At 45.4% G+C, this 139222-nt stretch overlaps 1 protein-coding gene and 1 long non-coding RNA gene across 2 annotated transcripts; both read left to right on the forward strand.

The window, feature by feature from the left end:
* The first annotated feature begins 17536 nt into the window (after positions 1-17536).
* On the forward strand, positions 17537-32510 carry LOC143476606 (uncharacterized). Its single transcript, XR_013121334.1, has 3 exons — positions 17537-17661; positions 32131-32256; positions 32374-32510. It is a non-coding gene; the product is annotated as an uncharacterized LOC143476606 (long non-coding RNA).
* Positions 32511-48597: 16087 nt separating this feature from the next.
* Positions 48598-119163, forward strand: galntl6 (polypeptide N-acetylgalactosaminyltransferase like 6). The gene is made up of 8 exons (XM_076975109.1): positions 48598-49028; positions 49208-49472; positions 94763-94871; positions 98947-99085; positions 102803-102969; positions 118640-118659; positions 118820-118839; positions 119160-119163. The coding sequence occupies exons 2-8, from the start codon at positions 49338-49340 to the stop codon at positions 119161-119163; spliced, it is 594 nt and encodes a 197-aa protein (XP_076831224.1). The 5' UTR covers positions 48598-49028; positions 49208-49337.
* The last annotated feature ends 20059 nt before the right edge of the window (positions 119164-139222 follow it).

Below are 139222 nucleotides of genomic sequence, written 5' to 3' on the forward strand. Positions count from 1 at the left end.
TGTGCTTCTAGGAGAAGTCAGGCTGGGCCGTCATGCTCCAGGTCACGACCTCAGTAAGATGTGCCAAAGTTCGGCCATTTGGCCATGGAGGGTTTTTAAATTCCTCTTCCAGGTATTTTTAGTGCGGGAGCTTTTCAATTCCAGATTGTACTGGTCTGGTTCCGTGGTGCAGGGCTGATAAAGACTCTCATAATGAGGTGATTAGCTGGATCAGGTGTGCTAGGGCAGGCATGTCGTGAAGTCCCAGCAGTGTGGAGTTGAGAATCCCTGTTTTAAAGAGCCATGATGGTTTTGCCAAATGGGGTTTGTAGTGGGTGACCACCCACGCTTCAGAGTGATCGTGGTGCTCCGGTGTGTTCAGGAAGTTCAGGCCTGTAATCTCGCCTCAAAGTGCAGAGTGCAAACCCCCCCCCCCCCGCACTCAGGATTCGGAGCTGAACTGCGCATCCCTGCTGCAGGACCGTAGTACTGTTCAGGTCCTCGGGTCCAAAGCCCATTCAGAGTGAGACCAGAACATGCACGGATGCATGCTTTAGTCTGGAGCCACTGGGACACGCCCCCAAACACTGGGACACGCCCCCAAACGCAGCCATACAGGAGATCAACGAAACCTTCCAGCTCTGCCAGGAGCATCGGACGAGCTTTGACTGTCCGACGGTCAAAAGCTTGATGGAAACTTCACTGTTACATCTCAAAGAAACATATTTTATTTAGCATTCATGGTCTTCTAAAATGGCTTTAGTGTGATGGTTTGTGAAGTTATGGGTTTCTCAGTCACACACAGGGCAATAACATTACCTTCCATTGACTTTCACAAGGTATAACTGTAAAATCTTTTGACAAACATTTTACAAAAAACAACCTCAAACGTTTTAAAGCTACTCTGACAGAAGCATTAAATGTTCTTTAGGTACAGTATATCTTTAATCGTCTCATCGTTTTTGTCTCAGTTCATTTTAAAATGCGTAAAAGACTAGCGTTGTAGTGGTAAACAAGCCTTGTTGTATTATTATTGTCACATAAAGATGTGTATTTGATGGAGACTGTGTAGTACTTGTGTGAGCTGCATGTCGGGAGGGTGTGTGTCCGCTGTGAAGTCTCCTCACGGGTGGAGAGGTGAGTGGAGGGTGTTTGCCTCCACCAGCTGACTCTACACGGTCCTGCACGTCTGCTCGTTTAAGCACGTCATTATACAGATGGAGATCAAACACATCCAGACCAGTTCTCTGTCACGTTGTCACCAGGGTTCTCGGTTAGATCTCCACCAGATAATGTGTTTGCTGCTTTATTCATATTCACTCGGGAGTTCAACTTTAACCTCTTCTGCTGCGTCTCTGACGAGGTTTAGTCTCCATCTCAAAGTGTCTTTGTTCTCACTTCAAACCTTTGAGATTCTTACAAATAATTATGGTAATAAAAGTAATAAAAAGTAGAAACCGATATGACTGAATGGTTCTCTGAAGCAGCACTTGTCTGGTGAAATTATCTGAGTTGTAGAACTAGAGGATCAAAAGACCAGTTTAAAATTCTTCATTTGTGCAAGTTATGCCAGCGAGAGTGGAACTAAGTCTCTGCGCAAAATTGTTCATTCATATATTCAGTTTTCTTCTGCTGTGGTTTTGTGCTGGCCTTTGATAGACCTGTGGCAGTGTAGCTGCGTCTAACTGTGTAGAATGAAGTAAAGGTTAGCCATCCATACGAGTAATAACATCCACCCTCATGCCTGCGGTCTGTGTGGGCTGATGGAGGCTCTCCACATGTCCACATGTCGTCATGTCCCCGTGTCCATTTTATTCCTTTTCTTGTAAAAGCACATGGACAAAAACTCACTGAAATTGATTCTATCAAGCATCTCTCTCCCTCTCTCTCCCTCTCTGTCTCTCTTTCTCCCTCCCTCTCTCTCTCTCTCTCTCTCTGTCTCTCTCCCTCCCTCACTCTCTTTGTCTCTCTCTCTCTCTCCCTCTCTCCCCCTCTCTCCCTCTATCTGTCTATCCTTTTCTCTCTCTCTCCCTCACTCTCTCTCTCTCTCTCTCTCTCTCTCTCTCTCTCTCTCTCTCTCTTTGTGAATCCAGCCAGAGAGGTTCACTGTGATGACTGTGAGACTGAACACCTGCGTCCAGCATAGAACATTTTTAATTTGACATTTTGATAGTTACAGACAGTCCATATACCTTCAGAGAAACCAAGTGGATTATTATCTTGGGTTCAGTGTGATGATTTCCCCACTGACGGCTACATTCTGTGGTAGATTCTCAGAAATGGCCCCAGCCATGACATTTACAGCGGCATGTTGTCAGCTAAAGCTCTGAGTCCGCATCTTTCGATCAATGGTTGGCAATTATTTCTATGAACCAATAAGTCTAAATGGTGCACCACTTGTAGGAACCGTTGTCGCTTGTTGGAATAAAACTAGTTATTAATCTTGGGGGCAATTTTTCTTATTTTAAAAGAAGGATAAGTCTTTGGTTTTAATATAAATGCATGTTTTTTGTGGTTTCAGAGGTGTACATTGTCTTATATTTACTTTCTTTGTCCATGTGTGATAAGAGAATTGCCTTTGATGCCACCCAGATAATTTAACGCTGTATTTAATCACACTGTTCGAGTTTCGTCTCCAATATCATGGAAACAGCAGAATGAAGAGAATGAACTTTTTATTCATATAATCCTCCGTCTGACTGACACTGACATTTTTATTACAACTTTTCTTGTGCAATAACCCTACGCTAAAGTCAGCTAGGATGCTGAACACTGCAGGTGTGTGTGTAGGTGTGTGGCACTGCAGGTGTGTGTAGGTGTGTGGCACTGCAGATGTGTGTGTAGGTGTGTGGCACTGCAGGTGTGTGTGTAGGTGTGTGTCACTGCAGGTGTGTGTGTAGGTGTGTGGCACTGCAGGTGTGTGTGTAGGTGTGTGGCACTGCAGGAGTGTGTGTAGGTGTGTGGCACTGCAGGTGTGTGTAGGTGTGTGGCACTGCAGGTGTGTGTGTAGGTGTGTGGCACTGCAGGTGTGTGTAGGTGTGTGGCACTGCAGGTGTGTGTGTAGGTGTGTGGCACTGCAGGTGTGTGTAGGTGTGTGGCACTGCAGGTGTGTGTAGATGTGTGGCACTGCAGGTGTGTGTGTAGGTGTGTGGCACTGCAGGTGTGTGTGTAGGTGTGTGGCACTGCAGGTGTGTTGCTCTCTGGAAAGTACAGATGTGACCTCACTATGCGGTCATCTACAGGACATGTCCAGCTCACGGCTGACAACTAGACTCATAAAAGACTCATAAATCAGGTTTCTTATAATATTTTACAAATCCAGAAGATGTAAATGTTATACATATAAGAAACTATAACATGCATCCTTGGAACTTTTATTAAACTTTGCTGATGTTGCAATATGAGATTCTTTGTGTGTCAGTAGACATCAGTCAGTAATCCTACCAGTCAGTAGTCAAATCACTGCAGCTTCAGTATGTGGAGACATTTGGTGAGAATGAATAGGATACTACCAGGATGACCTGATTATGAGAACAAATAGTTAAATATCACAGAGACGTCTCAGTTGTTCTTTCCTGAAATCTTTCCAGTACACACATTGATTAACATGCTGCAGTTTTAACGGATCTAATGTTTTTGTTTTATCTGAAGAGCGTCTGGCGTGTTACATTTTCCCAACACAACTGAATTTATTTAACAAGAATTTTGGTACAGGGCCAGTCTTGGCTCTCACTGCTGAAGGCTGCACTCTCTCTCTCTCTCTCACTCTCTCTCTCTCTCTCACTCTCTCCCTCACGCACACAGATACTAAATCAAGGTGATATTGTATCTCTACCATGTGAGTGACATTTGGATGGATATTCATTTTGAAGCAGTGTCATCAGGGGTAAATGGAATGTCTTCACAACTTACAATTTGCAAAGAATTGTGGGAGATTTCTGAGATCAGAGTGTGGGCTCACACCTGGGCAGGATGCTCCTGAGGCTCTCAGTAACCCTGGCAGTGACACTAACTCCAGTATCTTCTAAGCACAGTGGCCTCTGCACTGGGATGCAGCACATGGGGAAGGTCATTACGAGCTCATGATCTCCTTCTTCATGATCTCCTTCTTCATGATCTCCTTCTTCATGTTCTCCTTCCTCATGTTCTCCTTCCTCATGATCTCCTTCTTCATGTTCTCCTTCCTCATGATCTCCTTCCTCATGTTCTCCTTCTTCATGTTCTCCTTCCTCATGATCTCCTTCTTTATGTTCTCCTTCTTCATGATCTCCTTCTTCATGTTCTCCTTCCTCATGATCTCCTTCTTCATGTTCTCCTTCCTCATGATCTCCTTCTTCATGTTCTCCTTCCTCATGTTCTCCTTCCTCATGTTCTCCTTCCTCATGATCTCCTTCCTCATGATCTCCTTCTTCATGTTCTCCTTCTTCATGATCTCCTTCTTCATGATCTCCTTCCTCATGATCTCCTTCCCCACGTTCTCCTTCCTCATGATCTCCTTCCTCAGTGCTTAAGCTGCTCAGATGCAGGAGTGCAGATGCTGTATAATAGAATGATGGTCCATGACCTTCACACCAAAAATGATTTACACAGTTATTTATTTATATGTTTACGTATGTATAATGCCTAGAGTATTTTTGTATGAAAGCACCAAAATCAACAGCATATGAAAGGCACATTTTGCAGCTGAAGCATATTGAAATTTCTGTGTAAAATGTTAAGCCAGGGGGATCTGCAGTATATTCTTGAAGCAGCACTTTTCTAAAGGAGATTGATCAGTTTAACTTAGCAGAGAGAAATTCATTTTAAACTTCCTTTCTCCAGACTGATATAGAAGGTGCCCTTCAAATTCCAATCAAGCCAGCTGTCTTGTCTATCTAATGCATCTGCTCACACAGTGTGTTTCCTGTGCCTCAGACGTAGGTAGATTGCCGAGACCTGACCTAAGGAGATATGTCTACCTTGTTGGGCCCTGCTATTATAAAGTGATTGCTTCTTCTCACCAGTATGTAGTCTGTGTTTCTCACTGGATTAGGCTGCAAACGCTGTGTGGATCTGCTTGGGTTTTTAGTGTGTGGTCTCCTGGGAGTTTCTGTCTCACCGTGTTACTGGGTTTGAAATGTACAAACACTTAATGCAGAACTTAATAAAGAACTTAATGTAGAACCCAATGAAGAACTTAATGTTTGCTGAAAATCCTCTTGAGTTTCCCAGATAGTACAACCTTGCTGGTTGATTTGATTTTTTATTTATTTTTTGTTGATTTGATTTTGATTTTGTAAAAAAAAGAAAAATGTAAGGGAGTGATTTTGAGTGGGTGATTTTGAGGGGGTGATTTTGAGGGGGTGATTTTGAGGGGATAACGGTGTCTTTCCCTGCACTCAGTTTCCACCTTCTGCCTGTCGGTCCAATGGAGAACCTCATTACTTCTTTGACAAAGGCCCAGTCTGGGTAGCAATGAGCTTTCAATGCTCTATGAGATCTGCTGCACTTTGGACACATTTTTACAGGCCATTGTTGTTGAGTTGTAATCACCACCTGCATGTGTACGGGACTGAAACAGCAAATACTGCTCAAGCTAAATCTTCTGTGTACTATCTATAAAGGCTTGTTGGTTGTCTTGTACAGCTTTCAAAGCACTGGATAGCTGAATGGTTGAATGTTGCTATTTTTTGGGACTGACCTACCAATTTGATTTCCTAGAGATTCAATTTCGGAATAAAATGAAAATGATACAGTGCTAGTATTGTGTATGAGAGATATCTTTTATGAATTATGCATGGAACACCAGCTTAGTGGAAGTTAATTAGTGACATCTGCAGCCGGAAGAGGCTGCTAACATAATGTTTATTACAAATGCACACAGTAGTTACTGTGGTGTGACCTGGCCAACTCTACACGCTCACTGGTGTTACAAGCACTATAAAACTAGTGTAAAAATAATGAGGGTGTCTAAAAGATATAGTCGTATCATATATTTACAGTAGCTCTAACTTAAAGTAACAATAAACTGTAGTTACAGTAGCTCTAAACTAACTGTCCCCTTAACACTAAGGGGACAAACGCACTAAGTACATTCAGCTCTATCAAAGGATGTTTCTAAACTGTTTTTAGAGTCAGTAGTGTAAATATATTGTAAATGTTCAGACAAGACAGACGAGGTGTGGGACTGTTGAGAAGACACATTTGTGTGAAGGAGGTAACTTTGAAATGTATGCTGTACTTAATAGGGAACAGGTGGTGATTCTGGAGGACGGGTGTGGTGTGATGGTGTGACCTGGTATGAGTGAGATGAGTTAAGGTGGAAAGGTGAGCAGTTCTGCTGATGCCAACAAGGGCAGAGCTGCAGTAGTCCAGGTATCAGCTACAGACCAGGTATCAGCTACAGACCAGGTATCAGCTACAGACGAGGTGTCAGCTACAGACGAGGTATCAGCTACAGACCAGGTAGCAGCTACAGACCAGGTAGCAGCTACAGACCAGGTATCAGCTACAGACGAGGTATCAGCTACAGACCAGGTATCAGCTACAGACCAGGTATCAGCTACAGACGAGGTATCAGCTACAGACCAGGTATCAGCTACAGACCAGGTATCAGCTACAGACCAGGTAGCAGCTACAGACCAGGTATCAGCTACAGACCAGGTAGCAGCTGCAGACCGACGTCTGAATGGGAGATTCGGCAGCAGATTGAGAGACGGTTGGATTTTAAGTTTTTAAGCCATCTGAGAGTTTGCATCAAGGATCAAGCTCAGATCTGGAACAGTAAGGGGGAACCAGGATGTTTTATTTCAGTTTAATTTCTGAAACACATGCTTCTAAAGGGCTAAGTGGAATATGTTTAGCTAATTTAGTCCTGCAGTAGATCTAGCTGCCATCTGATTTGCAATGGAAATCCACTTTGCAATAACATCTGACATGTCTGAAGTACATAGTTGATCAAGAAGAGAGTGAGGGCTGTGCCTTGAGGAACCCTGGAGTGACAACAGAGGTGGAGGAGATGTTTCCAGAGAGAGAGAGATAACTGCTTGTAATTACGCAGTTAGGTAAGAGGGGGACCAGTCATGGACAGAGACATCAATTCCCAGTTCAGATGGGGCGGCTTGTGGGGTCAGAGGTCACTCCTAGATCAAGTAGAACTCGTACTAAGTGCATCGTCATCGGCTGATGGGAGAATGTCATTAGTGACCTTAAGGAAAGCACAGAAAACGACCTGGAAAGGTTAAAAAAATATTATTAGTCTCAAGGTATGCTTGAAGTAGATTAGCAACAGTTCTTTCAAGGTCCTTTGACAGGAATGGAAGATTAGAAATGGGGCAGTAGTTGTAGAGATTAGCTGGGCCAAGGCCTGCTTCGTGAGGCTGACTGCACTGATCTTGTAGTCAGAGGGACCTTGGCCAAGAAGCAGTGATGTGCTGATAACTGTGAGCTGAGGCAGCGAAGCAGGAATGGGCTTCAGTTAGGCAGGAGATCAAGAGAACAGGTGGTAGTTTTAAAAGTAGTAATCACATGGGCAATGAACAAAGACACGAGAGAAACGACAGGTTTGAAAAGCAGAAAGATGCATGGAACATCAGTAAAGCCACTGATGTCTGTAGTATAGGAGTATAGTAGTATAGGATGTCTGTAGTATAGGAGTATACTAGTATAGGATGTCTAGTATAGGAGTATAGTATGTCTGCAGTATAGGAGTATAGTAGTATAGGATTTCTGTAGTATAGGAGCATAGTAGTATAGGATGTCTGTAGTATAGACAAAGGAGCTGTTGATTATTGGAAATCGCATCATTACTGAAATGTACAAAAATTTCAGAGTTCAAAAGTGGCTGCAAGACTTCATTCAGGGCTTTAACTAGTTTGGTAAATGTTGAGTGGATGTTCATAATACAAGAGAGCTACAGTTTGATGTAGCAGTTTGTCAGCTGTCTCTGCAGGTAAAGAATCACTGATTGAAGAAGTTGAGTGGAGACACTGTAGGTTCAGTCAGCTTGATTTACCAAGCAGGATGATGAAGGAGAAAACCTAACGTTAATAACGTTAATACACATACTGGTTACTGTGCAGTCAGCCGTGTTCAGCTTCAGAGGTTTGAAAGCAGATATTTTCATTACTTAATAACAGAAAGTATTAATATGACATGAAATGGATGTTCTGCACTGTCACCTTTATGGGATTTCATGAATAATTGTTTTCACCAGCATATAATAATAATAACTTTATTTATATAGCACCTTTCATACGTAAATGCAGCTCAAAGTGTTTCACAATAAAATTTGATAAAACAGAAAAAATATAACACAATAAGTAATACCAAACAACTAAAACAATTAAAAGTAGATATTTAATAAGATATCAAATCATTAAATTATAAAATAAAGTATATAAAAAAAAGAACAACAGTCCATCAATTTTAACAGCTAATAGAAAGCTAGGTTAAAAAGAAAGGTGTAAGTCTCTGCCTGACGAATGTTAACTGGTAAAGAGTTCCAGATTTGATATGAATTTAGGGTGAAAAAGTACTATAATATAGCACAGTGATATAATTCAGTAATATAGTACAGTAATGTAGTACAGTAATGCATAGTAATACAGCACATTAATATAGAACAGAAATATAGTACTGTAATATAGTTCAGTAATATATTTCAGTAATATAGTACAGTAATATCAAATGTAGTAATATTTGTGAACCACAGTATTGGACCCACCACACTCCATTTTCCCACAAATGTAGTCCTGCTGAATATCACTGGCTGTTATTTCTCCATGTTCCCATATAACTTTATCATGTAAAATATATAGTCACACAAAAAACACTGATGCAGTAAACAAATGTGTTTCAATTGTTAATGAAACATATTCTTCAAACTACTTTAAAAATGTCGAACACATCCCTGTTTTAGTGTTAGCCCAGGGCTGCAATAAGGCAGGACGCCAGGCAGCTAATGCTGAACAGGCTGTGGGTGGAGGAATACGCACTCAGGGCCCCCGCGGCGTGTCACCCCCCCCCGCACCAGGGCTGGGGGGGCTCCACCCGAACCTAGGGATGTGGCTCCTCCCCTGTGGAACTGAGCAGAACTGCATGCTGGGAAAGACTGCAGGAACTGTGTTTATTTGGGTGTCTGGACGCCCGTCACAAGGGCTGGGGGGGCAGTTGGTGCTTTCATGCAAAATGTTCGTTTGAAAGTGAAACTTCAATTTGCACTTTGCCATTTTAATGGAAGGTAACACCCATGCCAGAACACTGTCTCCTGCTACAGTGAAAGCACATTTTCACGAGTGAACTTGCGTTTCTTGAGGGTTCTGTTTTCCGTTCCTTCAGCTGCTGTAGTTTCAGTATGACCGTGAATTGCGTCTCCCATGGGGTCCACAACCACTTGTCAATTCAATACAGCAGTTGGCCGTAATAGCCAATTCATTCACACTTCACACAGACCAGTTTTCCACATTAAACACTTTCCATCAGAAGAACTGCTCAAGCGTGCCAACACACAAGCAACACGGATTACTATCCAGTTTTCCTTTTACCTCAGTTTCCTAGTTTAATGTACAATATAACATCATTGTAAGCTCCATGTTTGTTTAGGAAAATTTGTCAGTGTAAATTCTATAAAGATCCTATTAGAACAGATGGATGGAGAGTGACTGGATTAAAAGCAGACTGTGTGTGTGTGTGTGTGTGTGTGTGTGTGTGTGTGTGTGTGTGTGTGTGTGTGTGTGTGTGTGTGTGTGTGTATGAGAGAGAGAGAGAAAGTGTGTTTGTGTGTGTGATAGAGTTTGTGTGTGAGAGTGTGTGTGTTTTTGTGTGTGTGTTCGCGTGTGAGTGTGTGTGTGTGAGAGAGAGAGTCCACACACACACACACACACACACACACACACACACACACACACACACACACACACACACACACACACACACACACATCTAAGACTGTCTGCCCTTAATGTAGTAATAAAGCATAGACATGCTGGAGACTCTTCTAGCTGTGTGAGGAGTATGAACTCTGTTACTCTCACATACTGCAGACGCGCTGCATTCCTTCATTAGTTGTTCTTTACAGTTGCTCATTTTAAATGCTCACAATGTTGTTGTCCTTTTCAGTTAGTGTGTGGAATATAACACCTGAGCTCATCAGCCTTTGGTCTAAAATCCTTCAACAATGATTTAAAAACCTTGACATGATAATCCTATGGGACAAACGGTGCAAGCCAGACATACACACTGTCCCCCAGAAAACAGAGACGTTTCCCTCTCAGACGCTGAGCTCAGCACACTAAGACTGATGCTCCGGAGGATTAATTATATGGTACAAATCAAATTTATATCAATACACAGACATTCTCCAACAAAGAAAATACCATATTTGGCACCATGTCTGTTCACAGAAGGACATATTCCTCTGTGCCCACAGCCCTCAGTCAGAGTCCCTGTGCTTCTCCTAACACATCCTTCCAGAACAAGGAAGACAGACGTGTCATTTCCTGGCCCAGGGACATGAGCTCATCTGCGGGGACCTGGATGTAAGAACAGGAACACAAGCTGACTACATTCACACAGGAAAAGGTCTGCCTCCTCCTAAATAATTATCTGATATTTATAAGAATTATTTTTGGCCCCACAGAAACAACCATAACGACAAAAAAAAACAACTTCAGCAGTTCTGGCAAAGTCTGGGTACATCAGCGGGACGAGATGAGGGGACAGGTGTACTTTACACTCACCTCTGGGGAATAGTACAGTGGATTGTCATGACTGATTTAGATCCTTTCTCTCTATGCACTCACTGTTAAACCACTAACCCCCTCTCTCACAGCCAAACCAGAAACTAACACCCTGCTCACACAACTAAACGTGACATTAACGTAGTTCTGAGTGTTTCTTTCCTGAAATCTGGAGTCAAATTACACCAATATTTAAATCAGGTTCTTTAAATCTTTAATTCTCACAGACATAAATTCAAATCTAACAATTACAGAGGCATCAATATGAACAGTTATGTGAGAAAGTTAATTTATAGCATTTTAAATTCTAGATTTCTGAACTTCCTTACTAAGCACAATGTCCGAGAAATAAAGAATGTTGAAATGAAATTGGATTCCTTCCAGGTTACTGCACCACAGATCACACTTACACTCTATGCACCCTAACTGATAAATATGTAGTACAAAATAAAAGTAACATTTTTGCATGCTTTATAGACTTTAAAAAGGCATTTGATTAAATCTGGCAACAAGGTTTATTTTATAAAATTATATAAAGTGGTAAAACATATGATCTCAAAGTCAATATACACAGGAAATTGGTGTGGAATAAAAATTGTCCATAAACGAAAAATGTCATCACGGTAATGTGTAGAGCGACCAACCTGCTGTCTTAGCGCAACACTTTAATATCTACATTAATGAATTCACAAAACTACTGGAAGAGGCTCCAGCTATCACTCTGCATGAATCAGAGATTTAATTTCTGCTTTCCGCCTCTGCACAGTATCTACAGCAGAACCTGGACCTGCTGGGGCAGTACTGCCCGAACTGGACCTGCAGTGAACCTGAAAACACTGTCCTGATATTCCAGAAAGGATCCAGATTTCAGATTCAGACACCCATTTGCAATAGATACCAACAATACTGAAAACAAACAATTAGAATGATTTAAATGCATTTGAATAATAAAAGACAGATAATGGCTCTCTAATAGCTGGTGATGTCCTTGAGGTCTTGAAATGTCAGTCTTGCCAGTGTTAAGGGACACAATTAGTTCTTCTGGACATTTTAATTTGGCAGTGAATGAACTGAGAGAAAAAAGCACACAGGACTCTTTCTGCTACAAAACAACACACAGAAATTTCAGGCAAATTATGATTTAAAATATTTGAAGCTGTAATTGAACAGATTGTCCTCAGGAACTCAACAAATGAGACCAACATCCACCTGAGACGTGCATGGAAAGTTCTGCAGAACTATTTATAAAGGTTTACAGAAGCACCACAATGGTTGAGAGCAGGGCAGAATTAGACAGATGTCCATTAATAATAAAGATGTACAACACAGAAAACCCATCTCATCGTTAGTTCAGATCTTAGCTTTGACAGCATCATTGTTATTGCTGTTGTTACGATTATTGTTAATGTTGTTGCTATTACTATTAATAATAGAGGCTATTTTAAAAAAAGTTTTGTATTAGGTTTAGTTTTTACTGTAAATATCAGGAGGTAATGGTGGAAATAAAAATGTTATTGGTGTTAAAATATTATTAATATTATTATTACTGGTAGCAGTTATGCTATTGTTGTTTATTCTATGTCTATTTGATGATTCCAATGTGAATAGCTTTGGCAATACAAATGTGCGTATTTGTCAAGCCAATAAAGCACTACTGAATTGAATTGAAAATTGAGAGAGAAAAGAAGATTTCAGACATCTTGCTTGGCCTTTTGTATCACAGTCCTAAATCTCAAATTGACTGTGAAATTGTCAGTGTTGAAAATTCACTCATGTTTATTCCATGTGACCTCTCTGTTATACCTCATGAAATGGAAAATGTATTTTGGTCTATCGTGCCCAGATTTGATGAGAACCCGAGGAACTCTCCAGCGGTGGTTCTGGTGGGCCTGCTGTTCTGACCCCTGCCATCGCAAAGGTGAGTGGCGTTCACGCAACTAGCAAAGCATCAAAGGTGCTGTAGCACACATCCTGACAGGGAGGTACTGTGCAGGAAGTGACTGGCATGTTTCTCTCTCTCTCTATCTCTCTCTCTGTCTCTCTCTCTCTCTCTCTCTCTCTCTCTCTCTCTCTCTCTCTCTCTCACACACACACACACACACACACACACACACACACACACACACACACACACACACACACACACACACACACACACACACCCACATGCATCATCTAAGCAAATGAATGAAATCTCATTCATGTTCTCTGTTTGATCTTTCCTTCTTCAATAGCACAAGAGCAGAGAGGTTATTTCTCCTCTGCGGTTCAGACACACCCCACATTATTCCGCTCCATTCAGTGAATGAGTTTGGCTTCTATTAGCATGAGGTACACAATCAAACGGCTGCTTCCCCTCGGCCCAAAAACAACACTGGGAAAGGAACGTGGCTAATTACAGTGTTCTGCACCACCAATCAGTGGCAGGTATCTGCTCTTCCTCACTGTGTGATTTGTATGTTTTGTCCAGCCGATTGTGATGATGTAGAGACATATTTCTCCTGCCGTGCAGCTTTGAGCTCAATAAAATCTGATTTCATTGAAGTCAGCATCTCACTTGAGAAGGTGTACCTGTATAGGCTGCATTCATCTGTACCTCTGACAAACTGTGAAAGGTAAAACAAAGTTCACTGCACAGACCCAACTGCACACTCTCTGCTCTGTTTACATTTATGTATGCAGCAATAAATAACAATATGCTAACAACTGCAAAGAAAAGTTTGCAAACAACAGCATGAAAACTCTGACTATGCTAATGTAGAAGGAGTATAGCTATTGCCACAGAGTGCAGATATGTAATTTGATTAATTATACAATAAAAGTTGAAACTGCAGAGAATTAACGTATTATTTTCAGCTGGATGACAGAGAGATGGTGGGTAGAAGTGATGGGTTAGAGGTGTCAGTGTGAAATACGGTGTGCAGCTTGGGTTCGGCTGTAGAGGACGTCAGTGAGGTTTGTTGGCAATATCGTAAGTTCTCAATCTGTGGGCATGTATGTGAGGATGGAGGATTAGTGCTTGCAGTCAGGTGTTGAATGATTTTACCAACTTTGGTGGCTTGAAAATTAAGGGAGTTATAAAATCAATGCATTCCTATGGGGTGGATAGATAAATGCAGTCAGTATAGAATACAGATGTTGACTGTGCCTAGCTCAGGACAGCAAATTTATATCTGTGTAGCTGAAGGACGATCAAACTGAATAGATTCTTATGGGAGGACAAAGAAAATTGACAAAAATGAAAGCATGTGTAGTGATAATAGACTGTAGACTGACTGGAAGTATATATAGACTTAAATAACGTGTAGTGATATAAGGGTGTAGACTGACTGGGAGGATATATAGACAAAGGACGTGTAGTGATAATAGACTGTAGACTGACTGGGAGGATATATAGACTTAAAGAACGTGTAGTGATATAAGGGTGTGTAGACTGACTGGGAGGATATATAGACAAAGGACGTGTAGTGATATAAGGGTGTGTAGACTGACTGGGAGGATATATAGACAAAGGACGTGTAGTGATAATAGACTGTAGACTGACTGGGAGGATATATAGACTTAAAGGACGTGTAGTGATATAAGAGCATAGACTGACTGGGAGGATATATAGACTTAAAGGATGTGTAGTGATATAAGGGCGTAGACTGACTGGGAGGATATATAGACAAAGGATGTGTAGTGATATAAGGGTGTAGACTGACTGGGAGGATATATAGACAAAGGATGTGTAGTGATATAAGGGTGTAGACTGACTGGGAGTATATATAGACTTAAAGGACGTGTAGTGATATAAGGGTGTAGACTGACTGGGAGGATATATGGACTTAAAGCATGTGTAGTGATATAAGGGTGTAGACTGACTGGGAGGATATATAGACTTACTGTTTTAGTGGTTCTTACATATGACAGGAGGTAGAAGGCAGTGAAAATGAAGTCAATAGGATGAAAAATGAGAGATGAAAAAGAAGGAATAAAAGTGATAGAGGTGTGAAGAGGATGAGTAATTTCTATCACACTTCAGATCAGGCAGAGCAAGTCTGGTGGTTTTATCTTGAAATTTGTCAGAATGGGGAATGGTATGAAAAATTGCCCCCTGAAAGTCTGTGGGGAAAAGTGGCTGGATGGAAGGATGAAAAGGAGGAATAGAAGTGAGGGATAGAAGTGAGGGATACGCTAAAAAGCAAAAGCAGCATGAAGGATTTTAGGACGTTTGGTCAATCTCGATTGAATATCATGTTGTAATTTTTGTGAGGGAGGAATAATAAGAATAAGAAATAAAGGAACAGACAGTTGGCTTTGACAAGTAAACGTCATAATGAGCCAGCGGTGAATACAGTCTCTTCTGGTGGGATGGTTTCCCCCTGGGCTGTTTTTAAACATTATGAATGAGGAGCTTCTCTCCGGGTTCATATCTGCTCTGGTTTCCTATCTTCAGCGCACATATTCCAGCAGACCTATGGCCCTGGGTTTGGTTCTTCTGTTTAAACCCAAAAATCAATAGACTGTGTCTTTATATGATTTTGCATACCTTTGAGCAGTCCTGCTCATCGCATAGCAGATCCTGCTTAGCATGCAGTTAGCACAGTGAGCGTTGTGCAGCAGGAACTTACCCACAAGGCCTTTCTTAAGCAATCTGCCTCTCTTTTGTGCCTCTGTGTGCGTGTGTGTGTGTGTGTGTGTGTGTGTGTGTGTGTGTGTGTGTGTGTGTGTACGTGTGTGTGTACGTGTGTGTGTACGTGTGTGTGTACGTGTGTGTGTGCGTGTGTGTGTGCGTGCGTGTGTGTGTGTGTGTGTGTGGAGAATGAGGGCTCTAGGCTCTTCTGTGTGATATACAGTATGACGAACTGAAGAACACAGTTCCGAGGGTCTCTGAGGAGCAGGTTTGTAGGAACAGACAGTCTCACCCCTCACCCCAGAATTCACTCTTCTCCAGTTGAAGGATTCCACATTCTCACTAAGCACCTCCTCAGAGTTTCTCGTGCTTTCATCCGCTGCTGAATAGTCTCGGCCGAACACACACTAGTTACTGCTCGTGTCTGTTCATCCTTTTTGGAGATAATAGCAGGCTATCGCCCTTGGGTTGCCCCAGTGTGTTCTGGGAAGACGCTCCTCTCACACTCTTCAGTTTAGCCCCTCAGGTTGGTTATTAGAATCTCGGAGGGTTGTTCAAGATGCTCTAAATGATTGACAGTCCAAAGAGGGCACAGGGCACCGGTCACTGGGTGAAACCATGAAGTTAGAAGAACCTTCAGTCATACAGAGGAAACGAGAGAATTCCTCACCTCTAAACACCTGGCAGGTAATAACTCACCGCGTGTGCTCTCAGCAACAAGGTGTGTGTGTGTGTGTGTGTGTAAGAATGACTTAAACAAAGAGTCTAATTCCCAGCAGTGTGTTTGTCTGGCCCTGAGGCCCCTGAGACACCGAGTTACATATTCGGGGGAGGGTGACGTAGAGAGCTGCTCAATGCAGGGGTTGATTTTACCACTAACACTCAGGATTAGCATTCAAGAGACACTTCATCTTTAGAGGCAAGTTTTAGCAGATGGGAGATGTAATGTCTGCCTAGCAACAGACACCAAGCAAAGCACAAAAGCACAGAAGAAGCTCTTCAACTGCAGCGTCACACCAAAGAAGCAGTTCCACTTCCCTACCCATGTTTACAGGCTTTTCAGAAAAGGTGAACTTTGCAGCTGAGCATTGTGGGAAATGCTGTTTTGGGTCCCGTCCTCTCTCCTGCACTAGTGCTGCACTGTGAAAGGTGTCTGTCGCCTTCCCTGTGCCCCTGATGCCAGATCAGCCTTCCTCATCAGTCTGGAGTAGTGAGGTGTCCATCTTACAGGGCTTCCACCATAACATAATCTGGAACTCTTAAACCTTTGGAGTTCTGTAGATCCACGTATTTCTGGTCCCTTGTAGTGGTTGGGCCATTTTGAAAGACCTAATTATTTGAAGCTTGATTAGATTATTCATAGAATATTCGATCCACGGTAGATTTGTTTTGCGTTAGTCCTCGTGAACCGTGAACAGCAGGACCCTGTAGCTAAACAGGTACTTGTACACAGTCCAAATGTGCAGTTTCATTCTTTTCCTGCTTTTTCCTCGACATCTTATTTTAAAGCCCCATAACTGATACCTTTTAAACTATTATAAAAATTCCTTAAATGTCTGCTTTAGTGTCACGGTTGGCTCCGCCCTCTGTGTCAATCACGTTTACATTTTGTTTATTCGCTGTGGTCTGTTTTGTTAGCGCCCCTTTCAGCTGTGTGTTGTTCGGTTTTCATTATTAATGGTATTTATATCCTTTGTTTTCGGTCTGTCTTTGTGGTTCATTACGTGGCTCTTTTCCTGACAGTATGCTGTATTCTATCTTTCAGTACGTTTCTTGATTTTTGGTGTCGTTCAGTTAGTTCTCTGGTGTCCTTCATGGTTTCATGTAATAGTGTGGTGTTCTGTTCAGTCCAAACAAATGTCCAGTTTGTCTTGTTTAGCCCTTTAACTTTGTCGTCATGACTCACAGTTCTCGCGTTGTCTGTTATTTCCCGTTATGTGAAACAGTTCATGTGAATTGTTCAAGTCCTTTTTATAAAAACTGCTTCACTCAGCATTTGTGTAGCATTTCCCTCGACTCGTGCTACGTAACATTGTAGGTTTTATCAATTCATCAGTTTTGTTATTTTAATGGAGGATTGTTGCTTTTGTTTGTGATTTTGGATCAATTTCTTATTAATTCCTATTTTAACACATTGAAATGAGTGGAATGTTCTCAGGGTTTCTCTCTGCCTGAGATGCCAGTGTTGGCTTAAAAGGCCAAACTGTGCGGCTCCGTTCACACACAGGTTTCCACTCATGGAATCGGAGCAGAGCTGCTGGTCTTCGTCTCCTGCTGAGTTTGGGCCGCGCATGGATCGATCACACACCTGCTGGGGAGGAACCCTGTCACGACATTCAGAGCTGTGAGGTGAGGCAGAACCAGGCCTGGGAGGAGCGTGTCAAGCTGCTTCAGGAGAATTCAACCGGCCACACGAATTCGGGTCCAATGCTCCATGACTGTGTGGGATGTGGTGGACGGTGTAATGCTCGCTAAGCTGCTGTCTGCCATTTTTATCTCTGTGATGGGAAATAGCTGCTGTGAAATGATTGTATTTCTCACCCCTGTCAGAGTCAGATACGCTGAGCAGAGGTGCACCTGCTCTAAGGCCTGTAGGCCCTTCATGTGCTAAAGCAGTGCATCCTGGGAATTAGCCAAGCTTTAGGGAACAGGATGGCTGCAAATGATGGTGGTTTTATTGATAAGTGCATTATTTTAGCAACATGGTATCCAAGAATTAAATATGGCTGGAGCTACAATAAGCTAAGGGTAAAAAAACATCAGAAGCTAAAATCTGAAAGGTTTTTCAACGACAGAAAGAAAACAAAATCCACGAATAAAATGTCTGACAGCCTGTGTAAACACATGAAGTGCAGCGGAAACACTTCCTGCCACTGTGCCTGAGAAAACGTGTCTGGACCACTTACCAGCAAACAGGCATGCACGAGCTGGGGCGTGCACGAGCTGGGGCGTGCACGAGCAGGGGCGTGCACGAGCAGGGGCGTGCACGAGCAGGGGCGTGCACGAGCTGGGCCGTGCACGAGCTGGGCCGTGCACGAGCTGGGGTGTGCACGAGCAGGGGCGTGCACGAGCAGGGGCGTGCACGAGCAGGGGCGTGCACGAGCTGGGGCGTGCACGAGCTGGGGCGTGCACGAGCTGGGGCGTGCACGAGCAGGGGCGTGCACGAGCAAGGGCGTGCACGAGCAGGGGCGTGCAAATACAGAACAGAAGTGTACAGGTATGGATGAGACTGGCAAAGTTGAGCCCTAAACAAATAACTTAATATTTACTAAGTGGACAGTTTAATGAGTAGAAATTGAATGTAAAGCAGGATTTAGCTGTGTGGCTAACCCATCACTGTGTGGCTAAAGCATCACTGTGTGGCTAACCCATCACATCAGTAAACATGGCCAAAAAAATTAGATACAGCACCTGGGAACTGAAGAGTAGTGTCTGTGTTCCAGGACTGGACTGGACTGGACTGGACTGGACTTCCTTGAGTGTAAGAGTGAGTGTGTAATTCTGTGGTGGTCTGTAGAGGGACTGACCAAACCTGACAAACTCAGGAAGTATATGCCTAACACATTACCAAAAGCAGCGTTGCCATGGGAAACTGGCATATGAGTCATCCTCTCGTCTCTCATCTTAGCCGTGTGGTTTGTCTTTGTTTCCTCTCCCATCTCCAGCCAAGCATCCTACACCTTCGCCTTTGAGACCAATTTATTTGTGTAGCACTTTGTGCCTTCATGTCACAACCCCCCCCCCCCCCCCCCCCCCCCAATAGATGTTTGAGTAAAAGGTATCAGGAAGGCTGCCTGCGAACACGAGGACCCAAGAGTCTGAGAAGGAGCAAAACTTCTTCTGGTTGACACCGCACTTCACCACAGGAACATTTCAACAGTAGTACTTACATGAACATGTGAACAACAGAAATCTATTAGGTTCCTAGGAACCCCTAGACTAGGTTTGATGATTGGTGCAGGCCTGACCCAGAAACAGCTACTGAGTCAGTCTAGAACATTCTACCATTTGTCCAGTCCAGAACCTTCTACCATTTGTCCAGTCTAGAACCTTCTACCATTCTGGGCTAGGCTTCACTTTATCATCCTCTCATCTCGTGTTCACTTGTTCCTTGTTTCCAAGACGTGTGAGTGGTCTGGTTTCCTTTGGTCCAGCCAGCATTCATTCTATCTATCTATCTATCTATCTATCTATCTATCTATCTATCTATCTATCTATCTATCTATCTATCTATCTATCTATCTATCTATCTATCTATCTATCTATCTATCTGCATCAGTCTTCCTGTTTCTCTGGTGCTTTTCTCTTTGGTTGGGTTCAATTGTAGTTTTGTCTTTGTGCTTCTCTTTGTCCATATCTTTGGTTGGTTTTGCATCCCCCGTGTGTTCGTTTCCTGGTTTTTCCCTGGAATGTGACAGATGTGACCACCCCTCACTCTCACAGACTTACAGAAATTGCTATTGACAGTTTTTTCCTTTTTCAAATGCAATTTCTGCTGAATGGAGAAACCAGGTTCACTGAGAAAATAAAGTGGTCAATTTTTTATGCGGTGTAATGTGAGGTTGGGGCTACACGGTGTGTATTCTGAGCCCCCAGATGCTGGTAAAAACCAATGGGGAAAGAAAGACTTATCTGTGTGGTTGTTGTGGATTATTTAAGATACAGTATGGTGGAAATAGTTTTTTGAGTTACTTGAATATGAATTTCTTGGTAAGAGAAAGAATGTGGAATGTGGCTCTGTGACTCTGGACATGAGACGCTCTGGCCATGAGACGCTCTGGCCATGAGACGCTCCGGACATGAGACGCTCCGGACATGAGACACTCTGGACATGAGACGCTCCGGACATGAGACGCTCGAGACACGAGACCCACTGCCCATCAGACACTTTGTCCCTGAGATGCTCCTGACAACTTAATGTTGAGTTTCATCCATTCTGTCTCACACTTTTGAAATGTCTGACTAGATATGGTGGTATGTCCATCCCTGCAGGTGACCCAGCACTGGGCTACTGGGACACAACAAAACATGTATGATGAGTCTCCATGACAGGGCACACAGTCAGTCGCTTGCTGAGAGACGAGACTGAGCCTACCCAGAAATCACTGTGAAAACATCTGGACTGTTACAAACCAAATATTGTAGTACTGTGGTGTGGAGTCACTCTCAAATTAAGACAATATTTAAAGGATCCATGAATACATGGATACTGAATACACCATTTCCTGTAATAGACCAGAAGGTTTGCACAGACCTTACACCCAGTCGCCTGCCTGCTGTGTGCTGCTTTGTGTTCTGAACTCTGAAGTCTACATAAATAATTAGCATTTCACAACACTTTTTATGATTTAGCTAACTTCAAAAAGTCCTACATAAGTATACAGATCTCAATCGGGGTTTTTCGAACTGACGTGTCCCCACATTTAGGTTCACACATGAACCTCAACTGTTTTGAGAGGTTTTAAAATTTCAGAAGACATCATTCTCAAATCAGGTGAGATGCACGACCCTCAGCTGCAGTTAACCAGGCTCTACTCTGTAGGATCTCAGTGCAAAGGGGGCCTGGATGAATGATGGCAAACAGCAGACTGGGAGATCCTCAAATTAAATACACATTAATTATCTGATCATTAAAAACAGTGAATTATTTTTTAGACACAAACTAAGTTCATTTGAAAAACTGACTTTGTAAAATGTATGACTAGGCTACTTAGCTATTTTTCTTGTAATGCAAATGGAAACATGCACAGACAAATAACAAATCCTATCTCTACCAATTCTAACAATTGTTCTATTAAACCACAATCCCATTACTAACCCTGGGCCAAGACTTTAACGTGTGCTGACTGTTCGAATAACACGTTTATCACAGCACACAGGCTGTATCTGCAATCACAAGGACTCTGCTGAAGAAGAAATGTTTATAATCCCTACTCATCACAGAAGTCACTTAAGAAATCACAACGCACCATAAATATGCAATTACATGTATAGAGCTGTGAGTAGAGTGTAAACGACAGATACTGTGTGTGTCCATGATAATATAATGCACCTGTCTGCTGGCATCAGCCCCCAAGCGTTACTTAAGCCAGGCGGGGAGGAGAGAGGACAGAGGTGATCATTCATATTCATCCCTCTCTCTCTCTCTCTCTCTCACTCTGTCCCGCTCTCTGTCCCTCTCTGCCCTCTTGCTGTCCCTCACTCATTCATATTCATCCCTCTCTCTCTCTCACTCTGTCCCGCTCTCTGTCCCTCTCTGCCCTCTTGCTGTCCCTCACTCATTCATATTCATCTCTCTCTCTCTCTCTCTCTCTCTCTGTCTGCCCTCTTGATATCTCTCTCTCATTCTCTCTTCTGTTAGTACAGTGTGCTGTTCCTATACCAAACTCTTCTGTATTCTCGGGTGCTCATGGTGCGATTGACTCTGTCTGCTGAAATGTGGAAACTGGGCCAGTCTTGTGTGTTGTGTTTTTTGAGGAGTTTTGTAATTAGGGAGAGGAAAGTGGATTAATGACAGTCACGGAGCTACAGAGAGTACTGCTATTTGTTCTGAGTGAGAAAACCTCGTTGATTAGGTTAGCTTCGAACAGAACTAGCTTATTTTGCTGGATGTGTGCACTGCACACACACAATCACATAGAAGCTTCTTGTTGAGGTCTTGCCTTTTTTACATGCATTAACCATTTGCATGGTCTTCTGTATCCTCTGTAGCAGCACGGAGAATTCAGCCTCTCGTAGTGATGGGTAACAAACTCAGCGTTGTCAACCTGGGGCGTTGTCCAGTAGCTCTGCAGAGCTGTCTGGGGGAGTTGTCCTGCTCTGAGGGTGAAAAACACCCAGAACGGTAGAAATGACGTCTAGCAGACTGTGTCGCTGCCTAAACCCTCCCATAATGCCCTGCTCCCTGTGGCAAACCCACGGGAATTAAATCTCACTTTCCAGAGCACTGATTTTTCATTAGCTCCGCCGTGAGCAGGTTGTCATGAAAACGTGGATAAGGTAGAAATGATTGTGCATGGCTTCATGGTTCTGGGGAAACTGTGTTATTTGCTTGCCTTTCTTTTCCAAAGTTTCAGAAAGCAACCATGCAGCTCAGCATCCATATCTGACTAATGAAGGAGACTCCAGGTTCCTGAACGGCAAAATTTATCTGTGGTAACGATCTAAGCCAAAGGCTTTAACACAAAAACAGTCTTTCCACATGTAGTGTAGTATTGGATGCAAATAAGAGCCTTATTTTGTTGCATTTCTGTTTCAGATTTCAGTTAACTGGAAGAGTTTTGCTATTACAAGGTCTGCTGGGGATTCTCTTAGTAGTCTCTTCCCCACTGGAGCATTGTGGGGTTTTAGTTATCAGCAATTAAAGCTTCATGGAAGGATAGTGTGAGCCTAAACCTTTAAAACATCCATTCTGACTGATGTGAAGTGTCACAAGGGTTGGCCAGCATGCAACGTGACGAGTCTTCTGAAGAGCTGCCACCCAGCCCAGCGAAATGCCATCTGGCATCGGGCTACATTAGTGATGCCACATTACGCCAGGCATGACACGAATGCTTCACTCCTCCAGGTTGGAAGATCTGATGATCAGATTTCCAATTCAGTGAACTGGTATTTGGTGGACAAGTTCCCTGAGACACTTATCACCTTTGTAGACATAAGGCACTTTTTAAATATCATCTTCAAAATGATCATGTTGAAGGCCCTACACTGGTGAAGTGTATAGGGGGACTGTAGGAGACTAATATTCACTGGCCATCTAGCTTCCGCTGAAGAGTCCCTCTGAGACTGGACAGCAGCTCGACGCATTAGTTTGATCACCCGTGCCTCCCGACTGGTGATTAAGGTAAACCAAAGAGCCGTTTCCCTCTGGCCCCGTGGCCCGCACTGCTGGACGGGCCCCCAGAGTGCAGCTCTTTATGGGCCTGCAGCCGGTCAGGTGTTCTCCTGCCATTAGGAGCTCCATGGAGCTCAGCGGCTGACGGACGCATCACGGAGGCCTGTGGCGTCATTGGGGCTCAGGCGTGGTGCTGTGGCCAGAGAGGAAGCAGCACTGACAGTGTTAATCCTGCTAACCTGTCTGGATGAATAATACATCGCCTGCCTGACAAATGTTACACAAAGCAGGAGCAGACAACAGCTCACCGCAGGAGAGGGTGAGGAGACCTGCTTCTCCTGGAGGGTCAGGGGATCAAGGGACAGTCCATCCCTTTAACAGAATGAGTCCGTCCCTTTAACTTGTCAGAATAAGAGTTCTGAATTACACCATCTAAAAAACAAACACAACAAAAAGCTTTTAGGTATGTTCAGTTATCTACATGTAGGACTTGTTTAAATGGCCAAGACTTCTAGGACGTTGTGAAAGTAGCTACTCCTTGGTGTTGCTTCTAGTGATTCTGAAAAAAATTGTTAAAAGAACAAATTGTGGCTAATTTTAAGTGACCAGGTTGTCAGTTTACCTGTTTCAGATCCAGACCCAGGTATCTAGTGTATCTAATACATTACCAAGTCATTCTAAAAAAACGAACGTTTTTTTTGCACTGTGACCATAAGGCATACAATATGAATTCATAATTGATTTCCAACTAGGCACGCAAGCATTCATTGGAACCTTTGGGCGAAAATGTCTCTCCGAGTCCTTTCTGTGTGTTTATAATGCGGGCCAAGCAGGCGGCCCACACGGCTGTGCACCCCGGGAAGCGTCTCCACTTCCTTCACAATCGTGAGATGATGATTCTGGCGTGCTGCTCGCTGTGCGTGACTGTCTAATTGGGCCGTCCATTTTTACCAACACAAAGAAACAGAAATGAGGGAATATGGGAGTGGGGAAAAGAAACGGGATTTAAAATAGGTCGTGCTGAATAGAAGTGGATTAGGCTGTGAAAGCCCCTTGTACACTGTCTGCAGTCTGCCTGAGCTACTGGGCCTCTGATGGGAGCGTTGGCATTGCTTTGCTGGGCTGGTGTTAGCAGCTGTTGGTCACTGATGTTTGTAATTAGCTCCCAGACGTTTAATCAGACGGCTAATGTCATGCTAAGCTTGAGAGAGACGCCCTGAGTCAGTGAGGCCAGACTGCAGGGTGGAGAATTCACACATGCAGACCTGCAGTGCTGTGTGTGCAGGAACACTGACCCCAGGTCAGGGCTGTAAAGAGTTATTTGTGGACAAAAGTGTAAAAAATAAAAAGTTGTACTTCAGCACTTAAAGACTTTTAGCCAATATGCCTGAAAGCTCACCTCATAAATATATACATAAGAAAAATTATTAGAAGAAAAAATTGTGCCAAATTGTGAGCATTAAGGTTAAAGAAACGTTGTTTGTCCAGTTCGTCCATATAAAAAGTTTCCATTTAAAGGTGACATTCACCTTCAAAAGTTCACAGTTCTTTGGGGCCTTAATAGAAAGTCTGTGACATGTCTTGGTCATATTTTACACTAAGCACAGTTGGACCCGTCTCACCCTCCCAGAGCTGCTTTGAGTCCCATTCAGTGCAAACAAGCCCCTGGTCATCTGTCTCACTCTGTGGGCTGTGCGTGGTGCGATGGTAGTTTTGTGCTCCCATGTTCAGAGGTACTGCCCGCCATAACTAATGACAACCACCGAGACGTGTCCTGGGACCCAGAATAGATCAGTGATGGCATTGCTGCAGCTATACAGCACTAGTGTGTGGATGACATTAGCATAGTTGGCCCTGAGATCACGTCTGAGGTCAGGTCTGAGGTTGGGTCAGAGGTCACATGTTCTCCGATATGCATCCTCACTGTCAAGTGTGCCTGCTTGCCAAATAACATAAGGAAGTAAAGCACATTTCTCCCTAGCACAACAAGCTAACATCGCTAACCCCAGATTACCTGAGTAGAACACAACTCCAGGCTACAAGCTGATGTGGGTTTATGTGTTGTGAGGTTGAGGGTGATGTGGGTTTATGTGTTGTGAGGTTGATGTGGGTTTATGTGGGTTTATGTGTTGTGAGGTTGAGGGTGATGTGGGTTTATGTGTTGTGAGGTTGAGGGTGATGTGGGTTTATGTGTTGTGAGGTTGAGGTTGATGTGGGTTTATGTGTTGTGAGGTTGAGGGTGATGTGGGTTTATGTGTTGTGAGGTTGAGGTTGATGTGGGTTTATGTGTTGTGAGGTTGAGGGTGATGTGGGTTTATGTGTTGTGAGGTTGAGGTTGATGTGGGTTTATGTGTTGTGAGGTTGAGGGTGATGTGGGTTTATGTGTTGTGAGGTTGAGGGTGATGTGGGTTTATGTGTTGTGAGGTTGAGGGTGATGTGGGTTTATGTGTTGTGAGGTTGAGGGTGATGTGGGTTTATGTGTTGTGAGGTTGAGGTTGATGTGGGTTTATGTGTTGTGAGGTTGAGGTTGATGTGGGTTTATGTGTTGTGAAGTTGAGGGTGATGTGGGTTTATGTGTTGTGAAGTTGAGGGTGATGTGGGTTTATGTGTTGTGAGGTTGAGGGTGATGTGGGTTTATGTATTGTGAGGTTGAGGTTGATGTGGGTTTATGTGTTGTGAGGTTGAGGGTGATGTGGGTTTATGTGTTGTGAAGTTGAGGGTGATGTGGGTTTATGTGTTGTGAAGTTGAGGGTGATGTGGGTTTATGTGTTGTGAGGTTGAGGTTGATGTGGGTTTATGTGTTGTGAAGTTGAGGGTGATGTGGGTTTATGTGTTGTGAGGTTGAGGGTGATGTGGGTTTATGTGGGTTTATGTGTTGTGAGGTTGAGGGTGATGTGGGTTTATGTGTTGTGAGGTTGAGGGTGATGTGGGTTTATGTGTTGTGAGGTTGAGGTTGATGTGGGTTTATGTGTTGTGAAGTTGAGGGTGATGTGGGTTTATGTGTTGTGAGGTTGAGGGTGATGTGGGTTTATGTGGGTTTATGTGTTGTGAGGTTGAGGGTGATGTGGGTTTATGTGTTGTGAGGTTGAGGTTGATGTGGGTTTATGTGTTGTGAGGTTGAGGTTGATGTGGGTTTATGTGTTGTGAAGTTGAGGGTGATGTGGGTTTATGTGTTGTGAGGTTGAGGGTGATGTGGGTTTATGTGGGTTTATGTGTTGTGAGGTTGAGGGTGATGTGGGTTTATGTGTTGTGAGGTTGAGGTTGATGTGGGTTTATGTGGGTTTATGTGTTGTGAAGTTGAGGGTGATGTGGGTTTATGTGTTGTGAGGTTGAGGTTGATGTGGGTTTATGTGGGTTTATGTGTTGTGAGGTTGAGGTTGATGTGGGTTTATGTGTTGTGAGGTTGAGGGTGATGTGGGTTTATGTGTTGTGAGGTTGAGGTTGATGTGGGTTTATGTGTTGTGAGGTTGAGGTTGATGTGGGTTTATGTGTTGTGAGGTTGAGGTTGATGTGGGTTTATGTGTTGTGAAGTTGAGGTTGATGTGGGTTTATGTGTTGTGGGGTTGAGGTTGATGTGGGTTTATGTGTTGTGAGGTTGAGGGTGATGTGGGTTTATGTGTTGTGAGGTTGAGGTTGATGTGGGTTTATGTGGGTTTATGTGTTGTGAGGTTGAGGTTGATGTGGGTTTATGTGTTGTGAGGTTGAGGGTGATGTGGGTTTATGCTAAGCCATGGGTGTAGTTACTCAAATGAAGGATTGAATTCTGATGAGTCCACTAGTGATTAAGACGTGGGGGCCACATGTGAAGATCATGTTAAATCATTTTGTGATGTGGCAGTTTCCATAACACTGACTGGGTTCTATTTATTACATGGTGTGTGGATTGGTGAGGACTCCAGATACCCAGATACATGTAGAATGCATTTTCATAAAGTGCATTTTTAATTATGTTCCTTTAATAGATTAGTAGTGCCATGAATTCTCAGCCTCCCGGTTCCATCACATGAGAGGTACATATGGGATTTATTTTCAGCCGGGTGTGTGAACCTCCAACCCTTCAGTTCATCACCAGATAACTACTCCACCTCCCCTATCTGCTTATTAGCAGTCAGCTGTTCAGCAGTGATATTTAATTGCTGAAATATGTCAGGATGTAATTATTGCAATCATCTCCATTAGAGCCGTCTGCTTCTCGGAGAGGGAGCGAGACAGGGGGACAGGGAGACAGTGAGCGAGACAGGGGGAGAGGGAGACAGTGAGCGAGACAGACAGGGGGAGAGGGAGACAGTGGCCGAGACAGGGGGGCAGGGAGACAGGGGGAGAGACAGGGAGTCAGGGGGAGAGACAGGGAGTCAGGGAGAGAGACAGGGGGAGAGGGAGACAGGGACAGAGAGAGAGATGGAGGGTTTTAGGGTGCAGTGACACTCTGATGATTCTACAGCTGTCAAAACACGTTTCATCTGCCAGTTCTCCAATTTCACTCTACATCTCTCTCTTCCATTAAGCATCGGATTATACAGAGCAGTGTAAGGTTAACAGGATTGGCCACTGCACAACATCACAATCTCTCTGTGGACAGAAGGGGGAAATGTGACTTTCCTGATTCATGCCACCTAATACTGATGAAAGCAATTAGAGCCATAATCACAGGCACATGTGAGCTTTTCCTTACCAGGAGATTAATGCCAAGTCCAGGTAGCTGTACGTCCAGGTAGCTGTATGTCCAGGTAGCTGTATGTCCATGTACAGTAGCTACCTGCACATCACAGGGCCAGATGAAAATGTGAACTTCCTATGGGGTCCTTCAAGATCAGGTTAGAAACGACCCTTACAGAATTTATACGTTCAGTGCTGCTTAATATGGTCATTGTTTTCCACAAAAAAAATCTCATGATATAAACATAAAACAGGCGCCTCCTTTTGCAGCCAGTACTTCAACCAAACATCTTCTGTAACCACAAACCAGTGTCTCACATCTACTTTTGGGGGTTTTTGTCCACTCCTCCTTGCAGATCTCCACCAGTTGAGATGTTGGAGGAACATCTGGCGTGTACCGCCCAGTTCAGCATTTCTATGGGACTGAGGTCCAGACTTTGACTGGGCAAATCCAGAGTGCAAATCTTCTTTCTCTTCAGCCGTTCCTGGTAGTGCTTGAATGTTTTGGGTCATGTCTGTTGCATAATCCATTTCTGTCCCAGCTTCAACTCCCTGATAGATGGCAGGAGATTCTGGTAAAGAAATAGTTGATGGGTCTGAGAATTGATGGTTCCCCTTATTAATATGGAGTCGTCCAGTTCTGGAGACAGAAAAACAGACCCAAACCTTCACATCTCCACCACCATGTGTTCACTGTTGGGAGGAGATTCTTCTCTTTATATGCAGTGTTGACTTTCCTCCAAACATGGCGTCTGTGATTGTGGCCAAATAATAAAATTTTCGACTCATCTGTCCAGAGAATGGACTTCCATAAAGCCTCTGGATTGTCCAAGTGCTCTCTGGAGAAGTTTAAATGGGCAACTTAGTTTTTTCTCGAGAGCAGAGGCTTACTAGCAGATTAATCCCAGATTAATCCCAGAGGTCTGCAGCTGTCTGGAGGTGATGTGTGGGTTGGTTTTAATATTTGTCTGGTGCTTGTTGGTGTGAGTTTTGATGTCCGTCCTCTTCTGGGCAGAGTTGTGGTGATGCTGAGTGCTTCATTTGTGAATGATTTGTCTTACAGTGGAATGATAGAGCTGGAATCTTTTGGAGATGCTCTTGTAGCTCCCCAGACTGATGGGCTTCACCACCTTCATCCTGATGTCCTCACATGTCTCTCTTCTTCTCTGCATTATTTCTTCTCTGCATTGTTGGTCCGTCATGCTTTATGTCTTGGGATGATGGACGTTTGGTTGGTTTCCTTTCTTTTTTAATCAGTGTGGCTCAAATCTTTTCTCAATTTTTCTCATTTGATTGGTCCGTTTTATTAATTACTTTCACTTGAATCTTTTACTCAATTGATGATATGATATCAGTGCAGAGTACTTTTGCACTCTGGTCTGATTCCATATTTCATGTCGTCTGCTGGCAACTCAAACATTTCACTCAAAACATGAAAATGGAATTAATGAACATAAACCTGACATTTCATATACAAAAATGGGTGATAAAAACAATAAGAGATTAATGATAAAACATAAAAAACTCCAGCATAACTCTAGTGTGACTATCATAACACTAGAGTGTATAATTAATTTCATCTAATATGAAAATATCATCTAGTGTGTCTCTAGTGTGACTCTATCGTAACTAGTGTAATGGATGTGTCTCTGAAGGTCAAGGTGGGTTAGTGTTACTCTAGGTGGTGTGGGTTAGTGTTATTCTAGGTCAGGGGTGGCCAACCCGTCATAGACCAAGAGCCACTTTTCTTACTGTGTTACGGCAAAGAGCCACATCGTACATGGGCGAGTGTAATCTGTTGAGCGGGGGGGGGGGGGGGGGGGGGGGGTGGCGAGTGTAAATTATTAGCTGTGAAGACAGTCAAATGAGTGTTTTCCACTACGCGTGTTTGGCCACCCCTGCTCTAGGTGGTGTGGGTTAGTGTTACTCTAGGTGGTGTGGGTTAGTGTTACTCTAGGTGGTGTGGGTTAGTATTACTCTAGGTGGTGTGGGTTAGTGTTACTCTAGGTGGTGTGGGTTAGTGTTACTCTAGGTGGTGTGGGTTAGTGTTACTCTAGGTGGTGTGGGTTAGTGTTACTCTAGGTCAGGGGTGGGTTAGTATTACTCTAGGTGGTGTGGGTTAGTGTTACTCTAGGTGGTGTGGGTTAGTGACTGTGGTGTCATGTGGTGAATGACTGAATTACTATTCCAGATGAACGATCAAATCCCATAAGCACCCTTTTGTTATCCCACATCACCGTAGCAACCCTTAATTAGATTACAGTGATTTGATGTGTATGATATTGGGCACATTTTTCTTTTCTTTTTTCATGTCATTTTAATATTTCTTCTAATAAAGATTTTTTCTCTCACTGAAGTTCTAAATATAAAATTACTTGTGGATTCTAATTACTTATCATCTGGAAAAATGTGTCATTTCTGTGTGTGTGTGTGTGTCAAAAGTCTAGTTCTGTGTGAGCAGGTGAGTCATCTAGAGGGTGTGGGTGGAGTGTGTGGGTGGGGTATGGGTGGAGTGTGGGTGAAGTGTGGGGCTCAAAGTGTCAGTTATATAGTTGTGTTGCACAATTTCTGTCTTCTCCACCTCTCATTGAATCACAATCATTACTCTCACAGTCAGTTTTCTCTCTCTCTCTCTCTCCCACACACACACACACACACACACACACACCAGCATAAAGGTAGTGTGGATGATACACTAGCACACACACTAGTTTAATGGTTGGGTACATCACACACACACACACACACACACACACACACACACACACACACACACACACACACACACACACACACACACACACACACACACACACACAGTGTAAAACTGTGAGAGAGACCAAACTCCAGGGTAACCCAAACACACAAGATGTCTTTTTAGATCAGGCATCTTTTTAGAATTTCAGGTAAAAAAACTCTGACAGAGAGAGATGTTGCAGTCAGCAGTAGAGATTGTGCATGGTAGGACCACAGGCAGAGGGAAGAGAACCTTCACTGAGACAGATATGAGAATATAGACCTTTACTGAGACATATATGAGAATATAGACCTTTACTGAAACAGATATGAGAATATAGACCTTTACTGAGACATATATGAGAATATAGACCTTTACTGAGACATATATGAGAATATAGACCTTTACTCAGACATATATGAGAATATAGACCTTTACTGAAACAGATATGAGAATATAGACCTTTACTGAGACAGATATGAGAATATAGACCTTTACTGAGACACATATGAGAATATAGACCTTTACTGAGACACATATGAGAATATAGACCTTTACTCAGACATATATGAGAATATAGACCTTTACTGAAACAGATATGAGAATATAGACTTTTACTCAGATATATATGAGAATATAGACCTTTACTCAGACATATATGAGAATATAGACCTTTACTGAAACAGATATGAGAATATAGACCTTTACTGAGACATATATGAGAATATAGACCTTTACTCAAACATATATGAGAATATAGACCTTTACTGAAACAGATATGAGAATATAGACCTTTACTGAGACATATATGAGAATATAGACCTTTACTCAGACATACATGAGAATATAGACCTTTACTGAAACAGATATGTGAATATAGACCTTTACTGAGACATATATGAGAATATAGATCTTCACTGAGAGGAAACTACCAAAATTGTCGTGTGTGTGTGTGTGTGTGTGTGTGTGTGTGTTTGACATTGAGCTAAACAAGTCAATATTCCCAGCCATCTTGGGGGACATGTCCACACTTCCTGAAGGGTTTAGCGTGTGTGCGGTGTGTTTGCGGCATGTGTGGTGTGTGCAGTTTGTGCAGCATGTGTGTGGTGTGTGCGAGAGTACCTTGTGTGCGGCGTGTGTGCGGTGTGTGTGTGTGTGTGTGTGTGTGCGGTGTGTGTGGTGTCCCTGCTGCACCTGAGTAGCACCATGCTGAGGGAGGAGCTGAACATGTTGGACTAACAGCATTACCAACCATGCTCAAAATACCAGTACATACAGCAGCTCCACACACAGCAGCTCCACACACAGCAGCTCCACACACAGCAGGTCCACACACAGCAGCTCCACACACAGCAGCTCCACACACAGCAGCTCCTCACACAGCAGCTCCACACACAGCAGCTCCACACACAGCAGGTCCACACACAGCAGCTCCACACACAGCAGGTCCACACACAGCAGGTCCACACACAGCAGCTCCACACACAGCAGCTCCACACACAGCAGCTCCTCACACAGCAGCTCCACACATGTTTCACGTTTATCAGTGGCCACGCTGGTTTTACTGACATCCTTCCCATGGTCTCTTCAGCTACTCTAAGCAGAGGTGAGGAACACAGAAGTGTCACACTCACTGACAGAAGGTTTGTTGGTAATCTGCAGTGTTGTACATCCAGGAAGTGAAATGAGGATCTTCAACACTGCCAGGAGTGTTCAGGTACAGTGGGTTCCCATCTTTACCCCAGACATGCACTAAATTGGTTTCTGCTCTACAGAATCACAGACTGCAATTTAATGTCAGTAATTAAATTTGATGTGTTTCTTCATTTTACAGGAACTGGAGCCTCATATGGGTCCACAGAGTCACAAATCCTCCCGACGGCATCTCCACCAGCGCACCAACACTGTTATTAACACTGTTATTAACACTGTTATTAACACTGTTATTAACACTGTTTCTGTGAAGGTGCCACATTTGTACATGTGCAGACTAGGATTCACTGTAGAATCCTACAACTTTGTTTTTAAACAATCACTATGTAACCTACCAGTTCACCAACACTGTTATTAACACTGTTATTAACAATATTTCATATCAGCTGTTCATTATTAGGCTGTCACTGTCATCCTACCATATTGGGCTTGTGGTCACTGGTGAACATGGTGAACACGGAGCTTCACCATAAATGCAGTTTCACTCTCAACTCCCTCTACAATGTTTCCATTAGCAACACCAATCAATAAAGGCCACAACTGTGCATAACAAATATTAATATACAGAGATATAGCAAAGATATGAGTCCCTGATTGAGCTATGACACATTCACTTATTGTGAGAAAACACTGAAGCCATTGATCTTCAGTGAAATAAAGAGTTGATGGAAATACAAGGATGATGAATACAATGGATCCAACATGCACCATGCAGAGAGATGGAAAGTGTGTGTGTGTGTGTGTCTGTGTGTGTGTGTGTGAGAGAGAGGTGGGTATGGCCATCTTAGAAACAGATTGATGGAGAGTGAATGTGCTCAGTGGATGTAGATGACGGGCAAAGAGCTTTAATTGCAGTTGTAGAGATGCAGGACAGATAAAGAGGTGCTTACACTGCAGTCTTATTTCAAAATCACACACACACACGCAACGCAACACTGAGAGGAAACAGGAGCCATCAGCACCCAGAGGTGCTGTATTCCACAACACTGTTCCCTGGTCAGTTATGTTCATTTGGCATGCCATTCCAGGGAGAAAAGAGACCCCGCCTCTAGCAAAGAGACCCAGAGACACAGACTTGTCCGTAGAATTCCTGGGTTGCCACATGACCGCTGTGTCTTCCTTCACCGTTGTGGAGTTCCTGTCCAGTTAGGTACGTTGCTTACATGAGAATTGTTTCATTACATAATAATCAGCCAAGGTTGAAAGGCAATGTTTCTAAATTAAACCAATCAGGTGTCTCATCTGTTCACTTCAGTGATTCTAACTAGCCACTCATCTCTGTTGCTCAAAAACAACAGTCCGTTCATTTGTTAACAGGCATCCTGAGTGGTCACCACATGCAGGGTCCTACAGGTCATTGTTGTTCATTTGCAAAATGATGAGCATCAGGACTGAAGCACAAACATGTCCTGCTCCCACACCACAGGATCATTTCAGGACACCGCGAGAGCTTCAGACCTCCTAGAGATGAAGCCTCTGGCCTCTCCTGGGGTTGACTCATTAGTTATGAAGTTATTAGTGCACTGCTGTTGGTCTTCTGTTTTAAAGTGTGTGTGCCTTTCCGTGGGCCATGCACCAGACTATTCAAAACAACATGTGTTCAAGGTGAAGCACCTTTTGTTCACACCAATGTGTTTTCTTGTCTGTGTTTTCACTTGGAGCCCATAATGAGAGAAGCATCATCACTGTGTTCCAGCGCCTGTTCACGCAGGGTCACCATTACTATGCAAATCGTGGCTCCGATGCCCACTGAACTGCAGTCCTCACTAGTCAGAAGCCACAACAGCCCCAGGACTGTTTGTGCTAACAGTGCATCATAAACATGGAGATGACACCCTTCTGAGGACCTTGAGTCCAATTTCTCATTGCTGGACTGTGCAACTCTGTTGTAGCAGTTTAAACAGACAAGGTAACTGATTGCTAGATAAAGGAAGTGTGGCAATTCTGAAGTACCTAGCAACCCAAAGCTGTGATTTAAGAGCTCGTGTTGTTTCTGGCTGTTACGCTGTGAGTATCAGGACAGAAGGACCTGTGCAGGTGTGAGGGATAAAACACAAACCACACGCACACGTAGTGGGTGGCAGTCACGAACAGCACAGGATATGCAGGGGTTGGACATTGAAACTGAAACACCTGTCATTTTAGTGTGGGAGGTTTCCTGGCTAAATTGGACCAGCCTGGCCAATCTTCATTAATTGCACATTGCACCAGTAAGAGTAGAGTGTGAAGGTTCAATTAGCAGGGTAAGAGCACAGTTTTGATCAAAATATTACAATACACACAACATTATGGGTGACATACCAGAGTTCAAAAGAGGACAAATTGTTGGTGCACGTCTTGCTGGTGCATCTGTGTCTTTGTGATGTATCAAGAGCCACGTTATCCAGGGTAATGTCAGCACACCACCAAGAAGAACTAACCACATCCAACAGGATTAACTGTGGACGCAAGAGGAAGCTGTCTGAAAGGGATGTTCGGGTGCTAACCCGGACTGTATCCAAAAAACATAAAACCACGGCTGCCCAAATCACGGCAGAATTAAATATGCACCTCAACTCTCCTGTTTCCACAGGGTCAATATACACGGCCAGGCTGCTATAACCAAACCTTTGGTCACTCGTGCCAATGCCAAACGTCTGTTTCAATGGTGCAAGGTGCGCAAATCTTGGGCTGTGGACAATGTGAAACATGTATTGTTCTCTGTTGAGTCCACCTTTACTGTATGGGGGTGGATCAGTGATGGGTTGGGCTGTCATATCATGACATTCCCTTGGTCCAATACTTGTGCTAGATGGACGCGTCACTGCCAAGGACTACCGAACCATTCTGAAGGACCATGTGCATCCAATGGTTCAAACATTGTATCCTGAAGGCAGTGCCGTGTATCAGGATGACAATGTACCAATACACACAGCAAGACTGGTGAAAGATTGGTTTGATAAACATGAAAGTGAAGTTGAACATCTCCCATGGCCTGCACAGTCACCAGATCTAAATATTATTGAGACACTTTGGCGTGTTTTGGAGGAGCGAGTCAGGAAACGTTTTCCTCCACCAGCATCACATAGTGACCTGGCAACTATCCTGTGAGAAGAATGGCTTAAAATCCCTCTGACCACTGTGCAGGACTTGTGTATGTCATTCCCAAGACGAATTGACGCTGTATTGGCTACAAAAAGTATCTCTAATTATTGTGGTCTAAAACCAGGTGTTTCAGTTTCATTGTCCAATCCCCATATATGTAGCATATAATATATGTAGTATAGCTACCCAGCTACCCACCTGAGCACCCAGCTGCCCACCTGATCACACAGCCCGCCCACCTGATCACACAGCCCGCCCACCTGATCACACAGCTGCCCACCTGAGCACACAGCCTGCACAGCTGAGCACCCAGCTGCCCACCTGATCACACAGCCCGCCCACCTGTGCACACAGCTGCACACCTGAGCACACAGCTGCCCACCTGAGCACCCAGCTGCACACCTGAGCACACAGCTGCACACCTGAGCACACAGCTGCCCACCTGAGCACACAGCTGCACACCTGATCACACAGCCCGCCCACCTGTGCACACAGCTGCACACCTGAGCACACAGGTGCTCAATCGCAGGTGGACCCATCAAGGATCCCCAATCCCTGCTTTCAATAGAGCCACACGGCGCAGGAAGGCAGAGGGGCTTCGTGGAGCAAACGTGGGCTTACCTGCAGGACTGACTGGGTGTGTCAGGCTCCTCCCTCATGGTCCCCATGACAACTTCCTCCAGAGGAAGACCAGAGGAAGACGAGGCGGCCCAGACGGATCCCGCCCACCCTAGCAGCTGGTCGAACATGTCAACCAATCAATGAGCAGTGTGTTTTATTCTTTTCACACCCCTGCTCATTATTGGCTGGGAGGCAAACTCAAGACAGACGCTGAATCCTTCATTATTTGGTCATAGAGCAAGTCGGTCATGACGCTCATGGAAACTGAACAGACAAATAAAGATAAAACATAATAACACACTAAACCCCAAGTGGTGTGGCTACTAACAGACAACACTACACCTGAGGGAGACACGGACTAGCATTAACACAAGAACAACAGTTATGTGTGACCACAGCCGAGAGCCGATAGCTGTCGTCAGGTATCAGTGTGACACTGGTATGAAAACAACTAGCAGTCATGACAGCACTCAGCTCCAGCTGTTGGACTCGAGGCGTCATATTCAATTTATTTTTTTGGTGTCTGCACTATAATGGAGAAAAGTGCAGAATACACCCAGTACTGTAAGCTGTCCAGAACTGACAACTTCCCAGGCGCAATTACACTGTAGTATTTCACTCCTGTGGGGCCAGAAGGAGACCAGGCGTCTGTAACTCTGCCCCAGTGTGCTGGGCCCCTGTCAGCACGGCCTGCCTGAGCGCCGCTGACTTACGGCAGTGGTTGAGAACGCAGGTTTGTAGGCCAGGCAGTTACACGGGGACTGACGTCTAATTAGCACTGGACCCTCAGTTTTTAACGAGCGGTGGTAAATTTCCCATCCCTGTTTTGCTGCACATGTTAATTAGCCGTAATTACACACGTCGGGTGCTGGCTGGTGGTTTACAGGGTTCTGATTTACGCCACAGCGTGCGTCTCAGCTGCTACAGGATTTACAGACAGACTCACGGCAGCTCTGCTAGCAGCCGACAGCCGGGCAGGACCGGCGTTGTGTTCTCTCAGAGATTTGTTTCCTGCTCTTGCTCATCTGTTTGTATTACTTACACATTTGTTGTTGTCAGATCAATATTCATGTATAAATATGAGTAAGAGGAATGAATGCGGTTCTGTTTTTAACGCCCCCCCCCCCCCCCCCCCCCCCCCCCCCCCCAACAGACAAAAAGTGGAATATGTGGTCACAACATCCATTTCAGACATTTATGTTTAGCTTTGACTCCTGGGGAGGAAGTGAATGATTACATCTCATTGGAAAGATGACGGAGATCTTGTGAATTCTGATAAATTCAGCACAAAATCAACTTTCCTCAGACTCTCTGGATTCCTGTGCTGCTAAATTAAAGTGGAGGAGATGAACTCCTGCTCAGTGGAAGAATGATTACGTCTCTCTGAGACAAACAACGACTGACTGAAGAGCCGTGGGAAACAGCGAGTGAACCAGTGTGTGTGCTTGAGTGTGTGTGAGGAGTGTGGGTTGAGTGCTGAGGGCGTTTGGGATGTTGACTGCTCTGCACTGCGTGTGTGTGGTGTGAGAGGTGAATGATGGTGTGTGTGTGAGCATGGAGCCTGTCGTGTGCTCGTTAGCACACTTAGACAGGAACGCTGGGACTCTAATCAGGTCCTGCAGCACCAAACCTCTCCATCACACCGTCAGCTCCACCCAGAGACACACCCTGACCAAGAGGAGTAAAGAGCACTCACACTTATCTGGACCCAGACTCACTGACAGACTCACCTGCACCACAGACTCACTGACAGACTCACCTGCACCACAGACTCACTGACAGACTCACCTACACCACAGACTCTCTGACAGACTCACCTGCACCACAGACTCACTGACAGACTCACCTACACCACAGACTCTCTGACAGACTCACCTGCACCACAGACTCACTGACAGACTCACCTGCACCACAGACTCTCTGACAGACTCACCTGCACCACAGACTCTCTGACAGACTCACCTGCACCACAGACTCTCTGACAGACTCACCTACACCACAGACTCTCTGACAGACTCACCTGCACCACAGACTGACTGACAGACTTACCTGGACCACAGACTCACTGACAGATTCACCTGCACCACAGACTCTCTGACAGACTCACCTGCACCACAGACACACTGACAGACTCACCTGCACCACAGACTCACCTGCACCAGACTTTCTGACAGACTCACCTGCACCACAGACTCTCTGACAGACTCACCTGCACCACAGACTCTCTGACAGACTCACTTGCACCACAGACTCACTGACAGACTCAATTGCACCACAGACTCACTGACAGACTCTCTGACAGACTCACCTGCACCACAAACTCACTGACAGACTCTCTGACAGACTCACCTGCACCACAGACTCTCTGACAGACTCACTTGCACCACAGACTCACTGACAGACTCTCTGATAGACTCACTTGCACCACAGACTCACTGACAGACTCTCTGACAGACTCACCCGCACCACAGACTCACTGACAGACTCACCTGCAGCACAGACTCTGATAGACTCTCTTGCAGCACAGACTCACCTGCAGCACAGACTCACTGACTCGCCTCAGCAGGTGACATTCACCTGCACTGCAGCATATCTATCTAAAAGCAGAAGAAAACGAAGGTCTGCCAGGTATGATAATAACTAACCAGGATGTGTCTGAGAACTCTGGGTCTTCACCATGTTCTTCTCTAACCGCACAAGCACACAGACGTATTCACCTCCTCTCCACTTCTCCTGTATCAGGTGTGAGTCTGCAAGTGCAGGTGTGTCTCCTCTGCATGGCTTGACCAGCTATCTTGTATCTCGTGGCATTTCCTCTGACTTTTCCTCTTCTACCTTCTGTCCTGCTGTGGTCTCTCCCAGCCTGATGGAGATATCGTTTCATCCTCGGGACGCGTTTGTGTCAAATATTCTACCTTGGGGTATTCTTTACGCACAGAAGGAGAAATTGAAATTCAATAGATTTCCCACCTCCAGAAAGGTTGAAGAGAGCAGGTAAGAGGGACACCACCCTGAGGGAGAGCTGACGTAGTGAGGAAGAACGCAGTGAGGAAGAGGTGTGAGGAAGAGCTGTGAGGAAAAGGTGTGAGGAAGAGCTGTGAGGAAGCACCCAGAGAGACATTTACTCATTCATCGCCACTTACACGCTCCACATTTCCTGCGTTTGCCAGTTGCTGGTCCATCTCCTGTTTCTGCTGGGTTGTTTTATCAACCATTAGCTGCTCCTGCACAAATCTGCATGCAGTGTTGCCTATATGTAAAGTGATCATATAAATAATTTAAACATTTTGTCCTTTTAGTGTATATAAATTGTCTATAAGTTTTATGTTGTTCAACAAATTGCATTCCAGGTTGTGTATCACAGTGTATTACAAGGCATAGTGTTCTATCAAGGTTTATTAAATAACACACAGATTTGATTCTATTCTATTTGATATCCAGAAACATTCCAGTCTTTCTAAGTCTTGAGAGGTTTCCTGTCAGCCATTTTTCACAGCTTCATAAACATATTTCAGAGCCAAAACATGGAAACACCTCATTTATTTCAGTGTTCCAAAGTTGCACACTGGACAGTGTAATTTGTCATTTGAAAGCGTCGTATGGATGATATAATATAGTGGAGCAGCTACTCCAGAGACTGTCCAGCACAGCCAAGTTGTAATCAGCACAGTTAACATTTCTCCACCTGACACCCTGTTGTATCCCATCTTTAGACATTCACAACGCTGCTCTGATGCAGTGGAGCTGGGTGATAAAGATGAAGGTTATCTCCATTTCCAAAAGCTTGTGTGTGACTACAATCAGTACATTAGGCATTAAAGTCAAAGCAAGTAAAACTGTTTTAATTTAGCCAGAGAGAGAAAATAGAACACATTTAAACAGTGATATAAAACACATTTAAACACTGATATAGAACACATTTAAACACTACCATAGAACACATTTAAACACTGATATAGAACACATTGAAACACTGATATAGAACACATTTAAACACTGCCATAGAACACATTTAAACACTGCCATAGAACACATTTAAACACTGCCATAGAACACATTTAAACACTGTTATAGAACACATTTAAACACTGCCATAGAACACACACTGGATTAGAACAAATTTAATCCATAGAACATCCGTGATGAAAAGTTCATCTGTATCTAGCATGACTAGCTAGGTATTGGTCTGTCTCTAATCTTATATTTTGTTGTCTTCTTTCTAGGTATCAGCATTGGCAATGGCAGTGCTTGAGCTCGAGTAGTTTGGACTTAAACCTGTTTATACTAGATAGAGATGCATATTCTGACTAAACACTTAGCAGTTTTGTAAGTTGCTCTGGATAAGAGCGTCTGCTAAATGCCGTAAATGTAAATGTATATGTATATGTAAATGTAAATGTAAATGTACTTACCTGCATGGTGCTATTCTCTGCTTGGTGTTGAATAATTCAGCACGTCAAATTACTCATACTCATAGTTTGCCAGTGGGTGGACAGTGCCCAGGGGTGTGCCTGGGGTGTGCCCGGGGTGTGCCTGGGGTGTGCCCGGGGTGTGCTCATGGGGGTGTTCTCCTGTAAGAGTCACTCCCCCCTCTCTGCCAAAACTACTTTATTAGTTACAGTATACCCACAGTAATTCAGTACGTCTGTGCCATGTCCAGGATGTTGGTCAGACACTTTGCACACATGCAGAATGCAAAATAAAGGCTCCTTACAGTGATGCCAGATAGGAGCAACACAGCACAGCACCATTGAGAAGACCCACTGAACACCCACTGAAGCAGAGAAATTAGTTTGTGGAGAATTCATTCTTACCTGCTGTGCACAGGATACACAGGATACACAGCACACAGCACACACAGCACTGGGGATGCAATATCAGCAATGTCACTGGGGTCACAGGACAGTCTACTGTTTTAGGCTAATGATGTTATTGGATGTTATTACAGTGTTTTATTGGGTTTACAGTGTGATGTAAACTTACTTCACAAGTATTATTTACAAAGTAGCTAGAAACAGATCGCTGTCTGACATTCAGTCCTACTGCTTTTCGAAATTCACAGGTATTTAGACAAATTTTGCACACTGAGCTACATTTTGAGATAACAAAGTGAGCTCTGAAAAAGGACTTCAAATCTAAACCTTGCAATAAAAACACCCATGGCTGCAAAAAATGCATACAAATTTGTTTCCTCATAAATTTTCAGAGAGGCAGAGGTTTTTTACCGAGACTTTACACCTCCCAGAGTGTGTTTTATAACTGTGGGTGCATCATTAAATGAGGTGTGATAATGATGGCGTTTGCGCTAGTGCGGTTATACACTGAATTCCCTTTCACAGCCGGCCGTATCTCCTGCTTTATACCTCTGTCTTCTCTTCCCTAAGTCATCATTTGGACACTAGAGTTTATTTCTGCACAAAGACAGATGCATCACCCACGGGGGTGGAGTCAGCACGACGGGGGTGGAGTCAGCACGATGGGGGTGGAGTCAGCACGACGGGTTTGACGCTGCTCAGGAACACGACTCCTCCCCCTTCACTTCCTCCGCTGGCTGTGATGTGTTGTTGGGACACTTGGTGATGTCACCAGGTGAGCAGCAGGTAGGAATGCTTAGCTCTCCACAGCATGTGCTGGAGGTGTAGGAGGGTGTAGGAGGGTGAGGGAGGGTGTGGGAGGGTGCAGGAGGGTGAGGGAGGGTGGGGGGGGAGGGTGGAGGAGGGTGTGGGAGGGTGGAGGAGGGTGTGGGAGGGTGTAGGAGGGTGTGGGAGGGTGCAGGAGGGTGTGGGAGGGTGCGGGAGGGTGTAGGAGGGTGGAGGATCCTCGCAGCATTCAGCCTCTGCCAGCGAGATGCTCTTTAAAGACACATTTCCTTCCCACGAGGCCGTTTTGGTGCCTCATCCTTGGGGTCCTTTTGCAGGTGAAAGATAAAAATTAATCCTTTTTTAAAGCTTTTCATCATTTTAAAGCTTTTGCAGATGCAGGCTATTTTTTTACTCTATAATTTGCCAACATTTTCCTCTCGATCTTCTGAGAGTTTCTGTTCAGGTTTCTTAGAAAGCACTCATATACCATTAAGCTTGAGCCTGTGCGCAGTGCTTTTAAAAGGGGATGCTCTGTGAGAATCCTACCCATAATCCACTGCATTTGAGTTCAGCTGTAGCAGAAAGGCAAGAACAGCAACATGGGAGTTGTGCAGTGGTAGCGGGTGCTACGGGACTCTTGTGGGCTCTGCAGGACTTTACATATTGTTGCTCTGCTGGATCCAGCAGCTTTTGGGAGTCACTCATCCTGCTCATCCATGAACTAATTTGCTCGTATGTGTCTGTGGAATGTGGCTGCCAAGTATCGGGAGACTTGAGGGGCAAAACTAGCAAATATCCAAAATGGATACTGAGTTTGCAGAGGCCAGTAACAGTATCCTGAGTTCTATTTGATGCGTTAGAGTTATTTGAGTTACATCTTTTGTGCCACGTCTGAAGGAGAATGCCAGAGTCATGTGCATGTAAACAAAGCTGATTGGCTAATATGTGCTCATTTGTTTTAAGAAAATTAAAGTGTTACTTTAATGTTCAAATGACTGCATAAACTTCTCCTTTAAAGTAGTTTAAAGTAGAAGTAGTTTGATTAAGGATTTTCCAGGGATTAAAATACAAATTTTTAATCAGAATGCAATCACAATTACATGATTTCGATCAAAAGCACTAAGGAAAAGAAAAAAACCCCCACAAGAGATACAGGAAGTTGTTCCGCAGACCCAGATGGATATATGATCATATCACTATCCCCCGCCAATACCAGAATCCTCCTCAGAGCATTTTAAACCAAAAGGAACATTTGAAAGCGAATGAAAGCTCAGGGGAACCAGCAAGCGTGGGCTTATTTACATAATGCTTGCTCTTCCCTGCTGCACGTCATTAATTGATAGCAATACTGGCATCCTGAACCGAAGGACTCCTCAAAGATCATTGGTTGGCTGCGTGGCGTAAAACTCAGTCAGGCAGCAAAGTGTCTGATCGGCGTACAAGCAGGGAGTTCTTTTCCAGCAGGCGGGAGAGGGCCAGCCCGGGTCCTCATCACGGCACACAGGCGACTCCAGAGCCGAGCTGAGTGACCGCTGCAGAGTTGATCTCTGGTCTCCATCTCTCTACTGGTCCTCCAGGGATCAAAAGCACTGTAGTTATGATGTAGCCAAGCCCATATTATATTAGGCTCTACAATGATAAAGCTGTATTCAAAATACTTAATACATACGCTGCATGTTTCATTCATTACTGTTTCAGCAGGTGTGTCTGTGCTGTGACAATATGTGCAGGTGTAAAAGCTGGAGTGAATGTAGACGCCGTGGTAACAGTGAATGTAGTGGGCGGGACCAGACATACCTTCACGTCAGACAGTCACTATTTTCAACCCTAACCTGTTCATAGTGGGAGTAACCTGCTCAAGATATATTCCACAAATGCATACTGCAACTCCACAAAATATGTGTTTACACAAAAAAACTGACATTTTGTAGAAAAAGGGCAATGCTTGTTCAGACTGCTCCATGTCTTGTGTGTAAATGTGCAGTAGACACACCAGAGTGCCACAAATATTAGTTTCTCTCATCCCAGTCATCTCTGTAAACTGTAGACTTATTTTCAACCCAGAGATCCAGTCCTTTTGTCTGGTGGTAGTTACACTCAGACACCATTACAGAGGGCCAAGGTTTATTCCAAGTCCATGTTTACAATAGCTGTAAATAACGATGAGTTAACAAGAAAGTGTACTTTTTACAGCCATTACTTTACCTTTTACGAGGATTAACGAATCTCTTTTGCCACTAGTAGTAGGGCTAGTTAATTAAATCTCAAGCAATATCCTCCTCAAAGTGAACAAGGTGGACAGCCCATGTTATATCTGCTAGATGTCAGGCACAAAACCATTTTACCCTGTAGATAATATCTGAAAACTGTGGAAATAATTGTCAGCAGTACACAACCAGAAGGATCCAGTGTGCAGGACTCACAGAGCTGCAGGTTTTCTCGATGGCGGAACCAGTGGAGAGTGCATTGAGTCACGGAGTAATTTTAGACGTGTGCTCTGTACCGCTGAGCGTAACAGCGGTGTCCGGTTAACAAGCACACTGGCAAATCCCTGTTCCCAGTCAAGGGGGATTAAACGGCGTTGGGTTTCACAGTGCTCCCCACAGCCGTCTCCTCAGAGCTCCGTGGAGAACACGGCAGAGCAGGCAGAGAACCGTCACACGCCACCTCGCTCAGAGACCTGTAGGTGGCGCTGTGAGGAAGCGGGTCCTGTTAATGTGGCGTTTGCATTTCAGGGTGCATGAGGTCCTATCGGGTTCACTCAGCGTGTGGCTTATACACTGCATTTAAGACATATACAGTCGTATACAGTACCTACAGAGAGTCTATAGACATGTACACCTACAAACAGATTCGGGGGGGGGGGGGGGGGGGTCAGAGAGAGAGAGAGACAGATGGAGTGTCTCTCTGCTGTTCTCTAGCCCTTTATCATTGGTGAAGAACATGGTTGATGAGTTGTGCATAGCAACAGTATAATGTAGTAACGGCTACAGTCTATAATTGGTGTACCCTTATGAAGTAGCCAGTGAATTTAGGTACAAGGCAGATGTTTGTAATGAAGTCTCTTCAAGTGAATGTGTTTTGTGTGTCTGTGTACACCAGTATACTATGCAGGTATACACTGTGAGGTTTCTCACTGAAATTATTTCCTTGGTAACATACCAGCACTGTGTGATTCACCAGATGGATTATGGTGAAAATACATTATGCAATGGTGTGGCTTTTTACAAAATGATTTATGCATTCATGGAGTCTATTAAGTCCTTTTCCCACTTCAAAGGCGTGTCTAATGAGCAGCGTTTGTGCCTTGGGTCTCGTATGTCGATAAAAAGAAGCCTGACGCATGTTTTTCCCACACAGTTCAACTTCTTGCTGTTCGTTTCAGTACATTCTTTAAAAATCATGTATGCGTGCATATTTATTAATACACTTCACATCTGATATTGACCACATCTGATATTTAGTCATGCTTTACATATCAAGTATTACATAGTGTTGAGTGTAATACTTTATTTCGTATGTGTGTGTGTGTGTGTGTGTGTGTGTGTGTGTGTGTGTGTGTGTGTGTGTGTGTGTGTGTGTGTGTGTGTGTGTGTGTTTGTGTGTTCATTCATGTACGTGTGTGTATCTATTTCCACCCTTCTCAAAAACACTTGAAACGATTCTTTCCCTGCAGGCACCAATTTCTCTGTCATGCCAACAGACGAGTACTCACTTGTCACAGTTCACAACTTGCTGTAGGCATTTAGCTTAGTGCTTTGTGATCAGAATAAATAATTGTCTTGTCTTCTGACATCATGTCCACACATGACTGCACTCAATCAACAGGCCTACTTCTGGACCTGTCGCTGTGCAATTAGCTGAATTTAGCTGACAAAAACTGTTTGACTCGCATTACAAGATTGTTTTGTATGCATCAAACAGAACTAGAACACTCACTAATACTTTGATATTTTCAGTTATATTTCAGTTATATTTTTCTGTCAAAACTACTCATTCACCAGAGATAATATTTTACTGTGCTTATAGCATGATAAAGTTACCTAGCTGTTAATATGTGCTCAGACGCAGCAGATGTTGGTTAATATGCAGAGATTTGAAGTGTTATCCTGAACATGGCAGTATCAGACTGAACTGTGCAACTAACTCCAACAGACCTGTTTCACAACAGCACTAGCTGACTCTTCGGGTTTCACCCTCAAGCTAACAGCTCATCCTGTGAACTCCTTTGTGTATGAAAGCTTACAAAAAGTGTGTAGGTGATGTAGTTCATAAAATCATAATCGCATTTAGCATATACAGCCTCTAACTCGTTATTGATGCAGGCAGACTGACGCTCACTTCTGATGATAAAACATACCCTACCCTCTAACTCTACCCCTAACTCTAACCCTAACTCTAAACCTAACCCTACTCTACCCTTTAACTCTAACCCTACTCTACCCCTAACTCTAACTCTAACCCTACTCTACCCCTAACTCTAACCCTACTCTACCCTTTAAGTCTAACCCTACTCTACCACTAACTCTAACTCTAACCCTAACCCTAGTGTGATGGGTAGTGTGGTGGATGGTGTGATGGGTGGTGTGGTGGTGGTGTGGTTGGTATGGTGGGTGGTGTGGTGGATGGTGTAGAGTGTGGTGTGATGGGTGGTGTGGAGTGTGGTGGGTTGTGTGGTGGGTGGTGTGGTGGGTGGTGTGGTGGGTGGTGTAGAGTGTGGTGGGTGGTGTGGTGGGTGGTGTGATGGGTGGTGTGATGGGTGGTGTGGTAGGTGGTGTAGAGTGTGGTGGGTGGTGTGGTGGGTGGTGTGGTGGGTAGTGTGGTGGCTGGTGTGGTGGGTGGTGTGGTGGGTGGTGTAGAGTGTGGTGGGTGGTGTGGTGGGTGTTGTGTTTGGTGGTGTGGTGGGTGGTGTGATGTGTGGTGGGTGGTGTGGTGGGTGGTGTAGAGTGTGGTGGGTGGTGTGATGGGTGGTGTGGTAGGTGGTGTGATGGGTGGTGTGGTGGGTGGTGTGATGGGTGGTGTAGAGTGTGGTGTGATGTGTGGTGGGTGGTGTGATGGGTGGTGTGATGGGTGGTGTGATGGGTGGTGTGGTAGGTGGTGTAGAGTGTGGTGGGTGGTGTGATGGGTGGTGTGGTAGGTGGTGTAGAGTGTGGTGGGTGGTGTGATGTGTGGTGGGTGGTGTGGTTGGTGGTGTGGTGGGTGGTGTGGTGGGTGGTGTGATGGGTGGTGTGGTGGGTGGTGTGGTGGGTGGTGTGATGTGTGGTGTGGTGGGTAGTGTGATGGGTGGTGTGGTGGGTGGTGTGATGGGTGGTGTGGTGGGTGGTGTAGAGTGTGGTGTGATGTGTGATGGGTGGTGTGATGGGTGGTGTGGTGGGTGGTGTAGAGTGTGGTGTGATGTGTGATGGGTGGTGTGGTGGTGTGATGGGTGGTGTGGTGGGTGGTGTAGAGTGTGGTGGGTGGTGTGATGGTGTGGTGGTGGGTGGTGTGATGGGTGGTGTGGTGGGTGGTGTAGAGTGTGGTGGGTGGTGTGGTGTAGTGTGGTGGTAGATGATGTCTTCATTGTTGAGTTAAACACTTCAGTAGATGTTACTAATATGGTCTAAAATACTAGTATAGTTTTAGCTCAGGGTTTAGCCAATAGATACACAATTGCTAAATTCATTTTCTAGACTGCACATTTCACATTCTCTCTCACTGAACAGGATGACGTTATACACAGTGAGCTGTCCATGGTACTGAAACATACGGCTGAACTGCATCTTCATCTGTTAGAAGCCTACACGAAGCAGTCTCGTTTTCACTGCAGCAGGAACACCTGTTATTTTTTAAGTGGCTTGTGCAGGGTAATACAATCTTTGCCAACATTTTCAGGTGTTGCAATGTATCTACTAGTCTATTAGTTTACCGAGAATGAGACTTAGGCAGTGCCTGTTCCTTTTGTTATGTCTGTAACGTCTGTATCGCGCTCCTCTAAAGTGTTCTTTAAGCTTAGCGTGACTTTTCATGCAGTGGGATCGGGTATGTAAAACTGACAGAGACCATCTGCTCATAGAACGAAAATCATGATGTGTGAGGTTTTGGTTCAATGGTACGTGAACTCGACTCCTGGGTTCAAGAAAATGTCTTGCACTTTGTCATGCTTTGTGGCGTCCATGTTAATGTATGGTCGGTATCCACTATCAATCCAGGATAAGCAGCAATATGTTGCTGGAGTCCACGAAGTCAAGTCGTTTCTTGCAGATGGCAGAGCAGGCCATGAACACTAGCCCCCTCTATTGGGGGTTTTAGAAATTGAAATTTAAGCCATGCAAACATTGATTTGTTATTATTTGAAATATCAGGGGACAATTGTTGATGTAGTTTTGCATTACTGAGGCGATTATATGATGTTGGGCAACTCACGAAGGCTTCGTTAATACGTTTCTGCCGTGTTTCTCCCGACATTCTTTCTCAACAATATCAACGTAGAGATTTCAAAGAAATGCAGAACCTGCTTAAAACACCAGTAGACTCCATTAACAAGTTCTAGCCTGGAAACAAACAGATATAATTCAGAAGGAAAACACACACACTGTGTGAGACAGTCAGTTATGTGTGTGTGAGACAGTCGGTTATGTGTGTGTGTGTGTGTGTAAGACAGTCAGTTATGTGTGTGTGTGTGTGTGTGTGTGTGAGACAGTCAGTTGTGTGTGTGTGAGACAGTCAGTTATGTGTGTGTGTGAGAGACAGTCAGTTATGTGTGTGTGTGTGTGTGTGTGTGTGTGTGTGTGTGTGAGACAGTCAGTTATGTGTGTGTGTGTGTGTGAGACAGTCAGTTGTGTGTGTGTGAGACAGTCAGTTATGTGTATGTGAGACAGTCAGTTATGTTATATGGGACGTGCTATTAAACTTTTTACCGCCTGATATGAATCTATTAATATTAATATTCGTCACTGGTGAAAGGTGACCGTGAACAACAACATTCAAACATCTCATTACACCTTCGTCATACGAATATTAGTATTGGCAGTAAATAAACAGGAGGAAAGCAACATGTGATGTAAGCCCGTCACGAGCTCCCGCGGCCACCTGGCGCGGTGCAGCGCGCGCTCCACTCCCGGCGGCGGACCCGGTTCCGAGGGGATGTTTTCACACTAATGCGGAGTGGGCTACACGTGGTTCGTAATATCGGTGTGTGTAACTAGAGCTGTAGGAGGAGGCAGTGATGGTGGATCTGGAGTGAGTGAAATGCGTTTAGGCTGCCGCGGAGACCTTAATGAAGAGCGCGAGACTGTTTCAAACAGCATCACGGGCGCGTCGCGAGCGCGTTGTTCTGGGATTATCTGCGTCAGAAATGGATCATCGCCGCGACCCAAACACACGGATCACCGAACACGCTGTTTGTCATCATGCACATTCGCTTCTACTGTAAGTCGTTATTAATCCGTCCGCGCAGGTGGGGATGGTGGATGTGTCGTGAAATGGGCTTGAATCCCGTTTAGTGCTGACGGTGAGTTGCGGCGAGGTGACCGGACCTTTAAGGGCTGTTGTACGTTTAGGCTGCTCGTTAAAGTAACGGAGGCGCGGAACCGCCGAACCGAACCTTCATCAGCGCTTTTCCCCACTCGTTTTAAGCGCGAGGTTCTCAGTTGGGTCTCTGAGGTTCGTACCTCCCTCTCTGTCTTCCAGGTGAAAGTTTGTCATCGTCTGCGAGAGAAGGAGGTTCGGTTGGACGGACTAATCCCACGGACCTGCTGCCCGCCACCAGCACCTTCACCTCCCTGTAGATCCGGACCGGCGGAGCGTCCGTGTCTTCACCATGAAGAGAAGACAAAAGCGGGTTCTGCAGATGGCATTTTTATTCACGGTGGCGCTGATCTTCCTGCCCAACGTGGGTCTGTGGTCACTGTACAGAGAGAAACACCTAATGAAGTCGCACGAGTCTGGGGAACAGGTGAGAGTCTCTGCTGTGGGTGGGTTTGCACCTGCACATGTTTCATTAGTCTTGGATGACACAATTACTGTATGTAAAACTGACAGCGGCTCTGTGGTAGAGAGTGGTGTTAACTTTGAGACTGGTGAGCGCATTTTCTGAGAGGATAATGCCATTTAAGTGGTGCTATATTCACCTGAGTGACACCTTGAGCGTGATACACGATCACACGTCTTGGTTCCTCATTGTTTTATAGTCTTATTTAGGATGCACACTCATCCATGACATTATATCCATGTCTCATGTCTTCAGTGCTTCAGAACTTATGGTTTTCAAATTAATCTATTTTAGTGATACATTTGAATATATTTACATTATGAAATATAGCTCTAATATAGCGTTGTATTTTAATTAATACATCTAAATTGCCGTGTTCCAAAAATAGAGAGAATCCAGAGACCTGTGCAAAAAGGTAAAAACATATTTATGCGTTTTTTTTATTGACTGTGTTTCTCACACTCTGGTCTCCTGGAATCTGACATCAATGCCTGTGTAGCAGCACTTAAGAAATCAGGGTTCTGGCTTTTAGGTGACTAATAGCATGCTGGAAGATTTCTTTATTAAGTGGGAGGTTATGTTCAATTAGGAGGTATAATTGTATGCATCTACTGAAATATGTCACTAGATGTTCATTCAGTAGTTCAGACAGAGGAAGGGGCTGAACCTACTGAATGGGTAAACTTAAAGAAGCTAAAATGATTTGTTTGCTATAACACCTTAAAGAGTTTATAAAAATCTCACAGAGCATGATTTATCATTTTAGTGAGTAGTCAGTTATGTTCCAAACCAGCAATCATGATACAGAATCCGTCTGTTCTCTTATGAATGCCTTGATTAAAGAGTACACGTCACACCACTCTCATACGCTACTGTGTACAATCATTTTTTGGTTGCTCACAGTTTGAAAAATCACAGTTTTAAATCTCCTTATTACATTTTTAAACTAATGGCAAACTCTTCTCTCTCTCTCTGTCTTTTTGCATGCGCGTATGAGTATATGTGAAAATGCGTCTTCGAAGAGTGTTGTTGCACTCTATAAAGTGTGATGTTTGTGAGGGGTGAGATGCTGGAGTGTGATGTTTGTGAGGGGTGAGACGCTGGGGTGTGACTGTGAGGGGTGAGACGCTGGGGTGTGATGTTTGTGAGGGGTGAGACATTGGGGTGTGATTGTGAGGGGTGAGACGCTGGGGTGTGATGTTTGTGAGGGGTGAGACGCTGGGGTGGGATGTTTGTGAGGGGTGAGACGCTGGGGTGTGATGTTTGTGAGGGGTGAGACTCTGGAGTGTGATTGTGAGGGGTGAGATGCTAGACGCTGGGGTGTGATGTTTGTGAGGGGTGAGACGCTGGAGTGTGATGTTTGTGAGGGGTGAGAAGCTGGGGTGTGATTGTGAGGGGTGAGACGCTGGAGTGTGATGTTTGTGAGGGGTGAGACGCTGGGGTGTGATGTTTGTGAGGGGTGAGACGCTGGGGTGTGATGTTTGTGAGGGGTGAGACGCTGGAGTGTGATGTTTGTGAGGGGTGAGACGCTGGGGTGTGATGTTTGTGAGGGGTGAGATGCTGGGGTGTGATGTTTGTGAGGGGTGAGACGCTGGGGTGTGATTGTGAGGGGTGAGACGCTGGGGTGTGATGTTTGTGAGGGGTGAGACGCTGGGGTGTGATGTTTGTGAGGGGTGAGATGCTGGGGTGTGATTGTGAGGGGTGAGACGCTGGGGTGTGATTGTGAAGGGTGAGACGCTGGGGTGTGATGTTTGTGAGGGGTGAGACGCTGGGGTGTGATTGTGAGGGGTGAGACGCTGGAGTGTGATGTTTGTGAGGGGTGAGACGCTGGGGTGTGATTGTGAGGGGTGAGACGCTGGGGTGTGATGTTTGTGAGGGGTGAGACACTGGGGTGTGATTGTGAGGGGTGAGACGCTGGAGTGTGATGTTTGTGAGGGGTGAGACGCTGGGGTGTGATGTTTGTGAGGGGTGAGACGCTGGAGTGTGATGTTTGTGGGGGGTGAGACGCTGGGGTGTGATTGTGAGGGGTGAGACGCTGGGGTGTGATTGTGAGGGGTGAGACGCTGGGGTGTGATGTTTGTGAGGGGTGAGACGCTGGGGTATGATTGTGAGGGGTGAGACGCTGGGGTGTGATGTTTGTGAGGGGTGAGACGCTGGGGTGTGATTGTGAGGGGTGAGACGCTGGAGTGTGATGTTTGTGAGGGGTGAGACGCTGGGGTGTGATTGTGAGGGGTGAGACGCTGGGGTGTGATGTTTGTGAGGGGTGAGACACTGGGGTGTGATGTTTGTGAGGGGTGAGACGCTGGAGTGTGATGTTTGTGAGGGGTGAGACGTTGGGGTGTGATTGTGAGGGGTGAGACGCTGGGGTGTACAGGACTGCTGTCTCTCTGCTTTCAGCCAGTCTGACACAGTGCCAGCAGTCTGAGGAGATACCCTGAGTCCGTTTATTGTGCAGAGTAATTACTCCTTTCTCATCCATTTTGTCCTGAGTTTGCGTGTCTTTGGCCCTGAACAGACCACACTGTGCAAAGCCAGTCACTCCAGTACAGCCAAGTTAGTGAGCAGACCCTCCGGTGTTGACAGGGACAGAAATATCAGCGGACCTGGCGTGGGGTCTCGTGCTTCCAGCCTCTACCTCTTGTGTTTCTCACCCTGCTCAGAATGCATCAGACAGCTCTGGCACGCTCGGCTGGCCAGGAATCTAATGCAATTAGCAGCAGAAGGACACGTAGGCCTTTTTGCTCCGAGCCTTAGACAGTGGTTTTTGTCCACTCTGTAGAACATCTAAGACTTCCAACCTCAGGGCCGTTCCAAAAAGGGCCCGTGCTAAATGTGTAATGTGTTGTATTTACTACTGTTTACTACTAGTGTGATGAGGCATCGAGGACGTGTTCTGTGATGGGTCGTCCTCCCCGGGGACAGTGAGATCTCTCTGGAATCACATAAACACTTCTTGCATGTCCAATTTTCTGACTCAAAAGGATGTGGAGTTTCCAACCTCATGGGAAGATCTCTATCTTCCATTGTGCTGCTGTCAAGAGGGAAAAAATAAAATAACTGACAGCCTAGCTACTGCTGCTGGACCAATAAGAAGACCTTGAGATTGCGGGTGACGCCCCTTTCTGTGAGCTCCCATTTGTTGGCCAGTAGCAATTAGTTTAGATCCAATCAGGTATTGGATCCCTAAAATCCTCTTTGATTGATATTGGGCGAAGCCTGACTGAAAATCTGTCTGAGGAAGTCCAAAGTCTACTAGATGACAGGAGATTTGAAACCCAGACCCGCTTCTAATGCGCCTGTTTGGTGGGAAGAAAATGTCACGCTCTGTCTTATTCTTCACTCAGATTTCCTTCCCTCTCTCTCTCTCTCTCTCTCTCCCTCTCTCTCTCTCCCTCTCTCTCTCCCTCCCTCCCTTTCTCTGTCTCTCATATTTTGAGGTCATTGTACAGAATTGGCCCTGACAGATCACTCTTGGCCCTCTCAAGGGTAAACAGACTGCATTTAATCTCAAAGCGAGTTTTACACAATGCCCCCATTATGAGACAGACATGTGTTGATAAGTGCGTGCTGCCACCGATAACCTTCTCTCTCTTTACCCACAACTGTCCAGCAATGAATTGAACATGGGTGCAGGCAACCGTGTCTTGGTCTGTCCAATCAGCTGCATCCTGTCTGAACGAGCCACTGTCCACGAGCCTATAAACAACAGCCAGGGTGGGACTTCAGACTCAGATAATGAGGTGATAACAAGAGCTTTCCTGTTGTCAACTACCAGGAGAGGGTCACCCAGGGTGGGTGTGGGTGTGGTGAGGGTCACCCAGGGTGGGTGTGGGGGCAGTGAGGGTCACCCAGGGTGGGGTGGGTGTAGAGAGGGTCACCCAGGGTGGGTGTGGTGAGGGTCACCCAGGGTGGGGTGGGTGTAGAGAGGGTCACCCAGGGTGGGTGTGGTGAGGGTCACCCAGGGTGGGGTGGGTGTAGAGAGGGTCACCCAGGTTGGGTGTAGAGAGGGTCACCCAGGGTGGGGTGGGTGTGGTGAGGGTTACCCAGGGTGGGTCTGGGGGCAGTTAGGGTCACCCAGGGTGGGGTGGGTGTGGTGAGGGTTACCCAGGGTGGGGTGGGTGTAAAGAGGGTCACCCAGGTTGGGTGTAGAGAGGGTCACCCAGGGTGGGTGTGGTGAGGGTCACCCAGGGTGGGTGTGGTGAGGGTCACCCAGGGTGGGTGTGGGTGTGGTGAGGGTCACCCAGGTTGGGGTGGGTGTAGAGAGGGTCACCCAGGTTGGGTGTAGAGAGGATCACCCAGGGTGGGTGTGGTGAGGGTCACCCAGGGTGGGTGTGGGGGCAGTTAGGGTCACCCAGGGTGGGTGTGGGGGCAGTGAGGGTCACCCAGGGTGGGGTGGGTATAGAGAGGGTCACCCAGGTTGGGTGTAGAGAGGGTCACCCAGGGTGGGTGTGGTGAGGGTCACCCAGGGTGGGTGTGGGGGCAGTGAGGGTCACCCAGGGTGGGGTGGGTGTAGAGAGGGTCACCCAGGGTGGGGTGGGGGCAGTGAGGGTCACCCAGGGTGGGTGTGGTGAGGGTCACCCAGGGTGGGGTGGGTGTAGAGAGGATCACCCAGGGTGGGGTGGGGGCAGTGAGGGTCACCCAGGGTGGGGTGGGGGCAGTGAGGATCACCCAGGGTGGGGTGGGGGCAGTGAGGGTCACCCAGGGTGGGTGTGGTGAGGGTCACCCAGGGTGGGGTGGGTGTAGAGAGGGTCAACCACGGTGGAGTGGGTGTGGTGAGGGTCACCCAGGGTGGGGTGGAGAGGGTTTGCTCCAGTGTGGGGGAAGTCGTGCTGTTCTCATCACATGGCGCTCTGTGCCACCCGCATTCCTGTCCTGCCGGGAACCAGAGCAGCGTTATCGTCGGTTCCCATTTGCAGGCAAAGTGACAAGGCGAAGAGAGATGAAGTAATTGCAATTACCCTCATTGTCATAGTGGAGAGATGCGTTATGGTAATGCTTGAGTCACACTGACGATGGGGCCACGGGTGCAGAGTGGAACGAATGGGTAGAAAAGATCTGTGGCCAAGGAACACACACACACACAGTACACACACACACACAGGTATACACACACACACACACACTACACACACACAGTACACACACACACACACACAGTACACACACACACAGGTATACACACACACACACACTACACACACACAGTACGTACAGACACACAGTACGCACAGACACACTTGCACAGACACTCACGCGCAGACACACACGCACACAGACACTCACACGCAGACACACACACACACACACACACACACACACAAACACACGGACACTCACGCACAGACAGTCGCGCACAGACACACACACAGACATTCGCACACAGACACACACATGCAGACACACAGTATGCACAGACACACACTCACAGACACACACGCACAGACACATGCACACAATCCCAGACTAGGGGTGAAGAATCTATTGTGAGCAGGAGCAGGAAAAAAATAACGCAGGGTAAAAAAGAAAACCATCTGATGATTAGTGTCGTAGTGCTTGTCACGATAAATTCAGTGTTTCTCACCCAAATGTTCAATGTGGTATGACACTAAGGTAGACTTCAATTTACTGCAATAATAGATTTGTTGGTTATGCAACAATTGAATAGTGACTGTACTGTTTAGTAGAAGAATACATGGGAATTTTTTCATTGGGCTAATTATGAATTCAAGGGTGTGAATTTTTCACAGAATATTTATGTGCATGTATATAAAGAGTGAGAGAGAGGGGACTGTAAACAGCACTTTTCAGACAGGGTCCTTCATCAGATGTGCAGGCCAAATCGCAGCTGAAATACTAGAAGAAGGACCCAGTTTGTATATGAAAATGTAGATGTTTAAATCAGAACATTCATTCCATGAGTTTGTAAAGTTCTTAGATTGTACATGATCATAGTGCCATAGTGCACGTAATACAGTAGACATCTCCCTCAGTAATGCACAGGGATGAAGAGGTGATGAATGAATCAAACTATATCTACCTGTGTACGTGTGTGTGTGTGTGAGTGTATGTATGTATGTATGTGTGTATATATATATATATATACACACACACATATATATGTGGCTGTAGAAAGGAGAAAGCGAAAGATGAAAGGGAGATTGATAGGTCATCTGGCGAAGGAAATTACTAAGAATTTCGTCATGGTGTTGCCATGGCTAGACGGTCCAAAGTCCTTCCAAATCTTAAAGGTAGAGACTAGAGACAAAGCCTAAAGCATGTAGGGGAGAAGCTAAATTCAGCTGTTGGTGTGAATTCTGGACACACGCTCCCCAAACAAGATGCCTTTGAGATTCCTGCAGCGTGACTGAGGTGGGAGATGTACTGTGAAACCAGGCGGGCCTGGAACACGCAGACGGGACGGTTTTGCATGCTGGGACCTAATGGACCCTGTGTGTCCTTCCTTCTCTTAGCAGGGAGAGAACAGAGATTTATGTTATGCAGAAAAATTATAATTTACTCAAGTGTTTCCTGTTCAATACATCAGGTATTGATGTATTACACAGTCTCATATATATATATATATATATATATATATATATATATATATATATATATATATATATATATATATATATATATATATATACATATATTAGGGGTGGGACGCGATTAAAAAAATTAATCAAATTAATCGGAAGCTTTGTAATTAATTAATCGAAATTAATCGCATTTTAATCGCATTTCAGTATTTAACATGAGAAATATTAATTTAAGTTTGAATGATGAATGAATCAATGAACATAATCATAAACTTCAACATCTTGTTTATTTTTCCACCAGTCTACTACAAAGACCAATATATGTGTAGTGTGCAGAAAACAGTTCAGAACATTGGAAATTCTGACCAAAAATGTTGTTTAATTTAGGGAGTTTTGCTCAGGATATTGGAAGAATTGAAGTAAATCAGAAGATGTTTTTTAATACCATTTTAGATGGTAGACTTTCTTTAATTTCCCAGGCCTCTGCCATAGGCATCTCCATAGTGCCTAGAAGTGGTCTTCTGCATGCTCAAAGCAAATGACTGGATCTTCATCATCTATAGATTCATCATCTATAATATGAGCTGTCACACCAAGATCATTCTTGTTGCTAACAGAGGTCCAGTGATCCCCAGTCAGAGCCACATTTGTGGCACTCTTCACAATAACCTGTTTTAATTCTTCCTCATCATACAGCTGCTGGATTTTCTTCGACATTGTCTTTCTGGGGTGAGTTTCCCAAAACGTTCTTAGTGCCAAGTACTTCGTCACCTCGTTCTTACGTACGAGGTTAAGAAGTACTTGGCGCTAAGAACGTTTTGGGAAACTCACCCCTGGACGGTAGTTCGTAACTTGCATCAGTTGACGCAATTCGCAGCGCTTCTTGTAAGCATTTATCTTCGACCACAGAGAGCGGACAACACAAATAATGTGACGCATCATGTATAAACGCGTGCGGAGTCGCGCGCTACGGCCATTCGCGAAAGTTTAATCCAGTCTTAATGGTCCAATGAAGGTCATTTAAAAACCAGGACGTTTCCTCACAGGATGTGAATTACGGACGTTTGGTCACCCTATCGTACTAGGAATACATTTAGCAGCTAAGTTATCATTACTGACCTGCGCGTTAAGCTGGGCGTACACTGTGCGATTTTTGGCCCATTTTCAGCCGATTTTTCACTCGTTTCGGCTCAATCGCGTGTCGTGCATCGTATAGTTTACACAGGTAAACGAGGAGCGATTCACAACTCCCGATCAGAAATCGCAGCGTCGCAAGAACATCAAACATGTTTGAAATTCAAATCGCTCCTCGTGAGAGTATCGCACTGTTGAAGCAGCTCCACGAGCCGACTCTCCCTGCGATTTAGTCGTACAGTTTGAGCTGGAGCTGAGTACACGATTTAAAATATCGCAGTGTACGCCCAGCTTTAGCCGCAACATGTTTTGCGTTGAGGTGGTAACGAAGGGTGGAAGTGCTCCTGTGATAACCGAACTCCTTCCTACATAAAGTGTAAATAACACTATTTTTGTTTGTACTTCCATCTGAAAGTTTCTTATATTTAAATTTCCCATCCACCAGCGTAGCCTCTTCAGTCATCTCCATCATGATCATCTTATTGTGTGTCCATAATCTGTATGTTTCTCGCGCACTGAGAAACATTCCACGGTGCAAAAGTGTCTCGTCCGTTAAATGCGTTAAAATGCGTTAATTTTTTTAGTGCGTTAATTTTCCTGTAATTAATTAATCGAAATTAACGCGTTAAAGTCCCACCACTAATATATATATATATATATATATATATATATATATATATATATATATATATATATATATACACACACACACACACACTTACACTTATATGATGCACGAGTGTGTACACACACATTTATGCATGAGTACACACACACACTTAAGCATGAGTACACACATACACAATATATAATATACCTGACTACACTCACCACTATGCATTAGATCTCTTTCTCTCTCTCTCTCTCTCTCTCTCACACACACACACACACACACACACACACACACACACACACACACACACACACACACACACACATACACACGCACACATGCATGCATGCAAACACACACACACACACACACACACACACACACACACACACACACACACACACACGCATTTTGCATTCACCTTCCTGCACAGTATCATCAGTGGCTACACTAAAGCAGGCAGCAGTAATAGCAGTTGCAGTCTGACCCTCTCTGGAGAGAGGCAATTTAAACCTGATTACTCTGATGTGTCTCATGAGGTGATGACAGGAACAATGTCTCGGGCTGTTCGCCCGCGTCTCCTGAGATTAAAGAGTATTTCATATGGAGTGTGGGTTATGTAGCAGTGCAGGCTAATATAAAGCCACTTACTCTCGGGCTTGTGAAACAAAGGAGACGGGCCTGTTCTGGCCTGGGAGTTTGGCACTGCCATTAAGCTAATAATACTATTACAGGAGACGAGAAACCTTTGAAGGACTCTTATTTTACATTCTCTCCTCCTTTTGAGCCAGGAGAGGTGACACACGTGCTTTTAATGCAATCACACGCATGGATGCTTGTGAGCCGTTTATCTTTGTGATACAAAATGGGGAGAAAAACAATGGAACAAATGACCTTTAAAAAATAGGATTCATGCTTGATGTAACAAATGTGATTTGTGGTTGTGATTTGAATAGATGACTCATTTCAGCTGTACTGTATGGAGTAATTTTCCTTGCCCCTAAACAACCGGGCCTGTTGTGTAGCCTGTATGTCTAGACTGATGCTCTTGTTGATGGGTTTGCAGTTTGTGACTCATTGCTTGTTCTGTAGTTTACTTGTCTGATGCTTGTTAGTTATCCTGAAGCATGCTCAGAAACGCTGTAGTCAATTTACGACTGCTTTGACTGACTCCTTCACGTGTGCGATTGTTATTCAAGGCGAGCAGGGCCTCTTATGTTTTATGGCTTCTCTCCTGACACTGTGTGCAGATTTATGGTGTTAAAATCCACTGCACAAGGTGATATTTGTCACTGGTGAAACATAACCACAGTAAAATGAGACAGTGGGTTTTAACTCTAATAGACAATCAGAGTGCTATACGTCCAGGATGGAGTGTCATTAACTCATTATACTGGGTTGCTGTGTGATACCCTCAAATCAACTCCGGACTGTGTTTACTTTTTCATCCTAAGCACTTTTTCAGTTTTTAATTGTGAACTCTGCATGGATACATGGAGTCATCTGTGGGTTAGGGACATGTTGCTTGATCTGCAGTGGACTGAGGAATCTCTGTGGACTCATAGTTCCCAATTAAACGAGAGAAGAAAATGTGTTTTTTAGTAAAATAAACAGAAAAAATGTTTTCTTGGTTGCTGATCATCGGAGAGCTACATGCTCTGGTCAAAACAACTTCTACTGATGTCATCCAGCAGTTTAAAACATCCTGAAGGAACCGGATGAAATGTGAGATCAGTTCAGGTGCTACAATAGTTCATTCATATTTATTCCTGGCAGATTTGCACATGCCCAGTGCCGTGCTGGTACGGGCCTGATTTTGTCCCAATTCAAATGAGTCTTCTTCATTGAGGTGGAAAGAGGAAGAGGAAGGCCTGTTTTTGGACTCTGTGTGTGTTTCGTCTGGGGAGGTGGGCTCAGTCTTGTAGCCGTTACCTTTGGTAGGTGTCCAGCACCCAGGGATGCATGAACGCTGTGTTCAGGAGCTGGAACTCAAGAGGCAGTTACCAGTGGCTATGCCCCTATGAACCTTCCACATATGACTGTTAAATAAGGGGGTGTTAACACAGGAGAAATGTTTCTCTCGCTGTTCTCTTCTTTCAGAGGTAATGATTTCACTCATGGAACTCATCTCCGTGCCGATCGACCTGCACGGGCAGGTTTGGGTTCTCCTCTCGGTAATCACATCAGCCTTTGCTTATCCCCACCTCATAATTGAATTGAGTTCGATTGAGAGCGTCTGTCATACCGTCTCAGTCATGCCACCTGGATGATGGATCAATGCCTGGTGTGTTTGTAGGTCACTCATCATTATGTTCTGGTAGCTGTGTACAAGGAATGAAAATCACATCTTAAACACTTCACTGTGAACAAAGAGCATTACTGTAGGAGCTTCTGTTTACTTTAAGTGTGCAGACTCGCATGTGGGGGCAAAACACACTCGCAATTCCTTTTAAGTGGTTCTTAAAATTGCCATAAGAGTAGAGAAGCATGTGTCCTAGGTGACGTTAAACTGTGTATGTTTGCAGAAAATCTGTATGGCAAACGATGCTGAAATCCTGCTCAGTGTGGTGAGGTGAGCGTCAGATACAGCCCACTGATGTTTGGCCTGTGTGTCCGTTCACAGCAGTACTCTAACAGTATAGTTTTTTCAAAAGCCATTTTTCCTTGAATAACTTTGGTGAATAGCTTTTTGTGTTTTAGTTTACAATCAAGATACAGTGTAGAATGAATAGTCAGACATGTTTCCTGACCTGATAAAGTGTTCCAGTAATTCTGGAGGTCAATGTTAATTATTTTACAGTAAGTAAATGTGGTGAAGGAAAGAGGTGTGTGTGGATGTGATGTGTATGAGTGGTGTGTGTGTGTGGATAGGTTGTGTGTAGGTGTGTGTGGATGGGTTGTGTGTGGGTTGTATGTGTGTGTGTGTGTAGATGGGTTGTGTGCGGGTGTGTGTGGATGGGTTGTGTGCGGGTGTGTGTGGATGGGTTGTGTGTAGGTGTGTGTGGATGGGTTGTGTGTGACTGGTGTGTGTGTGTGTGTGGATGGGTTGTGTGTGGGTGTGTGTGGATGGGTTGTGTGTGTGTGGATGGGTAGTGTGTGAGTGGTGTGTGTGTGGGTGTGTGTAGATTGGTTGTGTGTGGGTGTGTGTGGATGGGTTGTGTGTGGGTTGTATGTGTGTGTGTGGATGGGTAGTGTGTGAGTGGTGGTTGTGTGTGGGTGTGTGTGGATGGGTTGTGTGTGTGTGTGTGTGTGTGTGTATGTGTGTGTGTGTGTGTGTCTGTGTGTGTGTGGGTGAGTGGATGTACATGACTGCTAAAAGAGAGGGTGTCATCTAAGTTTGGTTATCTGATTGGAAACTGATGAGTACAGTGTAGAAAAAATAGTTTTAGGGTTGTTTCATAGGAAAAGAACAACAAATACCCTTTTCACGGAGATCACAGAGAGTTATGTACCGTGTACGGCCTTACACACATCCATGAAACTCATTGTAGGAGCCAAAAGTGCTTCTTATAAGTTCAGGGATAATATGTTTGATATATACAGTTAAACTTCATGAAGTGTCTCGTGCATGAGCAGGTGGGGCTAGTGGAATTTTCCTGCTGGGGTTAGTGGAGGATCGAGGGAGTCGCACAGTTTTCCGACCGTGACTCTTTGTGTCGTGTTACCTTATTAAACAGTGATGACAAAGTTACGCCTAACTTTATCTGTACCTTGTTTATTTGTGTTTGATTATTCATCGCAATTACGTAATAAAACGCTGTTTCTAAGTATCGTCTGGTGGATAGACTACTACAGTGGAACACACTTTGGTTATGCGGCTCAATCTAACCGTGGATTTAGAACCTTACACTCATTTTAGCATCAGATCTTTCACTCAGTTTATAAGAAACATTTGTAGATGTCGAGTTATCTTTATGATCCCCTATGTTGCCCAGTAGAGATAGTGTTATGTTCTCCTGATCAGTGGTTAGTGTCTGACCACATTTCTTGACCACAGGGTTGCTAATGGTCAGATGTACCAGCTCAACAGCCACAACTCTGTGATTACCATGTCAAGAGTAATGGAGCATTGAGAATAGTCCAACACCCAAATCTTACCCAAATATTATTATTATTATTATTATTATTATTATTATTATTATTATTATTATTAATAATAATAATAATAATAATAATAATAATAATAATAATAATAATAATATTCTAATAATAATATTCCAATAATCATAATAAAATATAATAATAATAATATTCTCTGTGTCAATGTAATCTCATCTGTGGTGTCCTGTCATCAGAAACTGACCAAACTCATCAAAGGGTTTTTTGTGCATGCCAGCAGAACAATTGTAGATTTAAATGTTGTACTTATAAAGTACAATGAAGTTACCTAATGTACCTAATTAAGATTTAAATACTTAACAAAGTATGAAGCAACCCCCCCTCCCCCAACAAGTTTAGGTTTAGCAGCTACATACTCGAATGTAAAAAGTAAAATGTAAAAGTCTGTAATATTTCTTAAAGACACCAAAATACTGAAAAACTTTTATAACTTTATATATAAAAATGTGTTTATAACTTTTGGAAAATTGGTTTGACGTGTTTTTGAGTTTTTGAGTTTCTTGAATACGGCTACAGATTTAATTACTTATTCAATGAAATTGTGACTTTGAACCTTACAATTATGTAAGCCATCTGTGTTTCCAATGAGTGCATCTAGTTACTGTCAATTTCCATTAATGATCACAATTACAGTAGCACTCAAAATAATCACAGTGATAATATTTGTCAGAGACATGCTCGTGGTCTTGTGTGACTTCTGTTGCAGTTGTACATGTCAGTTCAGCTCGAATGAACCACATAACAGAAAAGTTTCCTTCCTTTAAAAAATTCTTTCACTAGAATTGCAAATGACACTGCTTCTCTGTTCAAATTTACCTTTGATTAAAATATAGAGCAAAAACATCTGCATTACCTTTTCTAATCCCACATTTTCTCTCTGAACATATAAAACATCAGTCAGAAAAAATATTACCACAGTGAACCAGTGATCTCTGAAATTTTCTTGACACTAATTAGCAAGTGCTTAGTAAAAATGTCACCACTCATGTCTGTTCTCATCACGCACTCCTTTCGGATGGGTGTGTACAGTTAACCCGCACATAATGGGAACTGTAGAGAAGATATATGTGCTGTGGCTGCTGTTTCTGTCCTCTGTTTTAACAATGGGGGGTCTCTACATCCTTTAATAAGAAATCAAATCTGTCAAAGTGCCCATTAGCTCCTTGTTTGAGCAGCGTCTTTTATTACTGGAACAAGTTCATTCAGGCTGGTTGCAGGCATTCAGTGTAATTTATTTTCACCCTTTAATTACCACTATGCCTCCTATTTAATTTACTGTATATGGGTCAGAAAATATGTATTCAGTAAAACAGTCTGTTTAAAAGTCTTGTTTTTTTTTTTTTTTTTAACCAAATTTGTGAGTCATCTTAATGTGTCCATTTTTATTTATTAGCGCCTGACAGAACACATTTGAAAGTACCGTAGTGTCCGTGTGATGTGAATGTTTGGGTTGGTGGTGAGAGGCAGCGGTGGGCCATGCAGTATTTATGTGCTGGGTGTGGATGTGTTGCAGGGCTCTGTGTGTAGCCACACTACAGCACAGCAAGACGGAACATAGAACTGACCAGAGAACAGCTGGAGAGATAGCTGGCACACATATTATTCCCCGAAGTCCGAATAATTCAGAATTTTCATCTTGGACTAAACCAGTGGAGTAAAGTGAGTGCCGGAGGGTGAGATGGAGAGGTTAGGGCCAGTGGAGTGTGTGGAGACATCGAGGACAGTGTGGACCATGCTACTGAAGACCCACCACAGAGAATCTAGGAGCAGATTGTGTGTGTGTGTGTGTGACTGTGTGCTCGCTTGTTTCTGCGAGGTGGTGTCTGTGTGTAGATCTGATGTGTGGCCGCTTGTCTTCCCCGAGTTCTCCCGTGTGTGGGCAGGTGAATCCACTCCGTGCGGCTTCCTGCTCATCCCCAGTTTGATGTTAACCGTCATACTGTGAGTAGCGACAGAACTGGTGTGGCTATCCCAGCTCTGCAGCGACGGTGTCTCCGAGGACTTGCATCGATCCCTCTGGAGGAAAAAAAAGGCTTTGTTACTGAAAGCACGCCTCACTTCCTTATTGATTTAGAGGAGGTCGAGGCACACACACAGACCCACGGTGTTATTTGGTTAATTTACCTGCAGTATTAATGAAGAAAAGATTTTTCTATTAAACCGAATTAGCTGGTGTGGGTTCGTCATCTCCCTTTTTGAGCACATAGCAGAAAAAAAAAACAAAAACCCAGTGTGCCATACCACATGTAGCTCACTACCCTCCAATAAACATTAAACCAGAGCAATCAGTCCAGGCCCTGCCTGACACATCACTGTTTCCACTCGTGCGCAGGGTCATTATCAGACAAGCTCTTCTCTCCTCGGGCTCCTGCCCTTCTGTTTTCTGGTTATTTATGGCATCATGTCCGCTCATACAGCAGCTCCTAATTACACCTCACTGTGTAGATTAATGGAGGACCTTGTCTGTGCGCGTCTGCCAGACGTACCTGTGTTTGTCCGCACTGATGGATAGGGGGCTGCTGTAAAGTTTCTGGAAGATTCCCAGTGGTCAGTCCAGAACAAAGTTTATCAGTCACGTAAGTGGACCATCTTCAGCCCGGGTGCCTGTCCCACATGCATAATGCACAGGAACAGCCCAGCCCAGCCCAGTCCGGAACAGCTTGAGGTCCTTCTGAAGCTGAGCATTTGTTCTGGACCTCCGAGTTTTTGTACTGGACCTCCGGGTCTTTGTACTGGACCTCCGGGTCTTGTTATTGTTCTGTTCATGGTTTTCTACTTTTCATCCTGATCGTTTATTCCATTCTTGATCATGTAACAAGATGCTGCTTGTTTGTTTATGTTTTGTCTTTTGTACTTTGTACAAGAAACATTTTATTCTCCTCTTGGGCATGATTTGGTATCATTATATTTGAGGAGAATGTGCATCGCACTGACCTTGGAAACTGTACATGGATTTAAACAAACATTCACAAGCACTGACTTCATGCCCTTCTGTAGTAGTTCAACTTCAGCCTTACAGATTTCATTCTTATGCTAATGGCCACACGGTCTCTATCCACCTGGTTAAACATTTTTAAAATGCCTCTTCAGTTTCACATCTACAGGACAGTGTCCTGAGTTTCATATGGGCTGTACTGGACATTAGCACAGATTACATTTACTGTGTGTCTGTTTGATTACTTGGTTTCATTACTAAAGCTTATACACAAATATTTATTGCATCACTCTTTCTGAAGGATAATGTAAACAGTTGTGCAAGGTGACACAAAATAAAGGTGTTTCACACCTGTGGGGATATTGGATACACATGTACAGTTACTGATAACCAATATACACCTGTATGTTTCTGAAGAAATATCATTTAATGTATGAAGTGCATGCGAGTACAATGGCGTCGTCACCTGCCTCACAACGAGGTTTAAGGGAAGGTGACTGGGCATCAAATCAGTAGATGGGAATCCACACTGAGGGAGTGTTGAATTACGCTCCTGAACACCGTGCAGACTCCACAATATTACACCCCAGAAGAGTTGGGCACCAGCTGTAGTGTAACCTAGGGAATAAACTCTAAAATTGGAGTTTGAACACTCACAAATTCTTGTCTAACTCCAAAATGATTGACCTCCAGAAATCTGCTATGTTAGAAGTGGCCACGGCACCAGTTCAGTGAGGTCCTTCTGTCTGGCTGTTCTCATATCAGTGAGGTCCTTCTGTCTGGCTGTTCCCACATCAGTGAGGTTCTTCTGTCTGGCTGTTCTCATATCAGTGAGGTCCTTCTGTCTGGCTGTTCCCACATCAGTGAGGTCCTTCTGTCTGGCTGTTCCCACATCAGTGAGGTCCTTCTGTCTGGCTGTTCCCACATCAGTGAGGTCCTTCTGTCTGGCTGTTCCCACATCAGTGAGGTCCTTCTGTCTGGCTGTTCTCATATCAGTGAGGTCCTTCTGTCTGGCTGTTCCCACATCAGTGAGGTCCTTCTGTCTGGCTGTTCCCACATCAGTGAGGTCCTTCTGTCTGGCTGTTCTCATATCAGTGAGGTCCTTCTGTCTGGCTGTTCCCACATCAGTGAGGTCCTTCTGTCTGGCTGTTCTCATATCAGTGAGGTTCTTCTGTCTGGATGTTCTCACATCAGTGAGGTCCTTCTGTCTGGATGTTCTCACATCAGTGAGGTCCTTCTGTCTGGCTGTTCTCAGCGAGGTGCCACTCTGTGATTTCACTCTCTCTGCTGTGATCGACATCCACTTTGCAGCAGATATGCTTACATGGCTTTATAGCTTCTGTTCTCTTCTGCTGTGTTATTTGCGTTTGAGCTGTTGGAGATGTTTCCATGACGTCCGACAGCTTTCTCAGACGTGCTGCAGATCTCCACCATGGCGAGAACTTCAGTTGACACGGCCGTCTGCGCCTCCGTAGTCTGACACGAGTTAACACGCAGGAAACAACGTGTGAGACCCGTGACTGTCAGGACGGCGTCAGGGTGGCTGGGGACCGTCAGGTGGGCACCAGCTCACTTCCGTCTGCCAACCACGTCACAGATGTCCCTGCTGACTTCACCTGCAGTGCAGGAACTGGGACTACGTGGTGTAAACTGTTTTGTAGTTGAACCTTGAAAAGTAAGTGAGGTGGGTCAGGCACACACTCATGCTCAGCTCTCGTGGTTCAGTTACGGCTCTTCCTTATGGAGCCGCCACTAAAGTTGTACTTAAAGTTGAATAAACTTGACAAAGCGATTGTCTTTAGCTTGCGGGTACTTGAGGGTCTGTCTTCATATCACTGTACCATCTGCTGTCTACACATCTTGCAAATCTCTGTGGCTAAGAGTGACTGCTAAGTGAATAAATGTAAATCTTAAACACCCAGTGGAACAGAACGTCATGATAGCAGTGACGATACTGGCAGATTTTTGAAGAATAGCCTCATTTGGCAGCTTATTGTCAGAGTAGAGATTCCAATCACTGACATTCAGAGATGAATCTGGCACAGATGTCAGTGCGCTGTGACATGGCTGTCCCGCCCCCAGACCCCATATGCCGTTTGTTTGATTGACAGCTTTCTGGCTCCATTCTGTTCAGGCTCCCTGTCTGGTAAGAACCGCCCAGCTCACAGAAATTTATTCCAAGATTGTGGTCACTTTTTTTATTCTGTGAAATGATACACCAAGTTGTTATTTAACAAAGTTGCCGTGTGCTGGTTTTATGCAGACTCCTCCGTGGAATTGATACAAATTCTATCTGTTTTGTCTTTGGCTGTGTCCTGCTTCCATAATGTAGTTTAGCTTTGTTATTTATAAGTAGGTGCTCATTACCATAGATGCAGCCATTCAGACAGGACCAGACACCCCCACCCCACTCTTAGTGTTACTAACGAGCTTTTATTTGCATGTTTGCCCTGCTCTCCCGTGGACCAAGTCCCCCTTCAGCTGGATTCATTTAGACTTGCACCAGTGTTTATCTTCCATCACAGGGATTAGAAACGTAATTACTGCTCAGAGATGACATTTTTGTCATTTCTGCCTTTGAGTCCCTGACAACATAATGAACAAGCCAGAGATTTGCTTCAGGGCTCTCACCATCATTCATGACACCTTCCAAACATTTTTCTCAGCTTAAATTTCTTGTATTTCTGTTTTAAAACCTGTTCGTGTACCAGGTAATACATACAAGTTCATCAGATTGTTTTGAATATCCTGTGTAAACAGCTGTGTTTGCACAATGGCCATCAGAATTGTGAATTATTATATTGGTATATAAAAATTGTGATTAGCATATCAGCATATGAAAATTTTAAATTAGCATATCCGCATATAAAAAATATGAATTAGCATATTCAGATATGAGAATTGCAAATTATCATATTTAACAGCAAAAAAAAAATGGTGTACAGTCTGGCTCTGTTTATCCATAAGGAGCAATCATAAAAATGCCACCCAAGGGTAAAAAGAACAACCTTTATGCGTTTATTAGCTAAAGACATAGCACTATATCAGTAAGGATGCTTCTGCAGCCAAGAGCTGGTAATGCCAGAATGGCAAAGAAAAGTTGACTGTGATTTTTAAATGGAAAATAAAAACTGGCCAATGCAGCAAGTCATCTTAAATCACAAATTTAAGCTATAAGAACAAATCTGTTCCTAGCAGTGGTTCTAGTAGAAGGACCAATGTATGCAGCACAAGATTCAGTTCTGACTGGCAATAGCATTTGGGCTCATGTTTCCAGGGGTGTAAGGAACGATGCTTATTTTCTGACAGGCATGAGTAACATTAAAGTAAAACATCTAACCTTGTGCTGCAGTTATTAGAATGCGTGTTCTAGCAGCCCATGTTTTTACATATGAATTGCTTTGTCAAGTTTCACAAAAGCACAAAGATCATTAAAAGAACTTTGAAGCAGGTGTCACTTTGAACACTCTCCCCAGTAGATCAGTCTTCACTCCGTACTCTGAGTGAACTACTCCTCCCACACTCATGTTGTAACACTCTTGTAACTATGTACTTTTCATACTAGTTTCAGGTGTAGTTAATGAATGATCCATGGTCATTGCTCAGTAATATACCAAAAGAGTAATAAGTAAATAATAAGCGTGGAGTTTAAGAGGTTATTACTAAAATATGGACAATGAATCCATTCCAGTGTCAAATCGCTGTAATTTAGACCAAAACTAAACTTCAACTCTCTGAAAATCCTGTGTTGCTTGTGTACAGATGTGTTCACACTTACTGTAGGGCTGTTTTACAGTTGGACACATCTCAATCCGTCCATTTGATTTTGTTGCTGTGCTATTCTGAAACTGGATCCATGTTGAGCTCTTTGTGGTGATATAAAGCCACAGGAAGATAAATGTGAACAGGAAGTTGGAAAGGTAGGTCAGGAATACCTGGGAGATGTAGTTCTGCTGGAATAGCGGAGAGCCTTCCGTAGTCCTGCATGGTGAAGACAGCATTAGGTAAATCAGTATGGCCCTTTATACATTATACAGCGAGACACCATATATCGCCAAAGATTTGGGTCATTACGGAAGCGAAGGGAAGCTTCTCTCACACTGCAGCACTGTGGAGCGGCTCTGGTGCGGCTTAGGAGATTCTTTGATGCACTTTTTTGTTCCAATGTCATTTGTGAAAACATCCAACACCCCCCTCCTCCCCGTACTGAAGAAGAGAGATCTTTCCTGAAAGTGTGTGACCCAGATTCAGACGCATCATTTCCATTTCTCAGATATGTTTTTTTTTCTTCCCTGCTGTACGGAGCTCCCCTGCTCACTTGCGTGTAGCCACTTGTTATGTGTAATGTATCGAGGCATCGGGCAGCGTCCCCAGAGTATAGAGTCATTTTCTTTAAAACTGCGTCCTCTAAACAGAGGCGCTGGAGGGCCCGGGGACCACGGGACACCTCCCTCACCACACGCTAACGTCTGCAGCAACAGGCTGTCGAGCGTCCTCCACTAGAGTAAGTGCCCTCGGAAATGTATTTGTTTCTTAAATTGGACGAGTCCGTATCTGCGGTTTAATATCATAACTAATTGGCCCGGGAGGTTTGTTGCACGCACATCAGCGCTTTAAACGGATGCCTGAATTAAAGAGACTATCGTCTTGTCACCGCGGCCCAATTAAACTGCGCTCTGCACATAGCCCTACACGCAGCGTGACGATTAGAATGAAAAATATTGCCATATTAGTTCCTGTTCGTCTTGCGGGGTATTTTAGGTTAGAATTATGATTGCCCTTTACACGCCCACAAAACACACACACACACACACACACACACACACACTCACACACACACACACACACACACACACACACATATCCACACATACATACGCACAGACACACACACACACACACACACACATATGTACATACACGCCCGCCCACACACACATTTTTTATTTACTTTGGCATCGTTGTGCATCGTGACTTTCCTTCGCGGGGTGATTTTAACCTTCGTGCCCCTAACCCTCTGGCTCTTCTCCCCTCCACACCTTTCAGTCTTCATCTCCTCCTCTCTTCTCTCCTGGAGCACAACGCCCTCGTAATTAAAAGCACACGTTAAAACACTCCAGCAGTTCTGAGCGCTTGTGTGAGTGATCACCCGTGTCCTCAGGGCCTGTGAGGTCTGTCTCTGTGCAGGGGGGATTATATTTAGAAATTGTGCTGAGTCAAAGCTGTTGGGAAGTGATGGCATTACATTAAGAACAGGAACTGAGTCCCAGCGGCCACTGGTGATCTGAGCTACTGCTTTTTAAATTAAAGCGTCCAGTGGGCAAGAAAGGTGAAAATGAACAGGACAGTCGTCTGATACATCAAACCTGCTTCACTCAGTCCTCTACCTGTTCTGTTCTCATGAACAGCCCTGCAAGACATCTCCTTCTATTCAAAATATTCAGAAATATTCTCTTCACTATATATATATATATACATATAATAATATAATATATATATATATATATATATATATATATATATATATTGCAATCATTGTAATACCTGCTGGCTGGAGTAATTAATACTGCAATAAGGCTAAAATCCTCCTGATCAATCTGTCCACACATCACACACATCTAGCACAGAGAGAGACGTATCAGCAGGAGAAGTGTGTAACACTGTGTGTACGTAACACAGTGTAACACACACACATATAGCACAGAGAGAGCTGTATCAGCAGAAGTGTGTAACACTGTGTGTACGTAACACAGTGTAACACACACATCTAGCACAGAGAGAGACGTATCAGCAGAAGTGTGTCACACTCTGTGTGAACGTAACACAGTGTAACACACATCTAGCAGAGAGAGATGTATCAGCAGAAGTGTGTAACACTGTATGTACGTAACACAGTGTAACACACACATCTAGCACAGAGAGAGACGTATCAGCAGAAATGTGTCACACTGTGTGTACGTAACACAGTGTAACACACACATCTAGCACAGAGAGAGACGTATCGGCAGGAAAGCCGAAATTGGATTCTAGAGCATCAGAACAGGATGGTGCATTATAACATGGTTATTCAGAAAGCGAACAATAACCTTGGAAGTGACTTCTAAGTCCTGAGGAGAGGGCATCGTTATACAAAGGCCACGCTGCAGTCGGTCTCATTAATCAAAATGGCTGGAGGCCCAGGAGCGTGCTTGGTTTTCCAAGGTGAGTTATTAAAACGATATCAGGGGTGAGCGCTCCCTACCTCTGGCTTTTGTGCTATTTCCAGATGTTAATTGACCCGCACTTATTTTGACACATCTGCGTAACATTGCCTGTAGTGTTAAACAACCATCTTTGGGTTCTTGAAAAGCACTATATAAATTTCATGTATTATTATTCTTAAGGTATGGGATGTCATTGTAGAATACCTTTGTAATAATATTCAACATTTACAGTTCTTCCATACCAGGTTATAACAATGTACCCCAATATATGTATGTATTAATTATGTATTTTTATGTATTCATTCAGTATTCAGATACAATAGAATTTAATACTTTATCCTCTGAAAATCTCCTCCACCGTATGGTGCAGTGAGAGGCCAGTAACACCACATGTCAGCTGACACCAGCTTGGACTCCTCTGTCATTTCTGCAGGGTTTTGTGTTGGGTTTGATGAATGGGGTCTCAGGTTTTATGACATGAAAGTCCCATATGAATTAAGGTAATAGGCCACTCCACTCGACCTCACCTTTAATTGCTCTGTTTGTGAGCAAAGAAGCTCTTTCATCCCAAGATGAAGTGTCTACTTTAGGTGATCTTGTCAGAACATACAATATTAGTAACTGTGATAGCCGGAGGTATTCATTAAAGGAGAAAAACCGTAAACATTTATTATGTGAGGAGCCGGTGAGTGTGTACCATGAGTGGGAAGATAAGTGTGTCACAGTGATGAATTGGCTGCGTATCCTACAGTATTTTCCACATCACCGTCTTTGGCCAGTTGAAATAATAAATAACCGGCCTGGCTGGTCATCATGAATGGAGTCAGTAAATTTCAGGGTGGACCCATCTTTCAAAAAATAAATAAAATAGATGTTAATAAAAAACTTTTAATGGGACTGTAGGAGACGTTATAAATTTATGTGATGACTGCTTTCACTGCGTTGCTGTTTACATCAGGCGTAATTTTCAGACGAAAAGATTTAAGGCCGTCAGGCACGGTGAGCTGAACTGGTCTTTGCATTTCAGATTTAAAGCATGTAGCCACTGGGTAAATGTCAATCAAACCTCACAGAAAAAAAGATCAAATGCTAGTGCAATTATACATGCCTGCGAGATGTTCTGTACTAAAGCCTAATCCACACACACAGAGTGTTTTCCCTGCTTCCTCATTAGAGCTGTCTTGCTTTACTCAGTCTGACTGGCCTTCCCAGACTCTCTCGCTATGGTACCTGCAGTCAGTCATGATTCCCTGGGTGTGAGGGTCGGCAGATTACTGTGGGGTTAACGTCCGTCTGACAAATGTAATTTTCTCAGGAGTAATGGTGGTCACCCTTTGCACCTTCATGCTGCTAGTCATGAGTCTTATGCACACACACACACACACACACACACACACACACACACACACACACACACACACACACACTTTCTGTTATCCAGCGCTACACTTCACATCTCTTTCCTGAGCACACAGTGATGGGGTGGCTCTCCGCTTGACCCGTGTCTGCTGCATGACTGGCTGTGTGTCAGTTCTGTAAATACCGATAACTCCTGGATTAGGCCTGTTTCACACATACTGGGCCCAGTTCTCCTGAATTAGGCCTGTTCCACACATACTGGGCCTGGCTGTCCTGGACATTGGTCTCCTTGTATTCTGCTAAATTGTTTTAAATATAGACTATACTGCTATAATGACAGATTTCACTTTCATATAAATTGAAGTAATTCTTTTTATTTTGCCATATGTTTAATATAATTCTCACACATAATCTGTATCCTTAATAACCCTGTGGTATAATGTTCTGACTGAAAATCTCTGGTATTTATACCACCAACATATCTACGAAACTGCTAAATTTTCTTGCGTTCTTTGCTCATGTTCACTGGTATATAAACACGTTTACCTGCACCATGAAGTACTGCTGGGCTTACACAGCCAGTCGGGTCAGTCATCTGTTATTCTGTTGTTATAAAGAACTGCTATTACACCATTCATAAAACAATAAAAAATTGTAATTTATATTGTCATTTAAAGCATTTATTTTGTACAAAATGAGAACAGTCACAATAAGAAATAAGAGCTGCAGTGTTTGGTTCAGTAGAGTGAAGTGTGTCTTCAGCAACCCAGCAGGCAACAGTACAGTGCAGCATGCGTTTCAGAGAGAGGCTTTTTATCAACATCCTGTTGCTCTGGAAACCTGAATGTTATTGCAGTTTTGACTCCCTCTACATATTTTACTACTGTAAACTGCAGTTATGCTTTCAAGTATGTATGCATATAAAATAAATAATACTAAATAATTCATAAATTAATAAATAATCTCCCCACTCGTCCTGGGGTCTTCTGCCTTCAAGCTCCGGTCGTCTACCAGAGGTCTGGGAGCTTCAGGGTCCTGCACAGTGTCTCAGTGCACCAGGACTGCACTCTTCTGGACGGAGATCTCTGATGTTCTGGGATCTGCTGGAGACATTCCCCCAGTTCAGGGGTCACCATGGTCTCCAGCACTCTGATTACCATGGGAACAGCTGTTGCCATTGTGATCTTTATCTTCAGCTCTTCTTTCAGTAGTTCTCAAGCTTGGAGAACAACCAACACAAAGATCATGTTTGACTTTCAAATACAGACTGACAAAGTGGTAATGGATGACACACTTCCACAGTGTTGGACAAACAGCAGCAGGAGAGGGCCATCGTGATAGATGTAGTGATGGATGTAGCAATTTCAAGTCATGTCAACATCAGGAACAAGGAACACAAAATGCTCAAGAAATAGAAAGAGCCAAAGATGACGTGGATATATGAGTAAATATCCTCTGTCTGGGGAATGTTCCCTTGTTATATTTATTTGTTTTAGTGATTAGTGAGTTTTTAAGCAGTGAAAAATGTAGGTCACCAAAGCAGAGAAACAAACAAACAAATAAACATACACAAACAAAACCCCTAGTAACACACAGTTAGTGCTCATATGTGAAGTTTATATATCAACAATGTGTCCAATCTTAAGATCTGCTGTGGAAGGTTTGAAGTGTTTTGTGGAGGTGTTGGTGCGTGTGAAGGTGTTGGTGCGTGTGGAGGTGTTGGTGCGTGTGGAGGTGTTGGTGCGTGTGGAGGTGTTGGTGCGTGTGGAGGTGTTGGTGCGTGTGAGTGTGTTGGTGCGTGTGGAGGTGTTGGTGCGCGTGAGTGTGTTGGTGCGTGTGGAGGTGTTGGTGCGTGCGAAGGTGTTGGTGCGTGTGAATGTGTTGGTGCGTGTGAAGGTGTTGGTGCGTGTGGAGGTGTTGGTGCGTGTGAGTGTGTTGGTGCGTGTGGAGGTGTTGGTGTGTGTGGAGGTGTTGGTGGGTGTGGAGGTGTTGGTGGGTGTGAAGATGTTGGTGCGTGTGGAGGTGTTGGTGCGTGTGAATGTGTTGGGGCGTGTGGAGGTGTTGGTGCATGTGAGTGTGCTGGTGCGTGTGGAGCTGTTGGTGCGTGTGGAGGTGTTGGTGCATGTGAAGGTGTTGGTGCGTGTGGAGGTGTTGGTGCGTGTGAATGTGTTGGTACGTGTGGAGGTGTTGGTGCGTGTGGAGGTGTTGGTGCGTGTGAATGTGTTGGTGCGTGTGAGTGTGTTGGTGCGTGTGAGTGTGTTGGTGCGTGTGTGTGTTGGTGCGTGTGAATGTGTTGGTGCGTGTGGAGGTGTTGGTGCGTGTGAAGGTGTTGGTGCGTGTGAAGGTGTTGGTGCGTGTGAATGTGTTGGTGCGTGTGAAGGTGTTGGCGCGTGTGAAGGTGTTGGCGCGTGTGGAGGTGTTGGCGCGTGTGAATGTGTTGGTGCGTGTGGAGGTGTTGGTGCGTGTGGAGGTGTTGGTGCGTGTGAAGGTGTTGGTGTGTGTGAGCGTGTTGGTGCGTGTGAGTGTGTTGGTGCGTGTGAGTGTGTTGGTGCGTGTGAGTGTGTTGGTGCGTGTGAATGTGTTGGTGCGTGTGAATGTGTTGGTGCGTGTGGAGGTGTTGGTGCGTGTGAATGTGTTGGTGCGTGTGGAGGTGTTGGTGCGTGTGGAGGTGTTGGTGCGTGTGAATGTGTTGGTGCGTGTGAAGGTGTTGGTGCGTGTGGAGGTGTTGATGCGTGTGAATGTGTTGGTGCGTGTGAAGGTGTTGGTGCGTGTGGAGGTGTTGATGCGTGTGAATGTGTTGGTGCGTGTGAAGGTGTTGGTGCGTGTGAATGTGTTGGTGCGTGTGAAGATGTTGGTGCGTGTGAAGATGTTGGTGCGTGTGAATGTGTTGGTGCGTGTGGAGTTGTTGGTGCGTGTGAATGTGTTGGTGCGTGTGGAGGTGTTGGTGCGTGTGAAGGTGTTGGTGCGTGTGGAGGTGTTGGTGCGTGTGAAGGTGTTGGTGCGTGTGAATGTGTTGGTGCGTGTGGAGGTGTTGGTGCGTGTGAGTGTGTTGGTGCGTGTGGAGGTGTTGGTGCGTGTGAATGTGTTGGTGCGTGTGGAGGTGTTGGTGCGTGTGAATGTGTTGGTGCGTGTGGAGGTGTTGGTACGTGTGGAGGTGTTGGTGCGTGTGAAGGTGTTGGTGCGTGTGGAGGTGTTGGTGCGTGTGAATGTGTTGGTGCGTGTGGAGGTGTTGGTGCGTGTGAGTGTGTTGGTGCGTGTGGAGGTGTTGGTGCGTGTGAATGTGTTGGTGCGTGTGGAGGTGTTGGTGCGTGTGAATGTGTTGGTGCGTGTGGAGGTGTTGGTACGTGTGGAGGTGTTGGTGCGTGTGGAGGTGTTGGTGCGTGTGAATGTGTTGGTGCGTGTGAGTGTGTTGGTGCGTGTGAGTGTGTTGGTGCGTGTGTGTGTTGGTGCGTGTGAGTGTGTTGGTGCGTGTGAATGTGTTGGTGCGTGTGGAGGTGTTGGTGCGTGTGAAGGTGTTGGTGCGTGTGAAGGTGTTGGCGCGTGTGAAGGTGTTGGCGCGTGTGGAGGTGTTGGCGCGTGTGAATGTGTTGGTGCGTGTGGAGGTGTTGGTGCGTGTGGAGGTGTTGGTGCGTGTGAATGTGTTGGTGCGTGTGGAGGTGTTGGTGCGTGTGGAGGTGTTGGTGCGTGTGAATGTGTTGGTGCGTGTGAAGGTGTTGGTGCGTGTGAGTGTGTTGGTGCGTGTGAAGGTGTTGGTGCGTGTGTGTGTGTTGGTGCGTGTGAGTGTGTTGGTGCGTGTGAGTGTGTTGGTGCGTGTGAATGTGTTGGTGCGTGTGAATGTGTTGGTGCGTGTGAATGTGTTGGTGCGTGTGGAGGTGTTGGTGCGTGTGAAGGTGTTGGCGCGTGTGGAGGTGTTGGTGCGTGTGGAGGTGTTGGTGCGTGTGAATGTGTTGGTGCGTGTGAATGTGTTGGTGCGTGTGGAGGTGTTTGTGCGTTTGGAGGTGTTGGTGCGTGTGAAGGTGTTGGTGCGTGTGAAGGTGTTGGTGCGTGTGAATGTCTTGGTGCGTGTGGAGGTGTTGGTGCGTGTGGAGGTGTTGGTGCGTGTGATTGTGTTGGTGCGTGTGAATGTGTTGGTGCGTGTGGAGGTGTTGGTGCGTGTGAAGGTGTTGGTGCGTGTGAATGTGTTGGCGCGTGTGAAGGTGTTGGCGCGTGTGAAGGTGTTGGCGCGTGTGGAGGTGTTGGTGCGTGTGAATGTGTTGGCGCGTGTGGAGGTGTTGGCGCGTGTGGAGGTGTTGGTGCGTGTGAATGTGTTGGTGCGTATGGAGGTGTTGATGCGTGTGGAGGTGTTGGTGCGTGTGAATGTGTTGGTGCGTGTGAATGTGTTGGTGTGTGTGAATGTGTTGGTGCGTGTGAATGTGTTGGTGCGTGTGGAGGTGTTGGTGCGTGTGAAGGTGTTGGTGCGTGTGAAGGTGTTGGTGAGTGTGAATGTGTTGGCGCGTGTGAAGGTGTTGCGTGTGGAGGTGTTGGTGCGTGTGAAGGTGTTGGTGCGTGTGAAGGTGTTGGCGCGTGTGGAGGTGTTGGTGCGTGTGAATGTGTTGGTGCGTGTGGAGGTGTTGGTGCGTGTGGATGTGTTGGTGCGTGTGGAGGTGTTGGTGCGTGTGAATGTGTTGGTGCATGTGAATGTGTTGGTGCGTGTGAATGTGTTGGTGCGTATGGAGGTGTTGGTGCGTGTGGAGGTGTTGGTGCGTGTGGAGGTGTTGGCGCGTGTGAAGGTGTTGGCGCGTGTGGAGGTGTTGGTGCGTGTGAATGTGTTGGTGCGTGTGGAGGTGTTGGTGCGTGTGAATGTGTTGGTGCGTGTGGAGGTGTTGGTGAGTGTGAATGTGTTGGTGCGTGTGGAGGTGTTTGTGCGTGTGGAGGTGTTGGTGCGAGTGGAGGTGTTATTGCGTGTGGAGGTGTTGGTGCGTGTGAAGGTGTTGGTGCGTGTGAATGTGTTGGTGCGTGTGAATGTGTTGGTGCGTGTGGAGGTGTTGGTGCGTGTGGAGGTGTTGGTGCGTGTGGAGGTGTTGGTGCGTGTGAATGTGTTGGTGCGTGTGGAGGTGTTGGTGTGTGTGAATGTGTTGGTGCGTGTGGAGGTGTTGGTGCGTGTGAATGTGTTGGTGCGTGTGGAGGTGTTGCTGCGTGTGAATGTGTTGGTGCGTGTGGAGGTGGAGGTGTTGGTGCGTGTGGAGGTGTTGGTGCGTGTGGAGGTGTTGGTGCATGTGAAGGTGTTGGTGCGTGTGAAGGTGTTGGTGCATGATGGGGGTTGTTATTGTATCTGCCTCAGGCACACAGATGGTGTGCTGCAGCAAGACCACAAAATCAAACAGCTGAACTCTCTCTAATCTAGACATTACTCTCTTATCTCTAATCAGACATTACTCTCTTATCTCTAATCTGGACATTACTCTCTTATCTCTAATCTGGACATTACTCTCTTATCTCTAATCTAGACATTACTCTCTTATATCTAATCTAGACATTACTCTTATCTATTCTGGACATTATTCTCTTATCTCTAATCTAGACATTACTCTCTTATCTCTAATCTGGACATTACTCTCTTATCTCTAATCTAGACAATACTCTCTTATCTCTAATCAGACATTACTCTCTTATCTCTAATCTGGACATTACTCTCTTATCTCTAATCTAGACATTACTCTCTTATCTCTAATCTAGACATTACTCTCTTATCTATTCTGGACATTATTCTCTTATCTCTAATCTAGACCTTACTCTCTTATCTCTAATCTAGACATTACTCTCTTATCTCTAATCTAGACATTACTCTCTTATCTCTAATCTAGACATTACTCTCTTATCTATTCTGGACATTATTCTCTTATCTCTAATCTAGACCTTACTCTCTTATCTCTAATCTGGACATTACTCTCTTATCTCTAATCTAGACATTACTCTCTTATCTCTAATCTGGACATTACTCTCTTATCTCTAATCAGACATTACTCTCTTATCTATTCTGGACATTATTCTCTTATCTCTAATCTAGACATTATTCTCTTATCTCTAATCTGGACATTACTCTCTTATCTCTAATCTGGACATTAGTGGCACTATCTTGTCAAAACAACCACAGGTCACACATTGGTGTACCTCTACAAGCACTGAGTATGAAACACAAAACAGAGGCTGATAGTTTCAAAGCTGTCTTAAGCTAACAGAATGAACACTTCCCTCCTGTATTAATTTACGCTGGTAAACGACGGCTTTGTGTTCTGGACTGATTCCACACCACTTAGTTGTGAGAACTGGATACTCCCGTTCTGGCATCGTAAATAAACACTAGACACAAACAACCAAACAAACCTCTTGTGCATTCAGCGAGACGGCTGGCATACGTTTCCTGCTGCTTTGAACCATCAAACGTGGCTGGGACGTTAGTGAGGTGTTTGCGGGGCGTTTGTGAGGCATTGGCGGTGTGTTTGCGGGGTGTTTGCGGGGTGTTTGCGGGGCGTTTGCGGGGCGTTTGCTGGAGTGGCAGCCGGTGCTCTCGGCTGGGGGGGCGTCAGGAAGGAGGAAAGGAGAAGCAGCTTTAGCAGCTCCGCCGTGCCGAGTGTCTCTGCACAAATGGTGCTTTGATCAGGCTTTTAATAACCTTCAATTGTCCTCTCGCTGTGGAACAAAGGCTTTATACTCCTGGAGATGTGACTTCTCCCTTTTGTATTGTAACTTCATGTTTGCACAGTTGTTAAGACTTTCTGTACCACACACTTATTTTTGCCTTTGCCTGTCTGTGTTTATTATTGAGTCAGAAAGACCCAGAATAACACTCAGTATGAATGGTGTCCTGGGATGGTTTAAGTGCTGAAATTACCTGGGGATTAAATTCAGGCCTAAAGTGATCTTTTTCACTCCCCCCCCCAGTGCACAGAACGGCTTCTGTGCTCAGAATCAACACTAGAATTATGCAGCATCTACCAGCAATGATTATCTAGCAGTTCTCTCCCACATTCCTGTTCAGTTGCTTTAGATGATTCATGATTATGGTGTGTAAGGGGGGGGGGGGGGGGGGGCACAGAGCCATCAGCCCAGACTCTGGCGTACACTTGTAATACCCATCTAGTGCACACTGAACACATTAACACCTAACCTATTAGGTAGCATTTTGCTACTATTGAACTACTATCCATAATTGTGTTGTTTTTAACCTGAAGTGACAGTGATTTTAATTTTAATAATGGGGAGTTAGTGAAATGTTTGTAAGACTGTAATCAGACTGCCATGTGCTTCTGTAGATCACCCATGACCATCCCGTGTGTTTCACTGGGCTTCCTCTAAACTATAAATAGTCATAATGGATCGTGGATAGTGATCTTTACACAGAGTCACATTTTACTGTTGAGTTTGAACACCAGAACAAAAATGGCTGACAGGGTACATAGTGGCCTATTTTTTAATAGGAAAGAATTTTGAACACAGCTTGAAACTAGAGAAAAGACATTTAGAGTCAGAGCTGTCAGGGTATTGTTTATCTGGTGTTTGGAGTGGGAGGATTTGTGGATGAAGGGATGGGTTAGGGGATACACAACCAGAGTGGGTAAGTTCTGTTCAGGAGTGGGTTGTGTTCAGGAGTGGGTTGTGTTCAGGAGTGGGTAAGTTCTGTTCAGGAGTGGGTTGTGTTCAGGAGTGGGTTGTGTTCAGGAGTGGGTGCTACTTATTCCAGAACACGATTACATCTGAGTCATTCAGCTATGAATTATCCGACATTAATAACATGATTATGAATACACAAGTTTGTGCCAGTGACAATGAGCTAACAGGAGGCAGGAGAACACACACACACACACACACACACACACACACACACACACACACACACACACACAAACACAGCATCCTGGCATCATGATCCCCCCCCACCCCCCCACCCCCCCCCCCCCCACCCCCCATTTTCAGTTTTCTGCACTTTTCCACTGGGGGAAAACAGTTCAAAACTCTTCAGTGCTACACGTGGGCAGGTCTGACTACTCTGAAATTCTCGACTTTCATTTATTTCCCAACAATAAAAAAATAACAAAAAAAGAATGCTAATCAATACTGTTATTATTCAGGATTACTAAAATAAAATGTAATTATTCATAGTATTATAATAATCTAAAAACAAAACTTTTTTTTTGTTAATAAAATTCATTTTTTCATTTAATAAATATATTTTATATAAATTGGGTATATGATATATTTTCAATTCAGTATTCCAGTGTTCCAGCTCAATCCGACCACGATTGCAATTAAGTTTCACATGGCACAACTGATTATTTAACCAAGATTTAAACAGCTTACTTTTGATTTGAACCACACTTACAACAGTGATGTTGATAGTGTTTATAGGCCTGTGGATTTGATGAGGTTAAGGCAAATTCATTTTGCTAAGTGTCCTTAAAATGTCTGCTTCCATTCTAAGACACCAGTTCTTTTAATCCAGTTTGAGGAAAAATTAACCCCTAACAACCCGTCATTCAAGCCCTCATAATCTACTACTAATGGTGCATTATTTCTTGTTTCTTTGATGGCTGTTACAGGAAGATGTCTTGAGTGGAGATGAAGATGTGGGTGTAATCACAGGTATATTCAGGCAGGAGCTGACCGTGACTCTTGTGTTCTCTTTGTGCTGTGAAGACTTCCCAGCATGCTCTGTGCCTTTGTCCTGTACTCTCTCTCATTTACGCAAGGTCTATATCTCAGTCAATGGATCTGGAATCCCATATCCCCAGACACACAAACACACACATGCACACAGCATGCACAAACACACGCGCAAATACTCAGATACACACACACACACACACCTGCACGTCTGTAGCAAGGGCTTGATTTAGTGTGGTTAATGAAAGAGCTGGACTGGATCGTCTGGGGTTTATATAATGAGTTTTGAGTTGTGCTTTTTGAGTGTGTGTAACTGAAACTTCATGGTGATGTTGCTGTTTGTGCTACAGTGACGTTCTGAGTGACGTTCTGAGGTCCTGAGTGCGTCAGGTGCCTGATACTTGAGATCATGGTGGACGTGAGGTGTTCTTCAGAGCCCGTCCTGGGGCCGGTGGCGTTGTGGCCCGTGTGGTACAGAAGTTCTGCACGGCCCACCTGAGCTCCTGGCTGCTCACAGTTCGACTTAAGTGGTTTTACGTCGCAAATGTAACATGAACTTCATGTTTAGTGTGAGTGGCGGAAGAATACAGAGTTACACGGTTCGGTACCGAGGAGGACAGGGCCACCCCAGTTGCATTGTACGCCATTTTAGCTTGCTTATAAGTGCTTATGTTATTTACATACAGTATGTTATTTACGTACAGTGTGTTATTTACGTACAGTATGTTATTTACGTACAGTGTGTTATTTACTTACAGTATGTTATTTACGTACAGTATGTTATTTACGTACAGTATGTACGTATGTTCCAACTTACACCAAAAATCAGTTTACGACGCGATGTAGGAACGGATCAACGTCGTAAGTCGAGGACTTTTATTTTGCAATAAAATTGATAAAAAGACAGGTTAGTAAACACACTTTAATCTCCATGTAGCCTCTGGTGCTGCAAACAAAGCTGCTTTATTTGTATCTAAAGGCTTTAGCAGAAATAAACACTGCGGAGCAGGAAGTACCAGGCGCCACGGTGACGAGATGCAGGCGCCAGGCGCCACGGTGACGAGATGCAGGCGCCAGGCACCACGGTGACTAGATGCAGGCATCAGGACCGGAGCTCTGAATCCTTGAAGCTACACAGCTTCCTGCCGAGCTGGACCGGTGAGTCGTGTTGGAGAAGCAGAACCCTTCAGAACGGAGCGGTGTAATGAGAAGACGCTGGAGGGTGGGGCCTCTCTCCACTCCACGTTCACTCCACGTTCACTCCACGTTCACTCCACATTCACTCCACGTTCACTCCACATTCACTCCACGTTCACTCCACGTTCACTCCATGTTCACTCACGCTAATTAGATTTCCAGTGCTCACCGTACGCTGCTTTTGCCACTAATCAAAAACATTCAGTGACTTCATTTAACGTTTATGTTCTTCATGACAGCCAATAGCATCGTCAGCATTGGTGTTGCCATAACGATGTGGAACAGGGAGCAGGTGTCCTCGTCTGCTCTACACGTCTCCTCGTATATCCGTGTGTTGTGTCTCTGCTCACAGCTCCCTGGGCAGACGTACCTGTTCTGTGGGGTGTTTGTAGTTGGCGCCCGTGTGCTGGGTCTCACACCCCCAGTGTGCAGAGAAGAGCTCAACACCACAGCTGGGTGTAAAAATCTCAGGTCAGCTACCAGCAAGGAGACAGAAATGATTTGTGTGGTTTGGCCCAGAGCTCAGTGTGTGCACCTGATTACCATTCTTATAAAGCATTATAACGCTAGCTGGCCATGCTGTTATGATAATTACACTGGGACACGATGATAACAAACGCGTCCTTAATGAGGCCGGAGAAACTCCGGCATTTCACCACTGACGGCACACTGAATGAGCATTCTGTCACCATGGAAATATTCCCAGTATCATAGCAACCTTTTACTGTGGATGGAAGTCATCTTTGATTTACCTGAGGGTTGCTTATATTTGTTGAAATCGGTGACTTTCTCCCTGCAGGAAACACAGAACCCAGTGGCTCAGAGTAAACGCTTTATAATCCTTTGTCTGTGATTGCAGGAAAATTCTAATAAAATAGTCATAGGAAAGTCTGCTGAAATGGGTCAGTGTAAACGGGACTTATGTACTAATATAAATACTGCAGCAGTTGTGTGGTACAGAGGTGTGTGTGTGTGTGTGTGTGTGTGTGTGTGTGTGTGTGTGTGCATGTGTGCGCGCGCGTGTGTGTGCGTGTGTGTGTGCGTGTGTGTGTGTGCGTGTGTGTGCATGTACATGTAATGAGTCTGATAATGACATTCCCCATTGTCTGATCTCTTGTGTAATACGGGCAGGTGTCTAATCTCTAGAGGAGGAGGATTCTCCTCTATCAGAACATTATGGAACATGGAGCTCTCTTCCCTGTAGAGCACTCCAGACTCATGGAGAAAGCAGACCCTGCTGATCGTGATGCTGTGTTAGGATGTTCTCACACGTTTGATTGATTGTTTATAGGTCAAAACCCTTATAGTGTATTTATGATAACTGCTTCGAGCGTAAAATGTTGTGACCACATGTCTTTTGGATCCATTTCACCAGCTACTTTAAAATAAATGCTGCTTCTTCCAACATTCACTGCACTGTGAGACATCCCGTTAGATCAGGTTAAAGTTGTGGACTGAAGCTTATTTCATGTTCGTCCACTTCATCGATCTCACAGTGTGGTGGGTGTGTGTCCACGGGGCAGCTGGGACACGAGGACAGTGCTGGTGGACGCTGGTTTGGTGTTACACATTGAAAGAGTTCCACCACCTACAGCTATGTGGCGCTCCAGGGCTAGATGTGCTAATGCAAGCAGTGCCAGCAGGGGGCGCTAAGTGACTGACCCGCAGGTCATCCAGATAATCTCTCTCTTGGGCTTCATGGAAATATAAAGGTAGTGAAAGATTGAGGAACACCTCAGAACATTTCATTAACACACACACACACACACACACACACACACACACACACACACACACACACACACACACACACACACACACACACAGAATTCAGAATCCTTATGCCCAGCCTCACTGTAGAAGATGATTCATAATTCCATCTGACACTATGTACTGGCTCTCTCCAGCCAGCTCTCTGATTAGCGCTGTCTCTCTGGTTAGCGCTGTCTCTCTGGTTAGCGCTGTCTCTCTGCTCATCATGCAAGCTCCTCACAGCAGCTGAGAGAAACATCCACTCCGGTTTTTATTTTTCGCTTTTCATTATGTGTTTGTGGCTTTCAAAGATCAGAAGCCAGAAATTGAAATAGCAGATGTTTCAACCTCCACCATCATCTTCACAATCGCCACTATAATCACCATGACTTTCATCCTCTAGCTGAACGAGACCCTTCACCCCATCTGCCCACACCACACAGAAGACAAACAAGGTAGCTCCGCACATGCTGGTCTTCTAGATCAGACGTTCAGCCATCATGGCCTCACTGCTAGCAGCCAGGGGTCTGTGTGTGTCCCTGATACGACACACACCATGATGTGCAGATGGCAATCTCATTAGGGACCCAGTCATGCTCGGGTGATGGAGGCCCGATAACGGCCTGGTTCTGCCGTGTTCTGGAAACAGAGGCTGACAGTGTGCTGCCCCTGCTATCATTACTGTATCATTACTGTATGTAATTCCCCAGTTTAGTTAATGCTGTTTAACACCCAGTTGTCTTCGACTCTTGGACAGTTACAGTGACTCCTGAACTCCTAATAAGAGGAGAAAAGTTCATATGCTTGTACCACTGTGTTCTTAACAAATGAACATTGTGGTGGTCAGTGTGCACATTTAAATGAGCGCCGTCTCACAGGGAAGTGTCTGCTGCTTATAGATTCATGCAGTTCCTTGATTTTCCTCGAGAGCTCTGCTGTACTGGTGACCGTGCCTGTGATGGATGCTGTCTTTTACCAGCACACACACACGCACACACACACACACACACACGCACACACGCACGCACACACACGCACACACATGCACACACACGCACACACACACGCGCACACGCACACACACACGCACACACACACACACACACACACGCACACGCGCACACGCACACAAACGCACGCACACACGCACACACACACACACACACACACACACACACACACACACACACACACACACACACAATAGCCTCAGCTTTCCTGAGAGTACATCAAAACCATGATGTGAAGCACCTTGGCACTCAGCTGCTCTACCTGTCTCTTGGGCTTTCAGCAGTCTGGCCATGCCATTCCTGCACCCCCCCCCCCCCCCCACACACACACACACACACACACACACACACACACACACACACACACACACACACACACACACTCTATTTACCACACACCCTTCTATAGTCCAGAGGGGCTGTATTTACCACACCCTCCCAGAGGTGCTCTATTTACCACACCTCCCTCTAGAAGGGCTCTATTTACCACACCCGGTGGTCTGGCACTTCTCTGGCAGTCTCCCCACGCCAGGGACACGGCAGCCGATGGACGGCCTTCCATTTAAATCAGTCAGAGAAGGAAGCTGTAAAAACAGCCTCTAAACGACGTAATTAGATGGGAGCGCTGGCAAGAGCATGAAACAGCTGTTCGTTTATCTGTGCAGAAGAGAGAGATGAGGAGGAGGAGGGTGAGGCGGGAGCGATGAAGAGGAGGGGTGAGGCGAGAGGCATTGTGTAAAACGTGAGGGTAAAATGTGGGAATGAATGATTATTTGCAAATGTGGTCCTAGCAGGGTGGCACCACACCAAATTGCTTCTTTTGCAGATAACGGCTTTAAGTCAAAGTAGTGGCTGCAGGCAGCTTTAATATAAGCATCACAAAACTCAAAGACAGGTGCACACAGCAAAAGACACATATTCTCCTATTCACACAGACGGGAAGAGCTGGGTCTGCTCTAAAAAGCTTCATATAGTGCCAACAGTGGAAGATGGTTGCTGTGTGCTTACAATATGTTGATGTGGACTAGGAGACTGTGACATTGGTGAATGGAAATGGGGTAGCTTTCATTTCAGGTCATTTTAGCTTCATGGCAACAAACGGCTTTTAGCTAACAGTTTTATCATAATAACTACCAGCTGACCAAGTCTACAACTACCAACTCTAGTGGTTTTATTAGAACATCAGCTTGGTCCTCAGTCTTCACCGTGTGTTTTATCAGGGTAATTTATTCATTAGAACTGCCCTCTGCCCTCTGCGTACTCTGTTAGAAATGATCAGGCCATCACCTAACCAACACACTGTGTGTTAACTCATCACCAGTGATCACCGGTTCCTCACCACAGGATGCTGTTGTCTGGATGCCGGTACACACACAACCCGGGAGTGACAGTAACGTCATGACCCCAGCAGCACGGCGGTGCCCCGTCACGTCAGTGCTGCTGGGGTGAGTGTCGTCTACAACCCAAATCATATCTGTTCACCACCACTCCTCTAATCAGAACCCAGCAGTGAAGTATGGGGAGAGAATCTGGCAAGCCGCACAAGGTACCGGCCAGCAGTCTGCAGCTGTACAACATTTTAAAAGCACATGAAAGATGAATGTACCTACCAAAATGGTCAGTGAGTACTGGAGTGAGGTTTCTCTAATAAAGTGGCCTGAGTGTGTGCTGTCCATAATAATTCCAGTCTCTCATACAGTACTACTGCAGTAGCAGAATCTCTTCTCCAGGACACATCACAGTGATCAGATCTTGTAAATCCATGAACACACCGAAGGTGCTGGGTTATTTTCTGCAGTTAACTGGATTTAATCTGTGAAGGTTTGTATGTGGGTGACTCAGTGTGAGATGGATCAGTCGTAGCATCCTTGTGTTTGATGTGGTACGGAAGAGTCGTGCGGTCTTGTGGTCACACACCCAGGCACTGTGCTACTGCTTATGACACACTCGTACACACCCACACACACACACACACTCTCTCACTCACACACTCGCACACCACACACACACCCTCACACCCACACTCTCACACACTCATGCACTCACACACATCACTCCCACATCACTCACACACCACACACACACTCACACACCTCGCACCACAACACAGAAGGCTTTCCTACAGCAAAAATCTCCACTGGGAGATCTTCTATAAAAGTCAATGTGTGTGTGTGTGTGTATGTGTGTGTGTGTGTGTGTGTGTGTGTGTGTGTGTGTGTGTGTGTGTGTGTGTGTGTGTGTGTGTGTGTGCGTGTGCGTGCACTGGATGCAGTGTTGCGTGTTTGTGTTTTTCTCTGCAGGGTACAATTTAACTAAAACTGTTTGCAAGGCAGCACTTTAAGAACAGTAATGCCCCCCAAGCTGACACATCAACCCAGGCACAGTGATTATTCACAGCTGTGTGAGGTCCGAGATCAGGGACCACCAGGTTCTGCACACCGGGTCCTTCACACCAGGTTCTTCACACTGCTCTCCACCTCAACCTGAGCTGCTGTTGATTTATATGTCAGTCTAGTATTGATGATTTTTATCGGGGCTTATTTTTATACATTTAATATAAATGCAGTTATTATAAATACATATGCTGTTCATCTCTCTCTCATTCTCTCTCTCTCTCTCTCTCTCTTTCTCTCATTCTCTCTAAGGCACGCGCACACACACACACACACACACACACACACCCACATACATGGACTGAGATGTTTGTCATTTTTATTTAATATTCCCTTTGTTTGGTGAGTGTCTGCACATCCCTCCCAGACCTTCTGCGGTGGCTCTGGTGAGGCAGTGAGCTCCACCCACTTCACTCTAATTCAGCAGGACATTGTGCAGACTGCCACTCCTCCACTGTCTGGCCACAGTGTGTCATTGTTACATATACTGGAATCAATGTGGGAGAAGAAAGGATTGATCCACCGCCCGGACATATCCAAATGTACCAAGAGTGTCAGAATGGCAAAGATGTGGAGAAGAGCAGAGAGAGAGAGAGGGTAGAGAAAGAGAGTGGGGAGAGTGAAGAGAGAAATAGAGAAATGCTTAGTTAAAGATTTCTTTATTTTTTTTTTACTTTCATTAAGACTCAGTCCTTGAATCTGTGAAGTCCTCTTGCCTGTTTGACCCATCATGCTGTTGGTCTCTAAACGCATGTTGAATCCTGGCCCAACCCCTGGGGAGGAAGTATCTTTCAAAGAAAGATTAAAGACGTGCGTTTGTGCTGTTAAGCTGAGAGTGTGCTAGTTTTTCTTGCCTCTGTATTTTGATGATGTTTGTTTTGGTATTTGCCTAAAGAACACACTCATTAGCATGGAGCCAGCGTGTGCCTAGAGAGGACGACAGGAATAACTCCACCTGCGCCTTCACCCGTCTCCTGCATGTGTTAACAGAGGTGTGGGCTGCCGTGTGGAAAAGTCTCTGTAAAGTAGCTGTTAGTTGTCTCCTTGTATGGCACCAGTATATTACAATGCCATGTGCATTGTAATATGCAATGTAATATACCATGCAGCTGTGCGTACTTCACACAACAGAAAAGAAAACCTCAATGGACCTGGATTTGTGATGATAACATCACACTGGCGCTGGATTAAATTATGAGAACTGGATTTGTGAGCTTTCCACTGCTGGATGCCTGTTAAATAGTTTACTCTTGTTTTTGAAATGCAAGAGGATGTGATCTGCAAGGTACAAACCTGTCAGCTAAAGGCTGGTTCTGCCAGGTCAGAAGAGCCACAGAGGGGCGAGTAGCATTTGGCTCTTTGGTTCCCTTGAGATTCTCAGGGAGCTTAAGTGTGTATTTCCTTAAAAGATCCTTAGTTGAATCATACGAGTCTTTTGTTAGAGCTGCCTTTGAGTTCTCTTGAAATTCTGTGCACACAGAGCACAACAGTACATCTGACTATAAACTATAATAATTACCCCTTATAACACTCATCTACCTGTGGGATGGAGCTGGTAGAGAGTGTGGATGTAAACTGGTAGAGTGTGGATGTAAACTGGTAGAGTGTGGATGTAAACTGGTAGATAGTGTGGATGTAAACTGGTAGAGAGTGTGGATGTAAACTGGAAGAGAGTGTGGATGTAAACTGGTAGAGAGTGTGGATGTAAACTGGTAGATAGTGTGGATGTAAACTGGTAGATAGTGTGGATGTAAACTGGTAGAGAGTGGATGTAAACTGGAAGAGAGTGTGGATGTAAACTGGTAGATAGTGTGGATGTAAACTGGTAGATAGTGTGGATGTAAACTGGTAGAGTGTGGATGTAAACTGGTAGAGAGTGGATGTAAACTGGAAGAGAGTGTGGATGTAAACTGGTAGAGAGTGGATGTAAACTGGAAGAGAGTGTGGATGTAAACTGGTAGAGAGTGTGGATGTAAACTGGTAGAGTGTGGATGTAAACTGGTAGAGTGTGGATGTAAACTGGTAGAGAGTGGATGTAAACTGGAAAAGAGTGTGGATGTAAACTGGTAGAGAGTGTGGATGTAAACTGGTAGATAGTGTGGATGTAAACTGGTAGATAGTGTGGATGTAAACTGGTAGAGAGTGTGGATGTAAACTGGTAGAGAGTGTGGATGTACACTGGTAGAGAGTGTGGATGTACACTGGTAGAGAGTGTGGATGTAAACTGGTAGAGAGTGTGGATGTAAACTGGTAGATAGTGTGGATGTAAACTGGTAGAGAGTGTGGATCTAAACTGGTAGAGAGTGTGGATGTAAACTGGTAGATAGTGTGGATGTAAACTGGTAGAGAGTGTGGATGTAAACTGGTAGAGAGTGTGGATCTAAACTGGTAGAGAGTGTGGATCTAAACTGGTAGAGAGTGTGGATCTAAACTGGTAGAGAGTGTGGATGTAAACTGGTAGAGTGTGGATCTAAACTGGTAGAGAGTGTGGATGTAAACTGGTAGATAGTGTGGATGTAAACTGGTAGATAGCGTGGATGTAAACTGGAAGAGAGCATGGATGTAAACTGGAAGAGAGCGTGGATGTAAACTGGAAGAGAGCGTGGATGTAAACTGGTAGAGAGTGTGGATGTAAACTGGTAGAGAGTGTGGATGTAAACTGGTAGAGAGTGTGGATGTAAACTGGTAGAGAGTGTGGATGTAAACTGGTAGAGAGTGTGGATCTAAACTGGTAGAGATTGTGGATGTAAACTGGTAGAGAGTGTGGATCTAAACTGGTAGAGAGTGTGGATGTAAACTGGTAGAGTGTGGATCTAAACTGGTAGAGAGTGTGGATCTAAACTGGTAGAGAGTGTGGATGTAAACTGGTAGATAGTGTGGATGTAAACTGGTAGATAGCGTGGATGTAAACTGGAAGAGAGCGTGGATGTAAACTGGAAGAGAGCGTGGATGTAAACTGGTAGAGTGTGTGGATGTAAACTGGTAGAGAGTGTGGATGTAAACTGGTAGAGAGTGTGGATCTAAACTGGTAGAGAGTGTGGATGTAAACTGGTAGAGTGTGGATGTAAACTGGTAGAGAGTGTGGATGTAAACTGGTAGAGTGTGGATGTAAACTGGTAGAGAGTGTGGATGTAAACTGGTAGAGAGTGTGGATGTAAACTGGTAGAGTGTGGATGTAAACTGGTAGAGAGTTTGGATCTAAACTGGTAGTGTGGATGTAAACTGGTAGATAGTGTGGATGTAAACTGGTAGATAGCGTGGATGTAAACTGGAAGAGAGCGTGGATGTAAACTGGTAGAGTGTGTGGATGTAAACTGGTAGAGTGTGGATGTAAACTGGTAGAGAGTGTGGATGTAAACTGGTAGAGTGTGGATGTAAACTGGTAGAGAGTTTGGATCTAAACTGGTAGTGTGGATGTAAACTGGTAGATAGTGTGGATGTAAACTGGTAGATAGCGTGGATGTAAACTGGAAGAGAGCGTGGATGTAAACTGATAGAGTGTGTGGATGTAAACTGGTAGAGTGTGGATGTAAACTGGTAGAGAGTGTGGATGTAAACTGGTAGAGTGTGGATGTAAACTGGTAGATAGTGTGGATGTAAACTGGTAGATAGTGTGGATGTAAACTGGTAGAGAGTGTGGATCTAAACTGGTAGAGAGTGTGGATCTAAACTGGTAGAGAGTGTGGATCTAAACTGGTAGAGAGTGTGGATGTAAACTGGTAGATAGTGTGGATGTAAACTGGTAGAGAGTGTGGATCTAAACTGGTAGAGAGTGTGGATGTAAACTGGTAGAGAGTGTGGATCTAAACTGGTAGAGAGTGTGGATCTAAACTGGTAGAGAGTGTGGATCTAAACTGGTAGAGAGTGTGGATCTAAACTGGTAGAGAGTGTGGATGTAAACTGGTAGAGAGTGTGGATGTAAACTGGTAGAGAGTGTGGATCTAAACTGGTAGAGAGTGTGGATCTAAACTGGTAGAGTGTGGATGTAAACTGGTAGAGTGTGGATCTAAACTGGTAGAGAGTGTGGATGTAAACTGGTAGATAGTGTGGATGTAAACTGGTAGATAGCGTGGATGTAAACTGGAAGAGAGCATGGATGTAAACTGGAAGAGAGCGTGGATGTAAACTGGTAGAGTGTGTGGATGTAAACTGGTAGAGAGTGTGGATGTAAACTGGTAGAGAGTGGATGTAAACTGGTAGAGAGTGTGGATGTAAACTGGTAGAGAGTGTGGATGTAAACTGGTAGAGAGTGTGGATCTAAACTGGTAGAGAGTGTGGATCTAAACTGGTAGAGAGTGTGGATGTAAACTGGTAGAGTGTGGATCTAAACTGGTAGAGAGTGTGGATGTAAACTGGTAGAGTGTGGATGTAAACTGGTAGAGTGTGGATGTAAACTGGTAGAGAGTGTGGATGTAAACTGGTAGAGAGTGTGGATGTAAACTGGTAGATAGTGTGGATGTAAACTGGTAGATAGTGTGGATGTAAACTGGTAGATAGTGTGGATCTAAACTGGTAGAGAGTGTGGATCTAAACTGGTAGATGGTGTGGATGTAAACTGGTAGATAGTGTGGATGTAAACTGGTAGAGTGTGGATGTAAACTGGTAGATAGTGTGGATGTAAACTGGTAGATAGTGTGGATGTAAACTGGTAGAGAGTGTGGATCTAAACTGGTAGAGAGTGTGGATCTAAACTGGTAGAGAGTGTGGATCTAAACTGGTAGATAGTGTGGATGTAAACTGGTAGATAGTGTGAATGTAAACTGGTAGAGTGTGGATGTAAACTGGTAGATAGTGTGGATGTAAACTGGTAGAGAGTGTGGATGTAAACTGGTAGATAGTGTGGATGTAAACTGGTAGATAGTGTGGATGTAAACTGGTAGATAGTGTGGATCTAAACTGGTAGAGAGTGTGGATCTAAACTGGTAGATAGTGTGGATGTAAACTGGTAGATAGTGTGGATGTAAACTGGTAGAGTGTGGATGTAAACTGGTAGATAGTGTGGATGTAAACTGGTAGATAGTGTGGATGTAAACTGGTAGAGAGTGTGGATCTAAACTGGTAGATAGTGTGGATCTAAACTGGTAGAGAGTGTGGATGTAAACTGGTAGAGAGTGTGGATGTAAACTGGTAGAGAGTGTGGATCTAAACTGGTAGAGAGTGTGGATCTAAACTGGTAGACTCAGTGTGTAGGGCTGAGAATGGACCTGACGTGCCCGCGTACAGAAATTCCGAGCGCATACATGCCAGCAGTGCCCCGGGGGGCAGGTAATGAAATATTTCCAGCTGCTGTTGACCCCGTGTGACCTCAGCTTTATGAGGCAGGCATGTGCAGAGCTGGTGCTGTGTGAGCCGGACCCCTGAGCCGTGTCCACACGCCACACACACGCCACACACACACCGCACACATGCGCAGCAGGGGAGAAATTAGCGGCTCTAATAAATAAAGAAGCGGGCCAAACTAGTTTCTCTGGAAGAACAGATTCACCTTTCCGAGGCGATTATTCTGTGTGGAGCTCTGGAGCTATGCAAATGAGGCCAGGCGAAGCGTTCTGAGGAGCTCCTGCCACTACGGCAATGATCTCGCATCAGCTCCACCCGCACTGCACCACTCAGACTCCCTATCAGAACGCACACCATCCGGAGGGCGGAGGGTGGAGGGCGGAGGGAGGAGGGTGGAGGGCGGAGGGAGGAGGGAGGAGGGCGGAGGGCGGAGGGCGGAGGGAGGAGGGCGGAGGGCGGAGGGAGGAGGGCGGAGGGAGGAGGGCGGAGGGCGGAGGGCGGAGGGAGGAGGGAGGAGGGCGGAGGGCGGAGGGTGGAGGGCGGAGGGTGGAGCTCGGCTTCCCTGCTTCTGTTCAGCATTGGTGTGAGTCGTGCTTACCACTTCATTCAAATGTGGATGTGTTTCAATTGTTGAGATTCTACGACACTTGAATTGTATATTTTCCTGGCATGAATAATTCTGCAGCGTTATCATGATAGCCGTTGTTGTTGTTTTTAACTGTGAACACTTTTGCTGTTCCTCAGTTCCTCAGAAACACCCAGCTGTACTCCTGCACTCCTGTGACACTGCTATGAAACCACTCCTGTGATGTGTTGTGTTTCTGAAGTATTGTGGTTTAATTTACTCATTAACGAATCATTTGCAGTCCTGATGCTCTTTATCTAAGAGCTGTTTTCTTTATGTGGTTGCTTGGCAACCATCATGGTCATTTATTAAATAGACTAAAGGTTTATTCTGAACATCACTGGTCAGCGTTGCACAGCCAACATTAGCATCACCACACACACCTACTGTGTCATTTGTATTGCTCATGGTATATGCCAACACCAGCCGGGCCAGACGTCTTTCCAGAAGGAAAGGAACACATATTTAGCCGAACGAATGCCTTCCTGTCACAGCTTTAAGGCTAAATAAATAAATAAATAACATCCTGAAAGCTGGACAGGCAAATTGTGGATCAAATTGGAGCTCTTTGATTCTCCAGAGCTCCATTCCTGTAGTACTTGCTACCTTTTATTGCACAAATGGGAGAGATGTCAGACCAGCCGTGGGCCATGATGGTCCTCTCAGACGTCTGAGGCACCTGAGAACAGATCAGATCTGAGAGCATCTCTTAGAGCAGGCCATGCAATGCAGCTGCATCAGGAGCAAATCAAGAATAAAAGAATACAAACATTATATATATATATATATATATATATATATATATATATATATATATATATATGAGAAATTATATGAGAAATTAGCTTGCAGCAAATGCAAGTACAGAATCTTCAAAAGAATTGAGACACAGAGACACTGTGTGTGTGATTACTGAAAAGATTACACACACACTCCTCTCGACACAAGAAAATACGCACATACACAGATTACATATAAAGGCATTTGTGTTCTATGCTTAGAGCTATAAAACTGATGATAAAATATTTGATAGAAATTTCTTGACAAAGGTGCTTTAGCAAAGAGTTTTTCAGTAAGATGCATATTTGTGTACTTCTTTAGATCTCAGGATCATAGTTCATATGTACATTAAATTGTTCTATCACATCCTACACTGCTTTCCTTCAAATATTTTTAATGTCCAGAAAAAGTTTGAATTTGAATTCCCTGAAAAAAGTATTATTGTTCAACAAAACTAAAGCATAATGATGATGACGTATAGAAGTCAGTTAAGAAACTGTTCTTTGTCTGTGTCTGCTCTGTGTCTGCTTACTGTCTGTTCTGTTCTGTCTGTGTCTGGTCTGTCTGTTCTGTTCTGTCTGTTCTGTGTCTGTTCTGTTTTGTCTGCTCTGTTCTGTGTATGCTCTGTCTGCGCTGTTCTGTCTGCTCTGTGTCTGTGCTGTGACTGTCCCTCAGGGTTTCCCACTGGGCTTGAGTGACGGCCACGTCTACGGCTGGACAGACGGTTTGAGAAGGAGAGACTGGCACGACAATGAGAGCATCAGGAGAGACGAGCTGCGCACAGGTACGCCCCCACACACTCACCTGTTGGTCCGCACAGGTACGCCCCCACACACTCACCTGTTGGTCCGCACAGGTACGTCCCCACACACTCACCTGTTGGTACTCACAGGTACATCCTCACACCACAGGAGCTGCACACACTCACTTGTTGGTATGCACAGGTACGCCCCCACACACTCACCTGTTGGTACACACGGGTACGTCCCCACACACTCACCTGTTGGTACACACAGGTACGTCCCCACACACTCACCTGTTGGTACACACAGGTACGCCCCCACACACTCACCTGTTGGTACATACAGGTACGCCCCCACACATTCACCTGTTGGTACACATAGGTACGTCCCCACACACTCACCTGTTGGTACACACAGGTACGTCCCCACACCCTCACCTGTTGGTACACACAGGTACGTCCCCACACACTCACCTGTTGGTACACACAGGTACGTCCCCACACACTCACCTGTTGGTACATACAGGTACGCCCCCACACATTCACCTGTTGGTACACATAGGTACGTCCCCACACACTCACCTGTTGGTACACACAGGTACGTCCCCACACCCTCACCTGTTGGTACACACAGGTACGCCCCCACACCCTCACCTGTTGGTACACACAGGTACGCCCCCACACACTCCCCTGTTGGTACACACAGGTACGTCCCCACACACTCACCTGTTGGTACACACAGGTACGCCCCCACACACTCACCTGTTGGTACACACAGGTGCATCCCCACACACTCACCTGTTGGTACACACAGGTGCATCCCCACACACTCACCTGTTGGTACACACAGGTACGCCCCCACACACTCACCTGTTGGTACTCACAGGTACGTCCCCACACACTCACCTGTTGGTACGCCCGTCCCCACACATTCACCTGTTGGTACTCACAGGTACGCCCCCACACACTCACCTGTTGGTACACACAGGTACGCCCCCACACACTCACCTGTTGGTACACACAGGTACGCCCCCACACACTCACCTGTTGGTACACACAGGTACGCCCCCACACACTCACCTGTTGGTACTCACAGGTACGTCCCCACACACTCACCTGTTGTAACTTCTCTCTCTTCCTCCTTCCTTCCTGATTGTTTTGTTTCGTTTCCCTGCAGTCTGTCTCCCTGTGTGCTGAAAGCGTGAGTTGCCACAGCAGGAAGAGACTGATGGAGATTACTGTAGCTTCCTGCCTTTCAGGCTCTTAGTTTGGGTTGTCTGCCAGCCTTATGTGTGCATTTAGCACATCCGTATATTATTGATCCATTTGAGCTTACTACATGTTGAATGATATTATCAGTCTTTTCTGTAGCATTAAATTATGGGTGAAGTGGGTCCCCTACAGTTATTAGATAATTGACTGTTAATTGATTGTTGGATAATTGACTACAGAAGCACTTGCTAAATGGACTTTCTCATCTTTCTCTTTTGTTAAGAAATGCGTACGTGCCTTATTAAAATCTTCCTTTATGAAAAGCCACCATCACTTTGCCAAGTTCAATTCGTGACATTTTTATTTTTAGAGCAGATCACTTTACCCCAAACTGATGGCACTTATCAGTCCTGTTTGCAGAAACAGACGTCCAGGCAGCATTTGAGCAGCGTGATGGTCCTCAATATCTGCTCAGTCTTTGTTTCAGGCACTTCTGTCAGAGATTAAATGAAAAGTAGAAATCTTACTGTGCTGCTTTAATACGGACAAAGCAGAATGAAATATCTATTTTGTTTCCAGTCTGTGGTTTGAAGAAGACATGATCCTATATGACACAGAAAACCAAACTCAGATAGAAATAAAATATTTCCATTAGGTGTGCAAACAGGCATGATTAGCCAATAAGAACATTTCAGGATGGTTTAGAGTCTTTGGAGTATATAGCGGAGTGCTAAGTCAGTGTAAAGTGCTGTGATTGGTCGGATGAGAGGATGGATGTGTTGCCATGCAACTGCGGCTTGAGCCTCACGTCTCGTCTCTCTGCATGTGGCCACGCCGGACGGATTGTTCCGGGTTTGACCCGTCTCATCGGGTCACGGCACACAGCCCGTCGCATCAGAGTGTTTTCATCGTACCATCTGTTGGTGACAAATCTTATGATAGCAAGAACCACGATAAAAGCCTTGCATTTATTTTTCATGAGTTGCAACTAATTTTAGATGTCAGTGCATGAAACCAGGGAATGAACAGTGGGTCTGTGGGTCCCATACATTTGATCGACAAATTGCTTTCTGAATGGCTGTGGGTAATGGCAGAGAGCTGGGCTGTACGTGAAGCTCTGAGCTGCAGGCTCCCTGTCATTAGGAATAACACTTTCATTTTACTTCTGCATCAGTCATTTGTATTTGTAACATAGTGGAACTACATGCTGTCCTTGTACAATGTGATTCAATGCCTGTGGGCTAATTCCTCACATACAGACAGGCGTGAAAGTCCTGCTTCATAAAAGAATAAATAAGCGATGCTTCAGTTGGGATTTCCAACCATCTCCACGTTCAGCATTTAGTCATTATATCATTTTTTTTACAGTTTGGCATTATTTGAGTGAAACTATTTTTTGCAGTGGAAAAAAGTTTGCTTGGAAGGGTGGTATGTGGGAGTGTTGAAATACATAAATTAATGTTGTGATTCATATTTTCTCTTTATATTTTCTCTGAGAGAATGCCATGAAGTGTGGGAGACAGGGTGCTCTAATTATGCACATAGAGAAATGACTTTCCGCCCAGACTTACTTACTGAGCATTGAGGAGAAGAGATTTTCACAGAGAGAGAGAGACAGACAGATATACAGAGGGAGAGAGAGAGAGAGAGAGAGAGAGACAGACAGACAGACAGAGGGAGAGAGAGAGAGAGAGAGAGACAGACAGACAGAGGGAGAGAGAGAGAGAGAGACAGACAGACAGACAGAGGGAGAGAGAGAGAGAGAGAGAGAGACAGACAGACAGAGGGAGAGAGAGAGAGACAGACAGAGGGAGAGAGAGGGGGGGGATACACATACTAGATATTGGAAAGATCTTGTTACGGTTGAGCTGGTTTGTGAGACAAATGAACCACTGATTGTGCTCTCGTTAGCAGTGCTGGAAGGCTCCTCCATAAGATGCATGATTATATCATGTCAAAAGCAAAAACCTGCAGTGGATGTATCACCCTCAGTGAGTTCTCACTCTTCTGTGGTGAAAGGACAGATACAGATATGAGACAGATCTTCAGCAGGAACCCAAACCTGTATGGTATCTTCAGCTGTAAGAAAGTGAAGCATACTTTTTGATTTTGGGGTTTGTTTTGAAAACGTGTCATTTTTCTACACTTCAAAGGACAAGTTCCACACCGTCTCTTTGTTTTCTGAGTCAGTGTGATTTTTGCTCACAAGACCAAAGATCTTTCAGAATGAATTAATTGGATGGGTGTAATGATGGTTTGTTTTGAAGTAAGTCTTCCATGAAAACATTCAGATGTTCAGTACACAGTAGTGTAGACACGCGCTGTTTCAGTACTCATTAGTGAAGACACGCACTCATTCGTGTAGACACGCACTGTGTCGGTTCTCAGTAGTGTAGACACGCACTGTCTCGGTACTCAGTAGTATAGATGTGCACTGTCTCAGTACTTAGTAGTATAGACGTGCACTGTCTCAGTACTCAGTAGTATAGACGTGCACTGTCTCAGTACTACCTGATACATATTTGTGAGCGTCTACTAAACACAGATTGGTAATAGACGTCTCTGCCTCCTCAGAATCCTTATTATCTGTCAGTTAATAAGATGCAAGTGTAATTGGTATCAGATCAATGTAAATACAGTAGGACTATGAGAGGAGATCTGTGTTACTATAAGTGCTTTACATTTAACAACGTCTCACTTCTGACACACATTAATGCCAGTAGTCATTAGTCATTGTAGCCTAGAGTGTCTGTATTGCTGTTTAAATCAACACATTTGCACATGAAAACAATCACAAGAATGATAATGTTTATATAAGCTGTCCTGGGCATATTGACACGTGTATATGTGCGTGTGCACACACACTCTCTCACTCATGATGTGTGTGTGTGTGAATGTGTTGTAGGTAAAGGCGAACAGGGGAAGCCGTATCCACTTGTGGAGGGTGAGTGTGATGAGTCGGTTTACAAAGAGAACGGCTTCAACATCTACGTCAGCAACAACATCGCCCTGGACCGCTCTCTTCCTGACATCAGACACCCCAAGTGAGTAGAGCCCCCACCCGCATGACGTCGCCCCTGACAACCTCCCTTATAGCAGCGGCTACATCTCACCACCGTCCCCAGAGCGCTGATGGAGCTATAACAAATTCATTCATAAATAATAAGCACATTTTTTAGGTGTAACTTTTAAAAACAGGTTTAGTGTGTCACATGATTAAAATACAAAACAAAATTGCAGGAGAAATGAAGAGGAGAATAAACGTGTATAGAAGAGGGATATAATTCAGTACTGACAGCTCTGAAAGGCCCAGTACAGTAATATAGCAGTAAGTGACGGGCCTAGCAACTTAATGCAATATATAACCCTGCTGTTTGCAAGCTCAAAATCTATTAATTAATCTCAGGCCTGCAGGTAGGGAGTTAAGCCTAACTAATTACCGACATGGTGGACGGTTGGTCTCCCTCTGTTGCACTGAGAGACTCGGTCTGCCGTTTGTGGCTGGGTTCTGCTCATCTTGCGTCTGCATCCTGTATGCTGTTGTTGATTAGCTCCAGGTTCTTCTTCACTTACAGAAGGGTTTTATCTCCACAGACATTCATCTTATTCTTCTAATTCTTTCACTAGTGCAGCTAGGCCAGATTCTTAGTGGAGGAGACCACACACCAAGATCTAGACTTAAATATACACACCAATATACACACCAAGATCTAGACTTAAATATACACACCAATATATAGAATTACATATACCAACAAAGATCTAGATTTAAGTTTTTCCACAGATTTACATTTAAATATGCTCATAAAGAACTAGATTTAAATATACCCACAAATATCTAGATTTAAATATGCCCACAAAGAATTTGTAGATACACACAGAATTACACATACGCTACGTATGTTGATTGTTTAGAAGAGTGTTTTTAAATGTTACCAGTTTTTTCTTTAGATGTCTGTAAGATGTCTATGCAGAGATTGCTTTCAGAAATATCGGTTACACACTTCAGTAGTACTGTCAGGGTACGGCGGCCCCCTACTGGTCGCCCCCGTCTACAGCAGCAGCTTGTCCTGTGGGTGTGGTGTTGTGTTCGTCCCTCAGGTGGGCGGAGCCCGCGATCCGTCTCACCTGAGGGTCGTTTGTTCGTCTATATATGTCTTGTCTTTGTACCAGTTGACTGCTGGTTATTATATCCTTAATTCGGATCAGTTCACGGGTTTTGGTTTGCGCACTTTTCATATTAAACCATCCTATTTCCCTGAGACTTGGCGTGATCGCTTCCATTTATTTTCGCTCACCCTGCCCGTCACAAGTACTCGGTAGAAATGAGTATTTAATTAGTACTATACGTTCTGTACTGAGTACTGTACTACCATTTTCACCTAGCTACGTTCTCTAATCTTCTCTCTATAATGGACTGTCTACCTAGTACCATAATAGGATTACCAGCATACACAAGTGCCCTCCACCCACCCTGATTGATTAATATATATAATTGCTGTTTTAGTTTTGGACAGTAAAGACACTTTTCTCTGCAGCCCTAATTTGGAGTAGTTCTCCTTTATCTGACACTTTTACTCAGCATTACCAGGTCCAACGAGCTCAGGGGTCCAGCAGACAGCGTGTCAGCGCTGGCCATAGGGCTTGAACTCACAACCTTCTGGTGAATAGTCCCTGTACAACCTCCCCCAGGGCCACTCACCACTGACATTTTTGAGAGCAAATTTAAGTCAATTGCAATTTGTTTGTTTTTTTTATATAACATAATTATAACATAATAACATTATATAACATAATTTAGATTTATAGACACACGATTTAGATTTGCGTGCCCACATAAAGTCTCAACTGAAATGAGACATTCATTTTTGTGTTGATACTGTCCATCCTTACATCGACGTCACGGAGATGGACGGGTGTGCAGACATCCTCTTCCTGCCCCCGAGTCGATGTGCTTGTTTCTCACGCCGGTTAAACGAGCTCTCACAGACTGATCATTAATTGCTCTCAGAAGACTCACCACTCTGCGCCGTTAGCTGCTCATGGTAACACCTCGTCGTGGCTTTTCCCTGGCAAGAACAAATCCACTTATAACTCAGCACACCTACGGGTCAGAGTTGGACAGCGTGCTGGACTTCGTTACAGCCCCGTCGATAATGAAAGATCGGTCTCGCCTCGGCAGAAGCCCGCTGCTGTTGACCTCTGAGGAGCGGGGGATGAGGGAGAAGAGAGAGTCCTCACTTTGTGCTGAGGACAGACAGGCTGGCGAGCTTCTCCCTACACACAACACTCCTTTATGGCTGTTTTAGACAGCAGACGGGATTCAGGCTGTTTACTGGGGTGGCCCTGTTGTTTTCCCTTTGATTGCATGTGTGTGCTTTATAATATGTGCACACAGTGGCTGATCTGGGGACATCCGACTCTGCTTATGTGCTCATATTAGGCACAAACTGGTCCAGAAACAGTCCTGACTCTGGGAATCATACTGTGTGACTCAGTGGCCCAGTGTGGAGGCTGGTGTGACCGTGTGTGACCGGAGCAGGTGACCGACCGAGGGTGTTACAGCTGTGGGTGTAATGTGTGAACAGCGTGAAAGAAAACATTGACTTCCTTCCAAGAAAAAAATACCCTTCATAAGACAAAGTATAATAAGTATGAAATTAATAATTATATGGGTAAGAACTCTGGCCATAGAGGGAGATCATTTTATTTCATTAGTTACCAGAAATATCCTGAAAATATCTAGAAACTAATATCTATGAGAATCTTCCCATGCTGTGGGTGAAATTAGTTTTCCACCCAGGTTTATTTTAATTCGTTTTCAAAATAATTATACAACGTTTGTGACTTGTACTAATGTCTGAGAAGGTCCAGGGCACGATGACCAAAGAAGATCAAATATATGTGAGAAATGTAAATATCTGTTCTTTAATTTTGACTACTGTGTGTTCTGGAAAGTTTGAGACATGACCACACACTAATTCATGCAGTGAGAGGCAGTGGGTCTTTGTGTTAAGGGTGTATGATTCTATTTGGTGATTACTGTGCAAATCAGTGGTGCCACAGTTTCAAAATGTAGGATCGTGTCACGCTGCTGTGGTTTCGTCTGCCAGATCTTCCCCCTCAGCCTTTTCACACCACAGCAGATGTTAAAGTGGGCGCTGTCTTTACTGCACAACTCTACTTTCTTAATTTACAATCCAAATAAAATGCCTGCTTTTGTTTCGTTAAGACACCGTCTAATGAAGGGTGGAGCCGTCTAATGAAGGGTGGAGCCATCACAGCTCAGCACTTCTGCTGTTATTGCGGAACATTTATAATTAAATAATAATTAATATTAATTAATAATTATAATTTACTGGCATCCGTTGTGCTGGGGAACGAGGAGTGAAGGGCTGCCTGACGGCTTTGTCGCTGAATTAGAGAGACACACGTGAGCTGTAAAGAACTGCTTCGTACGCCAATTTCAGCTTTGCTGACTCAATTAGTGTGTGTATTTCTGAATGCTTGACTAGAGTGGGGGGGTGGGGGGGGCAGACCTCTTTAAACAGTGATTTATGGCAGCAGCATCTCAGCGGGTCCCACACAGCTCAGCGTGCTGGTCGTGTAGAGCACACAGCTCAGTACGTGTGACTAGAGTCACGCGTCTAATCAGGTTAATGCCCTGACGTGTTGAGCTGGGTCCATCCCCCTCTCTCCTCTCTCCTCTCTTCTCTCTCCTCTCTTCTCTCTCCTCTCTTCTCTCTTCTCTCTTCTCTCAGCTGTAAACAGAAGCTGTACCTGGAGAACCTCCCCAACACCAGCATCATCATCCCCTTCCACAACGAAGGCTGGAGCTCTCTGCTCCGCACCATCCACAGCGTGGTGAACCGCACACCTGACCGCCTCATTGCTGAGATCATACTGGTGGACGACCACAGTGACCGAGGTAAGGAGCCATCGCCCTCTCCCTCCTGGACATGCTGGTGTTGGGTCTGTCTTCTGTGTTCACACACTCCCTGCATCTGTGGGGCAGTTAGCAGCACTGTGTGAAAGGCATGGTTGTCTTTGTAAGAGAAATGTTCCACTGTCAAAGGTATAATGGGCACGCGCGATTGGCCTCTTTTTACTGACATTGGTGTGCATATTGTAAACATGTAGAATCGCTGTCTTCTCAGTTGTCTTGTTGATGTCTGTTGAAACAGTGTTGTGGAGCCAGAGACCCACGGAGCATTAGGGCTCAGGGTGAGAGTCTACAGTTAGCATGTTTTAAAACAATAGTAACAGCTTGGACAGTGTGTGTGTGTGTGTGTGTGTGTGTGTGTGTGTGTGTGTGTGTGTGTGTGATAAACAGTCTCCCTGCTTGTTACTCTGCCAGACTGATGACCTCAAGTGAGACACAAAGTCTTTCTGAACAGATTTTTGACCTGGAGGGAAGAACGCAATGAGCTGGCAGAGCAAATGAGAGTGTGTGTGTGTGTGTGCGTGCGTGCGTGCGTGTCTGAGTGAGTGAGTGTGAGTGACTGAATGTGAGTGACTGAATGTGTTTGAGTGCATGCGTGCGTGTGTGTGACTGTGTGTGAGTGCGTGTGTGTGTGAGAGTGTGTGTGTGTGTGTGAGTGACTGAATGTGTGAGAGTGTGTGTGTGTGTGAGTGACTGAATGTGTGTGTGTGTGTGAGTGAGTGTGTTAGTGACTGAATGTGTGTGTGTGTGTGTGTGTGTGTGAGTGAGTGTGTTAGTGACTGAATGTGAGTGTGTGTGTGTGTGTGTGAGTGAGTGTGTTAGTGACTGAATGTGGGTGTGTGTGTGTGTGAGTGTGTTAGTGACTGAATGTGTGTGTGTGTGTGTGTGTGTGTGTGTGTGTGTGTGTGTGTGTGTGTGTGTGTGTGTGTGCGTGTGTGTGTGTGTCACCAGTGATTCCATTACACTTCTCAGCACAACAGTCTGCCCTCTTTATCTCCCTGAACAACATTCAGCATGAGACACTAACAGCTGTTGCTATGGCTCAGGCCCCCTGTGTTGCCACAGTGTGTGTGGAGAGACACGCTGTGTGTGTGTGTGTGTGTGTGTGTGTGTGTGTGTGTGTGTGTGTGTGTGTGTGTGTGTGTGTGTGTGTGTGCGTGTGTGTGGAGAGACACGTTGTGTGTGTGTGTGTGTGTGTGTGTGTGTGTGTGTGTGTGTGTCCAGAGACTTTGAGAGGAAGAGTGGAACTACCTTGCTTGGTCAGACACGACGTCTTCTGCTGCTTAAGATCACCATGACATCCTGGTGTTATTGGTTTGTTTGGTGGTTTGGTGGTGACACTTTGGTAACCTCATGACTCACTTCATTTGATTGCACTTCTATCGGGGCGTAAATGGTTATATGTGAGAGCTTTAAACGTGAAGTGAATTACAGGATGGTGTCTAGCTAGGCTATATTCCTAAACATGTGCTAAGTCCTCTTGCACATGGCCTTGTTGGAACAAGCACCTGTCACACCATCATGGCTGATATACGTCTCCATGGTCTCCATGCACACTGCTGGAGGTCATCTGCTTCAGGCAGACCTCGCCCCGTACTTATCTAGACGTCAGCTTTCAGGAGGCCTGTCTCAGCCTATCAATCTTCTTGGCAGAGAGACAGAGAGGGAGAGAGAGGGCAAGGTAGAGAGAGGAGGGAGAAAAGAGTAGAGAGAGAGAGAGAGAGGGAGAGAGGGGGGAGAGAAGAGTAGAGAGAGAGAGAGGGAGAGAGAGGGGGAGAGAAGAGGAGAGAGAGAGAGAGGGAGAGAGAGGGGGAGAGAAGAGGAGAGAGAAGAGGAGAGAGAGGGAGAGAGGGGGAGAGAAGAGTAGAGAGAGAGAGAGAGGGAGAGAGGGGGGAGAGAAGAGTAGAGAGAGAGAGAGGGGGAAAGAGAGGGGGAGAGAAGAGGAGAGAGAAGAGGAGAGAGAGGGAGAGAAGAGGAGAGAGAGAGGGAGAGAGGGGAGAGAGAGAGAGAGAGAGAGGGCAAGGTAGAGAGAGGGGGGAGAAAAGATTAGAGAGAGAGAGGGAGAGAGAGGGGAGAGAAGAGTAGAGAGAGAGAGAGGGAGAGAGAGGGGGAGAGAAGAGGAGAGAGAAGAGGAGAGAGAGGGAGAGAGGGAGAGAGGGGGAGAGAAGAGGAGAGAGAGAGGGAGAGAGGGGAGAGAGAGAGAGAGGGCAAGGTAGAGAGAGGGGGGAGAAAAGAGTAGAGAGAGAGAGAGAGGGAGAGAGGGGGGAGAGAAGAGTAGAGAGAGAGAGAGAGAGGGAGAGAGAGGGGGAGAGAAGAGGAGAGAGAAGAGGAGAGAGAGGGAGAGAGGGGGAGAGAAGAGGAGAGAGAGAGGGAGAGAGGGGAGAGAGAGAGAGAGAGAGGGCAAGGTAGAGAGAGGGGGGAGAAAAGATTAGAGAGAGAGAGGGAGAGAGGGGGGAGAGAAGAGGAGAGAGAGGGAGAGAGGGAGAGGGAGAGAGAAGGAGAGAGAATGAAAGATAGAGAGAGAGAGAGAGAGAAGGAGCTGTCAGTATAGAGTATAGGAGAGTCCTGACTGACAGTGTCACTTTACAGTCCTTCATAAACAAACACACAGAGTGAGGGTGGAGTCCTGCTCTCTGTTCTTTACTCCATATTGAAGGTGGAGGTTGAGTCCTGCTCTCTGTTCTTTACTCCATATTGAAGGTGGAGGTGGAGTCCTGCTCTCTGTTCTTTACTCCATATTGAAGGTGGAGGTGGAGTCCTGCTCTCTGTTCTTTACTCCATATTGAAGGTGGAGGTGGAGTCCTGCTCTCTGTTCTTTACTCCATATTGAAGGTGGAGGTTGAGTCCTGCTCTCTGTTCTTTACTCCATATTGAAGGTGGAGGTGGAGTCCTGCTCTCTGTTCTTTACTCCATATTGAAGGTGGAGGTTGAGTCCTGCTCTCTGTTCTTTACTCCATATTGAAGCTTGTTGCTCTTTGATGTATAATCTCAAAATGTTTAACAGAGAAATCTCCCCATAAGCAGAAGGACATGTGGACGTGTGTGTCACCTGTGGACGTGCGTGTCACCTGCAGACGTGTGTGTCACCTGTCAGGTGTGATAGGGATGTGGAGTCTGGTGTTACGTCTCCACAGTGGTGTGACATTGAGGCTTATAATGCGTAATGGTGCCCCAGATATTGTTCTTTAAGTGGGAGGAAACGGTGAAGATTGCCCAGCCCTGTGTGCACATGCCCGTGGTTAACAAAGACCTAAACAAGCTTTTTATACCTTTGTGAGCAGCTTGCAGTGAATTATGGGAATAAAGAAAACATTGCATGAGGTGTGATAAGCAAAAGCATTCAGCAGAGAAAGCTCAACTAAGCTGCTATAATCAGACGGGAAGAAAGAACGTCAGAACAAAAGAGCAGAGGAAGGCAATGCAAGCGCGTAAAACAGGTTATTATTCCTGTAACTATTAGTGTTAAAGGTCTTGTTTTTAAACAATACGAAATGCAAAAATGAGAAAATGCCCAAACCATTAATGCCCCAGCAATGTGAACGTGAAGACAAGCCCACTGTGGATACCAAGCAGCAAGCCTTTTTTAAATAACTTAAACATTGGTATGCAGTATTAATGTGGACTGAATGTGTTGACATTTGAGTGGTTGAGCTGATTTAATGATGCAAACAGTTTGACAATCTTTAAGAATCTTTCAGCATATCGGGCAGATTCAGTAGGCTAAGACCTGTGTGAATTTTACATGTACTGCAGAGGATTAAACAGATATTAGATATGCTAATCAATTAATTAGGTTGATTAGATCAGTAGATGTGCTGTAAGAATGGTCTTATTGTCTAGCTGGGGAATGGTTTTCAATGGGAAAGTGGGGAACAGGTGAGATAATTATTACCATTCCAGTTGTTTTAGACGCTTTGTCACCTTTTACCTTCTTAAGAACCATAAAAATACCCTCAGGTCATATTGTTTATCACATATTAATCCCCTCCGAATAGGGCTGAATACAAAATAATCCTGTCTGAATGCCTTAGCACAAACTAATCTGTCTAAATAGGGCTTAACCCAAACTAATCTCGTCTGATTAGGACTTAATACAAACTTATCCCATCTAAATAGGCCTTAGAACAAACTAATCCTGTCTATTTTGGATTTAATACAAACTAATCCCATCTAAGTAGGCCTCAGCACAAACTAATCCTTTCTGAATCGGACTAAACACAAAGAAATCCTCTCTGAATAGGCCTTAACACAAACTAATCCTCTCTGAATCGGCCTTAACACAAACATCAGAGCCTTTGGTTGTATTCAACATTTTGTCAGTTTGTCACAACATTTAAATTGTTCAGTGTTCAGAAATGCTGAAATGTTCCTCTCGTACCGTTTGGCCCACATTAGACCTGCATTGCCAATTGAATTAATTCTGTCCTCTTTTCTGAATTTCTGAACATCACGTGTCATTACCGTGTCTCTCTGTGCTGGCAGCTCTCTTGTGTCTCTGCACACTTAGAGTGTACTGAGCTCTTTCAAAAAATTAAACAAATACAACAAAATACTTGTACTTGGTGTGTCTCATAAAAGCTGAAATGTTACAAACCTGTTCACATCTACGCTAATAGATTGCATTTAATTAGAACATCTAATTAAAGTGATTTAAAGTTTAACTTCACACAGCTTTCTAAAGGACTGACATTAAATTGCCAGCATGAAAGATATCCATCCTGAGTCTGATACTTAAATACATGCAAGTCAACACTAATTCTTTCTAAAGACTAATTAAACGTCTATTATTACTGCACGGGCTGTGCTGTTTATGATTTATATGGCACTTAGAGGATAATGTGTTGGGAACAGTAAACTGACCTAACAGAGTTTCAGGAAGAGCAGATATAGGAGATTCACAGCTGCCCTCCAGAAACGTGACTGAGGGTCGTCGTGTGGTCGCAGGGAGCAGCGTGTGTGGCACGGACCAGAGATATAAGCCTCACACAGCCGGTGTGTGTGGAACAGACCAGAGAGGTCAGCCTCACACAGCCAGCGTGTGCGGAGCAGGTTAGAGAGATCACCTCACACAGCCGGTGTGTGTGGAACAGGTTAGAGAGATCAGCCTCACACAGCCGGTGTGTGTGGAACAGACCAGAGAGGTCAGCCTCACGCAGCCGGTGTGTGTGGAGCAGGTTAGAGAGATCACCTCACACAGCCGGTGTGTGTGGAACAGAACAGAGATATCAGCCTCACACAGCCGGTGTGTGTGGAGCAGGTTAGAGAGATCAGCCTCACACAGCCGGCGTGTGTGGAACAGACCAGAGATATCAGCCTCACACAGCCGGTGTGTGTGGAGCAGGTTAGAGAGATCACCTCACACAGTCAGCGTGTGTGGAGCAGGTTAGAGAGATCAGCCTCACATAGCCAGTGTGTGTGGAACAGACCAGAGAGGTCAGCCTCACACAGCCAGTGTGTGTGGAACAGACCACAGAGGTCAGCCTCACACAGTCAGCGTGCGCTTGCTGTCGCCTCCAGGAAGGTGAATTTGTGGTAATTATTGGCCAGCCTCACCTGGCCTTTCAGATGCTATGGCAAACATTAATTAGTGTAGTATTGTAGACTGAGGATTCACACACACACACAAACACACACACACACACACACACACACACACACACACACACACACACACACACACACACACACACACACACACACACACACACACGTGTACACACACATGTACACATGCAAATATGCAGTCCCAAACATGCACGCACACACACGCACGCACACACGCGCACACACACGCGCGCACACACACACACACACACACACGCAGGCGTGTTTGTGACAGGCCCACCTTGACCGTGAATTGCCCTGCTGTTGTGTGTATGACAGGACCAACCCTTGCACACTAAACATGTTAGCTGCTCCGTCCTTGATCCGAGCCCTGCATGCGAGGTGCTGTATGGCTGTGTGGTACCAGACTCCAGAGATGCAGTGAGTAGTGACACAGGCCACCGGATGACTGTGTGCCAAGATCCTTACAGTCCAATTAAAGAGAAAATGATTACAACAATCACCAGAATCATCCACAAAGCTGCCACCTGTATAATGTGCTTCGCTCTGCAGGAGATTACGTAAGATTATTTTTTCAATATTGCAGATATTAACGTGCAGTGATACAGTGTTTTCCTTTAGCATTTATATTTAAGAAATACACGTTTCACTCAGCAACTTTCACAGGGAACTTTGACGTAAGCCGTGAGCTGTGTGAGCAGCAGGCAGTGCTCATCTCTGCGTGATGAAGAGGCCTCCATTGAGGATGACTCCGGCTGATCGATGTCTGGAAGCTTAATCAAAGCCATTCAGTCCTGTTATTTGGCTTGACTAATTGCTTGGACTAAAGTTTACAGAATGTGCCCTGTGAGAGTGACCTACAGAATAAAGTGGACTTTCTTTGTTTACTGGTCATATGGACTTGTTTATTTTTAAATAACCTAGCCCCTTTTCTTCAAAGAAAACAACACTTCAGGTCATGGGGTCTGTCTGCTTGGCTGTCAAACTGTCAGCATTACCTGCAGGTGGGTCTTAGCAAGACAATATGAGCAAAGGGTGGAATATTTTCACTGTTATATAAGATATACATGCATGTGCGGTATTGATATTCATGTATTAAATGAATTATGATGCGCTACGTTTTCATTTCACAAAAATGGCATGCGTTCAATGTCACATTAATGTGCAAATTAACAAGTCAATACTTAATTTTTATGATGAAGTTCTATAATAAGACATCTTCAATGGAGTGAGTGTGTTTTGAATGTAAGTAGCCATAGGTGTGGAGGTCTGTAGGTGTGCAGGTCTGTAGGTGTGCAGGGCGGTAGGTGTGCAGGGCGGTAGGTGTGCAGGTCTGTAGGTGTGCAGGTCAGTAGGTGTGCAGGTCAGTAGGTGTGCAGGGTGGTAGGTGTGCAGGTCGGTAGGTGTGCAGGTCTGTAGGTGTGCAGGTCTGTAGGTGTGCAGGGCGGTAGGTGTGCAGGGCGGTAGGTGTGCAGGTCTGTAGGTGTGCAGGTCAGTAGGTGTGCAGGTCAGTAGGTGTGCAGGGTGGTAGGTGTGCAGGTCGGTAGGTGTGCAGGTCTGTAGGTGTGCAGGTCTGTAGGTGTGCAGGTCTGTAGGTGTGCAGGGCGGTAGGTGTGCAGGTCTGTAGTTGTGCAGGTCTGTAGGTGTGCAGGTCTGTAGGTGTGCAGGTCTGTAGGTGTGCAGGGCGGTAGGTGTGCAGGTCTGTAGGTGTGCAGGTCTGTAGGTGTGCAGGTCTGTAGGTGTGCAGGTCTGTAGGTGTGCAGGTATGTAGGTGTGCAGGTCTGTAGGTGTGCAGAGAGCAGACAGCCCTGAGCAGAACTAGTACAGGTGGGACAGGTGTACAGGTGTACAGGTGGGACAGGTGTACAGGTGTACAGGTGTACTCAGTGATGCCTCTGCAGGTTGGGGTTAAAAAGAAAATGCATTTAATGTGAAGCATGTGTAACTACTGGTAAAAGACTAAGAAGATGAATGTGTCCATTTCTCATATCTGATCTGACGTCTGATGGGGAGCCTAAATGTACATCATACATTATCAGACGTCTCCAACACAGACATGTCTGTGCATATGGGAGGTCACAGTGTGAATGATATGGGGGCGGTGCGATGGGCATGTGTGTTTGTGTGTGTGATGGTTAAGGAGGACTTTGAAGTGTGGGTGTGGGTGGTGGAAGGTGGTGGTGTTTAAGGTGGGTGGTGGGCTTGGCAGACAGCTACGTCACTAGATGAGTGGGTTAAAGAGACTGTGGTGATGGTCTGATCAGAGTGGGTTAAAGAGACAGTGATGATGGTCTGATCAGAGTGGGTTAAAGAGACAGTGATGAGGATCTGATCAGAGTGGGTTATAGAGACAGAGGTGATGGTCTGATTAGAGTGGGTTATAGAGACTGTGGTGAGGGTCTGATCAGAGTGGGTTAAAGAGACTGTGGTGATGGTCTGATCAGAGTGGGTTATAGAGACAGTGGTGATGATCTGATTAGAGTGGGTTATAGAGACTGTGGTGATGATCTGATCAGAGTGGGTTATAGAGACTGTGATGATGATCTGATCAGAGTGGGTTAAAGAGACAGAGGTGATGATCTGATTAGAGTGGGTTATAGAGACTGTGGTGATGGTCTGATCAGAGTGGGTTATAGAGACAGAGGTGATGGTCTGATCAGAGTGGGTTATAGAGACAGAGGTGATGGTCTGATCAGAGTGGGTTAAAGAGACAGTGATGATGATCTGATCAGAGTGGGTTATAGAGACAGAGGTGATGGTCTGATCAGAGTGGGTTATAGAGACAGAGGTGATGGTCTGATCAGAGTGGGTTATAGAGACTGTGGTGATGGTCTGATCAGAGTGGGTTATAGAGACAGAGGTGATGGTCTGATCAGAGTGGGTTATAGAGACAGAGGTGATGGTCTGATCAGAGTGGGTTAAAGAGACAGTGATGATGATCTGATCAGAGTGGGTTATAGAGACAGTGATGATGATCTGATCAGAGTGGGTTATAGAGACAGAGGTGATGGTCTGATCAGAGTGGGTTAAAGAGACTGTGGTGATGATCTGATCAGAGTGGGTTATAGAGACTGTGGTGAGGGTCTGATCAGAGTGGGTTATAGAGACAGAGGTGATGGTCTGATCAGAGTGGGTTAAAGAGACTGTGGTGATGATCTGATCAGAGTGGGTTATAGAGACTGTGGTGATGGTCTGATCAGAGTGGGTTATAGAGACTGTGGTGATGATCTGATCAGAGTGGGTTATAGAGACTGTGGTGAGGGTCTGATCAGAGTGGGTTATAGAGACTGTGGTGAGGGTCTGATCAGAGTGGGTTATAGAGACTGTGGTGAGGGTCTGATCAGAGTGGGTTATAGAGACTGTGGTGATGGTCTGATCAGAGTGGGTTATAGAGACAGTGGTGATGATCTGATTAGAGTGGGTTATAGAGACTGTGGTGATGATCTGATCAGAGTGGGTTATAGAGACTGTGATGATGATCTGATCAGAGTGGGTTAAAGAGACAGAGGTGATGATCTGATTAGAGTGGGTTATAGAGACTGTGGTGATGGTCTGATCAGAGTGGGTTATAGAGACAGAGGTGATGGTCTGATCAGAGTGGGTTATAGAGACAGAGGTGATGGTCTGATCAGAGTGGGTTAAAGAGACAGTGATGATGATCTGATCAGAGTGGGTTATAGAGACAGAGGTGATGGTCTGATCAGAGTGGGTTATAGAGACAGAGGTGATGGTCTGATCAGAGTGGGTTATAGAGACTGTGGTGATGGTCTGATCAGAGTGGGTTATAGAGACAGAGGTGATGGTCTGATCAGAGTGGGTTATAGAGACAGAGGTGATGGTCTGATCAGAGTGGGTTAAAGAGACAGTGATGATGATCTGATCAGAGTGGGTTATAGAGACAGTGATGATGATCTGATCAGAGTGGGTTATAGAGACAGAGGTGATGGTCTGATCAGAGTGGGTTAAAGAGACTGTGGTGATGATCTGATCAGAGTGGGTTATAGAGACTGTGGTGAGGGTCTGATCAGAGTGGGTTATAGAGACAGAGGTGATGGTCTGATCAGAGTGGGTTAAAGAGACTGTGGTGATGATCTGATCAGAGTGGGTTATAGAGACTGTGGTGATGGTCTGATCAGAGTGGGTTATAGAGACTGTGGTGATGATCTGATCAGAGTGGGTTATAGAGACTGTGGTGAGGGTCTGATCAGAGTGGGTTATAGAGACTGTGGTGAGGGTCTGATCAGAGTGGGTTATAGAGACTGTGGTGAGGGTCTGATCAGAGTGGGTTATAGAGACTGTGGTGAGGGTCTGATCAGAGTGGGTTAAAGAGACTGTGGTGAGGGTCTGATCAGAGTGGGTTATAGAGACTGTGATGATGATCTGATCAGAGTGGGTTATAGAGACAGAGGTGATGGTCTGATCAGAGTGGGTTAAAGAGACAGTGATGATGATCTGATCAGAGTGGGTTATAGAGACAGTGATGATGATCTGATCAGAGTGGGTTATAGAGACAGAGGTGATGGTCTGATCAGAGTGGGTTAAAGAGACTGTGGTGATGATCTGATCAGAGTGGGTTATAGAGACAGTGATGATGATCTGATCAGAGTGGGTTATAGAGACAGAGGTGATGGTCTGATCAGAGTGGGTTAAAGAGACTGTGGTGATGATCTGATCAGAGTGGGTTATAGAGACTGTGGTGATGATCTGATCAGAGTGGGTTATAGAGACAGAGGTGATGGTCTGATCAGAGTGGGTTAAAGAGACAGTGATGATGATCTGATCAGAGTGGGTTATAGAGACTGTGGTGAGGGTCTGATCAGAGTGGGTTATAGAGACTGTGGTGAGGGTCTGATCAGAGTGGGTTATAGAGACTGTGGTGAGGGTCTGATCAGAGTGGGTTATAGAGACTGTGGTGAGGGTCTGATCAGAGTGGGTTAAAGAGACTGTGGTGAGGGTCTGATCAGAGTGGGTTATAGAGACTGTGATGATGATCTGATCAGAGTGGGTTATAGAGACAGAGGTGATGGTCTGATCAGAGTGGGTTAAAGAGACAGTGATGATGATCTGATCAGAGTGGGTTATAGAGACAGTGATGATGATCTGATCAGAGTGGGTTATAGAGACAGAGGTGATGGTCTGATCAGAGTGGGTTAAAGAGACTGTGGTGATGATCTGATCAGAGTGGGTTATAGAGACAGTGATGATGATCTGATCAGAGTGGGTTATAGAGACAGAGGTGATGGTCTGATCAGAGTGGGTTAAAGAGACTGTGGTGATGATCTGATCAGAGTGGGTTATAGAGACTGTGGTGAGGGTCTGATCAGAGTGGGTTATAGAGACAGAGGTGATGGTCTGATCAGAGTGGGTTATAGAGACTGTGGTGAGGGTCTGATCAGAGTGGGTTATAGAGACAGAGGTGATGGTCTGATCAGAGTGGGTTATAGAGACTGTGGTGAGGGTCTGATCAGAGTGGGTTATAGAGACTGTGGTGAGGGTCTGATCAGAGTGGGTTATAGAGACTGTGGTGATGGTCTGATTAGAGTGGGTTATAGAGACTGTGGTGATGTTTGATGTCACTTCCACTCCTTTGGCTCCCCTGTGGCGTCTGATCTTAAAAGCAAAATCGAAGCCTCTCGTTGGCTCATTCAGAAACGCTGTCAATAGTCATAATCACCTGACCTGAGCGCTACATTTAAGGGGTGGAGCTTCTTCAAACTGCAGCTCATGGCAAGCAGATAAAGGCTGCATGCCATTGGCTGAGGAAGTCAGGTTGTCCAAACACATTTTTTGTATGAATATTGCTGACATTTTAAATTCACTGTAAGATCTCATGCTATGATTTTAAACTAGATCAGCATTAAAATGATTCATAAGTATAAAGAAACAAACACTTGAGGGTCATTGTGTCAGAAACAACTGTACTAACCATTATTTTAGTCCAGCTGTTTTCTCATTTCCTGACAGAATTTCAGCATCATCATGTTTGTTCTTGACAGGTTTGGTCCTGACTCTTCCCTCTCCTTAATATTTGACCACTAGATTGACAGACTGAGATTTTGTCCAACACAACAGTAGCACAACAAACGCACAAACCAGGACACCTTCTCATGTAAATGATATGTAAATGATATGTAAATTAGGGTTCATTAGGGGTCTGACAGATTCACTTCATTTGGAAAAGGAGAGTTGAGAATCTTTATTGTCCAGAGTGTGAAACTGACAAATCAGCTCAAATCTCCACTTGTTTTTGATGTCATATGACAGGATCATGAATTACTACGTATGGAACTCCAGGCACACAGAGACTCTTATAAATTGCCATCGTGACAAGTCTTTGAATGCATAAAAGGAACTGAAAGAGAAATCAAAGCAGTGACAATTTACCAGCAGAAGTATTTATAAAAAAGGGAGAAAGTAACATTTTTATGGTGTTTTGAGCTTAGCCTGCGTGTCAGATGTCTTTTCAGCATCGTGCTACAGTGTGTTGGAAGGCAGTGCTGGGTTAGGGCCAGCTGTTATCATGAATAACATTCTTCACTTCCTGTGGCTCCAGAGAGATCTTTTAGGATTTGATTCTTTTAGGATTGGATTCATCCGCTTGAGCGTTTGACCTTTTGCTCCCCTGGAAGGCAGGACTCCACGTCGCAGTCTTTCACTTGCAGATAGCAGCCCAGCTCTGCGGGACTCTGCAGGACTCTTGGCACGTGGCCTGTGGCACCGCAGGGAGGATTGGGTATGAGGGGTGGAGAAGAGCTTTCTCACTCAATACAAACAGAACACGAGTGAGAACCTCTTAGTGCCACACGGCCCAACAACATGCTTGGCTTCCTTTTATACCTTGGCTGTGATGCTCACACACCACTGTACCACACCACTGTACCACTGTACCACACCACTGTACCACACCACACCACTGTACCACACCACACCACACCACACCACACCACACCACTGTACCACACCACACCACTGTACCACACCACTGTACCACACCACACCACTGCACCACACCACTGCACCACACCACTGTACCACACCACTGTACCACACCACACCACTGTACCACACCACTGTACCACACCACTGTACCACACCACACCACTGTACCACTGTACCACACCACACCACACCACTGTACCACACCACACCACTGTACCACTGTACCACACCACTATACTGCACCACTGTAATGCACCACTGTACCACACCACACCACTGTACCACACCACTGTACCACACCACTGTACCACACCACACCACTGCACCACACCACACCACTGCACCACACCACACCACACCACTGTACCACACCACACCACTGTACCACACCACTATACTGCACCACTGTAATGCACCACTGTACCACACCACACCACACCACTGTACCACACCACACCACTGTACCACTGTACCACACCACACCACTGTACCACACCACTATACTGCACCACTGTAATGCACCACTGTACCACACCACACCACTGTACCACACCACACCACACCACTGTACCACTGTACCACACCACTATACCGCACCACTGTAATGCACCACTGTACCACACCACACCACTGTACCACACCACACCACACCACTGTACCACACCACACCACTATACTGCACCACTGTAATGCACCACTGTACTACACCACCATACCTCACCACTGTACTACTACACCACTGTACCACACCACTATACTGCACCACTGTACCACATTACTGTACCACTGTACCACACCACCACATTACTGTACCATTAATCAGAATTAATTATTAATCAGAATTCTCCATTTTATTCACTATTCAGTTCACAATGAATTTGACTTCTCCAATCAGACCCATAAAAAAACAAGAAAGTATCTGAGGGTTCAGAAGCGTTCCTCCACTCCAGAAACATGCAGCTCATCTGTGTGAATATATTCTGTGTGTCTGATCCTCAGTCTTACAGACGCAGCTCTAGAACTGCCAGGACTGCTGCAGTCCAGGGCAGAAGGGGAGGGAAGACGTCCACGTGGCGTCCCTGGAGACTGGAGACAGGAGACAGGAGACTGGAGACTGGAGACAGGAGAGTGGAGACTGGAGACTGGAGACTGGAGAGTGGAGACAGGAGACAGGAGAGTGGAGACAGGAGACTGGAGACAGGAGACTGGAGACAGGAGAGTGGAGACAGGAGACTGGAGACAGGAGACTGGAGACTGGAGAGTGGAGACAGGAGACAGGAGACAGGAGACTGGAGACTGGAGACAGGAGACAGGAGACAGGAGAGTGGAGACAGGAGAGTGGAGACAGGAGAGTGGAGACAGGAGAGTGGAGACAGGAGAGTGGAGACAGGAGAGTGGAGACAGGAGACAGGAGAGTGGAGACAGGAGACTGGAGACAGGAGACAGGAGACAGGAGAGTGGAGACAGGAGACAGGAGAGTGGAGACAGGAGACAGGAGACAGGAGACTGGAGACAGGAGAGTGGAGACAGGAGACTGGAGACAGGAGAGTGGAGACTGGAGAGTGGAGACAGGAGACTGTGCTGTGCTTTGTCCCATGGCCAAGGGGCAGTTTTTGCACCGACAGGCCAGTGTCCATCCAGGATGCTCTGCTGGTGGATAGAGTTGTGCTATCGCTCATCCTAGACCCGTGGTAGAAGAGGGGAGAAGGGGGATTCTCTCCCTTCCTGTTACTGACTCCATCAGACGACGCCACACTGTCCCACGCAGAGTGAGAGCTTCCACTACTGCAGTGTGGCACTGCCATGTCTACTGCTTCCTCTGGCCACAACACACACACTCCTGCAGGGGAAGGTGTGTTAGAACTGCTAGAGAAGTGTGTGAGTTCTGACCCGGTGTGTGAGTCCTGACCTGGTGTGTGAGTCCTGACCCGGTGTGTGAGTCCTGACCCGGTGTGTGAGTCCTGACCTGGTGTGTGAGTCCTGACCCGGTGTGTGAGTCCTGACCTGGTGTGTGAGTCCTGACCTGGTGTGTGTGTCCTGACCCGGTGTGTGAGTCCTGACCCGGGAGCCCTGGGGTTTCAGATGTCATCATTTTGACATCATCCCTAATGAGACATACACAATAGAAGTACAGAGTAGCAAGTGAATGTGTGTGTGAATGTGTGTGTGCATGAATGTGTGTGTGTTTGTATGCCCAGTGGTGGATGGTGCTCTGTCACTAGGGTCTGTCCTCTCTCCCCTTCCTGCACCCCATTCAGTCCCCCAGGGGGCTGTGGATCCCAGTAGAGAGTACGCTGTGTGTGATTGGCTGCTGCTTCTTGCCGGTGTGTGATTGGTTGTGTAAGAGTTGTACCTGTGTTAAAATTGTAAAGCGACCTTGGGTGTCTTGAAAGGCACTATATATATCAAACATTCATAAATCAAACATTCATATTTGGTTCTGACATTAGAATGACTTGCAGTGATCTTTCTTTGCCTGCAAACCTTGTCAACATGTATTACACATCAGGGAAAGGCAGGACATTCTTTTTTGTTTTAGCGAACTTACTGTTTATTGTCATTTAACTGGTTGTGTCCCTAAACTCTCATTCATCTGCACATTGGCTGACCTGCCAGTAGCAGTCATGGTCCTGTGGTAGGGAACTGGTCTTGTGACCGGAGGGTTGTGGGTTCGATTCCCAGACCTGAGGCCATGACAGAGGTGCCCTTAAGCAAGGCACCCAACCCCAACTGCTCCCTGGGCCCGTGTGCACCACAACCCCCTAGTAATCACTAGTGTGTGTGTGTGTTCTAACTGCACAGATGGGTAAAAAGCGGAGGACAAATTTTGACTGCAGTGAAAAAATCGCAATTGACAAAATATGGCACATTAAACATTTTACATTTTTAGCAGCTATGCAATATGAATCAGAGGAGCTGTAGTGAAGAACTGTGAGCCAGTACAGGTGAGCATGTGGTGTGTCAGGTGAGTGTGCGGTGTGTCAGGTGAGTGTGTGGTGTGTCAGGTGAGTGTGTGGTGTGTCAGGTGAGTGTGTGGTGTGTCAGGTGAGTGTGCGGTGTGTCAGGTGAGCTTGTGGTGTGTCAGGTGAGTGTGCGGCGTGTCAGGTGAGTGTGCGTGTGCGGTGTGTCAGGTAAGCGTGTGGCGTGTCAGGTGAGCGTGTGGCGTGTCAGGTGAGCGTGTGGCGTGTCAGGTGAGTGTGCGGTGTGTCAGGTGAGTGTGCGGTGTGTCAGGTGAGCGTGTGGCGTGTCAGGTGAGCGTGTGGAGTGTCAGGTGAGCGTGTGGCGTGTCAGTTGAGTGTGCGGTGTGTCAGGTGAGTGTGCGGTGTGTCAGGTGAGCGTGCGGCGTGTCAGGTGAGTGTGCGGTGTGTCAGGTGAGCGTGCGGCGTGTCAGGTGAGCGTGCGGCGTGTCAGGTGAGCGTGTGGCGTGTCAGGTGAGCGTGTGGCGTGTCAGGTGAGCGTGTGGCGTGTCAGTTGAGTGTGCGGCGTGTCAGGTGAGTGTGCGGCGTGTCAGGTGAGCGTGCGGTGTGTCAGGTGAGCGTGCGGCGTGTCAGGTGAGTGTGCGGCGTGTCAGGTGAGCGTGCGGCGTGTCAGGTGAGCGTGTGGCGTGTCAGGTGAGCGTGTGGCGTGTCAGGTGAGCGTGTGGTGTGTCAGGTGAGCGTGTGGTGTGTCAGGTGAGCGTGTGACGTGTCAGGTGAGTGTGTGGCGTGTCAGGTGAGTGTGTGGCATGTCAGGTGAGTGTGTGGCGTGTCAGGTGAGCGTGTGGTGTGTCAGGTGAGTGTGTGGCGTGTCAGGTGAGCGTGCGGCGTGTATAATGAGTGTCTTCAGCACTACCTGACACCGGCCACCATCAGCAGCTGTTTGCCAACAGGTCACTAGAATTGTTTGGTCATTCTGCGTTTGTCGTGGGTCTGCAGTCAGGTTCATCTCCGTGTCTCAGTGCCCAGGCTACACAGATTCAACGTGCTTCACACTGACTGCCACCTAGAGGACTGCGTTATGGGGGAAAGTCTGAGGAACAGTGGGAACCTTCTCGAAAGGTTTGAAGGACACCACGTTTAAAGTGAAGACGCATCCATTTCCCAGCCCATGCTGTTCTGAGAGCCTATTTCCCTGGCCATCAGGGGTCTATGAAATATTCAGTGCATTGAGATTCTTATTATGGAGATCAGCTGCTACTCTCTTTAAAAAGCTGTGGCCATTAATCAGTCATTACTGCAACACTGGCTCCATTATTGGCGTCATTACCAGAACTCTGCATCTATCAGCCGTTTCCTCTGCTCACAGACACCATGCTGGGCACAGAAGCAGCTCATAGCAGTCAGGAGAACCTTCACATCAACAGCAGCCATGACACATCAGTTGTTGAAAATAGTCAATAAACGTTTTCTCACTGGCGCTAGTCAGTCATCAGTGTTCAGTGCTTCACAATAGCCACACTTCATGGTGTAACTGAGGCCTCCAGAACTGATTAATCATGCGGACTTGCTGTTTCATAAAGCCATGCGTGACATATGCTTAAAAAAAACCAACACTCTAAGTCTTTCAATAATATAAGCGCTTAGCAAAGTTTCTGTAGGAGAGCCATTACAAGAATCGATGCTGTTTCTAATGGGCTGCTCAGAGATCAGCGCTAACTGCTTCTACCCTGCACATCACCATGAGACAAAGCTTAGCGAGGTCTCTCTTCTGCTCACCAGCCTCCCAGCGTGGGGACTCTTATCTGGTCGCGGTTAGACAGAGACCCCCTAACGAGAATGGAAATGAAGGCAGGTTATCTTCAGGAGCAACTGTCTGGGTGGACGTGTCTCACAATGATCATATCGCTCCTGCCCGTCCACTCTCTCTGGCCTCTGAGAAAAGGGGGTGATGTCAGCAGAACACCGCCGCTCCAAACCAGAAGCACCCATCATTTACAGAGCGCACTTGTTCTACTGAAGAATGGCTAGAAATTATTCTCCATTTAGAGCAATCTGTGCCACTGCTCAGCACAAAGCCATTACTGCCTGGGAGACACGGAGTGGCGTGTTTGTGTCGCAGCGTCCGCCGTCACGTGGGAGCGCCAACGCCACCGTGATGGATGTCACACCCGCGTAATGACTGAACTTGCTGCTTGCTTGGCTGAACAGGAAGAGGTTGAAACCATTGTGTGGTGGGTGGTATCATTCTGCTTTCTGCATTGACAACTGAAATCGAGCCAGGAGAATAAATTGCCTCCTGTGTTTGTGGTCTGAGAGAACAACCCAAACCGAATATTTTAGGGAAGAAAACACTCACACCGAGGTTGGAACATTGACCTCCCCCTGCAGTAAACACACGATCAGAGTCTCACCTGGGGCGGCCAGCTGGGCTGAGTGAGGAACACTGCTCGTGTGTGTCCTGCGTTGGCCTGCTGGACGTGTCCTGCACCCCCTGGACGTGTCTCTGTGTCCTGTGTGTCCTGGACGTGTCTCCATGTCCTGCGTTGGCCTCCTGGACGTGTCTCTGTGTCCTGTGTCTCCTGTACACGCTGGTCTTATTCACCTGTACACGCTGGTCTTATACACCTGTACACGCTGGTCTTATTCACCTGTACACGCTGGTCTTATTCACCTGTACACGCTGGTCTTATACACCTGTACACGCTGGTTTTATACACCTGTACACGCTGGTCTTATTCACCTGTACACGCTGGTCTTATACACCTGTACACGCTGGTCTTATACACCTGTACACGCTGGTCTTATACACCTGTACACGCTGGTCTTATACACCTGTACACGCTGGTATTAGCTCCATGATCAACTGTTCTTGAAACGATTTGAGGCAATGTCTAACTTCAGAATATACTGCTTTATAAAATATACTGAACAATTTTTTATCTGTGTGTTGTATACACGCACCACACACACACACACACACACACACACACACACAATATATACAGGTGCATCTCAATAAATTAGAACATCATTAAAAAGTTAATTTCAGTAATTCAATATAAAAAGTGAAATGAAGATATAGATTCATGACATATAGAGTGATGAATTTCAAGTTAATTTCTGAATTTCTGTTAATGTTGATGATTGAGGCTTACAGCTGATGAAAACCCAAAAGTCATTATTACAGAAAACTTGAATATTACATAAAACCAACTGGGAAAAAAAAATTTAATTCAGAAATGCTGGCCTACTGAAAAGTATGTAGAGTGAATCACTCAACACGTGGTCGGGGCTCCTTTAGCATGAATTAGTGCATCAGTGCGGCGTGGAGGTGATCAGTCTGTATCACTGCTGAGGTGTCATGGAAGCCCACGCTGCTTTGATAGCAGCCTTCATCTCGTCTGCATTGTTGGGTCTGGTGTCTCATCTTCCTCTTGATAATATCCCAGAGATTCTCTATGGGGTTTAGGTCAGTTTGCTGGCCAATCAAGCACAGTGATACTGTGGTTAACAAGCTCTGTGGTGGTGTGTGTTCAGGTGGGGTGTGGGTCAGCTCCATGGTGGTGTGTGTTCAGGTGGTGTGTTGGTCAGCTCTGTGGTGGTGTGTGTTCAGGTGGTGTGTGGGTCAGCTCCGTGGTGGTGTGTGTTCAGGTGATGTGTGTTCAGGTGGAGTGTATTCAGATAATGTGTGTTCAGGTGGTGTGTGTTGTGTGTTCAGGTAGTGTGTGGGTCAGCTCCGTGGTGGTGTGTGTTCAGGTGATGTGTGTTCAGGTGGGGTGTGTTCACGTGGTGTGTGGTGTGTGTTCAGGTGATGTGTGTTCAGGTGGGGTGTGTTCAGGTGGTGTGTGGTGTGTGTTCAGGTGATGTGTGTTCAGGTGGGGTGTGGTGTGTGTTCACATGTGGTGTGTTCAGGTGGGGTGTGTTCAGATGATGTGTTCAGGTGGTGTGTGGTGTGTGTTCAGGTGGTGTGTGTTCAGGTGGTGTGTGGTGTGTGTTCAGGTGGTGTGTGTTCAGGTGGTGTGTGGTGTGTGTTCAGGTGGTGTGTGGTGTGTGTTCAGGTGGTGTGTGTTCAGGTGGTGTGTGTTCAGGTGGTGTGTGGTGTGTGTTCAGGTGGTGTGTGTTCAGGTGGTGTGTGGTGTGTGTTCAGGTGGTGTGTGGTGTGTGTTCAGGTGGTGTGTGGAGACTGCTGCCCTACACTCCCGGTCAGCCACAGATAACTCCAACACTCCGCTACGTGCAAATGTGACATTTCTTTGAAGGTACTACAGTTTGTGCAGTGCTGTTTTTGGCCTCTGTGTCATTATCCGTGCAGTGTGGGGTGTGTGTGTGTGTGTGTGTGTGTGTGTGTGTGTGGGGGGGGGGGGGGGGTGTTGAAACTGCAGCTCGTGAACTGACCAAGATGTTTTACCTCCTTTGAGGTATTTCACTGTGACAGCATAATTTGGACAGGAGACCATAATTTGGACTATGTTTAACTGAAATGGAGGTCTTTGTACTTACTTGAATACCTACCAGAGTGAGATCTGTTGCTCGAATCCCATATGCATTTCAAAAGAAGCTGATTCCAGGAAGACGAGATCCAGAGCTCACGGCACCTCACATTCCCTCCTAGTGCATAATGTTCCTCTTACAGTCCCGTTCACCATGTTCAGACTTTTGATCAGATATTTTTTTAGATGTGTAATCCTCATTTGCTTCGCCTTACAGGTCTTTTTCTAGCATTTTTTATTAAACTGTCCGACATTTTCTGGTGTGATCCTGTTTAACAAGCTTGCTGCTCTGTGACGGGTTGGGTCACTCACGTGGAGTGACCCTGTCTGTTGTAAGAACACTCCCTGCCACGCAGTCTGTTACAGGCTGTCAGCTGTGGCACTGCTGTGTTGTAGAGTGATCGCTGTATTTAGAAGTCTTGCTAATTAGATTTTTAATTAATTTATCAGGTGACAACTGTCAGTAATAAAAGTGGAGGTGACTATCGATAGTATTCAAGTAGGACTCTGTTAATTAGATGTGGGTGCTGAGCACAGCCTCATAGAAACGATGAATTCACACAGCATGGAGATGCAGTAAACATGTATTAGTGCCAGAATCAAAACCCTTTCTGCTCCACTCATGTCAGGTTGCAGGTCTCATGGAGCTCACAGTCGTCAGGTTGCAGGTCTCATGGAGCTCACAGTCGTCAGGTTGCAGGTCTCATGGAGCTCACAGTCGTCAGGTTGCAGGTCTCATGGAGCTCACAGTCGTCAGGTTGCAGGTCTCATGGAGCTCACAGTCGTCAGGTTGCAGGTCTCATGGAGCTCACAGTCGTCAGGTTGCAGGTCTCATGGAGCTCACAGTCGTCAGGTTGCAGGTCTCATGGAGCTCACAGTCGTGGCCCTTCAATTACTTTACAAATGCTCCGCTTCCATTTTTTGTACTGAACTCCTTTTCAGTGAAGCTTTCTACAGCGTTTCATTTGTGTGTGGATTTCAGCAGGGCAGCTCATCAGAGTCTCAATTCTCACCAGAGTCTCAACTCTCTCACCAGAGTCTCAACTCTCTCACCAGAGCGTCAACTCTCTCACCAGAGTCTCAATTCTCACCAGAGTCTCAATTCTCTCACCAGAGTCTCAATTCTCTCACCAGAGTCTCAACTCTCTCACCAGAGTCTCAATTCTCACCAGAGTCTCAATTCTCACCAGAGCCTCAATTCTCACCAGAGCCTCAACTCTCTCACCAGAGTCTCAATTCTCACCAGAGTTTCAACTCTCTCACCAGTCTCAGTTCTCACCAGAGTCTCAATTCTCACGAGTCTCAACTCTCTCACCAGAGTCTCAACTCTCTCACCAGAGTCTCAATTCTCAACAGTCTCAACTCTCTCACCAGAGTCTCAACTCTCTCACCAGAGCGTCATCTCTCTCACCAGAGTCTCAACTCTCTCACTAGAGTCTCAACTCTCTCACCAGAGCGTCATCTCTCTCACCAGAGTCTCAACTCTCTCACCAGAGTCTCAACTCTCTCACCAGAGTCTCAATTCTCACCAGTCTCAACTCTCACCAGAGTCTCAATTCTCACCAGAGCCTCAATTCTCACCAGAGTCTCAATTCTCACCAGTCTCAACTCTCTCACCAGAGTCTCAGTTCTCACCAGAGTCTCAATTCTCACCAGTCTCAACTCTCTCACCAGAGTCTCAACTCTCTCACCAGAGCGTCATCTCTCTCACCAGAGCGTCATCTCTCTCACCAGAGTCTCAACTCTCTCACTAGAGTCTCAATTCTCACCAGATTCTCAACTCTCTAACTAGAGGCTCAACTCTAACTAGAGCCTCAGTTACTGTTTCTTTCACTTATTCATTTATGGCTGTATCCAATTTTCATTTAATCTGAAATCTTCTTATGCAGATCTGGCCACGTTGTAGGGGTCTTCATGAGCGATTTATTTTCCACCCTGTGATGACTACAGCTGACTGTCTGTTCTTAGTTCTCCTCTCTTGAGTAAGCAGAGGGCTGTCATTTGAATTCAGTAATGTTGCAGGAATGTGAGAAACAGGTGAGAATAACTTTATTTAGCACAAATGTATTCTATTTATTTATTAATCATATCTAAGAAGACTGGTGTTTGCTGTTTTTTTTGTTTTTTCAGCTCAGATGAAGATCATGACAGGAATAAACACCTGTTAGGTGTCAATCAGTGTGTTCATGCAAAGACATCTTCCTCTCCCCATAACTGGAAGCATGCATCTGCATGAGATAATATTTGTAAATTGGATATAATCCCTCATTACCCATGATTCTATCACACAGCTCACATCTCTGATGCTGTTTGACGGATTTATCATTGCATGAGTAGCCTAATGCATTGTCTTTATAATTGCATATAATCTCAATAAAATGTCCAAGCTTTCTTCAAATTTTCTGCCTTGAACATTCTACGGGCATTAAACATAAAAAAAATTGTGATATGGTAAAATTACATTTAAGACGTTTAGTTAAGGTTTAATGCCCACACAGTTGAAGGTGTTTAACCAGCACTGGACATGGAGGACTCTGTCTTCCTCATCATCTTCACTCTTCTGTTCCTGGAAACAGGCTTCAGGCTTGAGACAGTTGTGTTCTTCACCTGTCCGAACACAACTGCAGGTTGTTCAGTGCCATCGTTTGTTTTAGATTTATTTAAGGGAAATAATTTTGAGAAAAGGACACGTGTGTCTCCGGGTCACCAGGTCGGGACATTCTTTGAGATTTGTCTTTATGTTCAACTCTGCCGACTACTCTGTTTGGGCCGAGATGTTCTGCTGAGAATAGACAGTGTCTACACATGGCCTTGTGTTTCCATGTGGAAGTAACAGCTGGAAGAACCAGTGTTTGTAAGCTTGTAATACCTCAACAGTTTAGACGTAAATGCTAAATGCAGATCATTAGATTGTAATGTGATGAGATTTTCACTAATTATGAGCACAAGTTGCAGCCAGTTGTCCCCCACAGCCTTGTGCCCAGTTAAAGGGCCGTGGTGCCCAGTTAAAGGGCCGTGGTGCCCGGCACACGCTCTCTGCTTTCTTATGCTTTCAGTTCGCTGTCTGTGCTATTAGCACCGTGCTCATCAGTTAAGTCTCTCATTAGCGCTTAATGTTCTCAGGAGTGCAGGGATACGCAGAAGTTAAGATGACAGAACTTTGCACACCAGCCTTTGATCTATGAAGCCTGAAGTCTTGAAGCTTTATGAGTTTCACCCTCTAATGTTCTCCCTAGGTGTGGAAGGAGCACTTTGTAGTTTGTGTATTATGGGCTTTGTAGTTTGTCTCCAGAGTTTGTATTATGGGTTTTGGAGTTTGTCTTCAGTGTGCATCATGAGTTATGTATTTTATCTCCAGAGTGTCTATTGTGGGTTTTGCAGTTTGTCTCCAGAGTGTGTTTTATGCATTTTGCAGTCTGCAGTGTGTGTATTATGGACAATGACAATCTGAAAGGCAAATTTCTACTGTAAACATGTAAACATGTAGGTTTCTGCTACCTAGTTCGGTTTGTCTTTTCTTCGTAGTGTTTCTTGGCGTGGTACAACTCACTATTGCCCCCTGGTGATGATGATTGCTAGCGGTGACCAAAAAGTGAGATAGGAATGCAGCCACATTCTGTGTATAAGAGAACATGCCCAACTGAAAGATCACGTCACCCTGGTGTTCTGACCCAGTGATGGAGAGCAGGACGTTGAGTTCTGAAACTAATTACACTGTTAGGAAACAGTCAGGCTGTCTGGTGCTCAGGGTGATGTACCACCACTCCAGTGGGGAACCGTCAGGGCCCTCTACGCCCTTTCAGAGGGTCTAAAATATTCTTAAAGCATTATATATATATAATTATCCAATTTTATTTTATCTACTTACAGTTTGACATTCGACATCTAAACAATTACAAAAATATAAGCAAATAAAATATTCACCCGTGTCTATTCAATCTGTGTTGGAAGGTGAGGGGTTAAGTGGAAGCCTGTGAGCCTGTGTCTCCCCCTATCAGGACTGTGATGCCCGCTGTTCGTTTACAGAGGGCCTGGCAGTTATAATTCAGCGCAATACCAGTTTCAAATGACAGCAAAATTGACCAATCATATCTTCTCTCTTAGTGGGCGGGCTTAACTGTATGATAATTTCCGCCCGCTGTGGCGACGCTAGCTGTCGTTAGCACCACCGCTAGCTAGTTTCGATTCATCCCTTTGACGTCCTCGTGCGCGTTGTTTACATATTCCGCTTGAACCTTATTTTGTTTGGAAACTTATTTTGCTTAAGACGTTAACTAGTACAGATATTATTGTTTATTGCGTTTTTAAAGCTGTACTGTCGTCTCAGTTTTTCTTTATTGCAGTTTATTAAGAAAGGAAAAAAAAAATTTCGGGGGGGGGGGGGGGGGGGGGGGGGGTAGCGGGCCCAGGTTTAAAGGTCACGGTTCGCTACTGCACCACTCACTACACCCCAACACACCACACTACACACACCACACCCAACACAGCCAACACACCACACTACACACACCACACACACCACACCCAACACACCACACCCACCACACCAAACCCACTACACCACACACACACCCAACACACACACCACACACACCCACTACACCACACACAGAGGTGTCAATTCCAGGTTCAGAAAGTAAAAGTCCTCACCAGGATTTTGCTCAAGCTTGCTAGATTTTCTAATTAGTGCCAGTCAGGTAAAATTAGTGGAATCAACACAATCCAAGAAGCCTGAGCAAAATGCTGTTGAGGACTTTCTGAACATGGAATTGACACCTCTGCCACACACACCACACCCAACACACCACACCCAACACAGAAAATAATAGCAGCACGTGTGGGAATTTGCCTTCACTGTGTTCTGCCTGTTCAAAGATCCGGGATGTCATACAAAATCTCATACAAAGTTTCATACTGGGTTTCAGAGCAGGTTTCATAGGTCTCATGTTAGGGTTCATCCAGGGTTTCATTCACGGTTTCATTCAGGGTTTCATCCAAGGTTTCATACTAGTTTTCAAACAAGGTTTCATTCAACCAGACCTTGTTTATTGTATACTGAGCGCTTGTTTGAGGCCACCTCCATTGCTGCTGACTAAGAGAGATGAGAGAGGTGTGAAACAGTAGAGTTTGATTGTGAAGGATAAAATCTATTCTGCGCTGCTCAAACAGAGAGGAGCAGCCTGCCCTGGAGGGTCCTCTATCTCCAAACGTGTTTGAGCTCAGCACAAAGAGAGAGGCGTTCTGCTTACTCCAGGAGAAGCAGGTCTCCTCACCCTCTCCTGCGGTGAGCTGTTGTCTGCTCCTGCTTTGTGTAACATTTGTCAGGCAGGCGATGTATTATTCATCCAGACAGGTTAGCAGGATTAACGCTGTCAGTGCTGCTTCCTCTCTGGCCACAGCACCACGCCTGAGCCCCAATGACGCCACGGGCCTCCGTGATGCGTCCGTCAGCCGCTGAGCTCCATGGAGCTCCTAATGGCAGGAGAACACCTGACCGGCTGCAGGCCCATAAAGAGCTGCACTCTGGGGGCCCGTCCAGCAGCGCGGGCCACGGGGCCAGAGGGAAACGGCTCTTTGGTTTACCTTAATCACCAGTCGGGAGGCACGGGTGATCAAACTAATGCGTCGAGCTGCTGTCCCGTCTCAGAGGGACTCTTCAGTCCTCCTGCTGTGGCAGAGACAGCGAGAACTTCTCACTCTTATCTCTTTCCACGTGTCTCTTAGTTGTTCAGACATATCTACTTGCTCCCAAACAACGGAAGACAAAACAAAAATGACTCATTTTCATGTGAATACAGTTCAAGTGTTATTATTTTGAAGAATTTCTGTTTCATGACTGTCAGTTGTATGGGGCGCTGCCTTGCGTTGCTATTTTTGAGGATTTGTTTGTTTATGTCCTTGTTAGTTCTTTATGCCTTCATGCACATTTTGCAGCACAGTCATGGTTTCAATCCTGAGTACATTTTACAGTATTTCTAAAGTGTTACTTCCAACACAGTCACATAAGTATCACACGCCTTTAGGCTTGTTTTGATGCTAGCTGACCACAAAGCAAAAAACCCAGATGTTGTGTCATACCCAGAGACATGGGCTTGGTGCAGCATCTGTTTACACAGATGTGTCCCTCAGGGTGTCCTCTCCTCAGGGTGTCCTCTCCTCAGGGTGTCCTCTCCTCAGGGTGTCCTCTCCTCTGGGTGTCCTCTCCTCTGGGACGGTGTCTCCTGTGTCTGCTGGGAGAGAAGCAGCAACATGAGTGGCTGCCTCTGATTTCACTCACCTCAATGTCATTGTCACGCCGCTCCTGTAGCCACGGCGATGAGGGCCACTCCTGTAGCCATGGTGATGAGTAGCTGGTGAGTGGAAGCTTATGAGAAGCCACACGCGACTATTTCCAGTTTCCATCTGACACGCGGGCGCTGTCCAACACACACATGCTGAAATCCTCTGGAATGTGTTTCAGCACTGCGGACAGCGCCCAGGTTGTCCTTCCCATCAGGATGTTGTAGTCCACTGCTCAGCCAGTCCTGTGTACATGTGACAGACCGTACGTCATTGATGTGAATGACAGGAGCCCAAACTGGCAGGTGACTGTGATGTGAACGACCCTAATGAAATTAACAGTGCTTAGTTTGAAGATTTTTTGTTCATTAAACAGATGACTGTGTGTTACTTGCCAAGCATATAATAGTTCATTGAATCAGTAAGCTGCAAGATCAGCAGATCTTCCAACCTGGAGGAGTGAAGCATTCGTGTCATGCCTGGCGTAATGTGGCATCACTAATGTAGCCCGATGCCAGATGGCATTTCTCTGGGCTGGGTGGCAGCTCTTCAGAAGACTCGTCACGTTTCGTGCTGGCCAGCCCTTGTGACACTTCACATTAGACATCACGGATGTTAAAACTTTTATATGTGCCTTTACTTTGGAACCTTTTAATGAAATATTAGTATATTGCAGAAGAAAACGAGGTCAGGGCGATGAAAGGAGTCTTCCTGGATCAGGTGTAGGTGAGACTCACGGTTAAAGATGAGGCACACACAGAATAAGAGAATTCATTGGAGTGGGTTGAGGTTTCTACAGGAATTTACCATTTACTTCATTATTTGCACTCTTTTAAAGGCTTTATCATTCATGCAGTTTTACTCAGACTCCATACCTCAAAATGTATTTAATATTGATGTCAGTATTAGACTTTCATTTTTTCCACTGTGTAATCTCACTTAAAGTCAGCTGTGTTGTAATATATGGCAAAGGAAACTATGACCTGCAGCAATTCACTTAAAAAAACAAAACCAAAGCTTTGTGAGATTTTACATGCACAACAAGTACAGAATTCGTGTCACAAAATTCATATCAGATTTTTCCACTATCCAGAACATAAAGATATGATATCATGCAATACCAAAAATATGTAATAAATCAGATGTTTTGTAGCAAAATGTACCTACCAACCTTCTCTGAAAAGACATTTGGCAAGTAACACTAAAGTACATGAAGTCCATTTTCTTATGTGACACGAGGGATAAGGCAGGATGCAGAGAGAACATTTGGAACAACGTTAATGTTTCCTGAACACAGGAGCATGTAGCACACTAAGCAGCAGAAACAACACAAGACAGATGCACACCTGAACACACCTGAACACATCAAAACACACCTGAACACACCTAAACAAACCTGAACACACCTAAACACACCTGAACACACCTAAACAAACCTGAACACACCTAAACACCTCTGAATACACCTGAACACACCTAAACACACCTGAACACATCAAAACACACCTGAACACACCTAAACAAACCTGAACACACCTGAACACATCAAAACACACCTGAACACATCAAAACACACCTGAACACACCTAAACAAACCTGAACACACCTAAACAAACCTGAACACACCTAAACACACCTGAACACACATGAACACACCTAAACAAACCTGAACACACCTGAACACACCTAAACAAACCTGAACACATCTGAACACACCTGAACACACCTAAACAAACCTGAACACACCTAAACAAACCTGAACACACCTAAACAAACCTAAACACACCTAAACACATCTGAACACACCTAAACACATCTGAACACATCTGAACACACCTGAACACACCTGAACACACCTAAACACACCTAAACAAACCTGAACAAACCTGAACACACCTAAACAAACCTGAACACACCTGAACACACCTAAACACACCTGAACACACCTAAACAAACCTGAACACACCTAAACACATCTGAACACACCTAAACACACCTAAACACATCTGAACACACCTAAACACACCTGAACACAGTCCATAAAAAGGACTGATGGCAGATTTGGATGCCTGACTAAAATCATTCAGGAATGAGGATAATAATGACATTACCTCATGTCCCTGAACTAATCCCACCTCCCCAAACTAATCCCACCTCCCTGAACTAATCCCACCTCCCCAAACTAATCCCACCTCCCTGAACTAATCCCACCTCCCTGAACTAATCCCACCTCCCCGAACTAATCCCACCTCCCTGAACTAATCCCACCTCCCTGAACTAATCCCACCTCCCCGAACTAATCCCACCTCCCTGAACTAATCCCACCTCCTTGAACTAATCCCACCTCCCCAAACTAATCCCACCTCCCCAAACTAATCCCACCTCTCCAAACTAATCCCACCTCCCCAAACTAATCCCACCTCCCCAAACTAATCCCCTCTCCAAACTAATCCCACCTCTCCAAACTAATCCCACCTCCCTGAAATAACACTAACCACATCCACATTAGGCTGGAGGACCTACAAACATACCTGGAGTGGTGAGTGAGATCGGTGACAGACTGACGATGGGTATCGTTTGCTGGCTATGGTCATTAATTTTGAATCTAAACCAGTTCCAAATGACTGAGGACCCTTTGTAGAGTTAATCCTTCACTGAGGTCCACTTCACTGAGGTCCTCTTCACAAAACATAAATAATGACTGTCAGAGACTTTGTTTTGTGTTTAATAACTAATTACAGTGAGATACTTTTATTTTGTGTTTAATAACCAATGACGTCAGAGACTTTTATTTTGTGTTTAATAACCAATGACGTCAGAGACTGCTATTTGTGCCAGTTGCTCTTGCTCAGTTTGGCTCTTTCTGATTGGCTCTTTTTCGGGTTTATCACCATGGTAAAATCAGCATCATGAGACTGCATCATACTAGCATTGACTTTAATACGAGTCTATGGACCAGGCCTCACACATTCACACTGCATGGTCTGATAAGTAGGCAATATATTTAGAAAAATTATATTGCTTGTTTACAGCAAATTTGCATACCATCTGGATCCAACCAAACTGATGAGGCAATAAAATGAAATATGCACTGAGCCAATCCAGTTTCCCTGCTAAACTTTGGTCATCTTTCTCTCTTTCTCTGACTCATTCATTTGTGTGCACGTTCACACACACACACACACACACACACACACACACTTTCTACAGATCTGTTCATTATTATTCGCCCACTCCAGTCCTAATGAAAAATCACTGTCCTGGAAACTGTGATTTAATTCCAAAGTGTCTGATGCAAAATGGCCATTAAGACCAACATGGAGATATAGAGCCATTACACAGCTGCCTCTCCGTCAACTCCAGAACGTGTTCCTCCGTTTCTCTGAGCTCTCCCTCTAATCTCAGTGGCAGCTGTAATTTTCATCATGCAAACAAAGGAAGGTGATGAAGTAAATCAAGAGCAAATGGCTTTTCTGGCCTGTGCTGAAATGTTACACTGCACCTCCTTCTCCTAATCTCCACCAGGGGAACCCAGCCCTGCTCCCCACAGTCTGATCCCAGAACAGTTTGGTGACTCTCAGCTCACCCGTTAGTGGCCAAGCAGGGCGACCCAGCTGGTTCCCAGCGCAGTGGTGGGGGAGAGTCATGACCTCCTGGACACTGATGCTCCGCTCTGACCCAAATACCAAGTTGACCCAAGATTAAAAGTCTTTGCTTTGCTCTGGGCATTATGCTCTATAAATAGCCAGCTGGTCGATGGTATATTCCCCCCAGAAGCTGCTGTGTGTATAAATACCTCACATGCTTTTAGGGGCTAGTGAGCATATAGAGGAGCCGCACTGTGGTGACTGTGGTTTTACTCTTTCTCTTTTCATTCAGTTTGTAGCTTTTTATATAATGTCGACTACCCATTTCTCCCCAAACTGGCCTTTCTGTTCTTTATTCACTTCAGTCTAATAATAAGATTCATTGTCTCTAACTAGACAGAGCAATTAAACAGCCTGGAGAGGCTTCACTGCACTCGTAGATGCACTGCGCATTAACCACCGTTTCTCTCTTAATTAACACATCCAGTGTGCAGACGCATGGAGAATTTGCAAGGTTATTCTTGAATTTCAATGTGTTTATGTGTTTAGAGTAGGAGCAGTTCTTATACATATGGAACAATTCTCCAACCTTGTTCAAGAGCAGACAGTTTATTTATAAATGAAATTATTTAAATGTATTAAATATAACTTTTATTAATAAAGGAAAAGAGAACCCAGCATAAACCACATTTCAACCACTCAGAAGCTACAAATCATTTGAAAAATTGTGGCATATCTCTGTATCTCTCTCCCTCTCCCTCCCTCTCTCTCTCACTCTTTCTCTGAATAGATTCATGGTAAATCAGACTTTCTCTGTTGACAGTTCTTCACTGTGATGTCCTGAAGTTGCTATCTGCTGTGTCCTCTGTAAACTGCGTCTGTGAGTCCTCCATCAACAGGACTGGTGATTTTGGTCTGAGTGGAGACTGACATCTGTGTACCTGCGGGACCACTTACCGATCGATGGTCTCGTTTGTGGATATGAGTTCTGCTCAACATGTGTCTGCGTTTGTCATTCTGAAGTCCTCTTGCAGCTGCTGAGGGACCAGTCACAATAAAGACATTTTTTACTGATTCTCACCTGCAGGTTTGGCAAGAAATTATAAATACCCTCATTCATAACAGCAACATGGAGATTATAATCACTACAGTCATGTAGCATAGGTAAGTAGATTTTAGGAATGGTGAGAGACTACTGTGTAGAGAAGCAATCCAGCAGCAATAAGTCAAGGTGACGTGTGTTTAACTTAGAGATGTTCTCCACACATCTGGCAGGAACTTGAGACTTTAGCACATGACTACTAGACTTTCAGTGGACCTGGATCACTGAAACTTCTCAAAGACAAGAACAGACCTTCACAGGCAGGTGTGTTCAGAGTGCAGGGGAGTGTTGTTCCTGACTGGGGTGAACTGGGGTACTCTCATTTCCAGTATGGTTTTACAGGATAGTGGTAGCCATGGCTGTGAGTGTGAGAATGTAAACTTACCCCTCGGTGTCTGTGTGGGTGTGTCAGACTTTAGTGGACCTTGAATCAGCCTCTTCTGTACATCTGTCTGAATTCGTAAGGTCAGGGAAGTCATCAAAACAACCCTGGGGGCCGTGATACCTGGGAGGACTTTGAGCTGTCATTTGGAAACTTATGGGGTTGAATCCCAGCTCTCCACTCCAGGGGGCGCTGTAGAGCCCTTAATCAAGACCCTAAACCCTCTCCATTCTAGGGGGTGCTGTGGAGCCCTTAATCAAGACCCTAAACCCTCTCCATTCTAGGGGGCGCTGTAGAGCCCTTAATCAAGACCCTAAACCCTCTCCATTCTAGGGGGCGCTGTAGAGCCCTTAATCAAGACCCTAAACCCTCTCCATTCTAGGGGGCGCTGTAGAGCCCTTAATCAAGACCCTAAACCCTCTCCATTCTAGGGGGTGCTGTAGAGCCCTTAATCAAGACCCTAAACCCTCTCCATTCTAGGGGGTGCTGTAGAGCCCTTAATCAAGACCCTAAACCCTCTCCATTCTAGGGGGCGCTGTGGAGCCCTTAATCAAGACCCTAAACCCTCTCCATTCTAGGGGGTGCTGTAGAGCCCTTAATCAAGACCCTAAACCCTCTCCATTCTAGGGGGTGCTGTAGAGCCCTTAATCAAGACCCTAAATCCTCTCCATTCTAGGGGGTGCTGTAGAGCCCTTAATCAAGACCCTAAACCCTCTCAGCTCTAGGGTGCGCTGTGGAGCCCTTGATCAAGACCCTAAACCGTCTCCATTCTAGGGGGTGCTGTAGAGCCCTTAATCAAGACCCTAAACCCTCTCCATTCTAGGGGGTGCTGTAGAGCCCTTAATCAAGACCCTAAACCCTCTCCATTCTAGGGGGCGCTGTAGAGCCCTTAATCAAGACCCTAAACCCTCTCCATTCTAGGGGGTGCTGTAGAGCCCTTAATCAAGACCCTAAACCCTCTCCATTCTAGGGGGCGCTGTAGAGCCCTTAATCAAGACCCTAAACCAGGGGTACTCAACTGGCGGACCGCGGTCCGGATCCGGACCCGAACGCAGTCCTGTCCGGACCCAATCTCATTCCTGATTAACTGGATACGGACCAAAACAAACCCGTAGCATTTATTTCAGGACTATTGACAAAACACTCCGTCACGAGTGTTACGTTTGCCACCCCCGCTCAACAACTTTTCCGTTCGCCACCCCGCTCAACAACAAGCCTGCCTGGTTGACGCTTCGCGAGCGGCGCGAGGGTCCGCGCGGCGAAAATGACGTAATCGCTGTGGCTCCGCGTGTGCGCGAGTGCCTCGCGCGCTGTCGGTTCGAGAGGTCGTGCACCTCTCGAATTTTGTAACTTCGCGCCGCGCTTCAACGCAATGAACAAAGTCACGTTTTCAGGATTCATACACCTTTATAAGGTGGAATTAAAGCACTTGTACGTCACATTCAAGGTCCATTTCAATATTTCCCAGCATGTTAAACATAATTAAGTTAAATATTTATACATATACTCGAAATAATTCGCTTTTTATCACATTATTTAATGGTTGTTTATTTAAAAAACGCCCAATCTTCACGTCTTCACGTTATCTCATGTTTCCTGGAATTACAAGAGGCTCGTATTTGTTAACCTAATACAAGAGAACTATTCAGTCAGACAGCTATTTGTTGTGAAACCAAGTAGTTACAATTTCAAGCATTTTAAAGTACTTTAACCTAAATTCCAGCACTTTTCAAACCTGAAACATATAGCAACATTAAAATTGGTCAGGTAAATGTTCATTCCCCTGTTTTGAGGGGTGTTTCTACCACATATCGTTTCGGACAAAACGCCTATCGGTGCGGAGAACACTGCAGTGACGCTCGCGAAAGTATAAACGCCTCCACCGTTCGCGCACCGTACACCCCCCCCCCCCCCCCCCCCCCCCCCGCTCAACAACTTAGCCGCACCGGACCTCAGGGCACAGGTATCTGCCAAAATTGGACCGCGGACAAATTTAGTTGAGTACGCCTGCCCTAAACCCTCTCCATTCTAGGGGGCGCTGTAGAGCCCTTAATCAAGACCCTAAACCCTCTCCATTCTAGGGGGCGCTGTGGAGCCCTTAATCAAGACCCTAAACCCTCTCCATTCTAGGGGGCGCTGTAGAGCCCTTAATCAAGACCCTAAACCCTCTCAGCTCTAGGGTGCGCTGTGGAGCCCTTGATCAAGACCCTAAACCGTCTGCGCGGGTCTCCTGAACCAGTTTCCAAGAAGCTGAGATAAATGAGGAAATCACTTCATTTGTACTGTATATGTATATATGACAAAATAACAACATTCCATCTGACCCAGATCTTCTAAAAACTCTAATCTAAATCAGTGGAATATCAAACCTTTGCCCTGTAATCCTCAGTGAGACGGACGTTTAGCGGCTCGTGTAGGTTGTACACTGTGTATGCAGTGGTATGTCTCCCCGGTGCCCAGATGCACTGCTGTGGTCTGCTACTGACGCAGCTGTATTGCTGTAATAACCCCACTGCAGCCTTTTAATCTACGAGACTGTAGCCTGTGGCGAGGAACTGTAAGTCATCGCTCTCACACTGGCTGCTGCTGTCTTCACCAATCTCAAACCTGCCTGTTCGTTACTGAAGAACTAGTCTCACGGGTTTGATTGGCTAGTTGCTGACTATGGTGTCACTGTTCCCACCAGGAGTTACAGTAAAATCTCTCTCTGTTTCGTTCTTTCCCCCCCATCTCTCTATCCCCTGTCTCTCCCTCCCCTCTCTCATCTAGTCCCTGTCTCTCCCTGTCTCTCTTTTACACCCATCCTCAGCCTTAATCTGTCTCACTCTGCTGTCTGTCTGTCTTTCCCTGTTTCTCACCCTCTGTCTCTTCTTCCGACTCTTTCTCGCTCTCTCTGTCTCACACACACACACACACACACACACACACACACACACACACACGCACACACACACACACACACACACACACACACAACACACACACACACACACACTCCCTTCACTTTCTCATGTTTCTGATGGTTGGGGCTGAGTGGCAGAAGCTCCCTGCTGGTGTGAGATCCATGTGGAGCTGCTCACAGTCTAACTAACAAGCCCTGGTGCCCTGAAGGAGCAGCAGGGCTCATGGCCCTCACGCCTGTGTGTTGGCCACCAGCCACACACCTCCACACTCCTCCTCCTCTTCCTCTCTCTTCTTCACTTGTTATTTCTTTTTCTGCCCTTTAAAACAAGCAGTTAACTTTTGTTTGTCTCGGTTCAGATCTGGTGTTTCAGGTTACAAGGAGACATTTTTCCAAAGTTTTAACTGAAATTGAAATGTCAAGATAACACAAAGAACAATGGAGGAGCCCATATTGGGAGGGGAGGAGCCCATACTGGGAGGGGAGGAGCCCATATTGGGAGGGGAGGAGCCTCTACTGGGAGGGGAGGAGCCCATATTGGGAGGGGAGGAGCCCATATTGGGAGGGGAGGAGCCCATACTGGGAGGGGAGGAGCCCATATTGGGAGGGGAGGAGCCCATTCCACAACACACTCCGTCTGGCTGAGAGAGCCTCTCTTGAGTCTTCTTTAAGTATTCATTACAGAGAGAGAGAGAGAGAGAGAGAGAGAGACACACACTCACAGATGCCCATTGATGTCAGTTGGTAACCACCTGCCATCAGTGTGAAGGACAACATCCTGGTTAATAGAACCAGTCCCAGATCAGATCAGGACCTCTGCTGCCAGCGGAGACGGAGGTGAAGATGAGGTGAGATGAAGACGAGACACACAGCAGAGTGAGATGAAGACGAGACACAAAGCAGAGTGAGATGAAGATGAGACACACAGCAGAGTGAGATGAAGATGAGACACACAGCAGAGTGAGATGAAGACGAGACACAGCAGAGTGAGATGAAGACGAGACACAGCAGTGTGAGATGAAGATGAGACACAGCATGTTGAGATGAAGACAAACACACAGCAGAGTGAGATGAAGATGAGACACACAGCAGAATGAGATGAAGACGAGACACAGCAGATTGAGGTGAAGACGAGACACACAGAAGAGTGAGATGAAGATGAGACACACAGCAGTGTGAGATGAGGACGAGACACACAGCAGCTGTCCCACACTGCCAGTGTCCCAAAGTAGGAAAGCAGCATTGCATCAAATTAATTAATATTCATTAATCAATTTAGGTATTTGACATTTCTGTAAATATGGCTCAGAGTTGATTCAGCTATTAGCTATTAGCTTATAGTTTGAGTTTCCCTGAGCAAGTTGGCTTTAGGTCAGTGTTCTATTTGAGAGGGAGTGAGTCATGTCAGACTCACTGGTCTGCAGGGGTTGGTGTTGGGGTTGGTGTTGGGGTTGGTGTTAGGGTTGGGGTTGTGGTTGGTGTTGGGGTTAGTGTTGGGGTTGGTGTTGTGGTTGGTGTTGGTGTTAGGGTTGGTGTTGTGGTTGGTGTTGGTGTGTCACAGTGTTAACCGTGTTAACACGTTACAGCAGGGTTAAGCAGGCAGCTACTGAGGCGGAGGTTGTTGCCCTGAGCGCAGTGAGGGTGTTAAGCGTGGAACTGTTGGGGCGGCTCCCACGTCTGCACATGCTCACACTTAATGGCTGTGATTTACTCCATTAAGGTGCTCAGGGATGACAAACAGGCCCATATAACACTTCACTCTCATTGTTATCAAGGAAACGTCTGATTTACGCCCGCGCGGCCTGCCCTAGCCCTGACACGCTCCGGGGGGCAGAGGAATAAATGGCTAAGCTTAGAAACTGAAGGCACGTCAGTGGAGAAAATGAGCATCTGTAGGAGGTCCTGCCCTGTTTGCCGGGCCTGGGCTCGGTCCCAACGTCCTGCAGACCCAGACAAACAGCACTTAACAGCAGATGTTTGTGCTTCTAGGTGAGCTCAGGTGTCACAAGAGTCATGAGGAGATTTACGAAAAGAACAAACGAAAATTTGACAAATACGACAACATCGAACAAAG

Source organism: Brachyhypopomus gauderio, chromosome 15 (genome assembly GCF_052324685.1).
Source record: "Brachyhypopomus gauderio isolate BG-103 chromosome 15, BGAUD_0.2, whole genome shotgun sequence".
Lineage (NCBI taxonomy): Eukaryota > Metazoa > Chordata > Actinopteri > Gymnotiformes > Hypopomidae > Brachyhypopomus > Brachyhypopomus gauderio.

Coding starts and splice junctions, on each gene's coding strand:
- galntl6 (XM_076975109.1), top strand. CDS start 49,338: ATGAAGAGAAGACAAAAGCGGGTTCTGCAGATGGCATTTTTATTCACG. Junction 94,872..98,946: donor GAGAGACGAGCTGCGCACAG/GTACGCCCCCAC, acceptor AATGTGTTGTAG/GTAAAGGCGAACAGGGGAAG. Junction 102,970..118,639: donor GGACGACCACAGTGACCGAG/GTAAGGAGCCAT, acceptor GTGGCGTGTCAG/GTGAGCGTGTGGCGTGTCAG.